Source organism: Ursus arctos, unplaced genomic scaffold (genome assembly GCF_023065955.2).
Source record: "Ursus arctos isolate Adak ecotype North America unplaced genomic scaffold, UrsArc2.0 scaffold_25, whole genome shotgun sequence".
Taxonomy (NCBI): Eukaryota; Metazoa; Chordata; class Mammalia; order Carnivora; family Ursidae; genus Ursus; species Ursus arctos.
The window spans coordinates 31013955-31152891 of NW_026622930.1; the positions used below are offsets into that span (position 1 = coordinate 31013955).

At 43.8% G+C, this 138937-nt stretch overlaps 1 protein-coding gene across 3 annotated transcripts; it reads left to right on the forward strand.

Moving 5' to 3' along the window:
* The first annotated feature begins 1174 nt into the window (after nt 1–1174).
* Nucleotides 1175–95429, forward strand: DCAF5 (DDB1 and CUL4 associated factor 5). Of its 3 annotated transcripts, none has more exons than XM_026519661.4 (9): nt 1175–1279; nt 25390–25533; nt 28018–28054; nt 28953–29092; nt 30825–30954; nt 50338–50551; nt 67486–67552; nt 85023–85150; nt 90785–95429. In XM_026519661.4, exons 2-9 carry the CDS (start codon nt 25422–25424, stop codon nt 92549–92551), a joined length of 2595 nt encoding a protein of 864 aa, XP_026375446.1. In that variant the 5' UTR covers nt 1175–1279; nt 25390–25421; the 3' UTR covers nt 92552–95429. The 3 variants fall into 3 exon arrangements, with proteins under 3 accessions (XP_026375446.1, XP_026375444.1, XP_026375445.1); XM_026519659.4 differs by having other exon boundaries at nt 1187–1458; XM_026519660.4 differs by having other exon boundaries at nt 1201–1458; nt 28956–29092.
* The last annotated feature ends 43508 nt before the right edge of the window (nt 95430–138937 follow it).

The following is a 138937-nucleotide window of genomic DNA, read 5'->3' on the forward strand; positions in this document are numbered from 1 at the left end:
TAGGAAAAATACAGTACACTGACGGGGGGGACTTTTACTGTATCTGGTAGAATTCCAAAGCACTTAACACCCAGTCTCCTCACTGGGGTCAACACGGAGGCTCCCCGCCCGCTTAAGTGCAGCTGCTTCTGGCCTGGAACGCAGCTGCTGGTTAACAGCTGTACAGCCTCAGAGCTCCCACTCAAGACCTTGAAGAGGAGCTCACTGCACCCAATTAAATAACGTAAATTGTTATTTTCGGATAAAGCTTCTTGGTCTTGCCAATGTACCTGGAACTAATGGACAGAAGTACTTTGTTTCTCAGAGCCTTCTCAACTCAGTTTGGGCAATTTTCGTCCTACTTACTAAGATCCCCCCGCCCCCTGCCCATATACCACTCTTATTATCTACCAGACGAAACAGTTTAGCCTTTTTACTGAATGGCTGTATTAAAGGAGTACTGAACCGGGGACGGGGGGGGGGGGGTAGTATTAAAATTTTACTTGGTGGGGGAGGGACGGTGTACTCACAAAACCCCCAAGCGGCCTTACCCCGTGTCCAGCCCTAACTCCTGGTTCCCTTCCTTTGGACAGGGCTCGGGCGGCCCCAGGAGGAGACGAACCGAGGGAGGGCGACCAAAGCCCGTCCTCCACCCCTCTTGCCACCCCGGGCTGCATTGTCCCCACCGAAAAAAAGAGCGAGGAGCCCACCTCGCCCTGCCGCCGAGCCCGCCGGCGGCTAAGGACCTCCGGCCGCCGGGGCAGGAAGGCGAGCCCGCAGCCCCGCTACCGCTCCGATTGTTACGCGCCCTCAACTTCACAGAGTGTGGCGCTCAGTGGGCGCAGCGCCGGGAGGAGCTAGGGCGGGAAAGCCGCGCCGCCGCCCGCGGTCTCCAGGCCAGCCGCCCGCGTTCTTCCGGCCAGGAGCCCGCGGCGGGGGAGGGGCAGCCGCCGCCCGCGTTCTCCCGGCACCGGCGGCCGGCGGAAGGGCCGCGCGTCGCGGAAGCGCGGCCGCAGCTGAGGATCAGCTGCTGGAGGAGGCGGAGAAGGAGAGGGAGGAGCCTTAGGGGGGAAAGGGAGGGAGGGGACCCTCAGGAAGCCGCGAACGCCACCGAGTGTCTGCACACCTCGCTCCGTCTGCCATGGCTGGTTAAAGAACCATCCGGATCGCAGCGCGGGGGGAGGGCTGGGTGGGGGGAGAGCGGCGGCCGCGCGTGAGGCCGAGGGAGGGGCGGCGGCGCGAGCGGCGGCGGCGGCGGTTCCAGCATGAAGAGGAGAGCTGGCCTGGGGGGCAGCATGAGGTCAGTGGTGGGCTTCTTGTCCCAGCGGGGCTTGCATGGGGACCCCCTGCTCACTCAGGACTTTCAGAGGAGACGCCTGCGGGGCTGCAGAAACCTCTACAAGAAGGACCTCCTCGGCCACTTCGGCTGTGTCAATGCCATTGAATTCTCCAACAATGGAGGCCAGTGGCTGGTCTCAGGTAAATCAACCCCCTTCCCCGCCCCGCGCCTCCCGGCCCCCTTCCAACCTCCCCTTTCGCTCTCCCTCGCCACCCTCCTTCTGCCCTCCGCCCCCACCCCCTCCCTCCTCAACCCCCCTTCTGCGGTGGGAAGGTTTGGTGTCAAATTCAAACCCTTGCAGGGGGAGGGAGGGGAAGGAGAGGATGTCTTCTGTAAAAAAAGACCTAAAATGGTTGACAGGTCCTTAATTCGCTTTACCCCCAAGTGCAAAGTGATCTCTCCTGATGACTGCCCTGGAAGTGTGGGTCGGGGAGGGGGGGCGAGATTACCGCCTGACAAAGTTTGATGGGAAACTCTTCCTCCGTGTACTTTAAAAGGTGCGGGGGGCATTTTGGGGATTCGGAGGGGGAGGAGGCCGAGGCGCGCCGGAGGCCAGGGGGAGCTCGAGTCCCTGGCGCCGGCGTCCGGGAGCAGGGGCCTTGGGGCTGGGGGCCGGGCGGTGACAGGGCCGGGCGCCGAGGGGTCGGGGGCCGCGACTCGGGGGGCTGGCTGGGTGAGCGAGGAGAGGAGCCGGGCGGGTCGCTGTTGGCCGCCCCCGTCGGCGCCCTCAGGGGCCCGGCTCCATCTCCCTTCGCTGTAGTGGCCTCTTCCGCGTCGTGTTTTTCTTACGGTGTGGGCAGTGCGGAAGGCTCTGGAGGCTAAGGGGCACCGGCCTGAACTTGAATGCGCAACTTGTGAGGCGGGGTGTGGTGGGTGAGCGACCCCCGGAGACTTGTTGGCTGCAGCCCCGCGCCCGCACCCCCTTTGCCGGCCGCTGCGGTTGCAGGTGGTCTCCGCTCCTCCTCCCTCCCGCCCAGCTGGGCTCGGCTGCCCCCGGGCTCCCCCTCTGGTGTGGGGAAAGTGGCGAAATCGAGGCCGGGGCTCCGGCCGGGCGGTGTAGGCCTCGCTCTCCCGGGGCTCCTAGCGACAGGCAGCTGAATCGATAGCCTATTGCTCCCGGGGAGGCCCGGGCCGGGCGGGCCGCGGCGACAGCTGCCCCGGGGGAGGTGCTCCTGCTGCCCGTGGGGGCGCTCTCCGCCGCCGCCCTCCTCCCGGGGGTCTCGGGCCCCAGGCGGGCGAGTGGGATGGGGTCCGCTGGGGGCGGCTCCCCGAAAGCGGGCGAAGGGGCGGAGGGCGAAGACGGCTGATCTGGCGTTCCCGCTCGCCGCCTACCCTGCTCCGTCCGTTTTCCTGCATTGAGAGGGAGGAAGCCGGAGGGAGCCCTGCGCTGGACGTGGCGCTTCGCTTCACCCAGGCCGGTCCCCGAATGGTTTTCTAATTTACGTCAGTGGGCAGCTGGCCAGAAACTTCTGGGATCACGGCAAAGCATCCGTTTTCTTCGCGAGTAACAGTCGGAAGTGGCACGGGCGTACAGTCCAATTTAGGGGTAGCAGAGATAAGACTTGTGTGATCATTTCACGATAAACCTTCTGGGGTTTCTCCAGAACTGACTTGACTTTTCCACCCGAGATCGTTTTCTCTTTGACTAGGTAGATTTTGGCCCTAGATCATACCCTGAAGAAACCCGATATTCTACTTCAAGGCATACCCCAAACAAAAGCTTCCTTCCCCAACACTGCCAAAAATTCCAAGGGCAGAAATGGGGAATATCTCTTTAGAGAGCTCACCGTTTTTTTCTTCTGTATTCATTATACTGTAGTCTCCTTTCCAGACTGATGTTTTCCAACAAGAGATGTCCCCAGACACAAGGAAATTCTCTCTACTGGGTGAGGGAATTTGAGGGGGGGCTACTCTTTTATAGGCTGAACTAATCATGGTAATTAAATCGTGAGTACAGTCATACATTTCCCAGCTTAACACTTTTTAAAAATAACAGATTTATTAAGATATAATTCACATGCCATACAATTCGCCCTTTTTAAGTTAACGCTTTTTAAAAAATACTACAATGTTGCCTCCATTCTCAATAAGTTACCCTTGTGCAGGACCTTCCTTTATGTCTCAAATGAACCCCATTTTCTCTAGTCTTGGCCAGTTAATTTATCTTAATTGTGGTCTGTAGAAGAGGAGAGGCCTTTCCACAGGGCAGGCTCTGGCAAACCTCCTGGATTTAGGCATTTATTTCCTTATTTTTCTAGGCCTGAGTTGCCCATCTCCATCGTTACTTTCTGGGTTTCAGTCTTCTTTGCTCCTTACTCCTCCTCCTTCCCATCACACTTCCTCTAGCTCAGTCCTTCCTGTTTCCTTTTTATGTACTCCTGTCCTTGTTCCCAGTCCATGCATAAGGACACCCACCCCCCAGTTTAGCTCAGATACACTTAGCTTTTCTTACTGATTTCCTGAACGTACACTTTTGGTTAAAAGCCTTTTTAGCTATTCACCTTCCATTATCAGTACAACTTATGTGAACAGAAAGTTCCTCCTGTTTGCTTCAGATAAGGAAGCCCGCTCTTAAGAGTCATAAATACACCTTAACTTCTTAAAGCTAATTAAATATTGTTCTGGGAAGTCCTTCAATAATCTTCCCCAATTTAAAACTATTTAAAGTATCAGGTTTACATCTTCTCTTATCTATCATTGTCCTTCTTTAGCAGTCAATACCTGAGGGGAGAGGCTCTTAGGGTTTGAAGTTAATGCTATCTGTCCCTAATGTTTCACAATAACGTGGTGGGAGGCCGGACTCTGGGATGGTAATGAGATTACCTTTATGCATTTTGTTGTTTTTCTTGTATCTTGTCTGGATTGGTTAAAGACTTTAGAAAGTGGTGATTATTATTATTTTTTTAAGATTTTGTTTATTTGAGAGAGAGAGAGAGCGCGACAGGCAGCGAGAGAGGGAACACAAGCAGGGGGAGTGGGAGAGGAAGAAGCAGGCTCCCAGCAGAGGAGCCCGATGTGGGGCTTGATCCCAGAGCGCCAGGATCACACCCTAAGCCGAAGGCAGATGCTTAACGACTGAGCCACCTAGGCGCCCCAGAAAGTGGTGATTAAAAAGATAGTGTATTCATAGTTTGTTCACTATTTTCATTCCCTAATGTCTGGGCAGGCTCACATTTCTTGTAACTGACACATGACTATTTGGTAGAATTAATTTAGACCTAGGGCAGAAATATTTGCATGATTCCTGTGGCCTTATAAAATAAGAATTGTTAAGGATACATCATTGCTGTTTTGTTCTAACAGTTGGCCCCTTTTCCAGGGCTCAGTGAGGCCAGCAGATGTTAAGATTAAGCCAGAGAAAATCAGAAAGGAGAAAAGGTGTTCTGCTGGGCAGTGAGACTGTCAGCAACAAGTGGGAGGATTTTTTTGTTTATTTTAAAACATTAAAATACTTTAACTTAAAAAGTATTTTTCTTTATTGTTCATCAAAGGACATTACTGTGCTATCCTGTAAGGCAGTGTGGTATTAACATACACATGGTTGAAATCACTGCTATGTCATTTAATGTGTGACCTTGTAGTCAAGTTGCTAAGCCTCTCTGGGTCTGTTTCGTGATGTACCAGCACTTACCCGAAGGGCTCTTGTGAGAACTACATTAGGTAAAGTTTAGGTTGTATGTTGAATAGAATGCCAGGTCTGTCAGAGAAAATGTTGAGCTTGTTTTCTCTCCCTTTGGTACTTTTAACTTGTGATATCCTTATTAGCTGACACTTGTTCTTACAGTATTGGTAACAGACCTGTGCAAATGGGGCAGACAGGATAGTTTTGTGACTTTTCGATGTGGAATAAGAAGGCACAATGTATGTTGGAGTACTACTCCTAAGACATCCTACCAACATCAAGGAGTGTATGCTAGAACACGTATTTCAGGGATATCCTGGGTTTACCCTTTAAGTCTTTGGTTACATCTAACAATATTATTTTTTGATATTTGATATAATATGATAAATGATATAATCAATTTGATATAAATTGATATTTAAGACTAATTGATATTAGAACCTGTAGAGCTAGCAGATTAATAGCCCATTAGTATGAAGTTTTGAGTTTCAGTGAGAGATTATGATCTCTTTCTTGATGCTTATGAGTAAATGTAGGAAAAGCACCTTCAGAAGCTTTTCAAATAGGGTCAGTAACTGTACTGTTTAAAAGTGTAGTTAATAGGAGTTGTGAATGGGGAGAAGCATTTAACTATATTTACTTGGTCATAATATTTATAACTGAGATAACTAGTCCTATTTCTATTTTACATGGGTCTCTGACTTTATTATCATAAGTTAGGTAGAGATTAATAGCATGAATTCGGGGGTCAGGCTGCCTGGGGGTGAATATCAACTACTTGCTAACTGGGTTACCTTTGTTAAGTCACTCACTCTCCACTTCATCAGCTATATAATAAGAGCAGTAATACCCCACAGGATTGTGGCGAGGACTGCATGAAATAACACTTGTAAAGTTCTTAACACCAGGGCCTATCCTTTGCTTTTGCTCTGGTTGCCACTGCTGCAACTCTTCGTATTGTTATTTAGTGTGAACCTCACCAAAAGCTTTCAGGAGATTGACACTTCCAATATCTAACATTTATTTGCACATAGCACAGTACAATGTGAAAAATTGAGAAGGCTCTCAATGAGATGAACTGTTAAAAATGCTTTGTAAATAAGCTTAACCCCAGCATTGTCATCAAAGCGTATTTTTAAGCATCAAATAATAGCTGTGATAATAACCATATGCTCAATTTGAACCTGTTAATTCATGATCATTTTCTGTTTCCCAATCACTAGTTCTATCAATTTTATGGAATCAGTTTTTTTTGTAAATAAATTCATCTAAGAGAATGTTATCTACAAAGTGTTTGTCTTTAGCCAGTGGAACAAAGTCTTAACCTCATTAGAACTTCTCATGTATTTAATTGGAAATGAATTTGTTGGTCCAGTGGTTAGTTTACCAGGAAAAATATGGCTAGTGGTAGGGCAGATTTGTGACTTGAAAAAGCTTTCATAGTACATACATTTTAATAAGGTGATTAGGGAATCAATTATTGGTATTTCTTCTGGGCTTTTCTATTTACTGATAATGCATTGCTCTGAAGGTATTAAATTTTATCCTTTGGTCTATTAATTAATTCAACAAATAGTTTTTGAGTGCATAGTTTATAAAGCAGAAGCAATTAGAACAGAAATGATGAATCGGGTATAAACCATGCTCTCAAGCTTGCATTTTAGGAACATTTACTTATCATCTGTAACAGTGCATGGCCCTTTAAAAAATATTTCCCCTCTGCTCTATGATACTTTGATAGATCCCTGATTTTTCTCTGGTTTGCAGTACTTAACAGCAAATAATCCTCTTGCTTATGAGGTTTAGTGGGAAAGAAAGAAGGCTCATAGAGATGGCCTTGGAGGACATTACTATGATAAATTATAGATATCGTGTCATAAGGATAAGGTAACATGGATATTTATAGATGCACATTTTATTTTTCCCTCTTGTTCTTCAGTCAGCTAATTGTTACCTGTCAAAGATTGGCAGATTTAGAATTATGCCCAGGTTTGTCACTTCTTCTTTAAAATAAGCTAGTGAGGTTGAACTGATGACCACCAGTCTTATTAGACATTATTAGCACAGCAAAAAGTTGTCTTTGTGTTCTGTATTGTTCAAAGGATCACCACTGACTTAACTTACGCCAATGTGTTTTTGATATACTAAGAGTTCCTAAGAGGAGCAGTAGCCCTCAGTTATGTATCCTGGTGACCACAAGTGTGTGCTCATTCACTGATTATTGTTAGATTTGGATGTGAAGTGCATTTGGAATCACTTAGATCAGGGAAACTTTATTGACCAGTAAAACTTGAAACACAGGTGCTGCCTCCTGAGTTAAGAAGTAGATGCATTTATCTTATGCATTGAGCCAGTTGAAGAGCACTTCCATTTGTTAATAAATAGCACTTGATTTTAATTTTTTTCTTTTTTATGGTTTCAAGAAGTAATTGCTTTTCTTACTGTTTTAGTCTGAATTTATATACTCAAGAGTAGAATTAAAGCCTTTTAAAATTAAAGGAACTAAAATCCTAATTCAAATGAAGATTACGTAGGTTAAGAAGGAATCGATTCTGTTTTCAATTTTTGGTGCCCCATATTATACGTATTGTCTCTTACAAGTAGAGAACTGAATATTAATCTGTTAGGATTAACCTTAGATTATTGTGAGGATATGAAATTACATTTCTTTTTTACTTGATTCTCTGTTTTCTTTAAAATTTTGATTTTAAGTTAGAAGGGTTAGGTTACTATTTGCCTGTGGATATGTAAGCTGATTTTAGGTGATCTTTGAATAAATCTTTAAATTTTAATAGTACATTTATTTTTATATATGGAAAAGTTAACCAGCATGTATAAAATATTTTTAATGAATTTATCGTTTAAGGTGAGGTTAAAATTTTTAAAAGTCAGTTTAAAGAAAAATAATGTTGAATTTGTTACATGGATATGGCAAAAATCAAAAGTTGATCGAGATTGGGGCGCCTGGGTGGCGCAGTCGTTAAGCGTCTGCCTTCAGCTCAGGGCGTGATCCCGGCGTTCTGGGATCGAGCCCCACATCGGGCTCCTCTGCTGGGAGCCTGCTTCTTCCTCTCCCACTCCCCCTGCTTGTGTTCCCTCTCTTGCTGGCTGTCTCTCTGTCGAACAAATAAATAAAATCTTTAAAAAAAAAAAAAGTTGATCGAGATTGACTGAAACCTGGGAAATACTGCAGTAGTTAGTCTTTTTTGTATCTTCTTTTTTCCTCATTGAGTGAGACAGAAGGAAGGATCTTCATTTTATGGAAAAGGAAGTGGAAAAGTAGAAAAATAACTTGCCCAGAGCTACCTTGCTAGTCTTTGGCAGTCAGCAAGCCAAGTAGGGCCCGTTGCTCCCAGGCACGTTCTAAGTTGCCTTTTTATATTTTTCTTTCTCTTTTCTTATAGGATAATTCACCTTTTCTGGATCTCTTTTAAAAATTGAAAGCTGAGAAATTAGCAATTTCTGAGCACATGTGCAATGTAGGTGCTCCTCTTAGATGATAAATTATATTTCTGTGTTTTGCTGTAAATAAAGTTAACTTATTCCACACAGGTATCTTATGTTTATTTATTCATTAAAAATATTTAATGGAAACATATTATGTGTGCCTCTTTAATCTTAATAATAACTACAAGAATTATTTTTTCTTAGTATTTATTTAGCTTATAATGTGTGCCAGGCTCTCTGCTAAGCACTTTTTATGTCTTATTTGCCACTTGGAAAATAGCCAGTGTTATCTATAGTCTAGAAAGACCTAGGCATTTGAAAGTTTTGTTTTAATTGTCATAACTAGGTACTAAAAAATCAAGAAAGGACATTGATCAGTGACTGCTGAGGGTTCTATAATGCAGAGAACAGATAGGGCCCTGGTGGAAGAATAGATATTGGAATTCATTGTTTCTGGTTAAAATGAAGTGAAATATAATTCTAGGGATGAAAAAAGATTACTGTGGTCTATTACCTTGGTCTTTGTAGAAAATTTGGTTCCAATAGCTGCTTCCCAAGTTTCTGTTCTTTTCACCTTTAATACTTATTATTCACTGCTGCCAACAGAAGCTTCCTAAAACTTAACTATCATGATCACACATCCTCTGTTGATCCCTCAAAAAATCTGTGCTCCCCAGGGTCCACCAAATTAAATAGGAATGCCTCACCTGAGGCATTGCTGTTCACAAAGATAAATGTTAAACAATAAAAATAGCTAAATTTTGAGCATGTTATTCATTTACCACGTATCATTTGGGGGTGTTTCTTATGTCAGGCACATTTTACATAAGTGACCACATTTAATACTTACAAGAACCTTTCCTAAGGTAGGGTTAGTGCTATTTATCCTTATTTTACATATGAAGAAACTGGCGTGGAGGAGTTAAGTGACTTCCAAGGCTCCTGTAGTTTGCAGTGGATCTGGGTACGCAGCCTGGGTCTGCTGGAGCAGCTGAGATGTGCTGCTGACTGCTCTGAAATTTTTAGACTATTTTGTAGGATCTGACTTTTCCCCTATATTCTCTTCTCTTGCTGCTATCACTGTGATACTTTGATAACTGCTTCCCCCCCCCCCCATTTTGTGTAAATGAAGGGAGGGGGTGTAGCTGTGGGGATGGATCAGTGGGCTTTGAGCCAATAAGCATAGTTCTGGTCATAGATACTACACTCACCCCTCCAGCAGATCTCTCTTGGTGCTGGAAATCACTTTACCGGAATGTTGGTCTCGGCAGTCATCTAAAGTCTCCTTCCTTACACTTTGCGAGTTCCACAATTGTTTACATAAACCATGTAACTTCACACTGGGTTAAACTCACCTGCTTTAGTGAGGTATAATTAGGAGTGGGTATATTCTGGTTACCAGTTTAGTTCCTCTTCTCCCTTAGCCCAACCAAAGTACAAACAACATACATGACTCATACTATTTTCTGAGCCTGTAATTTGAGTTTGATATCTGCTGAAAGCATGCTGATTGAGTACATTTGCCTGATTTCAGCCAAAAGAAATAGGTGTCTCCTCATAAGGACATAGATGAATAAGGATAAAGTGCTTTTTGGAAGAAGGTTTAAACGATGTAACACAGGATAATTTGCCCAAAGAGCATTGGTAAGTCATTTGGAAGTGCTTTGCCACAGACACAATATCATAAAGGAAGATATGACTCCTAGACCAGATGATAAGCCTGTTTAATCCTTAGTGAGTTTGAACTATAGTGTTCTTGCAAATAAAATTTACTTCTGTCACCAGCAACTTCACTCTGCTTCTGTGAAAAAGAAGGCATTCCCTTTCCAAGGTTATTCACAGATTAGGGTTAACAAGGAGGGTTAGATTCTACTTGCTCTTCACATCAGTTATCCTAAGTCAGGAATTCAGGGAAAGACTTGACAGCAGCAGTTTGTCACTTTTTTTATCTGCTTTTCCCATACCTTACGGACATACTTTCCTTGCTACCTTATTCACTCATTGCACTTTGCAGTGTTGATACCCAAGATTCTATCACGTACCTCTCAGGATGCAGAGTTGATATGCATTAGAGGTCAAGTCCGTGTGCTCTGAGTATTATTTTCTTATTAGGGCCAATTTTAAAATGGAAGTTATATTCTGGAGGGCTGGAGCATGTAGGAATCAATGAGAAAATGGCATCTGAGGAAATTGATAGGTTTATAACAGATCCTAGTAGCAGAGATGTTGGTGGAAAGACTGATTCCCATCTTCCCTTTTGCTTCTGTTGGGCTCCTACCTCTTGATAACAGTGAGGTAAGATTACCTCACATGGTTGATAAGCTAACTCTGTATGTCCCCTGCCTACCTGGCTGTTGGCTGGGGTCCTTTATACCTGGGATACTTGGGACTATCCTAATTTCCCCATTGTCCCAGTAAAATTATTAGTGCTCCTTTCATTCTTAAAGTCCTAGTTTCAGTGATCAGTTACATGGCCAACTCATAATCACCTGAGCTGCCTGGTATTCAAGTAAAACCAAAGCTCTACTCTTCTTAGCTCTTCCTAAGAATGAATGCCTCTGGTGAGAAAGCCTCCAAGCCTCCATTCTGTTGTCAGGTCTTTCAGCTGCCACTTTTAAGGTACTGGATTGAACCTGAGAGACAAAGTGGTTGGTTAGTCATTTGTCCCTTCGTTTCTTATTAGAAAGGAGTAGAGGCAGCTAAAACCATTAAAAAAAAGCTACATCCAGGGCCTAGTAAGTTACCCCTTCGTTTGTATATACCTCCTCTTATAGTTATTCTACTGTTCACTTGTACGTTTTTCCCCCTTTTTAAAAAGTCTTCCTGTGGGGGGCGCCTGGGTGGCACAGCGGGTAAGCGTCTGCCTTCCGCTCAGGGCGTGATCCCGGCTTTATGGGATCGAGCCCCACATCAGGCTCCTCTGCTAGGAGCCTGCTTCTTCCTCTCCCACTCCCCCTGCTTGTGTTCCCTCTCTCGCTGGCTGTCTCTATCTCTGTCGAAAAAAATAAAATCTTAAAAAAAAAAAAAAGTCTTCCTGTGGGTTGTTTTCTTGCAGTTGATTTTAAGGAAAGGTGTTTTGGGGAATGATTCCCCACTGAGTTGGGATTTTTTTTCCTGAGATTTTTTTTAATCCAAAATGTGGATGTGATATTGATATTAAAACCATGTTGTTAAAACTCCATGTTATGGAGTATCTGTGCAGCACCCAGAATACATTTGGATTAAATGTTGACCCCTCAAATGTATAGAATGGGCCTTGGAAGGATTTTCAGGAATTGTGGTTTTTCCGGTATATGGCCAGTTGGCTCTAGAATGTCTTTCATGTTGTGAAATGATATCAATAAAGAAGTTTACGAGATCTGGGTTAGACTCCTGATTTCACCATTGTCACTGTGATCTTTTACTACTAACATTCTCTCTCTGTAGAATCATAGAATTTTATTGCTGGAAAAGACTAATGGTCATCTAATTGAAGCTTTTAATTTTACATATAGGGACACAGAGGAGCAAAGAAGTAGAGTGATGAGTAGTTTACGACTAGAAGTCATACAGTCAGGATTAAAATCTGAATCTTCTGATTGGGTCTCAGTAGGTAAAGTCTCTGTGTTTCTGAAGGACTTTACTCAAGTAAAGTGTTAAACTCTTTCGTTGGCTTCCTCTGCCACTACATTCTTTCCTTATTTTTTTAGGTTTGTTTATTTTAGAGAGTGTGTATGCATGAGCAGGGGGAGGGGCAGAGGGAGAGGTGGGGAGAGAACCCTCAAGTAGACTCCCTGCTGAGTGCAGAGCCCAACACAGGACTTAATCCCAGGACCCTGAGATTATGACCTGAGCCCAAATCAAGAGTCGGACACTTAACTGACTGAGCCATCCAGGCGCCCCTCTGCTACTGCCTTCTGTCTGCAGTTTCATTGTCCCTGAACATGGTTGTTTTGATTAAGTTGGAGGTGGCAGTGCCTGTTATTTTAGAGATGAGTCAGTAGAGATTTTCCAGGTTGGAGGCAGACTGTCACTCTGGCTGAGTCTTCAGTTTTAATTCTTAGTCTGCCTATACTTCCCTTACTTTGGAAAGTCTGTTTCCTTCCAAGAACATTACTCAGGAGGAGGAATTTTCTGCAAACCTAGGTGCCTGTCAAATCTTGTTATACAATTTCTCTCATTCTGGATTTCCATTCAGGTCTTGTATCTAAATTTCAGTTGTATCTTTTATGTTACTACTTAAGGCCAAGTGACTAATTGGAACCTCTGAGTATTGTTGTTTCTTTTTTTTTTTTTTTATAGGTGTCTTAACCAAGTTTGATGGTTTAGTACAGATATCACTAGCTGCCATAGATGGCTGAAGCATGTGTTTTTGCCTTCTACATACTGGCAAGAAACAGCTGAAATTTGCATGTTTGACAACCAGCTTCAAACAGTCCTTGAGACTCAGGGTTGACATCTCTGTTTATACCTGCTTGTGGGTGGGTATTGTGTGCCTTCCTAAAAGGACTAAAAAGCATTGGGCCTGCATTGGTTCAACCCTTTTAGAATTGCTCAAGAAGAGAAAAGAAAGCTTTATTATGCTGTTAATGTTGCTTATGCAGGGTATTTTGCAAAAGTCAGGCAGGTAGTGTTCTTATTTTAAAAAATGAAAAAATGAGGGGCGCCTGGGTGGCACAGCGGTTAAGCGTCTGCCTTCGGCTCAGGGCGTGATCCCGGCGTTCTGGGATCGAGCCCCACATCGGGCTCCTCCGCTATGAGCCTGCTTCTTCCTCTCCCACTCCCCTGCTTGTGCTCCCTCTCTCGCTGGCTGTCTCTATCTCTGTCAAATAAATAAATAAAATCTTAAAAAAAAAAAAATGAAAAAATGAGAAACTACTCAGAATAAATGAAGAGAGTGTCTATGATATAATCAGGAGAGCATATTGTCCAGGTTAGTTCTGTATGGCAGAAGAAGTGAGACTGGACATTGTACATGATCTGTGGTCTGGAAGTACCTAACAGTGCATCATACTATCTTAATAACTTCCTTGTAAGTCCTTACTGTTGTTGAGATCCAAGAATCTGTCTTTAGTGTTCCCCTAGCTCTATTTGAGGAGCTTTTGTTCTTTGACATTTCACTAATTCCATACTTTATTATTGAGAATTTCCTGTTGAATCATGCAAGTCAATAGAATAGGGCATTTAGAAGACAAGCTTCCCACTTATTCGTAAGTTTTTAAAAAGATCATGTATTAATTATAGGAAATTCAGAAAATAAAGAGACATTTAAAGAAAGGAAGTATACCACTTAGGATGACCATTTTTGACACATGGGACATATTTTTAGCCTTTTTTGTATGCATGTGTACATATTTTAAAAATAAAATTGAGGGGTGCCTGGGTGGCTCCATTGGTTAAGTGCCCTACTCTTGATTTCAACTCAGATCGTGATCTCAGGGTTCTGGAATGGAGACCTGGGTCGGGCTCATCAGGGAGTCTGCTTGAGATTCTTTCTCTCCCTCTTCCTTGGCCCCTCCTCTTGCTCGTGTTCTCATGCTCTTTCCCTCTCTCTCTCAAATAAATAAATTTTTAAAAAAAATTTTTTTAAATTGGAATTAGGTCATCTCTGCTGTTTTGTAACTGTTTTCTCAATATTAACATTTTTTGTGGTATGTCATTGAATATTTCTCAGAGCCAGAGTTTCTCAGCCTCACCAGTATTAACATTCGGCGCTCGGTAATTCTGTGTTGTGGGGGCTGTCGTGTGCTTGTAGCGTGTTCAGCAGCATCACCGGCCTCTAACCAGTATATGCCAGTAGCACCTCCCTCATTGTGATGACCAGAAATGTCTCCAGACGTTGCCAGATGGTCCAGGCAGGAGAGCACTCTGGTTGAGAACCACTGTCTAAATAAAAAATTCTTAGACTCTTTGGTCTCAGTACCCCTTAAAAGTCATTGAAGACCTCAAAGAACTTCAGTTTATGTAGGTCATTTTTATCGGTTTTTATTGTATTAGAATTTAAAACTGATAAAGCTTAAAAATTCATTTAAGAAAGAAATAATAAACTTTATATTAACATAATATCTTAATGAAAAGTAACTATTTTCCAAAATAAAAAATAGAGGAGTAACTTATTACCTCTTTCCAACTCTTTAGTATCATAATAGACATTATGAAGGCATTTGCATTTAATCTGTTGTGAAATATTGATTTAGCTGACATATATGAAGAAAATTCAGCCTTACGCAGGTATGTAATTAGAAAAGGGGAAAGTATTTTAATGCCTTATCAGATAACCATGCATATTCTTTGAGATTTTATCAAAACTCAAGTGGAAGTTTCTTAAAGATTAGTTGCAAGGTAGAGCCTGAAACCATATCAGGGAAATTTTCAGTCTGTTACATTAAAATCCTTTAGTCTGTAGGAGTGCCTGGGCGGCTCAGTTGCTTGAGCAACTGGCGCTTGGTTTAGGCTCAGGTCATGATCTCAGGGTCATGAGTAGGGGAGTCTGCTTGAGATTCTCTCCCTCTCACCCCCTGCCCTTCCGTACCCCTGTGCGCACCCGTGTGCACACATGTGCACACACTCTCAAAGTAAGTAAATAAATAAAATCTTTTTTTAAAAGGCCTTCCCCTTAGGTTGCTGGCTTTTCTTGAAAAATTCAAAGATCAGGCAACCTTGAGGCTGCATTCCTCTATGGCAATAACTGGCTGGAGTTGTATAGCGGCTTGTTCTTTAAAAGGGTTATATATTCTCCAGTCCGCCCCTTACTCTGACAGGTGTCACTCATTTGTTTTGAGGCTAAATCATGGTAAGGAGCACCGTCTCTGGAGCCAGATTACCTGGCTGGGATTCAGATCCCAACTCCACTCTTGATTGCTGTGTACCTTCAGGTTATTTAGCTTTTCTGTAGTTTTATCTGGATAATAAGGATAACAACAATATCTACTTCGTAGGATTGTTAAAAGCATTAGAAGAGCCACTAAATGTAAAACCCTTAGGATAGCCTCTAGCCCAGAGCAGATTTAGCTAAGCTAGCTATTGTTCGAGTTCAAACAGCACATGATTGGCTAACATTTCTGTAGCTCATACTATGTATCAGGCAGTGGTCCAAGCCCTTCACACAAATCTATCTCATTAATCCTAACATAACACTATAAAACAGGTAGAGTTATTTTCTCAATTTTGCAGATGAGAGGATACAATTGAGAGAGGTTAAGGAACCTGCCTGAAGGCACTCAGCTAGTAAGTGGTAGCAACATTGAGAGTTGAACCTATGCACTTATATTCTAAGCCTGTGGTTTTGAATGCTGTGCTGCCTCATGCTACATCTGCATCTAAAATAGGTCTAATTACAGAAGTGGCAGGCTTGGGTAACTGGAGAGTAGTGCTCTTAATGTTTTTGTAAGTGATTTGAGGAGAATATGCATATAAATATCTCAAATTTATATATGACATCATTTCCTTCCGGTAGTGAAACACCAAACCAATAAGGATAAACTGCAGGCAACTCTTTTTGTCTGGGTGAAGTGAGTGAGCAGAAGAGTGAGTGATTTTCTTTCTTTCTGTCTTCCTTCCTTTCTCTCTTTCTTCCTTTCTTCTTTGAGAGTGAGAGCATGGGAGGGGAGGGGCAAAGGGAGAGGGAGAGAGAGAATCTCAAGCAGGCTCCACACCCAGCAGAGCCAAACCAGGGCTCAGTTTCATGACCCCTGAGATCATGACCTAAGCCGAAACCAAGAGTGGGATGCGTAATGGACTGAGCCACCCAGGTGACCCTGATTACTGACTTTCACAGTAGGTAAGTGTAAAATTAAAAAATGAAAAATAACAGACTGCATGATGTGCTTCAAGATATTCAGTAAGGACTTGAGAGTCATTTTGGTCTATTATTGGAAGGTCAGAAAGGCCAGCAAATATTTCAAACCCGTTAGGATAGCTATTACTTAAAAACGAAATGAGACAAAACAAAGCAGAAAATAACAGGTGTTGGTGAGGATGTGGAGAAATTGGAAGTCTTGTGCAGTGTTGGTAGGAATGTAAGACGGCACAGCCATTGTGGGAAACAATATGGCAGTTCCTCAGAAAAGTAAACAGAATTACATATGATCCAGGAATTTCATTTCTGGGTATAAACCCCAAAGAATTGAAAACAGGGAATTGAGCAGATAATTTGTACATTGTACACTCATGTTCATAATAGCATTACTCACTGTAGCCAAAGGGTGGGAGCATGAATGGACAAACAAAATGTGGTATATACATAAAATAGAATATTATTCAGCCTTTAAAAGGAAACTCTGACACATGGCACAATATGGATGAACCTTGAAGACTTTATGATGAAATAAGCGACTTATAAAAGGACAAATTTTTATGAGTCCATTTATGAGGTACTTAGAGTAGTTGAACTGATAGAGACAGAAAGAGGGTCTCTTTCTGTTAGAATCGTGGTTGCCAAGGGCAGGGGGAAGGCAGGAATGGAGATTTATTATTTAGTGGATACAGAATTTCAGTTTGGGAAGATGAAAAAGTTTTGGAGATGGGTCGTGGTGATAGTTGCATAACAATGTGAAAATGTGAATGTATTTAATGCCACAAAACTCTACACTTGAAAATGACTTAAGAAAAAAACCCAGCAAAATTCTAGGCATCTCTAGGAAAAAGAAATTGGGGACAAAATGGAAAATGCTTTTCTTTCCTGTGTAATGCAGTAGGGCAGACTCACTTAAAATTCTAAGTAGTGTTTTGGCCTCTCCACTTTGGTAAGACGGATACAACTTGGTTTTAGGCTCCTGCATAGCTCCTTGGATTATTACCAAGTCAATATCTCTCTCTGATGCCCCTCTGGAAAACGGGTTTATATAATTCTTACCTCACAAGCAAAGATGTATGTGAATGAATTTCTGTACTAATAATCTGATTATTTTCATCTTTGGGAAAATAGCAAAATAGACTTTATTTTCCATTCACTGAAGTGGCTGGCTGTGTGGCCCACAGGCTCTGCCTCTGTATCTTCATGCTGCGTCTTAGAATTCAGGAGACGTATGGGCCACACAAAAAGTTTGGCTTCACAGAGTGGCGATTATATACACAGCAAAGAAGGAGTAAATAGGCTAAAAAGATTTAAGTCAGGCTGAATAATCTGCCAAAGGCAGATGCTTAGCTGACTGACCCACCCAGGTGCCCCTACAATGTAAAAGGGTATTAACTAAAATTGCTATTCCCAACAGGTAACCTCTGTTAGACATTTTGATTCTGCCCTTCCATGTATGAATTTATGTATATTTTTTTATTAAAATGTATCAGGGTGTTGACTGACTCAGTAGAGCATGTGACTCTTGATCTCGGGGTTGTGAATTCAAGCCTCACATTGGGTGTAGAGATTACTTAAAAATAAAATCTTAAAAAAATGTATCATGCTATTCATACTCTTATGCCACCTAAAACAAGAGTTGGAAACATTCGGACAAATTCATGAATGACACGTATAAGAAACTAGAACATTTCGAGGGGTCTGTATATCTAATATATGACACACTGGGTAAGTGTTTTTACATTATCTCAATACACACAACAACCCTGCGAGATAGTTGGTATTTTATTCATTTTAGAATCATAAACTGAGGTTAGAGAAGTAGAATACCTCGCCCAGGGACACATGGGTAGTGCATCTGTGCACTTTTCTTCTAGAGCTTGTACTTAACTTCATGTGCCCTTCCATAGTACCACCTTTGCTAGGACCCCAAATCCTGGCTCTAATCCCATTTTAAAAAAGAAAATAGTGTTTTGAATTGTTAATACAGTCGCTAACACTTTTTTATCTTAGTGATTATTCCGTGTCAGTACAGACAGAAGTGCCTCATGCTTTTTTTTCCCCTAGGTGTCCCAATACATGGTACATACATGAACAATCAGCTTTTTTGCATTTTTATTGTGGTAAAATACACATAACACAAAAGTTACCATTTTTACTATTTTTAACTGTATAGTTCATTGCATAAAGTGCATTCACATTGTTATGGAACCATCATCACCGTTCATTTTCAGGACTTTTTCATCTTGCAAAACTGAAACTGTGTTCCCATTAAACAACCACTTCCCGTTGTCCCCCTCCCCCCAAACCCCTGGCAGCCACCATCTACATTATGTCACTATGAATTTGACTAGATGCCTTAGTTGGTCCGAGGGTTGTGGGTTATTGTTAATCTGTTTGACTAGATGCCTCATATAAGTGAAATTGAACAGTATTTGTCTTTTTGTGTTTGGTTTGTTTCATTGAACAGTAATTTTAACCCAACTTCTACTGATGGCCTTTTAAATGGTTTAGTCTCTTGCTCTTCAGATAATGTGCTGCAGACATATTTGATCCTGAGTTTCAGAATGCTCTCTCAGTCCCGTCCTCTGCTTGGCTGAATTTCTGAGGAGGCCCAAAACAAATTCTTTTCCTTCTGGGCCTCAGCTTTTCTGGACCATAAAAAAAGAATAAATTTAAATAATAACTTCTGTTACAGTATGCTATGAGGTCTTGTATAGTTTTTGCTTATTTTTTTTTTTTAAAGATTTTTTATTTATTTATTTGACATAGATAGAGACAGCCAGCGAGAGAGGGAACACAAGCAGGGGGAGTGGGAGAGGAAGAAGCAGGCTCATAGCAGAGGAGCCTGATGTGGGGCTCGATCCCATAACGCCGGGATCACGCCCTGAGCCAAAGGCAGACGCTTAACCGCTGTGCCACCCAGGCGCCCCTTAAAAGGTTTTTTTTAACTACGAAACTGCTGCCACAGTGTGATTATAGTACATTTTGGGATGAGTTGGTGAGTTTAGTGCAGAATTAAATCAATCCAAAATGACCAGTGTCAGAATAGCTATGTTCCTTTGGCATTCTCAGATGAATTAAAGCTAAGCATTTGTTCATGAGGAAATCAGGCTTAGAAGCCCTGTCCTCTGCTTGTCCCTTGCCTGGTCCTGGTGCCAAGCAGAAAGGCCTTTCCTTCCTACGAGGTCCCTGTGCTCCCCCAGAGAAGCCCTAGAGAGACTGGGGTCAACCCCATGGAAGCACCCCGGCCATCAGGCTCGCAGAGCTGGCTTAAAGGATCAAACTCTTCACCTGGATTATTTGCAGGTCCGACAGTCTCTCTGCATGGAAGCATCCAATACACCTCTACTCTTTTGAATTTGACTAGATGATTCACAGAGAGAGGAGAACTATCGAGTTTTTTTCAGGTTCTGAACTGATTTATCCTTATTTCACCAGCCCTCCTTTGCTTTGTGGGGTCAGAGATTTGGCCACAGCTGTCATGCTCCCTCTACTGGCTTAAAAGTAGCTCAGCAATTTCAGGTGATGACCTAGTTTGCGCCCACTGTGGTTTTTGACAATACATGGTTGAAAAGTGTTGTCTTTGCACAGAACTCTTAATACCTTGCCTAAGGAAATTAATGTGTGCGTGGGCGGGGGGTGCACCTTACTTCTTCTGACACTAACCTTGAGGGCAAAGTAGAAGAAGCAGGCCCTGCCACAGCCATAATTTCTGCCTCAGTGATTCCAATCTCCTGTGGACTTGGGCTGTCATCATCATGTTAGATACTAAGGACACATCATTTTAAATGATCCCAAGGCATTCTACAAATAACCATGTGTTTTAAATTACTAAACATTGTTTGGCAAAATTAAATCATCCTATCAATGTCTAGAATGAACACTAAAGATAATGCTGTCTGGATGATGCTGGAAGACCCTTAGCTGAGAATGGTTATGTCTCTAAAGTGCATAGGTGTAGATATTATTTTCTTTTTTATTAAACTGTTTTTTTTAAGCTGCTCCAGTTCAGGAGAGGTTGTGCTGCCTGGCATTGGTCTGAGTGAATAAATAGAAGTGCCATCAGTTCTGTATTTCTTTGCCATGAGTATCCCAGCCCATCCTGGGGAGTCTTGTTTTAATTTTTCTTTTTCTGTCATGAACATTTTTTAAAAAGTTTTCTTTATTTAAGTAATCTCTACATCCAGTGTGGGCTCAAACTCACAACCCTGAGATTAAGAGTCACATTCTCTTCTGACTGAGCCTACCAGGCGCCCCTCTATCATGAACATTTTATTTTTTATTTTTATTTTTTTAAAGATTTTATTTATTTATTTGACAGAGAGAGAGACAGCCAGCAAGAGAGGGAACACAAGCAGGGGGAGTGGGAGAGGAAGAAGCAGGCTCCCAGCAGAGGAGCCCGATATGGGGCTTGATCCCAGGACTCCGGGATCATGCCCTGAGCCGAAGGCAGACGCTTAACGACTGAGCCACCCAGGCGCCCCTATCATGAACATTTTAAAAATCCAAAATGTTTTGTTTTATGGAAATGTTCAAACATTCATGGAAGTATAGTATTCCCAGCTGTAGTAATTACCAACATTTTATTGATCACCTATTCCCCCTACCTTTTTTTTTTTCTGGAATATTTTAAAGGAAATTCCAGAGATACTATTTCGCCTATTTCAGTATGCATCCCTAATTGATAAGCACTTTTTCTTTTTTAACAGCACCACAGTGCCATTATTCTACTTAAGATACATAACAATACTGGGGCACCTGGCTGGCATAGTCAATAGAGCATGTGACTCTTGATCTTAGAGTTGTGAATTCAAGCCCCAAGTTGCGTGTGGAGCCTACTTAAAATAAGAGACATAACAATACTTCCTTAATATCATAAAACATAAAAGTAGAGAGATGAGCACTGAGTAATGCATAGAATTGTTGAATCACTATATTGTACACCTGAAACTAATAAAATTATGTTAAATACATGAAATTTAAAAAATCAATTAAAGCAAAAAAAGTAATTGGATTTGACAAAATGTTGACAGTTTGTTAAATTTGCTTGTAATCTTTTTTTAAAGAAACAAAACTTTACGGATACAGTCGAAGTCCATTTTTACCAGATGTGTTTACGAACAATATATGGTATAACTTTGTATATTTAAAAATATATACTTAATGTTATCTTTTACATATCCTTCTGAAACTTTATTACTTACCATTAGGTTTTCAAGATTTATTCATGTTGTTACACATATTTCTAGTTCATTTTAACTGCTCTATGGTGTTCTGTTTGGTTTAGATTTAATTTGTATTTGTATTCCAATAGAACTTATTAATTTATATATTTGTGAATATGTTGTTTGCTTTATGCTATTATAAACAGTGATGCAGTGAACATTCTTGTACATTTCCTTGTGGCACTTTGTAGGAATGTATTTAAATTGTAATATGCATTCCCCTGATTACTTTAGAGGTTGAGATCCTCTGTAATATTTTTTGGCTATTTGGATTTCCTCTTCTGTGAATTGTCACATTTGCCTCTTTTCCTAATAGTTTTAAAAATTGATTTGCAGGAATTCTTTGTATATTTTGGATACTAAGCCATTGTCAGTTTTGTGTATTGCTAGAATCCTTAAATTCAGGCAGTCTTTTCCTGGTCCCTCCCTGTTCCTGGTCTCTCAGTTTACTCCAGTTCAGCCAGCATCTATTTTTATTCCTATGCTCCCTTGTTTTATTCTAACCTATACATTTGTGAGTCATGTTACCAAGGTGGGGAATCCCTTCAGTTGTCCATTAGATGAATTTCTTTGTCATTTATGGTTTATTTTTGGTTCTGTAAGGCAGGCAACGTAGAATAGTGGTTAAGAATGAAGGCTATAGGGGCGCCTGGGTAGCGCAGTCGTTAAGCATCTGCCTTCGGCTCAGGGTGTGATCCCGGTTTTCCGGGATCGAGTCCCACATCGGGCTCCTCTGCTGGGAGCCTGCTTCTTCCTCTCCCACTCCCCTGCTGTGTTCCCTCTCTCGCTGGCTGTCTCTCTGTCACATAAATAAATAAAATCTAAAACAAAAAAAAAAAAGAATGGAGGCTATAGAGTCTTAACTGCTTGCTTTTGCATCTTAACTCAACCACATTACTTACTGTGTGTGACCATGGTAAGTTACTTCACCCTCTTGTACTTGGCTTTATAATCTATAAAGTCCATGCGGGTAGAGCTGTTGTGATCCCCATTTTATATTTGATGAAACTCAGGCTCAGAGAGATTAGATTAGAAACATGAGTAAGTAGAAAAAACATGTGGGCCTTTTTATCTTTTAATTTTACACTTTAGATAGAGAAATGGGTACAGAGAAACACTTCTGTAATATAGGATACGCAGTAGCAAAAGCCATGATAGGTCCCTGACCTGTGGCCTCAGTGTTGGGGAAAAACAGTAAGAGTAGAACTATGGGGAACTAAAGTGCCCACTGCCTGTATAAGTCTATTAATAGGGTGAAAAACTCCTCTGTGTCATTATTCATTAAAAGAAAACAACAAAAACCCCAGCCTTTATATTTATGACTTTAACTTAAAATAGATATAGAATTTTTCTTAAGATTTTATTTTTAAGTAATCTCTACACCCAACATGGAGCTTGAACTCACAATCCTGAAATCAAGAGTTGCATGCTCCACTGACTAAACCAGCCAGGCGCCCCAAGATACAGAATTTAGATAACCATCCCAGGCCAGAGAACTCATAGTTGAAATAGGCAAATCATAAACACAGAACACTGGGCCACACTTAAGGGTTCAGTTTGGTAGACAATGAAGGGGGAGGAGGAATAGAACTTAATTTTGACCAACAGTGAAAGAAAGAAGGAACTGAAGGAGCAAAGGCAACTTCTTTCTAGGGGAGAGAGAATAAGTTTGACTTGGCCACTGTCTCTTCTTTGATTTTTTTTTTTTTATTATAAAAGGAAATATGTTTATGGAAAAAAGTCAAGTACTACAGGAAGGTATAAAGTAAGTAAAAATTAAAATATGAAAGTTTCCCAGTGGTATAAACCCAAAAGAATTAAAAGCAGGGACTTGAACACCCATGTTGTTAACAACATTATTCACAATAGCCAAAAGGTGGAAACAGCCCAGATGTCCATCAGTGGATGAATGGGTAAAGAAATTATGGTGTGTGTGTATAAGAGTATTATTTACCTCAAAAAAGAATGGAATTCTGATACATGCTACAATATGGATGATCTTTGAAGATACTATGCAAAGTGAATAAAAATGACAACTATTGTATGGTTCCACTTACATGAGTTACCTAGAACAATTAAATTCATAGAGGCAAAAAGTAGAGTGGTGGTTACTGGGGATGGGAGAAGTTATTGTTTACTGGGGGCAGAATTTCAGTTTGGGATGATAGAAAGATTCGGGGGATGAATAGTGGTGATGGTTGCACAACAGTGCAAATATAGTGAATGCCACTGAACTGTATACTTAAAAATGGGTAGGATGGTAAATTCCATGTTATATGTATTTTACCACAGTAAAAAAGTTTTCCAACTCTAGCCTGGAGGTGGTGTCCACTATAAACAATTTCTTTTATAGCTATATAGATAGGCAAATATAAGCATAGATATGCAAATATGAGCATTTTAGTTCAAAGTCTACTCTTTGGGGGCACTCATTCAGGTGCTGGGGACTCCACAGTATATAAAATTGACAAGGTTCCTTTGGTCATGGAGCTTTTTAAAATGTTGTTTTACACAAAATGGATTTTGGTACACATATTGTTTTACACCTTACATTTCCCCTTAATGAAGACCTTTGGACATCTTTCCAAGTTAGTTCTTACAGATTTACTGATTTCATAGCTGCATGGTATGCCCTTATATGGATGTGCTGTAATTTGTAGCTGTTATATGGAATGGAGGAGGGGAAGAAGAGGTACAGAGATTGCTGTGGTTTGCTGCTTGTGTTTCCCTTTTGTAACTTAAATTTTTATTAGGAGAATAACATAGGCTTGTTATAAAAAGTCAGTGCCAAATATATCAAATAAAAGTAAAAGCCCTCCAATCTGTTCCCCTCTTTTAATCCTATTCCCTGGAAATGGTAACCACTGTTAATTATTGTTAACACTTGAAAGTATTCATCCTTCCAGACATTCTTAATGCATCTGGAAATATAAAAAATACATAGAATATACATATTCTCATTCTTTAGGAGCTGGCTCATGCAGTATAATACTGCTCATTTAATTCAGACTTGCAAGTTATGCAGAGGAAAGAGCTAGACTGGGCTTCATGCGAGCTAGGCTCTGTCTGGATCGTGCTGTGGCAGGCAGTTCCTTAGTTGTCATTTGCATGCTGTCCCATAGTGCGATCACATCAAGGAGAGAAAACTAGTATGCTTAGAAATATTACTGTAGAGGGGCGCCTGGGTGGCACAGCGGTTGGGCGTCTGCCTTCGGCTCAGGGCGTGATCCTGGCGTTGTGGGATCGAGCCCCACATCAGGCTCCTCTGCTATGAGCCTGCTTCTTCCTCTCCCACTCCCCCTGCTTGTGTTCCCTCTTTCGCTGGCTGTCTCTCTCTCTCTGTCAAATAAATAAATAAAATCTTTAAAAAAAAAAAATATTGCTGTAGAGTTCTTTGGTTGCAAGCGTTAGAAGCCAACTCAGCGTCTGTTAGACAAAAATGATGGGGGGGCATTATAGAAGGATTTTAGGTAGCAAGCAAAGAAATATTTATTTCTTTATTTAAAAAAGTTTTTTTTAAAGATTTTATTTATTTATTTGACAGAGAAGGAGCACAAGCAGGGGGAGCAGCAGAGGGAGAGGGAAAAGCAGGCTCTCCGCTGAGCAGGGAGCCTGATGCGGGGCTCGATCCTAGGACCCTGGGATCATGACCTGAGCTGAAGGGAGATGCTTAACTGACTGAGCCACCCAGGCACCCCAAGCGAAGAAATATTTAAACAACTGAGTCTCTGGAAAGTCAGGAATAGGGTGGCTTTGAGGGTTTCAATATCATTGTTTATCCCTTTCCATTTCTATAGGTCTGTTCAAGTTTTCCTGGGGAAAAGTGAGTGGCTTAGAGACCATGTGTCTACTGATGGTTAAGGGGGTAGAGCCTGGGTTTATGTGCACCATCAGAATCTTAACAGAGTTGGGGAGTTGCAGTTTTGGAAAGGATGGGATTCAAGGCTGGCAAAACTGAGTGTCAGCCATTTTAACCTTCGATTCTTACTCCCCTCTCAAGGAGGAGATGACCGCCGGGTTCTGCTATGGCACATGGAACAAGCTATCCATTCCAGAGTCAAGCCCATACAGCTGAAAGGAGAGCACCATTCCAACATTTTTTGCCTGGCTTTCAACAGTGGGAACACCAAAGTATTCTCTGGAGGTGAGAAGAAGGGAGATTTCTACCTTGGGCAATTCACTGCGGCTGAGATTTTAGATAAAGGAGTGCTAAAATAACTCCTTGTTTTTCTTCCTTTATTTCACTAAGCTGTAGAATTACTGGTTTCCCATAGCTTATCTTTTCTTCATTGTAGCAGTTTAGACAGGTATATGAGAGCAATTCCTCCCTCCCCCCTTCCTTTCCTTTCCTTTCCTTTCCTTTCCTTTCCTTTCCTTTCCTTTCCTTTCCTTTCTCCCCTCCTTCCTTCTATTCTTTTGATCCTTCACTCTCATTCTTTCTTTTTTGGTAGAAAACTTTTTACGTTGCAATCTGGCATGCAGAAACACACACACACATGTATTTAAAATAGTACTTAACCTTACTATGTGTGGTACATTCTGATTTTTAAAAAATTCTATTTTATTTTTAAAGATCTTAAAGGTTGTTACTCAAATTGATGTCCTGATGGCTCCTGTTTGAAAAACGTTGTGTTAGGGTACAATTGGAATGGCTTGTGCTCAGGCCAGCCTCTTGGTGATGTCTTCTATCAACCAGACTCCTTTCTGACCACCACATTTCTAGCCCTGACTTCTCTTTTGCACTGCAGATTTTCCCATGGAATATCTACCTATGTGTTCTAAAAGCAATTTAAGCGCAGCAGTTCTAAAACCAAAATTACCAGTCCTCCTCTCCTGCACAAATATTTTCTCTTGTTCCCTGAATTCCTTTTCTCAGTTATTGTCAGCATTCACCTAATGATTTAAGCTATTAGGTTTAACTTTAAGAAACTGCTGGTATTGAAGCACCTTTAACTATAAAAATGACAGTTCCACATGGTTTAGCCTAATAGAAATCTTGAAGTCATCCTCAGACTTCCCTTTCTTTCATTTACATATCTTGTTACTCAGCAACTAGACTTGAAAGCCTCTCCTATTCATCTCTTAGTTTCTGCGCTCTTTCTATACCCACTGCCCTGGTTTAGGTCCTTATCTTTGATCTGGACTGTTGCAGTGGCCTTTGTGATTTCTGCAACTAGTCTCTAACCCTCCGTCTTATTTATCACAAGTTTTCGTTTAAAAATAAAGTTTAACCATGTGAACCTCTGACCCTACAGTGTCCACAGGATTAAGTGTAAACTTCTATCTACTTCTCCAGCCTCATCTCCCTCCCCAGCAACTTGGACTCTAGCCACTAAACCACTTGCCATCTTAGGTGTCCTTGTATCATTTGCTCTTGCTGTGCCTTCATGGGTCATGATTAATTGTCCAGTCCCCACCAATTCCCCTAAGTCTTCCATTGGTAAGAGTGTTGAGTTATTGAAGTTTCTGTTCAAATGTCTTCTTCCCCATAAAAACATTCTCCTTTTCTGCCATGTACTTTCAATCTGCTCCTGAAGGAAACAGTTGCTCCTTTGTCTGTGTCCCCATTATAGAGCATATCACCACAACAAGATAACCCATTTTGTCATTATTAGTTGTTTGTGTAGATGGACTGGGAGTTCCTCAAGGGCTGGGCACAATCTTCCTCTTGTACCCTAGCACCTTAGCTGTGCCTGTTACCTAGAAGGCATTAGTATGAGTTTGATTTACTTGGTATGCACCCACAATAGAATTTATAGCCAGGAATTTAAGATGTCCGGGGCCACATCTCTACTGCTACTATTACTTTTATTTAAGTGACTGTTGGTTGTGCTTTCAGTGTAGAGTGGGAATTTTTTTTTCTTTTGTCTTTTCATATTCAGGTTTTTATGTTTGGTTATATAAACCCTTTGAAGGCAGGACTACACATATTGTGAATGTAGTATTTTTAGATTCCTTGATGGAATAAAGAAAAATGCAAGAGAAAAAAGTTGTGAATAAAAACTTTCCTATCACTTATAATCACACTATCATCAGATTTTAATGCTATGAGCTGATAAGGATATGAATAGTAGCAAACATTTATTGGGGGCTTACTAAGTGCTCAGCCCTATTCTGAGTGGTTTTACAAATGTACTCTTTGCAGTGACCCTATGAAGCAGGTACAATTATTATCCCTATTTTATAGATAAAAAAACTGAGGCATAGGTTATCTGTATTCTAAGTCTCACAGTTGAGTGTTTTGCTTTAAAAAAAAAAGCTAGCTTCGAGGAATTAATTAATTTTTCCATGATCATTTACTCTTTTTATTCTTTTTCTTAATGGCCACAGTTCTTTGTTGTTTCTATATTATATATATATATGTATATACATGTATACATATATATGTATATATAATCCATCGAATAATTCATTTTGGAAACTTATATCTAGTTGCTACTAGGCTTTCAAAAATTCTTTATATCCTTCTAAATTATTTTTACAAAACTTTTTTTCTAATTAATACTCCTAATTTATATTAACATTGACTTTGTTCATATGCTTTCTGAAAACTTTAAAATTTCATACTATGATATGGACAGGTAGCACTTTGCAGGAATTATCAAATGTCTGCTTTTCTCCCTTACAGGAAATGATGAGCAAGTTATCCTCCATGATGTCGAAAGGTAAATAGATTGTTGGTATGTGAAGGTGACTGACTCTGGTTTTCATATGAAGAGAGGCAGATACCTCTTTAGACCAAAGTAGTTGTTGGTTTTTTGAAGGAAATAACATGACGCCAGCTGTCCTTTTCTGAAACAGATTTCTGTAATAATTTTGAAATAAAATTTTGATTAAAAGAAGAAGAAAAGGATTTGTAAAGTTGGAGTGAACTTACACTTTTTAGTGAAAATTTAAAGGGAGAGGTTGGAAGAGAAGGAAACAACAACATAATAATAACTAATCTTTATGTGCCAGATACTATTCTGAGTGCTTTGCGTGCGTTCTTCAGTTTCACCCTCACAATGATTTTATGAAGCAGTACTATTCTGGTCTCATTGTGGACGAGGAAGCGGAGGTGTAGGGATGTTAGGTAACTGAAGGGCAAGTGGCGCTAGGATCTGAACTTAGGCCGCCTGGTCCCAGAGCCGTGCTCTTGCTCACGTACCAGATAGCCACATCCACCCTCTTCTTCCCCTGCTGATATCAGATCTGGCTGCTTTCAAGTGCTCCCTTGTTTTTGGAAATCAAGCACCACCCCCAAATGTACAGAAGCAGATACATTCTGCAGGAGGTGAAAACACTACACTCATCTATTGAGTCACTTTCAACTATGCTCATTTAGTGTAAAAAAACAAACTCACCATGAAATCTATAAAAAGTTTTTCTAATGGAATTTTTATTTTTTACCTGAAAGTTGAGTACCTACTTTTTAAGGAAATACAACATCCTTTGGGTTTCACTTGATTGACTTTGCACTGGAAACGAGGGAGAGTCCTACGTGAGGGACTCCGGGGCTGGGACTCTGCACTCTTGGTGTGCATGTGTGTGCCTGTGTGCCTCTCTCTGCTCTCTGTCTCTCAGCAGTGAGACCTTGGATGTGTTTGCTCACGAAGATGCGGTATATGGCTTGTCGGTGAGCCCAGTGAATGACAACATTTTTGCCAGCTCCTCAGATGATGGCCGAGTTCTCATCTGGGACATCCGGGAGTCTCCCCATGGAGGTAGGGTCAAAGGGCTGGTGGACAGTGTTGAAGAAGAGTTTGCTGTCAGGTTCATTGCAGAGGCAGTTTATGACCTGAGTAACCTGAGTGGGAGAGATGTAAAGGGCATGGTGGGGCATAAATGCGTGTCTCTAGAAGTCCCATCCTACGTCTGAGCCAGAAGTGAGGCACCTTTCTCAGGCCTTCTCTAACCGTTTGTGAGCCTCCACAGACCCGTAGACCTATCGGAAACACCACAGTACCTTGGTGTTCAGTGGCGCCAAGGAGTGGAAGATGCGGAACTTCACTGTAGAGGGCAGCCATTAGGGGCCAGCTGTGTGTGGGGCTGACACGCATGGCTCTTGGTTATTTACAGAGGACGGGGGTGTTCTGTGCTCGCGTCCGAATTTCAGCTATGTGTGTAGAAACTGAAAATGATGGCAGATGCACTCCGTTTAAGGGGGTTTGTCCATGTGAGTGCCTCCTCCAGATGTGCTCTTTGCACTTCTGAAGTGTAAAATGAAGGTTGTTTTGTTGAATTTCTCTGAAGGTTTTCAGGAAATGCATCTTTTCAGCTCGTTTCCTGCATAGAGCGTTCACTCTGTAACTCTGCCTGTGTTCAAAGACTCTTTCCTGCAGCGTTACCCTCAGTGCCTCCCCAGCCCCACCTTTAGCGCAGCTCTGTCGTGATCATACCTGTGTACACAGAATTACTTTCCTGCCTGTCTTGTCTGACAGGGTCTGGATCTTTTTATTATTCTGTGTTCAGAGCATTTAACGTGCGGGGCTGTGCCCATCATAGAGACTCAGGCTGTAAGAAAAGCTTGTTGTTGGGGTCAGGCAGATAAGGTAGCTGCAAGGAGCAGCTGTAGTTGAATCCCCATGTACTGGGGAGGTGAGAGCCTCCTCTGTCTGGATGTCCAGAGGCCTGTGCGGTGTCCCATGTGGAAATCCTGGACTGGGGAGTGTGCCGTCTATTGCTTCTAAACACTGTCCACAAGAGTATGTCCTTGGGTAGCAGTGATTCCTTCCTGGCCCGGAGCACGCTAATACAGGCAGAGGGCTACAGGGTTTCTAAGTGAAGTTGATGAGGAGCTGGCTAGATGTAAGAGTTCAAGTGTTAGGTGCCTTTTTTTTTCCTTTTCCTTTTTTTTTTTTTTTTTTTTGTAATATTCCAATACCGGGAATGAAATCATAAAATTCTAGACTGAGGCTATTTTCTCTTCAGTTTAGGGAGCAATTTAGAGAGAAGGGAAGACCATGCTATTGTTTTTCTCGCCTTCAGTTTTCTCATTGTTCTGCTTTGTCTTCATTAAATCTTTGTGTAGTTTTAAAACTTTTAATTTCTAAAACTAGTAAATTTGGATTAAGGTACAATAATCCTACCAGTAATTGGTTGTGAATTTTTTCAACGCACGTGGAAGTCAATCTTTCTTGCTGTAAAATAGCTTACCTTCCCAGTTCCTGTGACCATCCGTTTTGTCACAGGATCTGAAGAGGTAGACTACTCAGTGTTTCTGAGTATTATAGCTTCAGGTTTGTTCATATGTGTTAGAGTTGCTGTTTTCAGACTTTGTGTGTGCAAAGTGTGTGTGCTAGTCCTTGTGAGCAGGGGTGACTGCTGGGACGACATACTGCTTTGGGGCTCCAGTTACTAGGGCCGTTTCTACAGGGTCACATTCCTGCTTTGCCTGCCTCTGGCCCAGAGGTTCTGAATGACCTATGGGGCTGATTGTCATTTCTCTATTCACAGAGCCCTTCTGCCTGGCAAACTATCCATCAGCTTTTCACAGTGTCATGTTTAACCCTGTGGAGCCCAGGTTATTGGCCACAGCCAATTCAAAGGAAGGAGTGGGACTCTGGGATATTCGAAAACCTCAGAGGTGAGCCCCCTTTATTCATATGGTGTTAAAACTTGCCCCTGCCGCAACTCTCAGGTAATGTGATCAGCCAGCAAGGGTTGTGAGAACCTGTTTGGCCGTTGATCTCAATTGGCCATCTCCTAACATATACTGGTGACTTTGAACCCAGGGGAGCCCTGTCCCCAAGGGACAGGCAATGTGAGAAATCCGTACTCTTTTCCGAGAGAGTCATAAATTGTAATCTGACTCTAGACAGGTCAATTCTAGGCAAATAGATGAGAGCTTCCCTTCAGTACTGCCTTCTATTTTTAGGTCCAGGCTTCCCCAGATGCCTGGGAGCTCTTGCGGGGGGCGGGGGGCATGGAGGGGATGGAGGGGGATAATTTGTCAAACTCGTGACCACTGAACCAGAGTTTGTTACCCCCAGGCAGGAGGGGTTTTCTGCGTGGCTTCAGGAGAACTGTGAATCCCCCAGATTGTGTGGAAATTATATTATGTACCCATCTAAGGGCATCTTTCTCTGAAGGGAGTTTATTTGCTTTTTTCAGTTTCTCAAAGAGACCAGTGGCTAAGACAATAAAGGTTAAGAGCCACTGCACTATAGTGTTAGGGACCTAATGTGTTTTCCCTTCTGTTTGCATTATTAAAAGAGAACACTCAGGACAATCTTCAGCCAATGGTACAAGTCACTAATCGGAGAATTTCAGGCATCATTAAGGGAAATGTGTGGATGGGGGCGAGTAGGAGGCTTTTTCATGTCCTTTAAATCCCATGGTAGGGGGACAACTTTTTATGGCACCTGTACTTAAGCTAGCTTTGCTTTATGAAAGACTTACATGCATTGTCCTCTCTTGTGGAAATTCTGCATGGAGGTAACTTCCTACTTTGTAAAGCAGTATTGCAGAAGAATATCATGGAAAGTAAGCGAGGTTATGATTTATTTCATGGGCCTCAGATGAAAGGGGCAATTAAGTACAGAGGATTATCTTCCTTGGTGATTTTTAGTTCTAGCTAATTCTCTCCATGGGGCATTGAGGGATCTAGTACTACTTCAGCAGATCTGTAGAGGCCGGAGGGATGCTCCTGTTGTGGAGCAGGGCTCCCTGAGGCTCTGTAGGGCAGCAGAGATCCTGCCCTTTGGTGCATGCACATCCAGCCTTTGCTTTTCCCACCTACTGAGATGCATAGAGTGGCAGGACCCCTACTGTCCCTTTGCACTGTGTGTTTGGGGAGGCTCATTCCCTGCCTGTATTTCCCTGTGTTCAGCTGTAACATTCCGTGCCACTTGAGACTCTTTAAGAACAGCTGTTCTGCCTTATCCATATTACAAAGGACAGGAACTGGACTAACCGATGCCAGCCTTCTCCCAATCTACTACCTCCCATATTTACCATTGTTATGAATAGCTAGCCACTGGAGTGGGGCCCTGAGCTATTCATTTCCAGTGGAAAGCTTGAGTAGTGCATGCTGTCAGCAGTGTCTTGAGAGTAGAGGAGGGGTTGAGTGTTTTAATTCTCTTCCTAATTTCCCCGTAGCAGTTTCCTACCGTGTGTTGTATTTGGGCTTTCCTCCCTTTTCTACTTATCTCTTCACTAAACGTGGCTTCTCAAAAAAAACCCCACAAAAAACTAAGTGAGATTGTTGTTTTATTTTTCAAGTAACATTTATTAGATTTAAGGTTTTTTTTTTTTTTTTAAAGATTTTATTTATTTATTCAACAGAGATAGAGACAGTCAGCAAGAGAGGGAACACAAGCAGGGGGAGTGGAAGAGGAAGAAGCAGGCTCATAGCAGAGGAGCCTGATGTGGGGCTCGATCCCGTAACGCCAGGATCACGCCCTGAGCCGAAGGCAGACGCCTAACCGCTGTGCCACCCAGGCGCCCCAGATTTAAGGTTTATAGGAGCGCCTGGGCGGTGCAGTCGTTAAGCATCTGCCTTCGGCTCAGGGCATGATCCCGGCGTTACGGGATCGAGCCCCACATCAGGCTTCTCCGCTAGGAGCCTGCTTCTTCCTCTCCCACTGCCCCTGCTTGTGTTCCCTCTCTTGCTGGCTATCTCTGTCAAATAAATAAATAAATAAAATCTTAAAAAAAAAAAAAAAGATTTAAGGTTTATATCCAGAGAAGTATAATGAAACGAACCAAGAAAAAAAAAAAGAAAAAAATCTCATCTCCAGATTATCTCTGTTACTTAAATTTTCTACATGTTTGTATATCAGTATGGTTCTTCTTCTTGGTCTCTAGTCACTTTCCAAAGGTAACTATAATGAATAGTTTCTTATGTATCAGAACATAATTTAATACACATACTAACATGTATATCCATCCTTTAAAAATTTCAGGCTAAAGGAACCATGTATTAATACCCACTGTTTTCAACTACTTTTTTCAATTAATACGTATTGGAGCTTTATTCCTATCAGCACTTACAGATCTAGCATGTTTTTTTTTTTTTTAAGATTTCATTTTTGAGTAATCTCTCCACCTAACATGGGGCTCGAACTCACAACCCTGAGACCAAGAGTCATATGCCCCATTGACTGAGCCAGCCAGGCGCCCCCCTCTAGCACATTCTTTTAATGGCTACGTGATATTCCATGTATATGGTGTAGCCAGGACTTCTTGTTTCTAGTTCGGGCATTATAAACAGTGCTACATTGAGCCTGGTTGCACAGCTATCTTGGCCTACCTACCTTTGCAAAAATATCTGTAGGAAATTGCTGCATCAAAGGGTATATGCTTTTATATTTTTGATAAAAATTATCACATTGTCTTGCCACCACAAAAGTCTGCACTGATTTACAAACCTACCAACTGTACATGAGACTACACATTTGTCCAGACCCTTGCCAACACTTACACTGATGGGGGGAAACATTATCTTCCTATTTTGATTACGTATTTAATTATGGGTGAGGTTATATGGTTTCTTTGGTAACCTGTAGTTTTCAAAGCCCGTATGGGAGAAAAGTCATCTAATAGGGCTAATTGATACTCTTGACTGATTCCTTTCTTAGAATAAAAGGAAGAGCACAGTGGACTAGGATGTTTTTACCTGCTTCTTTCAACTCTTCTAAGGTTCTGTGTGTCTATGGGAGTGAGGCAGACAGGGGCATGAAATATTCTTGGGGTCCTGTTCTTCATCTGCTGCTATTTTGGGATTAAATTACAGATCTTTTCTGTTTGGTGTGGGAGAGGAAGAGGGGGCTCTTTGTCTTTTCCATGCAGGATTGATTATGCTGAGTTGTAATACGTGATTTGTCTCCTGAACACAGCTGCCTAGAAACCTCAACCTTGGGGCAATTCTGAATCCCCTGGGAGGACAGCCCTGGAACAAGGTAGATCTATTCCAAGGGATACTTAAAGGCTACAGAAATATTTTAGGAAATTTGCCTTAAAATTGCAGGTAAAATTGTGTATGCTTGTGTATTCGACTGAGCATACATGTCGATTTTCTTCTAGGGATTGGGGGAGAGTTTTTACTAGGTTCACATAGAGACCTTTGACCCCCAAGAGGAAAAAGTTGTTCAGTGTACTAACAATTTTAGATTTAGAACCTACTGTGGTACTTTAGCAGGCTTATAAGCAATTTTCAGCCTGTAATAACTTGGGCATGTGAGTGAATTCTGGGCCTGCTCGGGAGGCCTACTGGTCTCCTAGAAACAAATATAATCTTCATAGATCAATAAGGGGGCCTCACATGGAACACTTTTTTCTTCCTGGCTTAGCCTATGGATTGTTCCATGCTGAAATGGTTTCTTGAGCCCACCCCAAGCCTAAGCTGTACCTCTCTACTCTAGGTTGGTAGTTTGTAGGAGTGTGAGCAGGGTCATGTGTGCCCTGCTCCTACCCTGAAATAAGTTGATTAGAGGGCCGGCTAGTAGGATAAAATGTCAGCTCCAGAGGGGACTTTAATTATCATCTGTTCTGACTTCCTCATTGTGCAGATGAAGAAACTATCACAGCAAGGTGAGGGGAGGCAGAAGAGTTTGGTGGTTTAGAGTGTAGAAACTAAAGCCATCATACTGGTTACACATCCAGGTAGTATACCTTAATAGCCGTGTGATCATGAGTAAGTGACTTCACCTCTCAGTGCCTCGTAATAATAAATAATAGCTAACATTTATTAAGCATTACTTGCAAGGGATAATGACAATTATATGAACAGTTCCTTATTTAGTCCTTATGACAGCCCTATTAAATAGGTTCTGTTATTCCTATTTTAATGATAAGGATATCAAGGCACAGAGAGTTGAAATAGCTTGTGTGTGTATGAGTGTGTCATATCCACTCCCTCTTCTAAAGCAAATCAGGCACCTATACATTCTAGTTTTCTTTCATCTGTACTTCCTTGTAATAGAACTTTGTCAGAATTCCTCTCCGATTTTTCCATTACAGATGTGTCCAACTCTGAAGTCTGAGTCCTTTAGACATTCTGCCTCTGAAAGTTAAACCACTTTTCATTGCCTCCTGGTCCAGCCCCTGTCTACATGCTGGCTTTCCAAGTTTCGTGCTCTAATCCTGGAAACCTGCACATGCTATTTATTTTGCTACAAAGCTTCAGAACCGAGGTTGTAAACTAGCTGCCCATAGGTCAAATTCAACCCACAGAAATACTTTGTTTGGCCTACATCATTAATAGTGTTTGGGAAATAACACAGAAAAATCATAATTTCTAGCACCTCTTGAGAAGGTCAAAAGGTCTGGTATCATTGGATCTTTCTTCTCATGGCCACAGTCAGCTGAAGCTGTCGTGAGTTCCTCCTCAAATCTTCTAGATGTGTTTCCACCACTCCTCGATGTCTTAATCCAGGGGTGCTTTCTTCATTTACGTTACTTGCCTGGACCTATAGACATTGGAGTTTGAGAGGTCTGCTTTAGGGATTGGAGTGGTAATGAGTGGGCCATAGGGTGAACTGGGTAATAGAAAAAACTTCACATGCACAAATAGACATTGCATGTTTGGATAAAGTGCCATTCCTTTAACGCGGGTTATTTCTGCTGATGTCTTTTTACAACCATCCTGTTCTTTGTCACTGCCAACATCCGAGTTATGTCTTCCTTGGACTGGTGCAGTGGCCTCTGAACAGGTTTCAGATCTGCCATCCTCTAACATCGAGGGAGTTCAGAAAAGGTAAAGATTGCCCTGCTGTTACTCTGCTTGTCTCACCCTTTTCATTCCCTGTTTCAGCTGACTGCTCACTCACCACCTCTTTCCCTTCTCATATCTTTAATTTCTGTCACTTTCTGTCAGATACTGTTAGTTCTGTGACAGGTAATAGTGTCTTGCTTTGACAAGGATAATAAAGAGAGTGATTCTTTCCCACTCAATAATAAAACTAGGGCAAGCCAGGAATTCCTGTAAAGAGTTACCTTATAAGATGGTGCTTTCACGTGGTGTGTAAATGACACATCTGAAAATGGGCAATGAGTGCAAATTCCTACTATCAAAAAGAGATTGCTCTCAGGACCTCACCTGGCTTTGGGGGCCTATAGGTTAGATGTCTGTTTTGCAGGGACTCTGTCAATCCTGCTTCTGTAGAGGCCAAATTAAGTGTAACTCCTTGCCTTCTGAGCAAACCAGACCATCTTGGCCACATTGCATTTTGACTGTTGCTTATACTATTATGGAGCTCAGGGTACAGCTTCAGAAGCTGGAAAAGGTGCCCCATGCTCTTATGTTTGTTCATACTTTAAAGAATGAGGCTTTCTGGACCAGAATGCAAGGCCATGAGGGTAGACAAAGATTTCTTAAACATGACCCCAGAAGCACTCTACATGAAAGAAAAAAGATGATATATTGGATTTCATTCAAATTAAGAACTGGTTTGTCAAAGACACTGTTAAGTGAAAAGATGAGCCAAAAGACAAGGCATGTCTGGGAAAAAATTCTTCATCATACATGTATTGAACAACAATTCCTACCTGCAGAATCTATTCTCATAGAACTACAGATCAGTAAGTAAAAGAAAACTCAACTTTTAAAATGAGCAGAAATGTTGAATAGGTACTTCACAAAAGAAGATATACCAAATAGCCAGTAAACATTTGAAGGGTAATCAGCTTCATTACTCCTGAGGGCAGTGCAAATTAAAACCACAATGAGTTATCACCAGACATCCTGAATCGTTCAAATTAAAGAGACTGAATGTACCAAGTGTTGGCAAGGGTGTGGAGCAACTGAAATTCTCATACATTTTAGGTGAGGGTAAATTGGTACAACCACTCGGGACAACTCTTTGTCAGCATCTGCTAAAACTCAAGTAGTGACTCCATGACCCGGCAATCTCACCCTTAGGTATATCTAGGAGAAATGAGTGTGGACTTCCACCAAACATGTGTACGATAATATTCACAGATGCTTTATTCATAATAGCCAAAAGCTGGAAACAACCCAAATGTCCATCAAAGGAGAATCGATAAATAAACTGCAGAATAGCCCTACAGTGGAATATCACATAGGCTTAAAAAGAATGAACTGTAGGTACACACTTTGACGTGGCCGAATCTCACAGTCATAATGTTGAATGAAAGCAGCCAGATAGATACAGAAGTGTGTGGTGTTCAAGAACAGGCAGGTAGTAGACATCAGAACAGTGATGACATTTGGGAAGGGTATTGACTTAGGGAGGCATGAGGGGCGCTTCCAGAGTTTTATATCTGGGTGGTAGTTTTCATGGGTATATACTTTAGTAAAAAAATCATTGAGCTATACTTAGAATTAGTGCACTTTGCTATATTATTTAAAGTATATTTAATGTATTTATTTATTTAAAGTATATTTTATTTATTTGTTAGAGTGTGCACTCGAGTGAGCGTACAAACAGGGGGAGTGGCAGGCAGAGGGAGAAGCAGGCTCCCCACTAAGCAGGGAGCCCGCATGCAGGACTCAATCCCAGGAATCCAGGATCATGACCTGAGCCTAAGGCAGACACTTAACTGACTGAGCCATCCAGGTGTCTTTATTTAATGTATTTAAAGTATATTTTTTAAAAAGCCAAGGTCACTATTATCTTCACATGGGTATTTGCCTTCCCTATGATTCCAGTGGTTGTAGCAATATCACCAGCTCTTTAGGGAATGGTTTGAAGGGACAAAACAGAGAGGAGAGTCAGGAGAACCCAGCAGTTTGGATGGTATTGTAGAAAACTGCAAGAGAAAAGCTGGGGCTCATTGGAGTTCAGTTGTCCGAATGGTTAGCTCTAATTGGGGGACATGCCTTTAGTTAGCCACTCCTTTTTTTCTTTCTTCCCCCACTCACCCATCTTTACATACATACACAATGCTCAGACAAGTGTTCCAGCCACCAAAACCTGTAATAAATGCTTGTTTTCCTCCTAGAACTGTATTCCTTTCTTGTTGGTTTTAATCAATGTCACCATCACTCCCACAATCATCTGGCCCAAATCCCAGAGTTGCATTTTCCTCTTCTGTCTCTCTGTCCCTCTGCCGTACCCAGCCTTGCTATGGGTTAGTGTCTGGCCACTGTTTTTAGTTCTGAAAGCCCCGGCTCCATCTTAGGGCCACAGCACTATTTCCGGAAGGGACTGGCTACACTGGCTTCTTGATTTGCCTCATGCTTCTGCCATGTAGCACATATCCTTAACCATCACTCTTGCCGTTCCCTACCCAGGAGCTTTAGTGGATTCTTGTTATCTTTGTTCATGGCCATATCCCCAGAACCGGTATGTGGGATGCTCTAAGAAAATGTTTTTTGGAATGAATGTATGACTTACTTTACTGGATAAAATAAAAACTCCTTCAGCAAGCAATCTGCTCCTTGTCTGGTGCCAGTGTCCCTTCTTGCTCTCCTTGTACTCTCTCCTCTTGTACTCTCTTCCATATATAAACACATGTAGAGGAGGATTTCTCTCCTTCTTTCTTGCTTTTGTCTAGTCAAATTTTAGTTACCTTTCAAGGTCCACAATCAAATGGCAACTCATCAGGAAAAGCATCCTTGCTCCCTGTTACATACTTTTTGTTTTTTAAGATTTTATTTATTTGAGAGAGAGCGAGAGAGAGAGAGAGAGAGCAGGGGGCAGAGGGAGTGGGAGAAGCAGATTCCCCACTGAGCAGGGAGCCCGACTCGGGACTCAATCCAAGTCCCTGGGATCATGACCTGAGCCGAAGGCAGACACTTAACCGACTGAGCCACCCAGGTGCCCCCGTTACATATTCTTTTTCTTTTTTTAATGTTTTCTTTTTTTTATTATTTTTTTTAAAGATTTTATTTATTCATTTGACAGAGATAGAGACAGCCAGCGAGAGAGGGAACACAAGCAGGGTGAGTGGGGGAGGAAGAAGCAGGCTTCCAGTGGAGGAGCCCGATGTGGGTCTCGATCCCAGAACGCTGGGATCACTCCCTGAGCCGAAGGCAGACGCTAAACGACTGAGCCACCCAGGCGCCCCCCCGTTACATATTCTTAAGCACTGGGTGTTATACGCAACCAATGACTCCGTGAACACTGCATCAAAAACTAATGATGTACAATATGCTGGCTAATTGAACATAATAAATAAATAAACAAATAAATGATACTCTGAAAAGAAAAATAAACCAACTTCCTTTACTCACTGTGTCCCTAGCACCTAGCACAGTTTGGGCACAGAATATGCGCCAATGAATGAAGCTTTCTCTTCTATAGGAAGGGATCTCTATTCAGAGCCTCTGTAAAGTACTTATGGTCTGTGGCATGCATGTTGCTTGGCTCAGTTGCTGCTTTTGGTATCATTGGTGATCTTTTAATATGAGTGTTTATCTCTAGCTAGACCAATATTATAGTTCTTATTTCCTTCCCAGTACCCAGGAATTGCTTCTCAAAAATGAAGTGCTTGTCCTGATTTGTACTGTTACCTATCATGTTTTCCTATGGATTTTTAAGGACAGGGCCATGTTTTATTTATCTCACAGCACTTAGACTATTGTGTACCTTCAGTAAATATTGAATGAATGCAGTTTTATACTTATCCCCAAATAGTCTGTATTTTCAAAGCAAGCTTTCTGTAATGTTTTCTGGACCTGTTAATTACTTGAGTGTAATGGCATGCATCAAAATGTTGTCTCTAAGGAATAAATCCCTAGAGAAGGTTGTAGGGTTCTTTTTTTTTTTTTTTTTTTTTTTTTTTTAAAGATTTTATTTATTTATTTGACACAGAGACAGCCAGTGAGAGAGACAGCCAGTGAGAGAGAGACAAGCAGGGGGAGTGGGAGAGGAAGAAGCAGGCTCCCAGCAGAGGAGCCTGATGTGGGGCTCGATCCCAGGACTCTGGGATCACGCCCTGAGCCGAAGGCAGACGCTTAACGACTGAGCCACCCAGGTGCCCCTGGTTGTAGGGTTCTTGCTGGGTTTTGACTGCCTGTCAGATTTCTGTGGGGAAGCCAGGGATTCTGGTAAAGTTGCTGTCTGGTTTTTAGGCCACGAGGTGGAGCTCTACAATCAGCTTTGTCCACTGGAAGACACCAGGGCCCTGGTATCCTAACCCAGTGGTTTTCAAACTTCAGAGGGCATCAGAATCACCTGGGAATCTTGTTAAAATGCTCCTTCCTGGAGCGCAGGTCCAGAGATGGAATTGTTAAGACCTGAGGCAGGACCTGTGAATCTGCCATTTGAACCAGATATTCCAGATAATTTAGCAAGTTTGCATATCCTGCAAGATGGCAGCTGTGGTTATTAAAAGGTCTGTGTCGAATTCATTTCTGTGTTCATTCTGATCCAGGGTCTTTGGACTTTAGGCCAGAGCTTCCCCATGTGCATTCCTTTGCACAAAGCATAAATGTGCCTACGTGCCTGTTACAAGAGACTTCAGAACATCTGGGGAATGTCTAGTGAATGGATGGGAATTCTGGAAGCATGTACCAGTCCATATCCTTCCTTTAATATTCCTCAAGTATTGTTATGAAGGAGGTGATGTCAGATCCCTAAATCAAGTGGACTTTTTTATGGTAAAAAAAATTTTAGATATAAATAATAGTAAAATGAATTCTAATATACCTATCACTTAGCTTCAGTAATTAACTCATGGACAATCTTGTTTCATTTATTCCTCATCTGTGACCTCCCTTCCCAGTTAATTTTGAATAGATTTCCATATAACATTATATCATTTCTCTGTAAATACTTTAGTATGTATCTCTGAAAGATAATTCCTTTTTAAATTGAGATAAAATTCACATAACATAAAATTAGTCGTTTTAAAGTGAAAAAGTCAGCAACATGTAGCACATTCACAATGTTTTACAACCACCACCTCTATCTAGTTCCAAAACATTTTCATCATCTAAAGTAAAGCTCATACCCTTTATGCCATGACTCCCCAGAGTACTTTTCTCTTGGTAGCTTCTGGCTCATTGATCTGCTTTCTGTCTCTATGGATTTACTTGTTCCAGATATTTCATACGTATGTGACCTTTGGTCTGGCTTCTTGTCTTTATCATCATGTTTTTGAGATTCATCCACATTGTAGCATGTATCAGGACTGCATTCCTTTTTGTGGCTGGATAGTATTCTATTGTATGGATATACCAAATTTTGTTAGTCACCCATTGACACGCATCTGAGTTGCTTACAGTCTTTGGTATTATGACTAGTGCTACTATTAACATTCATGAATAAGTATTTGAGTGCCTGTTTTCAGTTCTTTCAGCTGTGTTCCTAGGAGTGGAATTGCTGGGTCATACAGTAATCCCATACTAAACTTTTTGAGGAACTGCCAAATTACTTTCCATAAAAAGATAATTCTTTTAAAAAACATAATCCCAATATTATCACACCTAAAAAATAACAATAACTTCTTAATATCATTGCATCTATTTCAGTTAGTGTTTAAATTTCCTTAATGTTGGGGTGCCTGGCTGGTTGATTTCGTAGAGCACATAACTCAAGCCCCACGTTGGGTGTGGAGATTACTTAAAAATAAAGTCTTAAAAAAGAAAATTTCCTTAATTGTCTCATGAATGCTGCAAATGAATCAGGATTTAGATAGGGTTCATACAAAACAATTACTTAATATGGCTACTGAGCCTCTTTTAATCTGTAGGTATTCCTGCCTTGCACTTTTTTCCCTTTCAAATCTATTTGTTAAAGAAACTGTATTATTTATCTTATGGAATTTCTCACATTTTAGATTATAGTGATTGCATTTTTATACTGTCATTTAGCATGTTCCTTCTGACCCATTTTTTCCTATAAATTGGTTTTAGATTTAGGGGCTTGAACTGATTCAGGGTTTTGTGGGTAGTTTTGTTTTTTGTTTTTTGAGGGTTTTTTTTGTTATTGTTGTTACAAAAATATTTCATAGATGGTGTTGGGTATATCCATAAGGAAGCTAAAAATGTCTAGTTTTATCTCTCCTTTTGTTTTAAAATACATTGACCGACTTCTTAGTTTGGCTTTTTAAAATACAAGTAGTACTGGTGAAGATGTGGAGAAACTGGATCACTCCTACATTGCTGGTGGGAATGTATAATAGTACAGCCACTCTGGAACGTAGTTTGGTGGTTCCTTTATAAATTAAAAATGAACTTACCAGTCTCAAAGGATACATACTGCATGATTCTATGTACATAACATTCACGAACTAATATATTTGAAGGGATGGAGAACAGATTAGTGGTTGCCAGGTGTTAGCAGTGGGGGTAGAGTGGGGATGAATATGGCTATACAAGGGTAGCCTGAGGAATCTTGTGATGATGGTACACATGAGTATCTTAATTGTAGTAGAGAGCGCTTTCGCCAAATAAATAAATAAAATCTTAAAAAAATAAAAATAAAAAAGATCTGTGTATGAGATGGTATTTTAAAATAACACTTTCTTTTGATTATGGAAAAATTCATGTTCATTGTAGAAAAACTTGGAAAAATAAAATGAAAGGCATAAAAAATAAAAATTACCTAAATCCTGTAGTCTAATTTATATATCTTCTTGTTGGTCTTCACACATCTATCAGTCTGAATGTTTATCATTATTTGTGAATATAATAGCATACGGCACAGATTCAAAACCTGTAGAATTCACCGCTTTCTGAAACCTGACAGATGAGTTTCCTTTTTTTCACTTGACTTCCCCAAATGTAATTATTAATTTTCTTTCTGTTCTGCAAATGTTAGACCCTCACTTTAAAGTACAAGATATAATTAAGATACCTTCCTATCTGCTAAACTCTTCCTTCTTGCTGGCCACTTATTGGCAGGTAGATGAGTTTAACTTCCTTGAAGGATGTGTGGTGGTGTCACAGAAACAGGGTAACCTGGGTGGTCATTGGTTGGGCCGGTTCTTTGCCTGTCCAGGAGGACTTCGACTCAGATGATCTCCAAGCCTCTTGCTATTTTAATTAATTAATTATTTAAAGATTTTATTTATTTGAGATAGAGAGGACATGAGCACGGGGGAGGGGCAGAGGGAGAGGGACAAGCAGACTCTCCACTGAGCAGGGAGCCCAATGCAGGGCTTGATCCTGGACTCTAGGATCACGATCTGAGCTGAAGGCAGACGCTTAATTGAAATAGCCTCTTGCTATTTCTCCAATTTTATGCTGCTTTGTGGCTTGCCTCTCAGATTGGGTTTCATGTGTAGATAAATGTCAAGACCCATGTGAACTTTGGTGGAGCACATTTTTCTTTTTAACGTTCGAAGTCAGAGTTTTTCAAACTGCTGCTCATGACCCATTAGATCATTCATTCAGCAGCTATTTATTGAATGACTGTTACATGTCTGGTACTGTTTAAGCACTTGGGGTATATGGGGAAGAGATATAAAAGCTAACAGTCTAGTGGGAAAACACAAATAAGAAACAAAATAAATACATAAAAATATATGGTATGTAAGATGGTGATTCATGTACTAGAGAAAAATAAAGGAGGCAAGGGAGACAGGGAGTATTGGGGTACTTGAATTTTTGTACTGGGCGTCAGGGCCTGATTGAGGAGGATATTGAATAAAGAGGTAAGCGAATGAATCATGGACATATCTGGAGGGGAACATTCTGGACTGCAGAATCTGTAAATGCAGACCCTGAAGCAGAAGCATGCTTGACTCGTTCTAGGATCAGTAAGGAGGCATCATGTGGTTGAAGTAAGTAAGGTAAGAAGAGTGCTAGGAGGTGGGCCAGAGATACCGGGATCAGGAGGTGGTTGTCTAGGGCTTTATTGGTGTTGTAAGGAATTTGGTTTTTACTCTGGTATAAGTGGGGAGCCACTGGAGGATCTTTAGCAAAGAAATGATGTGTTCTGACTCATGGTTCAGCATCGTTCTGGCTGTGTTATTCAAGATAAATGAAGCACGGGCCAAGAGTGGAAGCAAGGAGGCTAAGGTAGGAAGCTCTTTCAACAATTCTGTGGGCCATGAAATCAATTTAGATGGTCACAAGTATTTATTAAGTAAAAAAATATAGAATAGAAAATCAGTGCGCATAGCATTATAGTAGGTGGTAAGCATTGTTTAATGAATTTATGCTAAAAAATGTGGGTGTACTGGGATGCAGTATAAAATGTACTTTACAAAGGGTTGCTATAACACAAGTTTCAAAGCCATTATTCTAAGACACTTCTGTTACTGCCAGCTAGAGGGGACTTTGGTGTTTGGATACATTCTCAGTGAGTGGCTCCTGTGAGAAACAGGCTGGCTTCCTGTTTTGTGTCTCATCAGTCAGCAGTTTAGCCTTTTCTCCCTTTCCTTTGCATTCCTCTAGTCTCTTGTTTTCAACTGTTTGCATAGGAGTTCTTCCAAGAAGGTAACAAATTGTGATTTTTGTTTGCAGACCCTCTTTTGCTTAGGATTTTTTCTAGACTTTGCCTCTTTCCTCTTTAACATTCCTCCAGCTTTGTGGTCTTGCACCCTAACAGTCAGTGCACCCACCCCAGTTTCCTGCCGTCAGGAACTGCCTGTTTACCTGCATATATTCCCGCCCCCTCCTGCAGCACTGTTACCGTTGCTGTAGCAACTGCCATCTTGACCTCCGTCTTCCCCTTGCTTTTTCCTGCCTCTTGCCAACCACTGTTCATTAAACGTTCCCTCCCTAGTTTTATTCACCGTGAGGTCAGGGCTGATGCTAATGTAAAATCTGTCAGAAGGTAGGACCAGGAGTAGTTGTAAGGTGAAGATTAAATGGCTGCTTACGAAACCCCTCTCTATTTTCTGCAGCTTAGGATGAGGGGGGATTCTGAATAAGCCAGGCCATCTGATGAATTGAGATGACTAAATATTGAGTCCGTAGTTCTATGGGAAATTCATGAGTGTCCTAGAACAAAGCTTACGGTTATGTCAGTGCCTCTTAATTTATTTTGAGATCTTGTTTGGTTCTGTGTGGCTTTTAGGATCTCTGGGCCAAGTGCAAAAATTTGGTTGTAGATCACTTCAACTTTGGGTACGTCCCTGTTCTGGAAGAGGATGATTAGAAACACTGCAATGCCTGCCATCCACATTTGCTTCAGGGAGGGACTAGATATGCCATTGACCATTTAAAGATTTCTCTCTCTTTTTTTAAAAGATTTTAAGTAATCTCTGTACCCACCGTGGGGCTCAAACCCACAACCACGAGATCAAGAGTTGCATGCTCTGCTGCCTGAGCCAGCTAGGCACCCCTATCCAAAGATCTCTTTATCAGAAATTTATCAAGCCCTTCTGCCACCTTCAGGCAGACTTAAATTTCTGGATGTTCAAGAAGGGAAGGAAATCTTACCAGGGACACTGAACCTACATCTATATTTCAAGCCAGAGAGGTTTGGCAGCGAATCATGTTCTGAGGATAGTGGGTTCGTTTAGACACTTCACAATGTATCTTTCTCATACTAGTTGTCTGATAGTTCTGACTTCCTCTAGAGACGTTACAGTCTTGGAACTGAGGATTATGTTAGAAAGAGCAAAAGAGAAAGCCCAGGTTCTCCTGCCAACTCACATTAAAAAAATGGTTAAGGGATTATTGGGACCCTGAACACACTTAAATAGGATTGGTATGGGCTGTGATTCCCTGAACTTGTTCGCTTTCTACCTAATTCTAGTGTTCTCTGGGACTTGTCATATTCTATGGGTTGTGCAAGTACAGAATGTCCTTTATTCCTTACAGGTCATCCCATCCTAAAGCAGAAACTGGAGGGGAGGAAGAGATTCCCCCGCCATCTATATAGAACCTTGATTTTGTCACTGTGGTTGTATAATACCAGATCTGATGTCTGTGATTTGGAATAACAGTGCATTTCACAGGTGTTATTGAAGCTTTCACTTAGAAACTGTAAGGAAATTCATGCTGTTGGCATTGGTAAATCATGTTGGTACCATTGGATGAATTACTTAGTTATGGATTTATGGAAATCTAGATTCATGGAATCTAATCTTGGAAATGTTATCAATGCCCTGTCTTGTGTTGAACATGATATTCCTAGTTACTTTCCTTGGAAACAGCCTTAGCCTGTTTCTCTTCTATTCCAAGGCCTTAGCCTTGGCCAAGTACTTTAAAAAATGTTCTTTTTACTCTGCCAGAGCAATAAAGAAGTCCATTTGAATAGTGGGGGTGGGAGGGAGCAAAAAAGGAAAAATCCAGGAGACCACACTAGTGAGAAATATTTTCCTGTTGTTCTGTCGTTCTTTTGCTTTTCGTCCTGGATCTTTTACATGCTGACCCTTGGATTACCTCCTACCCCATTCTTTTTTTTTTTTTAAGATTTTATTTATTTATTTGACAGAGCGAGACAGCCAGCGAGAGAGGGAACACAAGCAGGGGGGAGTGGGAGAGGAAGAAGCAGGCTCCCAGCAGAGCAGGGAGCCTGATGCGGGGCTCGATCCCAGGACCCTGGGATCATGCCCTGAGCCGAAGGCAGACGCTTAACGACTGAGCCAACAAGGCGCCCCATCCTACCCCATTCTTGTTGCATTTTATGACAAATCATTGGTTGAAGATAGGTTGGAATAGATTTATTGCTTTTCTTTTTCTAAAGAGGGATATTTTGAGTTGAACTCATTTTAACTTGTTGCTTCTTCTTTCAAAATACTGCTTGTCTTGTCTGGGTGTGTAGTGGTGGCCATTTCTCTGAAGAGTGGGGATAGTGACATCTCCATTATCAAGATCAGAGTTCAGAAAGCAAGTCAAAATTGAGGCAGTCTTCTGCAGTTCTCCAAGAGGGGATGTATTGATGACAGGAAAAAGGCATTTCAGGCATTGTTGGTAGAGAGGAACTCTGAGTCCTTTCTGCTAATGGACGTGGGGCTATAAAAAGTGCCATATTACTGTATGGTGACTAACATAATATAATAAAAAAACATTAAAAAAATAAAATTAGTATATCCACAAAAAAAATAAATAAATTGATTAAATTATTATTTAAAAAAAAGTGCCATATTGTGTGGTTGGCTTTTTGTTGAACCTCTGGTAATCTGCCTTCTCTCCACCTCGTTTTCCCCCTGACCCCACTCTCCCTTCTTTTCCTGCTTCCTCTCCCCCCAAATTCCAAAATGGAACCATGTTTCTCAAAGTGGTTTGAAAGTCACTTGCATCAGAATTAATTGGGGTTGTTAAATTCAGATTCCTGGGCCCACTTCCCAGATTGAATTAGAATATCTGGGGGTGGATCCAGAGAATCCACATTTTTAAAGAGTCCAGATGATTTCTCAGGCACATTACACTTGGAACCTTGAACTACAGCATCTTTGACATAATCTTTATATCTTGACTGTGAGGGCAAACTGCTTCTAAGTTTTTTCTTCCTAATGAACTAGATCATCCTTACCATTCTCATCTGGAAGAGCCAGCTGTAGAACCCCTGCTGAGAAATCAGGGTTAGCATAGTTCACTCTCTGGATTTCAGGTATCATTCTGCCCTCTGGAAGGAATTGAATTTTGTGCCCAAACATGAAGTATTCCGTTTTAGCAGCTGCTGCTCTTTAGATAGCACCCCTGAACATTGTAGGAGCGAGTTCTCCATACCTACCCTCTGCGTGAGAGAAAAGAGTTCCCTGCCCAGCAGCCCAGGCAAGAGAAGTTCGTGACTCTCCTAGAGCCCACAGACAGACCTCTGTGGAGTGGCTAGAATGCTGACAAAGGTCAGGGGCCTCCGGTGGGGGTGGGATGGGCCTAATGCCTGTCCTGGGCAGACTTCTACAGGTCTGACTAGAATCAGCACAGGAAATTCCTGTTAACCCATGGAAAGGGCGTTTGCCAGAGGCGCCAGCTTTCCTGTCAGGGATGCCTGAGCTGATGCAAACCCCTGCTGCTGTTGCTGGTGGGGCTGGCCAAGTTTCTTTTTGTTGAGTCTTGTTTCCACCCCCAACTCCTCTTCAGTCCTACAGATGGTGGTTTATTTGTACACTCCATGCAGATGTTGGATTGAAAGCCGCTCATTGTTTTTGAACTCAGTGTTTAGATAACACCACATGCCTGTGGCAGCTAGGGCACCCTGTAAAGGAAATGCCTGTACTCTAACAGCCCCGTCTTTCATGCTCCGTATGTGAGTGAGCGTGGCCTCTGTTTAGGACCATTATACAAACATTTCTCTGCAGAGATATTATGACTTGGGTTCTGCAGGGCTACTAGCCTTCTCCTTGATGTTTGGAGTACTAGGGTCTGTTTCCTAGTCTTTTCTCTTTTCGTTCATTTCAATCCTAAAAGGATGAAAGCCTCTTTTGCCCCAAGGCTGTGTCCTCTCGGAGCTGCAGTATTAGAGCATTCCTCCCTCTAGTGAGAAGACTGCTCTGGAAAACACAGCACTGACACGGGCTTGTGTGGGTATGGAGGGTTTTGATGACTAGGCTAGGTTGGCAGCTGCCTTTGCACATGGTTCCAGGGGCTCCTTTTCCCATGGGATTTCTCCTTTCTGGTCCCCTTAATCTTACCCATCACTGTCATGCCAAAAAAAGAAAATGTGTTGTTTTCATTCAATATTAAATCTCTTCTGGAGTATATAGCTCTTTAAGTTTTCACTTGGTAAAATGCTATTAAAACTTCTTCCTTAAAAATGTTCAGATAAATCTGCCAGGCTCTAATTTAGGTCTCTCAAGGCCCATTCCAGCTCTCTGATTCCCTAGAATTTATAAACGTTTTTTTCCTAAAACTACTAGGACTATTTTCTTTCCAGGACAACAATGTGTGAGGCAAAATGAGTTTGTAGTTTTGAAGTGAAATGAATTTCTGTACCATCCCCAATGTATATATACTTAACCTCACTTTCCTACCAGTAATTCAGTGCCCCAAGAATTGAACCCAGAATACAAAAGAAGTTGGTTATGATATGGTCAGTGAGTAGTTCATTCCTTCATAATAAAATAGAGTCTAGCTAATCAAGGATACCAGTTACTGAAAGATATACACGCAGATACACACCCTTTTTTACTTAGTACTATATAATTGGTAATGTTCATGGCCATCCTGGTGCACTGTAAAATTGAAAGTATCTTCTGAGTCATCAAAAGAAATTATTTGGAACCATACTGTGAGTTTCTTTTTAATGTTAGGAATATTATGGGACTGCAGAAGAATAGTAGATGCACCAGAGCATATCACTTTCCCTAGTGAAGCTACATAAATATATTAACTGAAGTACGTATCAGCTTGTTGGGAATTGTACAGGAAAACAAGTCATCTTGCTTTTCTAATTGTTACACTACTTGCCGTGCATTTAAATTGGATTTTTTTGTTTAATATTTACTTTCTAGTTATGCCATATAGACTATAAAGTTTCTGTGAACAGATTAAAAATTCTGTAATAAAATGATTTTTTAAAAGATTTTATTTATTCATTTGAGAGAGAGAGTGTACGAGAGCACGTGGCGGGAGGGGCAGAGGAACAAGCAGACTCCCCTCTGAGCAGGGAGCCTGACAAGGGGCTTGATCCCAGGACCCCAGGATCATGACCTGAGCTGAAGTCAGATGCTTAACAGGCTGAGCCCTCTGGGCGCCCCAGTAATAAAATGATTATTGTTAAAAAAAAAAAAATCCATAATAAAACAGTAAAGTATCTGTTTTTCTTGCTGATGTGCTTTGTATCTCTAATACAAGGATAAATATGTCCCTTAAATCTCATCCATGATTAGCCAGTTAGAGTGAACACGACTTACCTCGCAGGGACTTGGTGAGTATCCACTTGATTATGTAGTTAGCTTAGGCAAATGAAATAACTCATCATTTTCATATGTCTCTTCTTTCGTGATGCTTTTGTTCTTTATTTCCCGTAAATTTACTGGTAATTCACCTTTTGGAGATTGAAAAGAGAACTGATAGGTTAAATAACTTGCTCTAATGAAATCAAGGAGCCACTCTTACCCCATTGTTACCTTCTAGCCTACTGAATAGAAATACCTTTCAGATGTACAAGCCTGACAGGAGATTCTGGACACATTTTGGGAAGAAGTAAATGTGGTCATTTTGCAGACTCTTGTCCAGCCTGCCTCATGCCCAATCCCTCTGCTTCCTGCCTTCCAGTTCTCTCCTGCGCTATGGTGGCAACCTATCCCTCCAGAGTGCCATGAGCGTGCGATTCAACAGCAACGGCACCCAGCTCCTGGCTCTGAGGCGTCGCCTGCCCCCTGTACTCTATGACATCCACTCCCGCCTGCCTGTGTTCCAGTTTGACAATCAGGGTTACTTCAACTCTTGCACCATGAAAAGTTGCTGCTTTGCAGGGGATCGTGACCAGGTAGGTGCCCTCTGTCTCCTGCATCCCACATTCATGCTTTCCTCTCTGGTTGCTCCTTCTGTGCTGGTCTCTATTTTCTTTAGCATCATGTCAGGTAGAAACAATTGAGGCACAGGTGTCTGTGGACATTCTAACATAATAGTGAGTTTCTTCATCAGAGCTGCCATTAAGTAATATGAGGCACACACCATGAACCAAGGCTGGCCACAGTATAGTTCTGAGCAACCTAGCTTTGCCAGGTTTGTGAACAGACTTTAAGGTTCTAAGAATGTGTCATTTCAAAAGAAAGGAGGGAGTCCATGGAAAATCAGCCTGCCAAAAAAAGAGAGATTTTGTGTGTGTGTGTGTATCAGTAAAACACAATGATGAATGAAACACCCTAAGTACCATCCAAGAGACACATATCCTGAATGGCCCCTTGGGATGGCATCTTTTTTTTGGATGAGATGGGCTGAGCAGCTTTGTTTGAGAGGAAGCCAGATGCTGACTCTTTTACTTTTTATTGCCAGCATCACATCTGGGAAGGAGAACCCAAGCTGTGTTTCCAGCCTTTTCACAGTCTCACTGGGAATTGAGATACTGATGTGGACTTAGAGCTGCAGTTTAAAAACATGCTTGGCATTCTTGCACCTGTCTTGGCCATAGACGTTCTGAAGTGGGTGTCAGTGAGTGGACCAGTTAGACTGATCTCAGTAATCAAGCTGAGTAAAGACAAATATAAAGAAGCATTGGTCAAATAAACAAATAGATTTTTTTTTTCCTTCTCAAACAGAACAAATCTTGTGCTATTTCACATCTAGATTGGAAGGAGAGAGACCTTAGTCTCTTGCTAGTGCTTCATGTTCTCTTTGGGCTCATCATCATCTTTAACATATAACTCTCACATGCTGTACTCACCTCTTTAGAGTTATTTGTGGGCAAGGAACATAAAAGAAACAGTTCTTGGGGAACGTGTGAAGACCCTGCTCTTTGAAGGCAGAACCTAGGGGTTTTCTTCCTAGACTGCAATTGCTACATGCTCCCCAACGTCAGAGCTTAAAGACTAGTATATGAAGTAGGAGCCCGATAAATGCTTGTTGAATTGAGTTAAATGTTAAAGAAACTGAAAATATCTTTTAAGTTATCTAGACTAGGGATGTTCCTTTTGTAAACAGAGAATATACATCTGAATTGAGAATTTATGTTGAAGGCAGAGTCCTAGGGCCTACTTCGCTGTGATCCACACGGGAAACACTAGGTGGCCTCAGTTTTATAATCAATGTCTCCTTGAAGAGGCCATAATGCCTGAATGACTTCGTGTTTACAGGCTGTTTGTTTCTTGGGTGGGAAGAAGCAGTTTCTAGACGTGATCAGGCTCACAACAGAACAGATCGTTGTACTCTTCAGATTGGTTGACTTAGCTTCACTTAGATGTGGGAATGACAACCAAACCTCTCCCTCCCTTTCTCCCTTCCTTCCTTTCTTCTTGCCTTTCTTCCTTGCCTTCCTTGCTTCCTTGATTTTCCATCATCTGTCACTTTCTTGTGCATGTGATTCTTATTTCAATGACCAATAAAAAGCAAGCACTAAATGTAATGGTTTATTAGGCTTTATTACTGGAAACACAGGGGCTGAGAGAAAGGTGAAAGATGTAAAGGAAAATAGATGTTACTTTTCTTTCAGTTCCTGTCTGCATGGAGCCCTTAAAAGACCCTGAATATAGGCCGCTAGCCAATATGTAGAACACCCAGCCCATGGTTTCTCTACCTGTTTGGCTGAATAATTCTTTGTTTTGCAGGGTTCTCTTATGCATTACAGGATAGTTAGTAGCATCCCTGGCTGGTCCCTGCTGGATGCCAGTGATGTCTCCCTAGTCTTCCCCCAGACAACCAAAAATGTCTCTAGACAGGGGGAAATTGCCCCTGATTGAGAACCTCTGACCTGGATTATAATACCCATTTTGCCCAGATACACTGGGGCAGGTATTGCCACAGACAGACCCAGAGTAGGTATTTTGTGATTGTCCTGGTTATGTACATTGAAAAGATGGAGTTGTTTTTGTCTTTAAGGTTATATGTAATGATGAAAACATTGAATGGCTTTTGATTTTTTTTCTATTTGGATTTGACAAATTTATTATTTGTGTGTGTTTTTTTAAATATTTAAGTAATCTCTATACCCAACATGGGTCTTGAACTCATGACCCTGAGATCAAGAGTCATATGCTCTTGAAACTGAATCAGCCAGGTGCCCCTTATGTGTGATTTTTTTATCCTATGGGAAAAGTCTATGGGTACTGTATCCTCTCTGACAAACTAGATTGCTTTTTGGTTGGGATATGTGGTTTTCTATGAAGGAGGATGCAGAGTCATTGAATCTAACTTTGGATCCATTTCAGAGGTAAAGTCTTTCAAGTTTGTTCGTAGTCCTTGTAGAGATTATCAGAAGTGTATAACCTAGGGAATAGGAAGTACAGAGATTTTATGTTAGGCTATTTTGTTCACTCCTTCGGGACTAAGAAATGAAATGTGGCTAATTATCATTGCCTTGTCTCCACACAGTAAGAGCACAATATTTGTTGAAGTGAATCTTGAATACTTTGGTCAATGTGTGGTTTTTAGCTTTTGAGGCCTAAAGCTTCTCTATAAATCAGAATTGAGAAGTACCATTTTTTCCCGCTCAACTTCCAGGGGCTTTATGAGGATGAATTAAGTAATAGATTTTCAGTGAGACTAATCTACTGAGCTTATACTTTCTAAGTGCTGTCCAGGAGGCCAAACTTACTGTCTCATTGCTAGAACATGTATCTCAGAGGTGATTTATAGGCTCTGACTTTCCACACTCAGAGCTAAAGCAGCAGCTGCCGCGGTTACAGTATGATCTGCAGCACTGACATGTATATTCTTTGACTAGTCCAGACAGGATCTTTTTTGCTGCTTTCAAATTCCAAAGCCTACTCTTTCCTTATATTGGTCTTTATATTTGCTCTTGTTCTTGTATGCTTCGAGAACGCCCATAGCTGGAGGCCCTGTGCTCTGGAACTCTTCATTTAGTCATAGGCTGGGTAACCATCCCAGAGAGGCATCTGAGAGTTTCCATAATAGGAATGAACATGGTCAAGAAAGACACTAAGTGATCTATCTGAGACAGTCTTCTGGCTTTTAATTATAGTGAGATTAGTCTTTCCACACAAATGGACCCCAGTACTGTGCCAGAGAGCCTGTACTTCCTTTTAGACTATCCTAGGTTCACTAGGTACTTCTTCAGTCTCAAAATGAAATTAACATTTCAAGAAATTGGACTGAGGGAATAGAGTGTGAAATAGGCTGAGCCTACTTTGTGTTTCCCCTATGCTCAGCCCCACCGTTGTAGATGAATTCTAATTATAGAGCTATTACAGATGATTTTATATAACCTTCCTTTTCTAGATGAGAAAACTGAGGCTCAGAGCTGTTGGGGACGTAAGTCAAGACGTATACTTGTTTGCAGGGGCGCCTGTGTGGCTCAGTCGTTAAGCATCAGCCTTAGGCTCAGGGCATGATCCCAAGGTCCTGGGCTCGAGCCACGCATCGGGGGTGGAGCCTGGGAGGAGCCTGCTTCTTCCTCTCCCACTGCCCCTGCTTGTGTTCCCTCTCCTGCTGGCTGTCTCTCTCTCTGTCAAATAAATGAATGAAATCTTTAAAAAAAAAAACAAAAAAAAACACATATACATGTTTGCAGCTGAGCCAGGACTAGAACACAAGTTTTTGAGATCTCAGTAGAGCCCTTTTCTTTTTCTTTTTAAGATTTTATTTTTAAGTAATCTCTGTACCCAATGGGGCCGGGTGGGAGGCTCAAACTCACAACCACGAGATCCAGAGTCATGTTACGGCCCTTTTCACTCTACAACTTGATGCCAGCAGAAGCAAGGCTAGCAGCAAAAATGAGTGAATTGAGTTAGAAGTCATCAGTGGGGGTGGTGGCGACTGGGGCCCATGATAGAGATCCCACGCCATCTAAACATGAATGAATCCCATCTAAATTAAGCTTTGACTCAGCTTCAGCTCATCATTGCCATGAGGGTCTCTGGGTTTTTTCAAGGGAAGCCAAAAATCAAGATTTTAGTGTAAAATCTCCTGATTTTTTTAAATACCACAGCAGATTAATACCTTATTGTATGGGTAAAATAAATCTGTACATCATACCTATTCTGCATTAGAAGCCACCAGTTTGAAACCTCCGTGCTTCAGCAGGATATTTTTCTCTTGTGTTTAGTTTCTTGGTCTGTCGCTAATTCATAGGTGAGTGGAGACAGGCTTCTTTTTCCTGTCTCCTGCTGGACCCTTACTTCATGCCTCCCTTTCCACCCATCTTTACAGTAAAAAGCAGATATTTACTGAGCATCTGCTGTGTGCCAGATGCTGTGGTAGACACATGACCACCACTCCCCGCTCAGTGGGGACTCAGCTTCTCCCTCTCCCTCTGCCCCTCCCCCCTGCTCATGCTCACGCTCTCTCTCTCTCAAATAAATAAAACCTTTAAAAAAGAAAAAAGATACATGACTGCCAGATAATAACCTCTTTGAAATTTTCTCTTTTTTTCCTTGTATTTTTTTTTTAGTTTAAAGTAATCTCTACACCCAATGCGGGGTTCGAACTCCTGACCCTGAGATCAGGAGTTGCACATTCTTCTGACTGAGCCAGCCAGGGGCCCCAAGATTTTCATTGAAAGCCCTCTATACAATCTCTCTTCCCTACTTTTGGCCAAAAATATGTAGTTTGTTTATTTCTAGTACAATCTTTTAATTATTCAAGTTTAGTAACTTCTGCCATCAGATAAGGTGGCATAAGTGACATCAGATTGGCTGAACATCAACAGAAACAATTAGCCCAAATACGGCCTTGAACTTTTTTTTTTTTTTTAAACCAGCCCACCTTCTAGTCTTAAAGTATGGTGAGGAATCTTGCAGCCGGGGCGCCTGGGTGGCTCAGTCATTTAAGCATCTGACTTCGGCTCAGGTCATGATCTTGGGGTCCTGGGTTTGAGCCCCATGTCAGGCTCCCTGCTCAGCAGGGAGTCTACTTCTCCCTCTCCCTCTGCCTGTCTCCCCCTCTTGTGCTCTCTCTCTCTCTGAAATAAATAAAATCTTAAAAAAAAAAAAAAGTCTTACAGTAAAATAGCACTCCTTCCTCTGGAGGCTGCCTGAATCCAAGGGCACTCCTTGCTATCACCATCGCACTTGGATTTTTTGTTTTTCCTTTTCTCCCTGAAGCCTGACTGGGTACATTCTGTCTCCCAAGCTTCACACTCCCCTCCACATACTCAGTGAGCCAGTCTCTTAACAGGGTTAAAAAAGAAGGCCAATTTTCCACCTGCTAGCTCTTCTGGCACACACTTGTAAGGCAGCACTCGGCTTTTGTTCTCTTTCTTTCGCAATTCCTTAAATGGTTCTTGCCCTACATTGTGAAAGTCCAGCAGAGCTCAGGCTTCTGGGAAGTAAGTCTTTCAGGCTAACAGGTATAGGTAGCCTGGAAATGGACAATGTGGTAATTTTTTTTCTTTTTTTAGATTTTATTTATTTATTTGTCAGAGAGAGAGTGAGAGAGTGAGCGCACAAGCAGGGGGAGCGGTGGGCAGAGGGAGAAGCAGGCTCCCCACTGAGCAGGGAGCCCGACACAAGGCTCGATCCCTGGACCCTGGGATCCTGACCTGAGCCGAAGGCAGATGCTTAACCCACTGAGCCACCCAGGCCGCCTTGGTGTGGTAATTTTTAAATCTTTTTTTGCTTTGGTCTTACCTAAAGCCTGGCCTTATAGTTCCTACCCCTTGCTGAAAATGGGATGGGAAAGGAAAGGGAAAGTATGATAAATATTTTCTCGAAAGGGCTGAGCATTGGAGTGTCTGAACACTTGGATCACTTACACAGGCCTTTTTTTTTAAACTTGATAGATGTCAGGGTCCCCAAAATGGTGAGAATGAAATCATCCTAACTCATCCCCTGGAGAGAAGAGCTGACTTATTCCCTGTGAGTCCAACAAAATGGCCTTGAATACGTGGCCTGGCCTCAGACATTACATCATCACTCAGCCTTTCTGTGTTGACATTATATGAGTATAGCGGAGGTGCAGGCATCGACCAGTAAGTGTGCTCCGGGCCAGTGAAGCATGTAAAGTTATAACTTTGCTGTTTTTATAACTCCATGTACCTCTGATGAAGCTCATGGCGGGTGTGGCATTCCATATGTTCTCCTTTATCTGAAATAAAGGCATACTCTTGGGGTCCATCCTTTGACCTGCTTTGTGCAACTTGAGGCTAATATTTTCTTCTCCTCATCTTTCTTTTCTGTCTTGTATATTTTTAGCCCTTTAGCTTCTGAAGCACTTTCATTTCATGTTGAATCCTCCCAGTGACAGATTTCACCCCAATGCAAAGCTGAGGACTATAGTGTTTGAAACAGCAGATGTCATCGGTCATAGAAGGAGGACTAGACTCAGTCTCTTGCTTGTGATTGTGCTCTCCTCTCTTCCTCATAGACATGCTGCCACCTGGGTTCTACAGAGCAAGTGTTGGTAGCATCTTCCATGGGCTAATGAGGAAGAGGAATTCCTTCTTGTATATATTATTTAGGTGAATTATTTAGAGGTTTTTATTTTATAGAGAGGAGGTAGCATGAAAATAGCTTATTAAATCAGCCATGTATAACTCTTTTGGAATCTTGAACCTTTTTGAAGATCTAAAAGCTATGAACACTTATTTCAGGAAAATGGACATACACACATCATTTTGCATGTAAAATTAAAGAGTTTATGGAATTGCTGAAACCTAGAGGTTTGAGGTGTTAGAAATCCCGAAATAAGTTTTTACCCATGGATTAGCTCTTTTAGTTCATTTACTGATGCATTTTTAGAGCTTTAAAGCTTGAAAGGTTCTGGACTATAGCAGGCCTGCTAGATATGGTCTGGTTTATAAGTATTTAGCTGAGAAGGAATGCAGGTGAGCTGATTTCTTCGTAGGAACAAAAGGAATTGATATGATCTAGTGACACATCATGACAGTTCTCCTTTAATGTACAGTTCCTGGCTTGGAGGCTGGACTCTACTAGGAGATTGCTGGTAGATATTCATGAAGGGAACAGAGTATAACCTTTCCTGCTCTACTTGCCCTATCTTCCTTAGAAATTTTACTTTCAGTACCTTTGCCTCTCTTTCAGGTGTCTTCAGACTTTGGAGAAAAAGGAAAGTAAAATTTCTTACTCTGAGTGGTAGGAGACCCCTGCTTGAATGAAGAGTGTAAATACTCACATGCAGACTGAAATGAATGATGCCATCTCTCCACTGCCCAGGCCCCCATGCAGCAACCGAGGCCCACAGAGTAGAGATCAGTGCTGAAGGCCATTGGGTTGATTGCCCGTCATCTTGCCCAGTTTTCCAAAAGAGTTTTGCCAAATAAAAATTCATCTTTAAGTAATGCAGGCTACTTTGTTACAAGCAGCTGTTGGAGATTTAGAGCATTTTTACATTTCTTCCCTACTGATTATTTGACTATTATTGGCTGTCTTTATGGAACACTTCTTTATTAATAGAATTTTTCCTACTTGGCTATTTTAATAAACCAAGGAATTCCAGAGGCCTAATGGAGCCGAAATGGCAAGTGGTCCAAAGAAGCAAGAGTCATGTAACTTTACATGAGCAAAAAATAGTGATAGTCTTATGGGTATGCATATTTGTATTCTTTGGTTGGGAGGCAAGGGAATTCCATTTCTCCTACCACAAATTAGATAAAATAAACCTATGGCTTTGGCCATTTCCAAAGCAAAATTGCTCTGATTGATTTGGATGGCATTTGTGGCAGGTACTGGGTGTAAATGATAACAAATATTATATACCAATTGCAAACCTTTTTCTGGAAATCATCTTCGAAAGAGTACATCATGAAATTGTTCAATCACATTTTTTTCCCTTTCTGACAAAAGGTCAGGGAGAAGTAAGATTTAAATAGCAGTCTCTCTGCTGTTACTGATCTAGGCTAGAAGAGCCATCTGGTTTTTCTGTCCTAGTCAATACAGTTAATTAGACGGGCATGCCATTTACTAGAGACTAATTAATCAATTACTCTCGAAGGAGCCTTGAAGAAAACTGTGTAAGGTGATCAGTACTCAGTGAATAGTAACTGATTGATATGTTCCCTTCGTTATCAGCAGATGTATAGAAATATCACATGCTGTGCAAACACACAGGCACACACACATACATACACATACACTTAGAAATGGAGCAGAAAGAGATTTTTCTATTAGCAAAAGGCCTGTTAAGACATTAATGGGTTATTCTTGGAGCATATCGGGTGATGGCCTATCCCTCCTGCTGTGTAGAACATTTTCCTCTTTTTAATGTGGATTTTGGGTGGGAAGAAGGGGGCAGTGTTTGTTTATATCTATGTTTCTAAGCCCTGTGAGGCCTTAGAATATTGTTGGTAGGGTTATCTGTAACATGTTTAAATAAAGGTGTTAGGGAAAGAGAAATAATTGCTTTGCTAGAAGATGGCTAATAAATTTGGGTTTGGTTTTTTTTGTTTTGTGTTTTGTTTTTTGTTTTTCTATTTTCTTCTAAGAAGCTTCTGTTTAGTAGTCAGTTTTGCCGTGGCAGGCCAGACCATGCTTAGGTCCCTCTTTGAACCTTCAAGTTACTAAAAATTTCTTGTGACTTGGGTGACTCTATAAAGGTGGTGTCTGTATTTAGAGGTATGGACTTCTCTGGGTATTCAGCTAACAAAATGCCTTTGCAGATAGAAAAAGGTCTTGCTCAGAGCTTGTGTAATTGGAGAATGTAAGAGGTGAAAGGGGCAGGAGTTCCTGGAGGGGACGCTGGGCATTGCAGCAGCCTACCAGAGAGTAGGAAGTGTTAGGTGAATGGCTATTTTCTATAAAGGTTAATGGATTGACAAGAATACGTGGGCAAATGAGACAGTGACAGAGTGCTAATGCAGTCATCTTTTTTTCGTTTGATGATGGTGGTTCCTTAAAAATCTATTGAGAAGAACAGCTGTTGTGTCCCTCTGCTTGACCAAGTTAATACTCCATACTGACAGTGGATTAGATAAAAGGATTAGGTAAAATGCACTGGCCTCAGGTTACCTCTACTCAGAATGACTAGGCTGCATCGAGATGAGTAGTAAACAGGCTGTCGTCTTGGGACTATAGGATGAATGAACAGCGAGATGGGTCAGAGTGTAGCAAGACTTTAACTTTCATTGCCAGCTGGGAAGGATTGTGGGTGATACGGATCCACACAGCTTAATGCTCATTTTTGCATTGGTGTCACCCATCTTATAAAGCCAAATTAAAATTAAGTACATCTCCCACTCTCTGATTTGAACTAGCCTGTGGGTCTCCCACCTCCCCGCGGGCCCCCCTCCCCGTAATCTAGAGCATTTTGGGAAATGGGACTTTAATTGCCTAGATAATAGATTATCTAAAATGTTTTTCTCCTTCTTTGGAGCCCTGACCTATTCATCTCAGTTAGGATATAAGATAAAAGATTCGTATGAGCGAGTTTTTAATTTTTCATTTACCCCCCACATTGTTTAGAATAAAGTCAAAGAAAAGACCTAAGAGAAGGTAATTCTTTATATTCGTGTCACACTTGGTGATAAACTTAATATCACCTTGTTTAGTTTTTGCTTTTCTAAAACTGAACAACAATCTACGTTTTTTCATGGTCGTGTTTTAAATGTGAATTTTTTTTTAAAGATTTTATTTATTTATTTGACAGAGATAGAGACAGCCAGTGAGAGAGGGAACACAAGCAGGGGGAGTGGGAGAGGGAGAAGCAGGCTCATAGCAGAGGAGCCTGACGTGGGGCTCCATCCCACAGCGCCGGGATCACGCCCTGAGCCGAAGGCAGGCGCTTAACCGCTGTGCCACCCAGGCGCCCCTTAAATGTGAATTTTGCTTGTAAAGTCCTCCATCATGAGAGGAAGTAAAAATGTTAAATGTCAGAATTTGGGGCAACCATTTTTTCTGTTGTTTCTGTTGCTTACCTGTTTTTAAAGGGTTATCTGCTGCTGAACCATTCTGTTATGTAGGCCAGAAGCCTTTACTCCAGGTCAGCTTCAGATTCAACACCAGATTCCCTGGGTAAAAATATGCAGAGACTATTTGAAATTAGATATCAAAGTAAAAAGGAAAAGAAAGAGAAACCTGTACTTTCAGTTCCACCACTTGAGGTGAAGTTCAGTTTTCTGGTTAATTCAAATAATTACTGTGTTTCTAAATTTGGATATAATTATGCAGTTTGGGTTTCTATTGGTAGTGATGGTGTTGGCACTATTTGGTCTTTGTTCTCTTGCTCTTTTTTCCTTGCATCCCACAGGAAATATTTAAATATCTGTGAGGCGGCCAGTCAAGACTAGCAGTGCCCCAGTTGTCCTCTTGAGCACCCTCTTTTAGCAGGGCCTCAGTCGGAGGCTCCAACCTGACTTTAGGAGGACATGGGCCCTTCCAATACACCCTTAGAAGAGGGGAACATTTCCAGCTGCTCTGATAATGTTAAACATATCTCTGCAGTCAGCCTGCTTGAAATAATCTTTGTTTTTGCAAAGCTTAAAAAAAAAAAAGAAAAGAAAGAAAGAAAGAGAAAGACAAAAGAGCTCTTTTGGCTATCTTACATTTTAAATTAGCCCAGAACTCTGCCCCCTCTCCTGGAGGACTCTTCTCCCAGATATTCAAACAACTTGTTCCCTCATTTGAGCTCTGCTCAAAATGCCGTGTTATCAGAGAGGCCTTATGTGATCAGTCTATGTAAGACAGAAATAGCCAACCCCCAGCACCCTATATATGTCCTAATCTCCTATTTAATTTTTCTTTATAACACTTGGCACCATCAGACACACATATATATTCTTTTTTTCCTTTATCCAGTGTCCTCTCACATTACATGTGCATGTAATTTTTTCTCACCCCACCCAGTAAAATATAAGAAGCTTCATGAGGGCAGGGACAGCATCTTTCTTTGATCAATTCCGTATTTCTTTCCTTGGAACAGTGCCCAATACATAGTAGACATTGGATAAATATTTGTTTAATGAATAAAGGATGAACTCATTTTTATTTCAGTCTCCCACAGTCAGCAGTATCCCAGGCAGCCAACTTTTAATGCTGGAAGGGGCCCAGCAGACAACCATGAAATGCCATAAATGAATTCCAGGGCAGTTTTGTGATTCCAGTGTGTGTGAACACTTAAACGGTCTGACTAGACGGCAGTGGGTCAAGACCCCCGCCTTGGAAATCATCCCCAGCCGTTCCCTTGTGATGGTTCCAAGAGGAAGAGAGGGTCAGGAACTGCCGTCATCCCTGAGGGGAAGCCTGTACATGGTGTGCATTTTCTACATATTTTAGGAGCTGTCATATTAAATCCCAGAGGCCTTTACTCTGTGGGAGTTTTCTTCCTTCTAAGGCAGTCTTCTGAGTCAGCATTCTGTCTGGGAGTCCCCTTTTACCTTTTCATGACTTTCCCTGCTGAATAGCTAAGCAATAGGAAAGCACTGATCCTTCGCTATGAAATAGTAAACCTCTGATAAGCCCAGCCTGTCTCACTTTTTTCCCCCCACTTTCTTTTAATATTTATTTTTTGTTTGTTTAGTTTGAGAAAGGTATGGGAGGGGACAGGGTAACAGGAATTCTGTATGAAGTTTTATAACCTCTTTTAAACATAGAACATGAAATGAGATGTTGAGTAATAAGTAAAGTATAATATATATATATATTTGTATATATATATTTATATATATATAAATAATTAGCGGATAGTTCTCTTATGTTCTCTCTCCCCATGTGTCTTATTTTGGGTTCAAGTTTCAGGTGCACATGGTTAATTTGGAAATGTAAGAAATACTAGGGGGTGCCTGGGTGGCACAGCGGTTAAGCGTCTGCCTTCGGCTCAGGGCGTGATCCCGGGGTTGTGGGATCGAGCCCCACATCAGGCTCCTCCGCTATGAGCCTGCTTCTTCCTCTCCCACTCCCCCTGCTTGTGTTCCCTCTCTCGCTGGCTGTCTCTGTCTCTGTCGAATAAATAAATAAAAAATCTTTAAAAAAAGAAGGAAAAAAAAAGAAATACTAGAGGAGTGGGGGAGTAGACTAGGGAAAGGAAGGGTGATTTAGTGAGCCAGCAACAGCTGTGGGCAGTTGGAGCTTGATCCTGAGAGGAGAGAGTATTGAGCACACACTTCAGAGTTATTCCACCTGGGAACAAGAAAGCTGGACTATGATACACCAACTTCCATCAGGCATTAGTTGAGTGCTGCTTCCAAGAAGTGTTCATTTACCAGAGCAGCCTGCAATCTCCTAGGCTTTGGTTTCCATACCGGCAGTCGGCAGCGAGGTAGAGTATATGAAGCAGTAAGGCCTGAGGGATATGAGCAGGGTATCCAGAACTGAGCTATGCCATCCTTCCTGTTTCTGCTGAAACAGCACCCATTACTTTCCCTTTTCCCCTTCCTTTCACCTTTTTTACGTCTTTACCCAAGGTCAGCTCAGTGCTCCAATCTGTCTTGCTTTTCCTCTTTATGAATTACCAGGCATCTTACTTGTCATTGTGGCACCGAGCGATTTCTGCTTCCTGGCATGGTAGTCGTGTACCTACATGTGTATTTTCTACCTGAAGCTCCTTGGGAACCCAGCTATACCTTACATGTCTTCATAAGTCCCAGAGTACCTGGCACATACGTGCTTGGTTAGTATGTAAACAAGGAATCTTTTCCCCTAACTAGTAGGTGGTTCTGTGAACAGGTTTGAGAGGAAAGCCCTTGGGTTGCTGAATTCCAGCTTCCTAACTTCCTATGAAGAAGGTATCATAAACTGCAGGGAGTTGGTGGATAAATCCTGAAGTCAGGGCAATGAGGATTAACTTTTTCTTTTCTTCTTCTTGTATTAAGGAAACTTTTTAAAAAAGTGTATACTTTAGTAGTATTAAGTATATTCACATCATAATGTAACCGTCTCCACCATGCATCTCCAGAAGTTTTTCATCTTCCCAAACTGAAACTCCATACCCATTAAACAGCAGCTCTCCATTCCTCCCTTCCCCCAGTCCTTGGCAACTATCATTCTACTTTCTGTCTCTATGAATGTGACTACTCTAGGTACCTCATGAGTGGAATCATACAGTATTTGTCTTTTTGTGATTGGCTTATTTCACTTAGCATGTTCAAGATTCATCCATGTCGTAGCACAAGTCAGAATTTCCTTCCTTTTTAAGGCTGAATAATATTCCATTGTATGTATATGCTACATTTTTTTAATACATTCATCTGTTGATGGACACTGGGTTGCTTCCACCTCTTGGCTAGGGTGATAGTGCTGCTATGAACATAGGTGTACAAATATGTCTTACTGATCCTCTTTCAATTCTTTTGTATATTTACCTTGAAGTGTAATTGCTGGATCATGTGGTAATTTTATTTTTAATTTTTTGAGGAACTGCTTGCTGGGTTTTTTTTTATATGAGCCATCCTAATGAATCTGAGATAGTAACTTACTGTGGTTTTGATATGCATTTCCCTAATGATTAGTGATGTTGAGCATCTTTTCATCTGTTTATTGGCCATTTGTGTATGACCATTACATATTTTTTCCTTTGGAGAAATGTCTATTCAGGTCCTTTGCCCATTTTTAAAATCAAGTTGTCTTTTGATGTTGTTAAGGAAACTTTTTAATTGAAGTCTTGTGGGATTAGTCTTTGGGTTTCCTTGTCTTGAGCGTATTTATGTAGTGACTTGTCCAGTAACTATGACCCAGCAGCCTAGAGACTTTTAGCTCGGATCTGATTTCCACCATTCCTTCACAGAGGAAGCATAGAATCTTAGAATTAAATGAGCTTCAGAGAGTGTCTTAGTCTATTATGGCTACTATAACAAAATAGCACAGACTGGGTGTCTTATAAGTTACAGTAATTTCTTTCTCACAGTTCTGGAAGCTGGAAGTCCAAGATGAGGGTACCAGCATGGTTGGGTTCTGGTGAAGGCCATCTTCCGGGTTGCAGACTGCCAGCTTCTCTCTGTGTCCTCACATAGCGGAAGGCACTTGGGGACCTCTGTTGGGTCTCTTATCAAGAGTGCTAATTCTGTTCGTGAAGGCTCTACCCTATGACCTAATCACCTCCCAAAGGCCCCACCTCCTGATACCATCACATTGGGCATTACGATTTCAACATGTATATTTGGTGGGGAGCACAAACGTTCAGACAATAACAGAGAGCAACCAGATGAGGAAATTGGACTCATTTCTTTTTCCACTGTGCCCTGGGCTAAATCACCTAACCCCTGTGGATAGCATTTTCTTTATCTTTAAATATGCCTTTCTTTGCCTCCATTCTCTCTCATGTTCCTACAAGTATTTTGAAGACTGGTGAATTGATTTTTAATTATTGTAAAGTATTTGCATTAGACATGAGGTTGTGTGTAAGTTGAACTTAGTTTTTGGAATTGTTCAGTGTCATTTTTAAGTAAGAAGTTTTCTCTAGAAAACTGTAGGCCCTAGTGGCCTGGATGGCTCAGTCAGTTAAGTGTCCAACTCTTGATTTCGGCTCAAGTTATGATCTCAGGGTTGTGAGATCGAGCCCCACGTTAGGCTCCACGCTGGGCGTGCAGCCTGCTTAAGATTCTCTCTCTCTACCCCTTTGCCCCACCACTCTCCACCTCTCTTAAAAAAAGAAGACAAGAAAACTGTAGGCCTTTCTTTTTCTAGGGAAATAAGGAGATGACACCAAAAAGGCAGGAAGTAGTGCTGACTTCAACTTAAAGTAATATACTTTCGTTAATCTTTGCAAATAAGTGAGCTGTCAGGATTGCTGACTTGTTCCTGTTAGACAATGCTTTTATAAGTCTTAATTAGAATCAGTCTGGCTCAGTGTTGTGTCTGAGCTCAAGTAGTTTGAAGCTGCCACATAAAAGGGGATTGCTTATGCCCCTAGCACTAACTCGTGGCTGGGTTGGCGATGACTTCCCATTCAAAGATGTCAGTTGACAGCAGGGACGTTCAGGATGCTTACACTTGCAGAAAACATATCTGGGCAGCTCCTAAGTTTTGTTCTGTGTTAGAAGTTTTTTTTTGAAAAATTGTGGTAAAATATGCATAACATAGCAATCACTGTGGAGACTGTATGGAGGCTCCTGGAAAAATTAAAAATAGAACTACCATATGATCCAGTAATTCCACTACTGGGTATTTGCCCAAAGAAAAGGAAAATACTAATCTGGAAAGATACATTACCCCTTTGTTTTTTGCAGCATTATTTTACAATAGCCAAGCTATGGAAGCAACCTAAGTGTGCATCAGTAGATGAATGGATTAAGAAGATGTGGTTTGCATATAGATATAGATACAGATATAGATATAGATAGATATGGATATAGTCAGACATAAAAAAGAATGAGATCTTGCCATTTGCAACAATGTGGATGGACTTAGAGGGTATTTTGTTAACTGAAATAAGTCAGATAGAGAAAGACAAATATCATATGGTTTCATTTATATGTGTAATCTAAAAACCCAAACAAACAAAACCCAGATACGGATTCATAAATACAGAGAACAAACTGGTGGTTACCAGAGGGAAGGGGGTGGGGGAGATGGGTGAAATAGGTGAAGGGGATTAAAAAGCACAAACTTCAGTTATAAATAAGTCACAGAAATACAAAATACAGCACAGGGAATATAGTCAATAATACTGTGATGGTGTATGGTGACAGATGGTAACTACACTTATCGTGGTGAGCGTTGAATAATGTGTAGAAATGTAAAATCATTATGTTGAACACCTGAAACTAATACAGCATTGTATGTCAACTGTGCTTCAATAATAAAAATCTTAAGTATATATACACATACATACACACACATAACAGAACTTCCCATTATAATCATTTTTAAGTGTGCTGTTCTGTGGCATTAACTGAATTCAGATTGTTGTATAGCCATCACCACCATCCATTTCCAGAACTTTTTCATCCTCCTAAACTGAAACTCCATACCCATTAAACAGCAGCTCCCCAGTCCTTCCTCCCCCTGGTCCTTAGCAACTGCCATTCTACTTTCTGTCTCTATGAATTTGACTATACCTTAAGCACCTCATGTAAGTTGAACCGTACAATATTTGTCTTTTCGTATCTGGCTTATTTCACTTAGCATAATGCATTCAGGATTCATCCATGTTGTAGCACGGGTCAGAATTTCCTTTTTAAGGCTGAATGATAGTCTGTTGTGTGTATATACCACATTTATCCATTCATCCATTGATGGACACTTGGGTTGTTTCCACGTTTGGCTGTTGTCAGCATTCTTTTATGAACACTGGTGTACAGGTAGCTCAAGTTCCTGCTTTCAGTTCTTTGACATATACCCAGGAGTGGAATTGCTGGGTCATATGGTAGTTCTATGTTTAACTTTTTGAGAAAACTCCATACTGTGTTCCATAGTGGTTGCACCATTATATATTCCCACCAGCAATGCACAGGGATTCAATTTCACCACATCCTTGGCAACACTTGTCTTCTGGTATTTTGCTTTGTTATGTTTTTGTTTTTTTGGTGTTAGCCATCCCAATGACTGTGAACTGGTATCTCATCGTGATTTTGATTTTCATTTCCCTAATGATTAGTGATGCTGAACATCTTTACATGTGCTTACTAGGCATTTATATATTTTCTTTGGAGAAATGTCTGTTTAAGTCCTTTACCCATTTTTGAATTAGGTTGTTTGGTTTTTGTTGCTGAATTTTAGCCAATGAACATTTTGATTGGCAAATACTTTAAAGAGGGTGTTTGCTGCATGGTGCCTTATGAATATATGCCCATTTGTCTCATTTATTTTCTAAAAAATCTTTTTATAGCTAGGTAGATAGATGTAGATATTTTGCCAATCAATCAATCAATCAATCAAGATATAAATAATAAGTTGTTGTTTTTTGTTTTTATCCCAACAGTATATCCTTTCAGGCTCTGATGACTTTAACCTGTACATGTGGAGAATTCCTGCAGATCCAGAAGCAGGTGAGTATATCCCTCCCTAGTATAAACTACTGCTAATGTTGGCTCTGTTGACCTTTGGCATGTTGTGCCCTGAAAGGACTGATCTGTAGAAATACAGGCTGATATTTCTCTTTTAATATAGTAAGTTTATCAGAAAAGTGACCAAGGGAAATTTAAACATAAAAATTAGAAGCCAGATTTCACTATAACCTTCATACAGACTCTTCTTGACATAGTGATGCTCAGACTTCTTTCTCCTAAGACCTTTAAGAAGACTTCATAGATCTCCATTATGTCCATTTTCTTCTCTCCTATTTCACACCTGTAATATTTTTACCTTGCTTTTCCTTTTTATCCATCTGCAGATTCTTGTTTATTTCTCTACAAAGAGTTGTTAGGGTCTTTTCCTTAACTTTGGACTCCCTGATAAAGGGAAGCTTTCTGTGTTGATGGACAGGTTCACTCCCTGGGGTTTGGCTGATCCCAGATATCAAAGAAATTAGGAAGAAATAGTTCTGCATTTTCTCTAGATGTATTCTAAAAAACACCTGCAGCTTTCCATAAATTTGGATCTAGGCCATCTGAGCTTTCAAACAGCCTGGATCATTCTTCATTCTTGATAATAGTGTCTTCGCGTGCTCAGTTGAGTCTTAACACTGGTTGCTTCCTACTGGTAGAAAAATGTCTATTGTTTATTCTCAGGACAGCTCAGTATAGCCATCTGCTCTAGGTGATAACATGGCATCAAACTGGAAAATGGCAGTTGGGAAAGTAATAGAGGACTATGCCAAGTATATTACATAAAATTTGCCTACTGCTCAGTGTCTAGGGAAGTTGTTGGCTTGCCTGTTGCTGAATTAACAATATTGTTACCAAACATCTGCCTTTCAAAACTTGTTGAAGCCCACTTTTGATGTAACTATCCTATTACTGTGATCTGGTTACTAAACCACTTGCAAAAGCCCTTTTTTCCCTTCTGGAATTTGGAAGGCATGAGTGAAGCAGCTTACCTGTGAAGCACAACCAGATGGGACAGCAGCGGTCTAGCTGAACAAAGGTGGTATTCTAACACTAACCATTACGTCTCCCACCCCCTTAATCATATAGATTGATTATCTGAGAATTAATTATATCTCCTACCTGATCTTTTATTTTTTAAATTTTTTAAAAATATGTTATTTATTTATTTGACAGAGACAGCAAGAGAGGGAACACAAGCAAAGGGAGTGTGAGAGGGAGAAGCAGGCTTCCTGCCGAGCAGGGATCCCCATGTGGGTCTCTATTCCAGGACCCTGGGATCATGACCTGAGCCGAAGGCAGACGCTTAATGGCTGAGCCACCCAGGTGCCCCTTAAAAAGCTTTTAATTATTAAGTCAATGTGATTTTTAAAATAGAAATGGAATACATGTTTGTATAAAGAGAGAATAGGGAAGAATTAGCAATAGTATTACAGATTTTTTTCCTCTCCCAGCTTATTTTTGTACTGATTTAAGGTATGGGCCACAGTGGGCTCATTTTTTAAGTATAGATGACTATGCAGTCTTTGGGTCGGCAGGGACCTGATAGGTAATTTAGGATTCCAATATTAAAACTGGGAAATGGATACGCAGACTTTCCAAGGGTTGTCTAGGTACAGCTGCTTTAAAGGAATCCAGTTCTAGATTCTCAAACTCTATGTGTATTCTTTCATAAAATCAGTATTCCTAAGAGAGTACACATTCTCCTTTCCCACTTCCCCTTTACCCTTCTTCCACTTTAGAAAACAAAAACAAAAAAAACCCAGAAAACCAAAAACACTCCATAAATTTCTGACCATTTGAACCCTAGCACATGGTGCATTGCTGTGAGGTGTAAACACCTCCAAGGTGCTAAAATATATTAGGCTGAAATTGAGGGGGAAGGGATAGATAATGTGGAAATACTATTTCAAGGAGGAAAGAAGAAGGATGTAAAATTTCTATTAAAGAAGAACTTGTAGGACTTCAGATTTCACAGAGGATGCAGTGGGTGGCTCGCACCTCAGTAACTACAACAGTCACATCACAAAAGCCATAAAGGTGTCGGAGAGCTGTGGGAACAAAGTGTGCTAGAAGAACTGAAGTTCGGAAGAAGGAAGAGCCCTTCTAGCCCACCCGAAGGTGCCAACCGTCGTCGCTCCTAGGGGCGTCTGCACGGAGGCTGCAGATCGGGTGCCACAGGCAGGCTGCTGGGGTCAGAGGAAATCAGAATTTGCAGTGGCCACATGGATTCATATGACAGAGTAGAATCTAGAGGTACCCCAACCACATGGCCAATCTTTCCTGTAGGACATTCGCTGAGTGCTGCGTTTGCCCTGGGAGCTATGGGACTGGGTTGGAGAGCAGAGTGCAGGTCCCACCCTAACACAAACACAGTATTTTGGAGATAAAGTCCCCTCCCTTGTGGGAGGGGCCTGTTCCCATGGAGCTTCTGCCAGATTTTGAACCTGCCCGGGAAAGGAGGATAAAGAACTCAGCTTAAAATCTCCAAGGGACAAAACATTCAGAGCAGAGGACAGCAGAGACTTGCCAGACTCTCCATTAAAAGCCCAAAAGTTAGGATGCCTGGCTGGCTCAGTCTATAGAGCACGCAACTCTTGATCTTGGGGTTGTAAGTTTGAGCCTCCCATTGGGCATACAGATTAATTAAAAAAAAAAAAAAACCAAGAGGCTTACACTTAAGGATGGGGCTGGACCAGGAAGGCTGAGTGAACTACCCTGTCATCTCCTGGTGCTTAGGACACGGATCCCAGTTAGAGAAAGGCACGTGCAACAAGCACCCTTCAGGTCTTGACTTTGAGACATCTGAAACCAGAAGTAGACGTATTCCTACTAAAGAAGCAACCCAGCACTGACCTAGTTCCTCCTGATTAGATTGAGGATGATCAGCCCCTTACTTTATTTTCTTAAGAGTAGACTAGGTAAATGCCGTATAGAGGAAATCAGCTTTAGTCTCTGTGTTAGTCTGTTAGGGCTGTGATAACAAAATCCCACAAAATGGGTGACTTAAACAACAAAAATGTATCTTCTCACAGTTCCGGAGCTTAGAAGTATAAGAGCAAGGTGCTGCCAAGTTTGATTTCTCTGGGGGCCTCTCTCCTTGGCTTGCAAATGACCACCTTCTCACTGTGTGCTCACATGGCCTTTTCTCTGTGCACACACATCACTGGTGTCCCTTCTTATGAGGACACCAGTCTCATTGGATTATAACTTCATTTAACCTTAATTACTTCCTTAAAGGCCCTATCTTCAAATATTGTCACATTGGGAATTAGGGCTTCAGCATATGTATTTGGGGGAGACAGTTCAGTCCATAGCAGTCTCCATGGTTCTTTTATACTCCGTGTCTAGCATATGATAACAAATAATGAGGCCTGAAAATGTGGCTAGTAAGCAAGAGTGAAAAAATAATCAATAGAAGCCAACTCACAGTATTATATATTGAAGTTAACAGCTAAGGACTTTAAATATTTAAAAAAAAATAGAAAAAAGATGGAGAATTTCAGTGGAGAATTGGAATCTATTTAGAAAACAATGACGCAGACATTCTAAAACTGAAAACTATATCTAAAACTAAGAATTTATTGGGTGGGTTTAAGCTACAGTGAGTGGACAGGCTTGGTGAATAGAAGACAGGTCAATAAAAGCTATCAAAGGACAATGCGAACAGAGAAGGGAAAGAGCAGAACAGTGTAAGAGACAAGTGGAACACAGACAATCTAGCATGTATGAAATTGAAGTCCCAGGAGGATAAGAGAGAGAAAATGAAGCAGAAGCAATATATGAAAAGACAATGGCTAAAAGAATTTCTGAAAACAAATGAAATAGACTAATTCTCAGATTCAAGAAACTCAGTAACCACAAACAGGGTAAATATAATACACTTAGGCACATCATATGTCAAACTCTTAGAGACAAAAGGTAATGAGAAAAAGCCCAAAAGCAGCCTGAGAAAATACACAAATTACCTATAAATGAGCAACAATAAGAGTGATGGCCAAATTTTGGAAGCCAGAATACAATAGAATGATATCTCTAAGGTGCTTAGAGAATTAAAACCTGCCAACCTAGAATTCTATATCCAGGGAGAATATCTGCCAAAAATACAGGTTTAAAAAAGAAATTATAGAATTTTAATGCAATCACTTAGCAGCCCTCAATGAATTAACACATCTAAATACTGAGCAGTGACAGGTGCCAACATCTTAAAAAAAAAGGCAATTAGACATTTATTTGCCTCCTGATGAAAAGAACACAATACTACTGATAGGCTTGCCAGATAAAACAACTCTGAATAAAACCTCAGAAGCCAGCCTTCAGTTTGCAGGAAGCACAGAGGAGCATATTGTACTACAATGTGAGCATACAGCCCACAAAATCCAGACTGTCAGAAACGATAGGTCAGATGGCCCATTTTCTCTAGTAAATGGACAGGAGGAAGCCCATTGTTTAAGAAATGTAAAAGACATACTAAATAAAACAAAAATCAGTCAAAACTATTTAGGAATGCACACTTGGATGAATAAAATTATTAAAAATGCAGAGAGGTGATTAATATAGAGATCAGGATAATAGTTGGTTTCAGGGGAGGGAAAGGGTTATAATTGGAATGAGGCACATGGGGCATGACAATGGCAAAAACTCCATTTTTTGACTTGGATGTCGGTTATAAGGGTGTTCACTTTTTTTAATAACTTTCACCTTAAAAAACTTTATTAAGCTCCACTTTTTGTGCTGTTTTCTTTAATTTCTCAATGAAGAAAGAAAATTAGTAAAATTAGTAAATAATTATGGTCAAAGAATAAATCACAACAAAAAAACCAATTTTCTCAACTAAATAAAGAGGAAAACATGACATCCTGCATTCATCCCATGGATACTACATGGGTATTTGGCTATAGAATTTTCTGTTCATGTACCCACCCCCACAATAATTTTTTTCTTGAGTTATAACACATATATTAAAGTACACTTTTATTGAGGAATAACTTAAACCTGTCCCAGGATGTCCACCATGATAAAGTGCTTGTTGCTCCAGGTTAACTCCAGTGATTAGAAAATTCTTCTATAAGTCTTATTCTGTTTTCCGGTAGTTGAGTGCTAGCCTACTGAGAATGGCCCCTCTTTCTCTTCATAGCCTTTTGCTCATTTGAAGGTAGCCCTCATGTCCCCTTCTAGGTCCTCTCCAGAGATAGCACCCTCCTCCCTGACGGTTCAGTTTAGCAATTCCTCAAAGAAATGTTGTTAGTTCTTTGCTGTACTGATTTCTTTCCTCCAGATTTGTTCTCCCTTTGTTTAAGGATTAACTAAATAAGCTCAACAGATGTAGCCTGGCTAGACCAGAGAAAATCTTGGCTCCTTGATATTAAGTGTGCTACAAGGTGTTTCAGGAAGTACACTCAGGATCACATAAGCTGTTTTGGAGGCCACAGAACCCATGATCTGCTCATACTTAGAGTTGGCTAGGGGCCCCCATGGTTTCCACATGGGCTGTGGTTGGTCCTGGATCCCCATCCTTTACTTGGTGCTTGGGTTTCTTTGTACAGGAGACAAGAACAGGACCTTATGATTATCTTGTTCGATTCACTAACTAGTAATTGAGGGGTTTGTTTTCGTCATATTACCCTTCGACATTATATCATCAATCACAGTAAGTCTGTCCCTTTGATCATCATTTGTTCTGCATGTAACTAAGCACCTTTTTGGATTATTTTTCATAAACCTTAGCTCGTTCGGGGAATTCAGCCTTCCTGCCACTCTTCTGACAACCCACCCACATTCTTTTCTTTTCCCTTGTTCATATATCTTTCCTTTTTCTTTCTGTTCTTTTATTCTTTTTTAAATAACTTTCACTATTTTTATAATTACTTCTTGTTATCAAAATAATACAGGTACATAATTTTTAAATCAAATGAATGTATTACAAAACTTAATTTTTAAAAAATGAAACAGTTCCTTTCTCTTCCTGTGATTAATGCTACCTTTGAATTTTCAGTTTTGTACATTCTCTGTTGACTTTCTACTCTTGAAATCAGCTACCTTTCCAGAATGGAAATCTTTGATCTAGTATCTGGAGGGTATTTGCCTGGCAGTTGAGCCATGGTACTAAGAGCCAATAGGGGAATAGAGCTGTGAATCTCACAGATCTGCAGAGACATTTTTGTTTAATCCCACCCTTCGCTGCACCTGGTGTCTCCAGTCCAAAACCTCTGTAGGTCAGCTTCAGCTGGCAGCCGCTCGGTCTCTGCCTGTGTGGGGAATGGGCAGCTTCCTGCTCAAATGTGCTCAGAGGAGGAGTATAATGGCGTAACTGCTCTTTATACAGGCTTTTAACTTCTCCTGGCTTTGGCCCTACCCTTAAACCTGGCTTCAGGGAAACTTAGCACCTCTCATTTTTATATGTAACCTCTCTATATTTAAATGTTGGCAATTAATTCATAATTTAAAAAATACTCAGCGATGTTCAGCAAGCCAAACATATAAGGACTAGATGCGGCCCTTGGGTTCTAGCTTTGAATACTTAGATGACGAAAAGTCTGTGGGGGGAATTCCTACTCTAATCTACCGCCTCTTTGATTTAAATAAAATGTGGGACGAGGCCGAGCTCGCGCTCTCAATGCGTGCCTGTGTGCCAGCTGAGCGGAAGATACTAAGGCAGGCTCATACGGGGAAGCGGCTTTGCACTGACATGCCTTAATGGTACGACGGGCCATCAGCATTTAGTGCATACCTGCTGTGTGCTTCACAGTGCGCACCAAATGCTGAGAGGACTAGATGGAGAGCAGTCCTGAATGTGAGCCAAAAGCAAGGACATCCTTTTCTCCTCCACTCTCCTGTTCCGAAAGACCGAAAATCACTGGGGAACTCCAGTTCCAAACTCCAAAGAGATGAAATATATTTATTATATAAACAGTATGGACTTAACAAATCGGTTAAGTAATTTGTGTGGGGCTTCACAGTACGCTGAGGAAATCATTTTGAGACGTGAGACCTAATAACCACCATAAAACTTGCTACCTGACAAGATTAGGCTCAGTTTTTTAGTTGATGTCAAATAATAACTCATTTTTTAAAAACCTCTCTAAAAATTAAATTTTGCTGGGAATTCTGCTGTGGCAAAGAAAAAGCACATCAGAATGTTTTACACCCCTGAAGTATGTAGGAAGAGAATCTTCTTTAATGTGGTGGTTCTGAAGATAAACAGACCAGCAATTACGTATAGAGCGCGTGTGGCAGACTGGGAAGAGCATTAGGCTTAAAATGATACCTGGATTTTAGTCCAGTGCTGCCACTGACTAGCTGATGGAGTGATTCTAGGCAGGTTATGTAACAGCAATTGTCTGAGCTTTAGGTTCTTCTGTAAAAATCCTTCCGCTCCCGACGCCTTATATCATGAAATGATTTAACAGTCTCTGGAGCTTTCTGAAAATGTCTGTTTTCAAATTGTTACTGCTATGTATAGTAAGATCAGTGTCCGCAGATCCATAATTTGCAGAGCATTTGCTCCCTAGTGACTTAGGGATGGAAGTAAGGAATTTGGTAACATGTGGTGGAGGTGGGTGTCTCTGGAAAATCTTCATATTATCTTCTCCTTCCCTTTCCCCTAATTCTTGTTGGAAAGGGCTTTAGGGTTTTTACAGATAAGACTTGCTTCCCTTGAGATATGCTTCTATGCTGAGACCTTACTATTTATGGAAAGAAACATAATGTAATAGAGTTGGTAGGCCTGCTCCATTCGTCTTCTAGCTTTGGCTTTGGAAAAATTGTTTAATCTTGCCAAACTTACTTCTTCATCTGTAAAACAAGAACATTAGCAATATAAACAATACAACCATAGTAATATCTGCCTTCTTAGGGATATCCTTGAGGGTGTCCAGTAGCTACTCTGCAGTGATTGCTATTCCTCGTGAAGAAAGCTTTCTCCCATTTAACTTTCCTCTGAAAAACTCCTTCGAGTTCAAAACATTGTCTTCCTCTGGTGCCCTCAGGAATGGCTGGTTGAGTTGTTACTGCATCAAGGCTGCTCTTGATTCATCAGTAGTTAAAGACGGGGAAAGTTCTGTGACAGATTTTTCCCTGAATAGAGGGAAAACATGCAGTTTCGCTGCCCAGTGACTGCAGCCACCCCCACTGCCAGCAGGCCACTGGAGTAGGCTGGAAACAGCTGTAAATGCATTTTCACAGGCCTGCATATATGTGTGTGCTCTGTCTCTCCTCCTTTTTCTAGACATGCCTTCACTTTCAGTGGGTTAGGCCTGGGCATCTGCTTTTTTTCCTCCCTGTGACTGGAAGAACAACTGTTTTTAATTGGTCACAAGTAGTTGGTTGCAAACACATGTGAGGTACAGATGATGAAAGAAGAACTAGTGTAATTGACTTGTGTGTGCAATTAAGCGTTGCTGTCTGTGGAGCTCTTTGAGCTTTACTGACAGCATTGGCTGTCCCCGTCTGGCGCTTTTTTTTTTTTTTTTTTTTTTTTTAAACTCTTAGGTGGTTATGTGATCTCCAGGAGGCAGCCACTGCTCTCTGTATGGTCACTACCCTGATTTAATTCTTCTTCTTCTTTTTTTTTTTAAGATTTTTATTTATTTATTTATTTATTTAACAGAGAGAGAGAGAGAAGGCAAGTGGCAGAGTGGCAGAGGGAGAGGGAGAAGCAGGCTCCCCGCTGAGCAGAGAGCCTGATGTGAGGCTCCATCCCAGGACCCTGGGATCGTGACCTGAGCCTAAGGCAGATGCTTAACCAACTGAGCCACCCAGGCGCCCCTCACTACCCTGATTTAATTCTTATGGTTTAAAACTTAGAGACCCAGGGAATGTTCACTCAGGCCTTTTGGAATTACTAAGGTTATTTGGACAGCTCTTCTAGATATAGCAAGGAAAAAAGGTAGTCCCTTGCCCCTCGGAGCAGTAACCTCTTTATTCTACCAGTGGTATCAGGAATGAAGTAGATTAAGTGCCTCAGCAGGTACCTGCCAAACCTCATTTTGGTAGATAATAGCTTTAGCCTTCTCTTCCAAGCTTTGTTCCAGAGAAAATGATGAAGGGGTTTACGTCAGTTTGTTCACTTACTGAGTATTCTAACATAAGACATTATGCAAAACCCTATGGGTGACTGAAAGAACAAATACTTCCCTGCCCTCAAAGAACTTCCAATCTAAGCAAGATGAGAAAAGGGGATGTGTGTGTGTACATGCTAAATTTATTTATTTCTTTTTTTTAAAGATTTTATTTATTTACTTGACAGAGAGAGAGATAGCAAGTGAGAAAGGGAACACAAACGGGGAGTGGGAGAGGAAGAAGCAGGCTCCCAGCAGAGGAGCCTGATGCAGGGCTCGATCCCAGAACGCCAGGATCACGCCCTGAGCTGAAGGCAGATGCTTAACGACTGCGCCACCCAGGTGCCCTGTACATGCTAAATTTAAAAGTGGGTTCCAGAGCCCATAGATATTATAATTAAGGGAGGTTTGAAGAGATTTTAGAGATCAGTAAAGTTTTCATGGAATTAGCATTTCAGAGGACCATGAAGGATAGGTAGGATTTTAGCCCCTTTATTTCTCTGCGCTTACTATAGTAAAAATGCTATAAAAGAACCATCCAAATTTAACAGAAGGAAGATGGAGAAACATTTGGATAATCCACACATTGGATGATGGGGCACGCTAATGGAGATTGAGTTTTGTCCAGTATACTTATATTCTACAGTCAAATACACTCACATCTTTTCATTCATTTATCAAACATTTATTGAAAACCTACTCCATCCTAGGCACTGTTCTAGAGGCCTGTATGTATAGCAAAGGAGCAAAAGACCCCTGCCATCATTGAGCTTACATTCTACCAAGAGAAGCACAAAAAAACAATAAACACAATAAATTATAAACTTAAAAGGTTAGAAGTGCTATGGAAAAGGAAAAAATAGAGTGGAATAAGGGGGATAGGAATTGGTATTGGGGGGTCAGGGAAATGCAATTTTTTAAGATAGGATGTTCAGCATAGACCTCTTTGAGAAGATCACATTTGAGCAAAATCTCAAAGTGGTGAGGGACTTAGCTATGCAGAAATCTGGTAGAAGAACATTTTAGGTAGAACCAGTGCAAAGTTCTAAAATGAGAATGTGCCTCATGTGTTTGAGAAATTACAAGGAAATCAATGTATTGAAGTAGAATAAGGAAGGGGGGAATAGTAGGGGTAAGTGGGGCACAAGGGGTGTCCCTGTAGGCTGTTAGTATGAGTGAAACAGGGGAGCCATTAGCGAATTCTGAGCAGAGGCATGACATGATCTAACTTATTTTAACAGCATCACTCTGGCTGGGGAGTTGAGGATAGATGGTGGGAATGGGGCTGCCAAAGATAGGAATGAGGAGAACTAGTAGGAGTCTCCCATAATACAGGTGAGTGGTGATGGTGGCTTTAACCAAGGTAATAGAGGTTTCAGGGTAGATGTATTTTGAAAGTAAATCCTGATCAGGATTTCCTGATAGATTTAACTGGGGGAAAGGGAAAGCAGGTAAGAGTTTTAGATGTCTCTTAAACATCCAGGTAGAGATAGATGTTGAGCAGTTTGGATAATAGAGGCATGAAATCTGGAGTTAAGAGAAGTTCTGGACTAGAGATAAAAATTTGAGTTTTGATTGCATATAGGTAGTATTTAAAGCCACAAGACTGGATGAGATCACCAAGCAAGTGAGTATAGCTAGTCAAGAGAAGGGAAGCAAAGACTGAGCTCTGAGGCATTCCAGTGTTAAGAAGTTAGGGAGAGGGGCGCCTGGGTGGCTCAGTCGTCAAGCATCTGCCTTCGGCTGGGATCGTGATCTTAGGGTCCTGGGATCAAGCCCCACATGGGGGCTCCCTGCTCAGTGGGAAGCCTGCTTCTTCCTCTCCCACACCCCCTGCTTGTGTTCCCTCTCTCACTGTCCGTCTCTCTGTCAAATAAATAAGTAAAATCTTAAAAAAAAAAAAAAAAAAGAAGTGAGGGAGAGCAGCCAAAAAGGAAAGCAAGAAGGAGTGACCAATAAGGTAACAGAAAAATCCTAGGAAGGCAGTGAAGAAAGGGGAGGCAACTATGTTGGATTTTGCTGATAGGTCAAGTAAGTAGGATGAGGACTGAATTAAACCATTGGATTCTTTGGTGAGTATCACCAAGCCCAAGTCTTACTGCTTAGGGAAGGGCTGTGTAATTACAGAGATTTGATCTCCACTATATCATTTCAGTAACCACTGCCACCTTTTCAACTTCTCTGCACCTCCACCCTACAAAGTGGTACCACTCCTTTATGCATTTGCTCGTCATCCTGCCCTATTAATACATTCTGCATGATTTTGTTTGATATTCCAACCTAGAGCCTACCAGATAAGGTTCTCCCGTGAAATGCTAAAAGCATTTCCTTTACCATAATCTGTCATTTTTACCTGAGTGTTGAAGTTTTTGGGTTTTTTTTTTTTAAAGATTTTATTTATTTATTTGTGAGAGAGAGAAAGCGAGAGAGCACGAGCAGGGAGGAGAGGGAGAAGCAGGCTCCCCACTGAGCAGGGAGCCTGACGACGCGCAGCTCCATCCCAGGACCTGAGATCATGGTCTGAGCCAAAGGCAGACACTGGCTCTCACCCAGGTGCCCAGGTGTTGTTTTTTTGTTTTGTTTTGTTATTTTATTTATTTATTTTTAAGATTTTATTTATTTATTCGACAGAGATAGAGACAGCCAGCGAGAGAGGGAACACAAGCAGTGGGAGTGGGAGAGGAAGAAGCAGGCTCACAGCGGAGCAGGGAGCCCGATGCGGGGCTCGATCTCAGGACCCTGGGATCAGGCCCTGAGCCAAAGGCAGACGCTTAACCGCTGTGCCACCCAGGTGCCCCTGTTTTGTTTTTTTAAATACCACTCTTAACAATAATCTCTTGGGGCACCTGGCTGGCTCAGTCAGAAGAACATGCAACTCTTGATCCCAGGTTCATGAGTTCGAGCCCCACAATAGGTGTAGAGATTACTAAAAAAAGAAGTTAAAACTTTAGAAAACAAACAATGTTCTCCACTAATTTCAATTTAACAGTCGTTTGTTAAGTCCTTCTTTTTTTTTTTTTTAAGATTTTATTTATTTATTCGACAGAGATAGAGACAGCCAGCGAGAGAGGGAACACAAGCAGGGGGAGTGGGAGAGGAAGAAGCAGGCTCATAGCAGAGGAGCCTGATGTGGGGCTCGATCCCACAACGCCGGGATCACGCCCTGAGCCGAAGGCAGACGCTTAACCAGTGTGCCACCCAGGCGCCCCTGTTAAGTCCTTCTTATATGCCCAACTTTGTTATTACTATCGTGGATACATCAGCATAAATCTTGGAAGATGAAGGATATTTACCCTCTTCATAAGGGCCAGTACTCTGTTGTTTGGAAATGCAAATTTATCTCCTGCCATCTTAATTTCTTATCTTCCATCAGCCCCTTCCAGTCATCTGGTCCCTCACTACCACTTTCACACTTCACCCTCCCTGATCTCAGTGTTACCCACCATTTCCCCATCCCATTCTCACAAATGTGTTTGTCCTACCCGTTAATTAATGGAAGGAGGAAAAAAAATCCAAAAACTCTGATAGAAAACTTAATACTGGTGTTTTATCCAGTATTACAAAATACTTAAGTGCCCTGTATTGTAGGACCTCTTCCCAACATGATTGATAAGTTGCTCTTAGACTAAAGCATCAAGAAATCTTGACCAGGCTGCTTTTATTTTTTGAGCTGAAAGCATAATCATTCTTGGAGGATTTTGTTGAAGCAAATAAAATTGACAAGGAACAGAAGTAACTGCAGTTGTCAAGAAATGGAAGTGGTGTCCTGCCCTTAAAAGTCCTGAGGGACAAATCTCTGGCTGAATGTTGTAGAATGGGGAGCATAGGTAAGAAAGGGAAGGGAAATGAGGACTATACATTTAGCACCTTGTCTTCTCTGGAGAGACACTTGGCCTTGGCATTTTAGAATGGTATTCATTGGGGTTCTGGGTAAGGTGTTTTCTCTGAGTCCCTTGTGTTTCCTGGGATCCCCCTATGGTAGCGAATCAGTCACTGATACTGAAATCTTTTGACATGGCGCACTCCTTTTCTAAGGTCTTGCAGAAAATAGGTAAGGGGATTTATAGCCACCTTCACCTCCCTAGCATCCATCTGAACCAAAGGAAAGATGGAGATGCAGGAATGTTGGCCTTGACTTATAAAGAAAACCAAACCAAAACAACAACAACAAAAACCCCAGCAAAGTGATGCCAGCATGTGGTGGGCCAGCCGGAGCAGAAGGCTCAGAGAAATGAGCATTGGTTTGTGCAGAAGTGGATAAATAAGTGGCAGCTCAAGAACGGAGAAGGTGGTTTTTCCCGGGCATGTGCTATTTTAGTCATTGGTATCCATTATTAGTGATTAGGTCTTGACTCAGCTCGGTAACCATGGGCTGAGGTTGGTCCTCGTCAAGCCCCTCACCACAGTCTTAGAAATGATCCTGAAGGGAGATTTTGTAGCTTACGTAGTTCCTAGGAGAAAATATTCCCTGACTGACTCCTCCCAACTTGATCCTGCTGTTGATGGGCACAGTCTGGCTAAGTAACGGAGAGGGGGATCCTGAGTTCTTACTGATACTAGCACCTTGACTTTAGCCATTTCAGATTGAAGAAATCTGGTTTATACAAATCTCCAGGACTGATAAAAATGTATTCTCTAATAATCATGTATCTAAACTGTACAGTAGCCACTGTATTCAATCATTTGAAACCCGGAAACCAGGAGAGGGACTATCAAACCTCCCTGAAGCCCATTCATTGTTCGGATTCTCTGAACACAGCCTTGGATGCCTTAAACAGATGGCAGCCATTATTTTTCCTGTACCTGTTTTCACCATCAGTCTTGTGGCTCTGTGGATTTCCTAGGTATCTTTTTCAGATTTCCTAGGTATCAGTTTGGGTGGGAAGGAGGAGGAAAGACCTGTATTAGAGTTGCTGCCATGGGCAGAATTGGAACTTCTCGCTTCGGTGTGGTTGTGTTTCTCCAGTATTAACCTCAACGAGCAGGGAGACTGGGTCCATACGCTGAAGAAGCGTGACCCTGTGGAACAGCAGACCTGCTCAGCTCATCCCGCTCGGTTCTCCCCAGATGACAAATACCCTCGACACCGAATCACTGTCAAGAAACACTTCGAGGTGCTCATGACCCAGCAGCCACACCCTGTCCTCTGATGGTCCCTCAAATTTCATGTCTCTTTTGCTACCCCTCAGAGACTTTCTGAAACCAAGCTTTTCAAACTGAGCCTTGAAGCCTTCTTACCACCCTTGCTCTCGGGAATCTGGTTTCATCGTTGCCTTTGATCATGCTTGTGTGAAGCAATCATGGTGGCATCCCTCTTAAGGGAACAAGTTTGAATCTTCTTTCCATAGTTTGAATCATTGCTAGTTTATTAAAATGGTGGGAAAGAAAAGATTTTAAATAAATAAAGTTGCTGCCATGAAGAGAAACCAGATGAGGTCACATTGCGTGGAAGAATAGAAAGTTTTCCTGTGGTCTGAATTTATAGATGTTGGGACCCTTCAAGTATTCTTCAGATCCAAGAGTTATTGTAATTATATTCCAAATAACCTTTGACAGAAAGGTCAGTTTGGTTGATAAACTTCAGTTCTATGATAGTTGATTCTTTAAGACATGAGACCCTCCATCTGTCTGCCTTTGGTAGTACTTACTCTAGAATTGCCCTCTCCTGAAACACTGTCCATTCAACAAGTGCTTACTGAGCACCTACTTTAGTTCAGGTATTGCACCCCCAGTTCTAGGTGCGCAAGAGAGCCAGTTCTGCTCTTATGAACTATGCAGTGTTGGCAATGTGATGAAATGTCCTGTGGTGATACTATGGAACTTGTGCTCAGGGTACCGTTGGATAGAATCTCCCCCTTACCATTTTTAAGTTGAGGGCTTAAGAAGAAAGCCAACTCATATGATAACTGTGAGAAAGATTTCAAAATATTTTATGAGCTTCAGACTCCACCCTATTCAAATCCTTTCATTTCTTAAAGGCCACTGTTACAGTGGAAAGGATATTGGGCATTATAGCCAAACAGACTGGTTCAAATCTTGATTCTTCCATTTACTTGACTAGGAAGAAGTCACTCAAATTCTGAGTCACTTAAATTACTTTCTTGGAGGCAGCAGGATTAAATAAGAGATTGGTACTAGGTTTAACCCAAAGTTTCTTTGCTAGTGACTACCCCAGTGCAGCTATGGGTAGGAGTTGGAGTTCAGAAGGGACCCATGAGTGGGAATGCTACTTTTTGAATCAACCTTATATAGAAAAAAAATATACCCAAGGGAACTCCTTGGAGGGTAGTAAGATCCCTGTGTGGAGACAACTGTTTTAGATCCCCATGGATCTCTTTTCCTTAATTTTCTCATTTATTTTTATTTTGACTAGGGTCAAGTTACCTTCCCCTCCTCCCTCTAGGAACCCAGTGCACTCAGGCTACCTAGGGTTTCCCATCACGGCAGCCTACTCTGGTGCTTAACCTTTCCTTTTATTTTTATTTATTTATTTTTTAATTTTTTTTCATTTTTAGTGAGAGAGAGCACAGGTGGGTTAGGAGGAGGGGCAGAGGCAGAGGGAGAGGGAGACTCTTAAGCACGCTCCATGACCAGCACATAGACCAACACAGGGCTCGATCTCACGACTCTGAGACCATGACCTGAGCCGAAATCAAGAGTCGGAAGCTTAGCCTACTAACCACCCAGGGGCCCCTAGCCTTTCCTAATCCATGAAAACATACCAATTCTATGCCCTAGTCATTCTCCTTTATGGTTTATTAGCAAACTTGATGATGTTGTGTTGAGAATTGGATACCTTTAAGTGTGGTATCCATCCTGGATAATTCATATATTAATGTCAGGGGCCCCTGGGTGGCTTAGTCGGTTAAGCTTCCCACTCTTGATTTCGGCTCAGGTCATGATCTGAGGGTTGTGAGATCAAGCCCCCCATCAGGTTCTGTGCTCAGTGTAGAGTCTGCTTGTCCATCTCCCTTTGTTTCTCCCCCCCTCCACCAAATAAATAAATACGTAAATATCTTTTTAAAAAATAACATCAAGTATGGTGGGAAAATTAGGCAAAGAACATTTTCATCATTGACCAAGTATAGTAAGCACCTAGTGCTAGTTAGTTTGGCAGATCTGAAAGCTGTTGCTGTCATAAAGAGATGTGTATGTTCGTGGCAATCAGGAGGGATATCTTCCACGAGTCAAAAGGGGAGTCATGTCAGGAGGCCAAAAGCAGAAGACAACTCCAAAACCAGATTATTTCTAGAGAAGGGATGTCGTGCTGGTCATTGTCCCTCTAGACACTGAGATGAGGAATGTCTGGAATGAAGGTTTAAACAAGGTGGAGTTGGGAGTAGGGTGGAGGCATGTGGAGCGGAAACTGCCTACTGATACTTTGTGCCCTAGTGGCACCATGCTCCCGGTGGGGGCTAAGGTGGTGTTCACTGCTTAGATGAATGAACACTTATTTGTTAGTGTCTGAATGCATCATATTTTGCCAGTTGGCTGGGGACACGGGTTGGCCTGTGTGTACGGAGCTATTGATGGTTGCTCAGAAGCGACCTTGTTCAGAACATGGGCGCTTGTGTTTTGTGTGTGACGCCCTTACCAGTGAAGTTGAACCTTCGAGATTATTCCAAGTTTATAAATAATGACATCTTCATTTGTGTTATAAGTTTCAGGCAACTGGTGCTTTTCTCAGTCACTGAAGAAGAAAGCCTACAGAATGGTCCTTAAAATATAACTTTTTATTAGTGATCTCTTAATTTTAATCCATACATGGTGTCTTTAAGCCCCTTATTCTAATTCAGATTCTCAGTACTTGGGCTCTCCCTATCAGGAAAGTGGCCCAAATCTTTCTTTATCCCTAGCTGTCTCTGCTATCAGTGTAACAAAAGGATTTTCTCCATTATTTTCCCTGCAGCTTTTGTACGTTTGTTTGTTTGCAACTTTCATCATAGAAATTGAGGGCAAATGGATCAGAGGATTTTTTTTGTGCATTTAAATAATTGTATACTTCTGGTTCTGCATGTCCCTCGCTCAGATGCCTAACTGTTCCCAAGTAGTTCAGTCCAAAATTGCTCATGACTGGCCTTTTCTAAGGTAACACTTGGGTTCTATCTTGGGGATCAAAAACTTGAGAAACGTTTTAAGTGGCTGTGGCTTCATTGACAATGGAATTGCAGTGGGTGGGCGTGGGCAATGCTTAAAGGCTAAATAAAGGCTTTTGGTAAGAGCACATATGCTGAGAGAATATTTCATCTTCCCTCTTTCCATAGCAACTTTATCTGTAAGATTAAGCATTCTGCTGGTGGCATAGTTAATAAAAAATCTTGGCTCCACTTCAGAGCTGTTTGTCTGCCATTAGTGGAACTTATTTACTTTTATCCATTTCATCATTTGATTTTTGTTTCCTTCTGTCTTCCCAGGTGGCATTGGTAGGGTGGTCAACGGAGCCTTCATGGTGCTGAAAGGGCATCGGTCTATTGTTAACCAGGTCCGATTTAACCCTCACACGTACATGATCTGCTCTTCTGGTGTAGAAAAGATTATCAAGGTGAGGCACCTTCCCCTTCTGTTCTTTAGACAAATTATTACAATTCATGATTGGAAGAAACTAGAACTATATATATATAGGACCTCATACCTAAACATACTAAAGGTCTATCAAAATTTTCAGTTATTTTGGGGTGCCTGGCTGGTTTAGTCAGTAGAGCATGTGACTCTTGATCTTAGGGTCGTGAGTTTAAGCCCATGTTGGGCATAGAGATTACTTAAAAATTTTTTTTCAATTATTTTAAACATATTATAAAATATTGGAAAAACTGGTATTAAAAAGAGTGGTTTAATACCCTCCTTTTAGGACCACTTTTAAAAATAGCCACTAAGCTTTGAAACTAGACACCACTTGTATGCCACTACATTTCCAATGGCCTTTGATCTCGAGTCTGATGCTTTCTGCTTTCCAAACCTCATCTGGAAGCCACCATCCCCTCAGTTACTCAGTGTGTACTTTGCATTAATTGCTGTACTAATATGGCACAGACATCACTAAGTGACTGCCAGAACCATAGCTAAATTGTCTCAGAACATATCAAAAACCACTGCGTGTGGTTGTGATCGAGGCTACACGCTTGCATTAATTGCACATCGACTGAATGAACTTAACCCGGCCAAGGAATGTATCTAGAGCCTGCAACCGAGAGACCTGGCCTGTCACTCACATTCCAGTTGCTAGTGACCCTGTTCCACATCTGTGAAAATGAAGGTTTGGGGCAAATGATGAGTCCTTTAGGACTCTCTGATAACTTGATTTTTAAGTAAGGATAGATGATAATCCCCCCTAAAAGTTAAAACTCCTCTAATTTTTTTTCCCAAAATGATATTGAAAACCTGGGGGAAGGTATCTATAAAAAGTAAAAATTGGTTTGTGGTGATTTGGTGGTTTTCATCTCCTCCCTCCCACCCTCCATCTAGAATTAAACCAAGTTGTATCTAGGCAAGGGAAACTATCAGAAATGTAATGTTGGAGGATGGGTCAATATTTTTATTTGTCCTTATTCCAAATTCCTTTATGTAAGTTTTGTTGGTCCCGTGGATCAGGGCTGACTTTCATGATTGCACACATTTTCCCACAGAGCTGAAGCAGGACTTCTAGATCATTTTTACTGACTTTTTCTTTTTATAGATGATGAGATTTCAATTATAAACTACCCATCTGGGGTTAATTACACAGCTAATTAGTGGTAAAGTCAGGATAGAGCCCTGTTCTTTGTTCTTCCCAGTGGCCTGTCGCCCTCCCCATGCTCGTGGGAAGGCAGCAGGCAGCCAGAGGCGTCTGCTGGAAGTGGTCATCTCAGTCGTCCTTCACTGGACAGTCATGGAATTGGCCCTGTCCCTTAAATTGCCTTCTCTTCTCATTTGGCCTATGACTAATGGGTTGGCATAGTAGCACGTCCTCTCTAGGCCTGTTGACGTCATTCTCTTTCTCAGAGAGCTCTGCTTGGGCATCTCCTTTAGTAGAGAGATTCCTGCTTGGCCGTGCACTCTGGGATGCTTCTGTACTTAGTCTCCCCAATTATTGTTTAGTCAACTGGAATCCTTACCCTAAAGGTCATAGTTTGGAAACTAGCCAAGTTCTCAGAGGAGTAAGAGAAAAAAATGTTTTCTCTAGGAGGTTATCCAGACTGAACTATGGAGCTCACTGCTTCCAGGTTCCAATGGGGTCTGAACCCTGCCCTACCAGGAGGCACATTCAGCCATTTGAAACCTTAAGTCAGTACAGCTGGTACCCTTGGACAGTTCTTTGAGTCTGTTCCCCGTCTGTCAAGTAAGGATGCTCGTGGTGACTTGCTGTCTAGGAGTGCCTTGTGAATTACCTGTGCCTGACAGTGTCTGACTGTTCTAGTAAGTGCCACTTTCCTGCTTGCTCCTTCTGAGAGGATCAGTGGCTCAAAGGGCGTAATGTTCTAGCCCACCCTGAAACCTTTTTTCTCTCCACTTCACTCCACCTTCTCCCTTGTCCTTTACTGCTGTTGTCCTAGCCCAGTTGTCGGGGCCAGCTTCTTCTCACCCATAACAGGTCTCTAGACCCCTGAATGACCATGCTGAGCAAAAGGGGGGGTTTGTTTTACAGTTAAGCCTGGAGGGGCAAGATAGGACAAATGCTGACATTTTTTCCTCAAAAGACCAATATTCATTTATTTACCTATGATATTTGTGATGTTTATGATGTACCTATGTGTGCCATTTGTGCTAGGCCCTATGGGGACATAAAGGCAAAAAAAGGTAATGCAGGTCACCCAGTAAGAGAGACAAGAAATAAATATAAAGAAAAGTGCAGTAGCCACTCAAGGGATAGAAACAGAATGCTCTGGGGGAGGAAGAGATTTTTTTCCCTTCTGGGATAATCTCGGGCAGGTAACATTTGAGCTAGAATTTGAAGAATGAAGACTGCAAAAGGAAGGAGTAAGGTATGAGAAACATTCTAAGTAGAGGCAATGGATAGTTAATTATTTCATTGAATCAATAAATATTTATTGATCACCTACTGTGTCCCAGGCATTATACTTATGAGTAATTGTTCAGAAGCAGTGAAGCGTAGGGCCTGTTCAGAAAATGATGTTTGTCCAAAGGGAAGAGCACAAGAAGGGAGGACTAAGATACAAGGCAGGAAGTTGGGCAGGAGGTGGGCCCAGAAAGTCTTGGAAGCCAGATCAGAGAGGGTGGAGAACCCTTAAGTAGCAATCTAGGTCCCTATCAGTGTAGATTTTCTTGGTAGATGGTCAGATTTCCTTATTTAGTACAATAGCACAAAGAAGAGAGGGCTTAGAGCTGCTATGTCAAGCATGTCATGGGCACCTGTGTAGACAGAACCCTTGCTACTTATTTGCTTTCCATTTTGACAGTGTTTGAATAAGAATTGAACAGCATCTTTTTCCCTCAGCAGCCTCTTGAGCTAAACTTTTCACTGGGCTTAGAGAGAAATCTGCTCCTCCCTCCTCTTTTTCTCATGAACCTTGCCCCAAGAGGAGGCTTATCTAGCCACATCTAACATGTTAGCCACAGGGGGTTGTGTTTTGGGTGCTTTCCTTCTGATTGTTGATTTTCAGGGTAAAGAAATAAACACTTCCACAAATATTTTTAGGATGAGAGGACTAAGATAATAGGGACTGTCAGTACTTCTGATGTTCAGAAGTCTGTCTGAGGATGGGGCTGAGACTTCGTGGTTGAGGTACTCAGCTGCCAAGTGAAAGAGAAAGCACTGCATTTTTTCGTGCTTTGGTATAGGTTATGTCATTTCATCATTCTCATTTCTGCAGATGAGAAAGGATTTGCTTGAGAGCGAAGTCATTTGCCCAGGGCCCTGTGAAGTGGTGGGGCGGGGGTTTCTACCTGTTCTGCCTGCCCCTGCAGCTCTGTGCCACGGGTCCCTGGGGGACTGAAAACTAGCTATTTGGGATGATGGTTTTGTTTTGCTCTGAATCTTAGGATTGGATGAGACCCATCTAGTTCACTGTTTAGATCAGGGAGCTGAGCTTTATGCAAGGTCAACCCAAACTGAGTAGGAACCCACACTCAAGTCTCCTGCCTCCTGATCCAGCGTTTTGTTCCATTACTCCAGGCTTCAGGAATGAAAGTCTGCCTCAGCTTAATACATTCCAGAGCCCAAATAAAAGCTGACTTTCAGTGTTAATGATTTTCATTCCTGAAGTAAAGACATAGGGGCTGGGTGGTAGATTAGAACCTAGAAACTGGCTTGTTGCATAGTTGGACCAGCATCCCACCATTAATATTTTGTACTTCTGTTAAATTCTGTGTTTCTGTGAAGCACATACAGATTTATCTTTATATTAGACAACATGGTTAGTAAAATTTTACCATTTTTAAACTGGGAGAGTATTAAGAGATCTTGCCTGGAATATAGGGTAAAACCCCCAAAAGTCCTAAGGGACCCCCTCAGTTTCCTTTCTTAGCCACCAAACTTTTACTCCCTCGGACATTTGTTTGCAGAGACAGTCATTTGTAGCTTGAGCCTATTGTTGAAGGCCGTGTCTAAATGTCTCAAAACATAGGGTCTCACAAAGAATTTGAGAATCTCTTCAGACAAATCCTTTATTTTCTGCTACTTATTTTCTAACTGTATTCTAGTGTTTCTTAAAAAGTTGGTCTCTCCCTTGTTAAAAATACAGAGCCCTGGTACCTGCTGGTGACTTAGTGAATCAGAATCTCTAGGGGTGGGCTCAGGAGTCCACACCGTCAGGACTCTTCAGCGGACTCCTGTGCACTCCTGAGCATGAGAACCCCTGCCTTAAACCTCCCCTGGGTCAGGTAGTGAAGATGAAGAGGGGGGAACACCTGAGGAGTTGTGGGCAGCGAACGAAGTCAAAGGAGAAATGAATCTGAGTTAGGAAATGATGAAGAGAGCTAACCTAGGTTTTTCTGGCCCCCTTTGAACTGGAGATCTCCAAAAAGCTGCTACCTCTCAGAAGTTGCTGGTAGCGCATGGGAAGAATGGGGCCTCAGGAAAGTGCTCACAAGGAGGTGAATTTGCCCTTGGATAGCTTTGGGGAACCAAAGCCATTGTCTTGATAGAGGATAGAGAATGAGGAGCCCTGTTTTCTGGGTTGGGTGCCATCTAAAGATAGACACCAGCCTGTCAGGCAAGAAAATCGCCTGGAATTTCATCTGAGTTGCCATGGCTACCGGCTGATGTAACTGAGCTTCTGTGTGCTGCTCTGTGGAACAGTCTGGTAGTCAGGTGAAGCTAATTGTTCTCATCTACAGTGACAGATTAATTACCTTGAACTTGATTTTGCATAACTGATTCCACTTGTAAAGTTGGGCCTTTGCAGTCAGGTAGACCTGAGTTTGAGTCCTAGCTCTGCCTAGTTCCTTTGGCTGTCAGCCCATGTCTCTGATGATAGAGTGGAGGAGTGTTAAGGGATGGGGCCATGGTCTTTGGGGGGGGGGGGTGTCCTGCCTATTCCTGCAGCTAACAGGAGAGTTGGGGAGCAGGTCAGCAGCAACCTGGTTAAGAGAACCCAGTTTCCTGGGTAACTAATGCCTGCATGTCCAAGAGGGAACTGCAGTGTAGGCAGTTGGCTATTCTTACCAAGTGCCAGTAAGCAATTCCCATTAGTTAAAAATAGAAATGTTGCAGTTGGGAAGAAGTGGAGTTATAGGCTGAAATATTAACTACCACAGAGGACTGACTGCTGGGTCTGTTTTCACTTTGGAGAAGTGGTACCTCTCTGTGCACAGCTTCAGTCTTCTGAGAGTTTTGAACACATTGGCCAATCTTCAAGTCATCCCCTACCCTTCACAATTATGAAGGGGGTTATTGTAATTTCTAGGCTACTAACAGACGAAGCTAAAGGGGAGGGGGCCTGGAGGGGAGGTGGTGTGTGACTATTCTGGGTCAAGAGACAGGACTTAGGCTTTCTGATACTAGGCCAGTGCTATGTCCTAGACAGTGCTTTTTCCAATACCTGACTCTAGAAGCCTGTGTTTTCATGTGTGGCCCACATAATCCAGTCTGGGAAGAGTGTATTTTTAAAGCTGGTTAGCAAGTCCTGGCCAAATGATGGGAGGGGCCTGGAGATGCTCTGCCTTAGTGTTCTTTATGACCACCAGCTTTGGAGTACTTTCCAGTCAGGCCTCCTTGGTTTTGTTTTTGCCTTCTGTGCAGATCTGGAGCCCATACAAGCAGCCAGGATGTACAGGAGACCTAGACGGTCGGATCGAGGATGATTCCCGCTGCCTCTATACCCACGAGGAGTACATCAGCCTGGTGCTGAACAGTGGGAGTGGCCTGTCCCATGACTACGCCAACCAGTCTGTGCAGGAAGACCCCCGGATGATGGCCTTCTTTGACTCCCTGGTGCGCCGCGAGATCGAGGGCTGGAGCTCTGACTCGGACAGCGACCTCAGCGAGAGCACGATCCTCCAGCTGCACGCGGGGGTCAGCGAGCGCTCGGGCTACACCGACTCCGAGTCCTCAGCCTCGCTGCCCCGCTCCCCTCCACCCACAGTGGACGAGAATGCCGACAGCGCCTTCCATCTGGGGCCCCTACGGGTCACCACCGCCAACTCAGTGGCGTCACCTCCACCACCGCCCACGTGTGAGGACGCGGCCTCCCGCCAGCAGCGCCTCTCGGCTCTGCGGCGCTACCAGGACAAACGCCTCCTGGCCCTTTCCAACGAGTCCGATTCCGAAGAGAACGCCTGTGAGGTTGAGCTGGACACAGACCTCTTCCCCCGACCGCGCTCTCCCAGCCCCGAAGACGAGTCCAGCAGCTCCAGCAGCTCCAGCAGCTCTGAGGAGGAGGAGGAGCTGAACGAGCGCCGAACGGCCACGCGGCAGCGCAATACCCTGCGGCGCCGGCAGAGGGCGCCCCGAGAAGAGAGGCCCACTCCCCCCAGCAAGCCCGCCAGCACCTACATCGGCGAAGACAACTATGAATACCCCCAGATCAAAGTGGACGACCTCTCTTCCTCTCCCCCCTCCTCCCCTGAGCGGAGCACTTCCACGCTGGAGATGCAGCCCAGCCGGGCCTCGCCAACTTCGGACATCGAGTCGGTCGAACGAAAGATTTATAAAGCTTACAAGTGGCTGCGCTACTCGTATATCTCCTACTCAAATAACAAAGATGGAGAGAGCTCCCTCGTGTCTGGGGAGGCAGAGGAAGGGAGAGCAGGAACCAGCCACAAGGACAACCCAGCCCCTTCTTCCAGTAAGGAAGCATGTCTCAGCATGACCGGAGGCCAGAGGAACCAGGACCTGCCCCCTGAAGGTCGCAGCAAGGATGCTTTTAAAGAAGGGACTTCTAGAAACCCCAGCAATGGCCCAGGCCAGGAGCACAGCAGCCACCCTTGGGCAGAGGCACCAGAGGACCCCTCACAGGACACCAACAATGGCGGCTCTGTAGAACACTCTTTTGAAACCAAGAAGCTCAATGGGAAGGCCCTGAGCAAGGCCCTAAGCAGCCGGGCCGAGGAGCCGCCCTCTCCTCCTGTCCCCAAGGCATCTGGCTCCACTCTCAGCAGTGGGTCTGGCAGCTGTCCCAGGACCCAGTCTGATGACAGTGAGGAGAGGAGCCTCGAAACCATCTGTGCCAACCACAACAATGGACGCTTACACCCCCGCCCCCCTCATCCCCACAACAATGGGCAGAACTTTGGAGAGCTGGAGGCAGTGGCGTGCTCTTCCCCAGGACATTCGGACACTGACCACGATAACTTGTCCCTGACAGGGACACTTCTACACAAAGATTGTTGTGGGTCTGAAATGGCCTGTGACACCCCCAGTGCTGGAACGAGAGAGGACCCCACTGACCCCCCAGACACAGGCAGCAGCAGGGCTGTTCACGGCCATAGTGGCCTCAAAAGGCACCGAGCCGAATTGGAAGATACAGATTCAGAGAATTCCTCCTCAGAGAAGAAATTAAAAACATGATAAATACAAAGGGAAAACAAAAAGCTATGAAGAGTAGCTTTACAAAAAATTTTTTAATCCTGTTTAGTGAACACAGAGGAAAGGAAAAAAAGTATTAAAGGCACATAAAACCAGGGCCTGAAATTTTGTGTCTGATGCTGCTCCCTTCTCTTCAGTAATGGGTCTGAATGTTTAGCTGGCCGTTGGCTTGTGCTGTGTAAGGAAAGGGAAAAAAAATCCAAGTGACTCCTTTCTAGTAAGATTCGAGCATTGCGTACCTGTGCGTTTTGTTAAAGTAAATCCTTGTTGAGACGTTTGGCTTGTTCTTGTGTGTGTTCACCGGCTCGTGTGAGCTCATTGTCTCCAAGGCTTTTCTTTCCGTTCTCCATGAGAAAGGATCTATGGATCTCTATCTTTTGCCATCTCACCTTGTTTACATGCCGTAGATGTTCTGGTCTTAATGGTGAGTGCCTGCTGGATCGGGCTGTGCTGCCAGTGAGTCGTGGGCTTATGCTGAAAGAATGAAGGGGAGAATGGATACGGGCCCTCAGCCGGCTGGCTGTGCTGAAATGGAAAGCATGGGTCCTTTCTTAGAGAAATCTTCCATGTTTTCTCTCAGTAGCACTTCTTCACTGAGCATTTAATGTGGATGTACTAAAAGTGAAGCGTTTTTAATACTAACGAGAGGTTCGCACTTAAGAGCGGACTGCAGAGAACAGATCCCTGATAAATTCCACCCATGGCAAGCTGAGCAGTGCAGCACCGTGCTCTGTATGGAGGCCGTAAAATATGACTAGTTGTGGGTCACACTTTAACCAGTTAGGTGCTAGTTCCTAAGAGGCGCTCTCAAGGCCAGCGGGCACTTCTGTGGCCCCATGGGATGAGAGGAGGGGAAAAGACAGCTCTGGAGAGCTTTGTGCTCAGACTATTAAGCGGATGTTCTAGGTATGTTAATGAGGAAGTGTCGTGAAGAGCAGATGGTGGTACTATATTCATTTAATTCAACCCAAAATGACTGGTCAGAACTGAAGGAACTGGCATCTTCCTGCAGGCTTGCGAGGAGCAGAGGCTGTGGTGTCCTGACCGGATCTTGCAGAGCAGTGGGCATCTCGAAGAAACAGATTCCTGTTGAGTTGGTGTGTTAGGAGGCAGAGAGTAGTCTCTGGTTTAAGACTCCTGCTTCCTAGAAGAGACTCCATTTCACTGAGAGGGGGAAAGACCAAGAGATTTTCAGCATCACAGTGGTCGTTACAGTCACTTGGTAGTGAATGAAGGGTTGCACAAGACAGGAAGACCTAGGAAAGACCAGGTATCTCATTGTCACAGATGTCATGAAAAGGCAGAATAGTGGCAAGAAACGAGGAAGAGAGAAAGAAGCACACTCTAACTTTCTCAGGTGCAAAGGTGCTAGACCACTTGGGGTGCAGCCAGCATTGGCATAGAGAGGACCGAATGTGTGACTGGTGTGGCCTCTCTGATCCAGCGTTCCTTTTAGAGGAGGACTTGTCCTACTGGGACTGGGACCATGTGGAGGATGAAGACTTGGATGAATTTAGGCACTGGGGGAAGAGGGATTATTTATAAAAGGAAGGTTGTTGATCTAAGCCAAAAGGAGACATCGTCTGGCTAAGCTTTGTGAAAGGAAAGACGTGCCTGGTATGTGTGATGTGACTTGGGTGTGAAAACGCTGTCTTAGGAGGAGACGAGGGAGTGTGAGTAGCAGTGGGGATGCTTACGATTTAACAACTGTAATCTCACGGGGTGGGGGGGTAGCGGGCGAGTGATTCTGTAACCATTAGAATTCCTTTGGATTTGTAATCAAAATGGTTCTATGATTTGTCTTTGACTATTCACAGATAATTGTAAATTCTGGTTTTATAAGCCCAAGTCATTTTACATTTGCTTTTCCAAAATTTATTAAATTGGAATTTTTTAATCCTTTATATACAAAAAAAAAGATACAATCACTCAGTGTGTGTTTCTCTTCCCCTTCCTAGTCAGCCTACCTAATCTCTTTGTTTTATTTTATTTAATCTAATCAGTAGCTAGCCTCTTCCGATTTCTCTAAGGACAATCCACTTTTCCTAGAGAAAAAGAAGTTCCCTTGGGAACTAGCCACTCGGTGGTTGGAGTTTCCAAATGCGTGGTCTTTTCATGTTAAAAGCCTTAATCCCATTTGGGTACTCCAAAGAGAAGTCAAAGTTCATTCTCGTTCAATTTTAGTGCTCAAGAAAGGTCATTTTTAGCAACGAGAGACTCTTCCCAGCACCCCAGGTTCGACTTGCCAGGAGATAAGCCCACAAGATACTCACTGGAGGAGGCTGACAATTGCTTGTCTCCGTAGCCACTCCACTCTCCTTTCCAGAAATCTCCTGTCTTGTGATCGTGGGCCTGGAAACCTGGCAGGAACCACTTCTAGAGTCCCTTTGCCAAAATCCTTGTGAATCGAGGCCCCAGCTTTGGAGGCACATTTGATCCCCAAATTCTTCCATGATAGTATTTTTACCAGCAGGACGGATGGCACTGATTAGATTAAGAACTATTCGAAAGTGCCTCTTAGGTTTTTTGTTTGTTGTTTTTTTTTTCTGCATCCTGTACATAAATTTTTAAGTGGCTGGGCCAGACAGGTAAAAACCATTTCTCTCCACTTTATTTTCCCTCTAGTTTTGTAAGTGATTCCTGTGTCTTTAGGACAACAATAAATGAGTTAAATGAGTAGTTGGCTTGGGGCGAAAGAAGGTTGCAACTGTGCTTGATTTACTAAGCCAGGAGTCCCTTGTTTGTCAAGGTGCCTTCCTCTGCTGAAGCCTTATCTCCTCACAAGCCCTTCCTCTTGTGACTCCCAGCAACGCTAGCTCTTCTCTCCTGTATATGCAAATAAACCTATTATTCACTTCTCGCTGCTTCCTCTTCTCTTCCAGGGAAGACTTGGTTGCTTAGACACCCCTGATCCTTAATTTCTTTCCTGTTTTAATTCTTGCCTAGCTGAAACTTGATTCCAAGCCACTCTGAAGACTAGAAGAGAAAATGGTATTCCACATCCATGCTAGTGGTCATTGCCTCTTCTAGGTATGGAACAAAGGTCACATCTAGACGACAAAATGTAGGGTTGGAGGAAGTATCTGCTTGGTCTCCTTTAGCAGGCTTACATGGACTCAGGACAGTGGGATCCTGGAATTGACCCTTTTATTAGCTGGAACTGAGGGAGTGAGTGATGTAGTGAAGTGACATTCCAAACAGCCCCAAAAGAAAGTTTTTGATGTTTCCAAATATCAAGTTGCCTTTTCTGCCCTGTTCCAAGCATGCTTTGCAGACATTTTCCTTTAAAAAAAAAAAAAAAGGGAAAACGACCTTTTATATCCTGCCTGTAAAGCTGTGTCTTTCAATTAACTGAAAAATTCTTGCCAACCAAGATTCTCATGAGGAAAATAGACGCTTCACAAGGAAGGCCGTCCCCCCCTTATGACCTAAGCAAGGCAGTGGGCCAGGGTTGAAGCACTAAGGTGAAGTAAGGCTCAGGGAGTCCAGACTTGCCTACAACAGAGGATGATGGCTTTGGACAATCTGTGTGGTTCTCTCAGATGGGTTATTTCAGTCTAAGTGCTCACTTGTGCTTGAGTGCTCATACTGAGCTGAAAGAACATGAATTCAAGTGGCTGGGAAGTAACTTTGAATTTTTTCACATGCAAGAAGAAAACTGTGAAAAGAAATCTGAGTCATGTACACACCAATTGCATTTCACAGTTAGTGTAAAGGTGATAAGATGGTTCTCAGAATGGAGGCTCAGAGACAAAGAGAAACTTCCCTGGGGCCAGCACTAACATGACCAGGGACTAGCAGGAGGAGTTGCTCCATTCTACCCAATGGGGTTTATTTGAGCTGTGCAGAAGTGTTCTGCAGTGCTTGTTGACAAGACAGTCATAGTGTAGGGAAATGGGGTAGCTAGTATTTCAAATTACTGAAGTTGGGAAAGGAGTTCCTTTCTGGAACCCAAAGCCGTGAGCTAACGGAATATTCCAAAGTACAGAATGCTAGCTTGCAAGTCTCCCTCTATCTGGCTGTGTCAGTACCCCAACCAAGGTTGGAGAAAGGCAATAAACCACTGAGATAACTGGATGCCAACCCAGGGTCCTTATGCGTAAGAGATGTTTTGTGGTCTTAGGGAAGCTGGGAAGGAAGGCATTTGGAGGGAAGACTGCAGTGGAAGAAATGAAATGCTAGGTGAGTTCAACAGCTTTCCAGATCCACAGAATTAGCACTGAACATGCCATGGACTGGCCTCTAAGACACTTGGTCATCGAGATGCTCCAAAATCACCAAGTAAAGTCCTTAATTTGTAATGGAAGTCAAGAGGCACCTGGCTCAGTCAGTGGAATGCAGCTCTTGATCTCAGGGTCGTCAGTTTGAGCCCCATGTGGAGTGTAGAGATTACTTAAAAATCTCTAAAAATATAATGGAAGTCAGTGAATGTGTAGGATTGATTTGAGAGAACTTCTCTCTGTAAGAATGCATAAATTCCATGAAACAATGATCATGTAATGATCTGAAGACCAGCGCACTCTCACATGTACCAAAAACAGATGAGTGTGTGGCTGTTGGAGATCGCATAGGTTTTCAAAGGGTAACAAACATCTCGACTAGTCCTAGACTGGTTAGCGATGATATTTGGGGCCGACCCCTACCACCATCTCTTACTTTCTTTTCATGTCAGTGTTTTCTAACATTTCTAGCCTCTCCAAGACCCTACCTTTAATCATTAAGGCCAACTTCTTTTCTTTTCTTCCTAAGAGCAACCTGTGCCTGGGCTGGAAATGGCATTGAACCAGCAAAAGCAGTGGAGTCTATACTAATTCTTCAATGGAGTAGCTGCATGAGCCTTGGGCAAGTCACTCAAACTCTTGAGGTCCCTCTCAACTCTAAAATGGAATTCCTTCAATTCCATGGGCTCTCTAGGTCCCATCTGGTGGAGTTCTCATCCCTGAGACACCCTGTCGTGTCTACCAGAACGGTCGGTGAGCCGAGTTCTTGGGCAGGTGTACAGCTGCTCTGAGCTGAAGCTCCTCACCACTAAAGTGGGGAGAGTGCCTGTCTCAGCACATCGTTAGAGGATTAAATGAGCAAATATAAATATAGCTTAGAACAGTGCCAGATACATAAAAAGCACTGAAATGTTTGCTATCATTAACACATCCTCTCTTTTTTTGCTCTCCTGGCTTATTGCTAACAACCTGTACACCATGTAGAAGGCTTTTCTAAATGGGGTCTGCCAAGGAATACAGAAAGCAAGTTTCTGTCTCAGAGAAAGAATTTACCGTATATTGACAAACCTTAATCTGAAACCATAGGAAAAGAATATATTATCCCCATTAAAATGGACCTGCCGAAAGCAGAATCTAGGGCCTTGGATATCACTTCCAGTTTGGGAAGCCAGCGATCTAAAGGCTATGCCTGTGAGCTGGGAGCTTCAAAAAAAGGGCAGGCCTGGCTGACTGTGGCCTCACATCTCCTTGCTTACGACAGTAAGTCTGCAGGGGGTAGAGGAGGGGTGGCAGATTTCATGAAACTGTCGTCTTCGTATGGTGGTGCTGGAGATGACCCGGACCTCAGGAGCTGGGGCAGCAAACTTGTCTCTGGCCTTCAGAGCTGAAATTCCCCAATCTGGCATTGGACCAGCCCTAGAGAATCAGGAAAATGGCAAGCCATGGAAATGCTCTGTGTGTGTGCCAAGGAAAAGTTTTGACCAGAGTTTTCCATGCAGGATTGTTTCGTGTGTGTGTGTGTGTGTGTGTGTGTGTGTGTGAAATATTCTGTAACATCTGATTTGAGAAGAAGCTAAGCCATAACAAAGCCAACAGTGGTCTGGTTAGGCCAAGGGGTATAAGGGTCAGAGTTGGGTCCCCTCCCACTAAACCCTCAGGACAGATCTGGAATAGGGATTTAAGAGCACACTCGTGGCACTTGGAGAGGACAGTCAGAGAAACATGAGACAGGAGGGTTTTGAATTGCTGGTGGAAAGAGACAGTGGAATTATACTTGGGGGAAAAAAGCTTTTCAAATAGAACACATTCGCCAGAAGAGAAGCCAGAGCAAGGGTGGGGAGACTGGGAGGGCATGGAAATGTTCAGGCCTAAACTAGCACTTTTGACCTGGTCCTGAAGGAGGTGGGGGTGGTTAGCTGCATCATCCGTTTCAGCCCCCTCGTGTTAGAGAGCAAATGGCTTGGCCTGGCCTCTGAGGCTAGCATTCTCCTGACATCTTGCTGTTCCTAAAGTGGTTTTTTGGTTGGGCGGAGGAGCTTACCTTGATCTCACCCTCACCCAGCGTGACTCCAGGCTCTGATTACAATATGCAGCAGCAGCAGGGATCGAAAATGGCTGGCAAGGAGGCACAGTGAGGAGAGAAGGGCTTGGTGCAAAGGAAAAGCCAGGTCAGCCTAGCCTGGACGACCCTCACCCCCAGAAAATCGACACACGGTCCCTTATACTCAGACTAATGCGACCTGTCCCTGCACCATTCAGCAACTCTGACCCCTCCCGGATTGCTGAATGCTGCCCTGACATTTCAGCCCCTGGAGATGTCAATAAATCCCTTGGAAGACTTTCAGAGAGGAGCCATAAACATGCTGGGTGACTGGAGGAAAAGATAAAAGGAATCAGAGGGTGGGAGCTGAGGTTGTGAGGTTTGAGGTATGCAGGGACTTAAGAATAGAAGCAGACCCTTTCAAGTTGTAAGCACTCCAGGACCAGAAGAGGATGGAACAAATTTCAAATGGTATCCGCCCAGTTGCAGGCCCAGGAAGACTGGTTCAAATCACTGTGCTCTTCTTAGCTGTCAGATCCTGGTGAGATCTTTTTCCGAAATGAGCTGGGAGAAGCGGCTTACGGCTCAGATCCCTTTATCTTTATTCCTGTTTTAAACTTTCCTGCCCAAAGGAAACTCCTGCATTTTGTTCCCCAAGCAGTGGATTGGAACTCCCTGGGCAGGAGCTGCCAAGCTTCGCCTTCCTGGGAAAGGCTGGTGGAGACTCTGCCTCATTCCAAGTCTGTCTGACTGTGGACCCCCTGCCTGCTGAACACCTACACTGCTTTCACCTCTTCATTCCTCATGTTAACGTGTGAAATGAAGAACTCGGGAAAAAGCAAGTCCTTGGATTCCCCTTGGAAGGGCGGGAAGACGAGGGTCGGCCGGGCTGATCCTGATGTTGGTGCACTAGACAACAGGGCCAAGGGGGAGCCAGGAGGAGGGGTGGGAGCCTGGAAAGGCAGAGGACCGAGGTGAGTGTGCCTCTGGGGGCGCCTTCAGAAAGAAGTAAAACTTATGAGACAGACTAGAGTGGTTGGGGTAGCAGGCCCGAGAGGCCAAGCTCTGTCTTCATTTAAGACGATCAGCTTCTTTGTGCCCAGTGAGATCATTGAGATTTTGTTTTTAATTGGGATTGGCTCTTGCGATTGCTGATGTAGTGACAGATCACAGATTCTGCCACATCAGCCTTGGGTGCCCGTGGGGCCAGGGACAAGGCCTTGGCAGTCAGGAAGGGGATCTTTGGGGGCACCGGGCTGGCTCAGTCGATAGAGCATGCAACCCTTGATCTCGGGGTTGTGGGTTTGAGCCCCATGTTGGGTATAGACATTACTTAAAAATAAATTCTTAATTAAAAAAAAAAAAAGGGAAGGGGATCTCTGTCCAGGCCCTTGCTGGGGACACCTGACCCCATGATAAGTGATGGCCTGTTAATTCCTGGATGGTGCTCGAGCTCCAGGGTGCCCACCTTCAAGATCTGGAATGGTGGGAAGCCTCCTAAGATGATCCCGAGGCACCCGAAGGCAAGCCTCTGCCTGTGTTTCTGCCTATCCCTGTGGCGTGCCTATCCCTGCAGGCTGCCATTCTCTGTGGTCTATATGAATAGCCCCTCCTGGAGTTGGAGGTACAACCTGCCCCACTGTACACCACAGTCCTGCAACAGGGGCTCCGGGTCCAGAAAGGGAGGCATTGGAGCCCCACAGCTCTGCTCCTTTATTCTTTCCCTGCCCCCATGCCGAGCGCCCTGTGGGCTCTTCCCCAGAGCTCTGAACATTCCCCTACCCGGTCTTCTTTCCCTTCCGCTCTCCTGACAGGGCCGCCAGCCCCATGGCCAGCCAGGCTGAGAGCCCAGGTCACTGCATAGCAGGTAGGGAGGAGGCGGGAATGCGGAGGGCAAACTGGAGCCCAGCGCAAATCCGTGCCACCTGCTGAGCCCCACAGTCACATCGACTTTCTTCCCCCTGGGTCCCCAGTGTGACTTCAAGGCCTAGGAGAGGCTCAGCTGCCCAGTTTCCCAGGCTGCTTCTGCTGTTCAGTCCACCGTCCTCAAGGGCACACTGGGGCTCGCTTTGGGAGGGGCATTGGGGTCAGAGTGCCAGACTGAGAAGCAGCTTCTGCATCGGACCTGCTTTCTCGTGACCAGACCCTCCTTTGCCCCTTCCTTCTCATGTCTGGGCATTTCCCTCCAGCTGCTGCTTCCCCTCAGTCCCAGCAGAGAGGGAACTAACAAGCTTTATTCCATCTGTAAACTGTCTCCTGAGCCCTGTGTCCCTCCCTGGTGCCAAGAAACTCCTTCCCTCATGCTCTGAGTCAGCTCAGTCGCCTTAGAATAGCAGAAGTAGTGAGTCAGGGAGAGATGGGGGCCCAGGAGGGGTGGAAAGTGGGGGTCCAAGGTAGCCCTGGGGAAGTAGAAAGTTAAAACAGGGAGACCTCGGTAAACTCTGCTTTGTGACATGGGCCAGGTCACTTAATGCTTCTGACCCTGAATTTATTCATACACAAAGTTGAGATGAGGCTTACCTTGCAATGCTATCGTGCAGATTCGTGAAAGCACACGCACAGACCCTAACTCAATGTCCAGCGTGCAGCAGGCTTTGGATAAGGAGAGCTGCTACTGTTGTCATCATAATCATGTCTTCTCTCGGGCCCAGTGACCTGCTGACCTTTGGCCCCATGTTCATGATGCTGGTGTTAAGCGCGGTGTTGAGGACAAGCAGTAGGGCGTCCCGGTGACTTCTCCAAAGATGTCACCTCCTCCTATCTATTCCCTCTCGGCATTTACGAGAACTCGACACTGGAAATAAGGCTCAGTGTTGGGGAATGCTGGGTTCTCTTTTTGTCCTAAATACTTCCAAGCGAAGCCAGCCACAGAAGCAGAGTTGGAAAACCAGCAGCTAGTGAGGGGGAAGAAGTAGCAGCAGGCCGAGGAAGCAGGAGGCACTCACAGCCACGGTGTCCCTTCCCAGGGGCTTACTGGGACCGTCCAGAGAGCTTTGATCTGTCCAGCAGGAGTATGGCCTTCACCTTCAGAAAAGCCAATCAAGAGAAATCCAAACTTAGGAAACCAAAATGAGGACAAAGGGATTCACATTACATACAAATGGATTCGTTGCAAAAGGCTTTTGATGACGCTCATCTGCTGTGTAAAAAGAGGCGCCCTTGGATGAAGCGTGTAAGGTAAGCGCTGAGCGAGTGCTTTACCAACAAACCACTCCTCTTCAGTAGACTCTCAGTGATCGGTTAATCCCAAACGGCCGATCGGCCCAAAATGTAGGAACTTCCCCCATGGAAGAAATTTCTTGGGTTTGCTATCCATAAGGATTTTAAACTCTCTCTCTCTAGGAAGTCACATCAGAGCTAAAAACCCCAGTGGATCATTTGAATCCCCCTTTTTTTCCCATTCCTTGGCGCTCCTGAGTGCTGGCCAGGGTTTTAGCAGCCGGTTCCCTGCCAGCACCTTATCCCCAGTTACAAAATGAGAAAATGGTCATTATAGGGTCGAAGATCTTTGTACCCCAAGAACAAAGTGTTTGTTTAGAACAGTAGTTTTCCAGGGTGCCTGGGTGGCTCAGTGGTTAAGCGTCTGCCTTCAGCCCAGGTCAGGATCCCAGAGCCCTGGGATTGAGCCTCACGTTGGGCTCCCTGCTCAGTGGGGAATCTGCTTCTCCCTGTGCCCCTGCTTGTTGTGCTTTCTCACTCTCGCTCTGCTCTCTCTCAAATAAATAAATTAAATCTTAAAAAAAAAAAAAAAAGAACAGTAGTTTTCCTTCAGAATTGTGATCCACAAGGGATAAAGAACAACTCTATGAGACCAGAAGATTTAAGTGGATTAAGTTAGAAACTTAGGAAAAGGGTTGCGACGTGAAAGAAAAAGATATGAGCAATGAAGGTCTATCCTTATTCCTCAGTAGGCACGGTCGGTGCATCTCAGTACTGGTGTCCTGGGGCTTTGCAAAGGCTGGATGGCAAATGCGTGTCTTGGCTATTATGTCTCTGTGGGAAACATGGATGAAAGCAATTCCGTCTCCTCCCTGTGTCCCCGATCTTGTTCCCACCGGCACTACTCAAAGTAAGTATGCACATATTCTCTGTCCAGCAGTCCATTCCTGGACGTATATTCTAGACATTCTCACCAAGGTCCTGAAGGTGGCCTGTACCAGGATGTCCACTGTGGGTTTGTGTGTGGTGCCAGGGAAGTGTTTGTCCCTATGGGAGTAGGTCTGCTAAATGTGGTAGCAGCCCAGCCCCAAGGGCCACAGAGCCGTTGGCAGTAACAGAGCAGGTGGACTACTCGTGGCAACATAGATGGATCCTAAAACCACAAGGCGGAGTGAAGAAGGTAAAACAGAGTAAGAACCGTAACACCATACCATGTACGCAAATTAGAAATGCATGCACCCAAGAGGAATGTGCATTTATCATAAACACATCGAACGAAAGATACACATTACGTACGCTGGAACTGTCACTTGCGGGGGAAGGAAAATGAGATGAATGCTTGAATAAATCAAGAGAAGAGAGGGCCACAGAAAAACCTGTAGATAAATGTTCATAGCAGAATTGTGCATAACACCCAGAAAGTGGAAACAACCCAAATGTCCATCAGCTGGTGACTGGATGAAAAAAATGTGGTGTATCCATACAATGCACTATTACTTGGCCAAAAAGAGGAGTGAAGTACGGGTGTACGCTACAACGTGGATGACCTTGGAAAACATCATGCTAAGTGAAAGAAGCCGGTCACCAAGACCCCACATATTGTGTGATTCCATTTATATGAAATATCTAGATAGACAAATCAGAAGAAACAAAGTAAGTTAAGGTTACCTAGGGCTAGGGGAAATGAAAATGTTCTAAACTTAGATTGTAGTGATGGTACAGCTCAGTAAATATACTAAAAATCACTGTACACTTTAAATGGGTGAGTTTCATGGTATGTGCATTTTATCTCAGTAGAGATATTTTTAAATTTTTTTAAAGATTTTATTTTTGCCCTCCCCTGGCTTGTACGCTCTCGCTCACTCTCTCTTTCTCATATAAATAAATAAAATCTTTAAAAAGATTTTATTTTTAAGTAATCTCTACACCCAACATGGGGCCCGAACTTACAACCCCGAGATCAAGAGTTGCATGCTCCACTGACTGAGCCAGCCAGGCGCCCCTCAATAAAGATATATAAAAAGAAAACCAGGGCGCCTGGGTGGCTCAGCGGGTGAAACTTCCAACTCCTGATTTTGGCTCAGGCCATGATCTCAGGGTTGTGAGGTCAAGCCCCGTGTTGGGCTCCACACTCAGTTCAGAGTCTGCTCGGCAGCCGAGACTCCCTTTACCCTTTCCCCAGCTTGAGCTCGCGCTCTTTCCTTCTAAAATAAATAAATAAAATCTTTAAAAAACAAAAAAAGAAAGTAAAGAAAAAGAAAAACAGAAGAGGGAGAGTATGCTCACATGGTTGCCCTGGGGTCCTTCCTCTTTGTGCTTCTGGTTTCATACTGGAATTGCTCGAGCTTCACCTACCTTAACCCTGCCCGTGGGCCACTGCCCTAAAATGGTGCACGCTTGCCTCTAGCCTTCCGGCTTGAAAACCCAGCACCGGCCAAGTGCTCCCTGGAACTGACTCGAAGCTGATTCCAGGGCAGGTCTGACTGGCTCCACATAGATCCCTTCCTCCACTGCCGAAAGTGGCTCACAGCCAGACTGCAACGGAGGGTTTTCTCACAATGGAAGTTAGAAGGGACATATTCACGGCCTTCTGCGTTCTGTTAACCAAGCATGAGTTTATCATTAGTCAACAGTGTGACTCTAAGAAGACATGTTTTTCCTTTCTGGCTTTGCCAACAATAGTTGTGAGACTTTTTTTTATTTTCTGAAAGTTGTTTTTTTTTTTTTTTTAAGTAATCTCTACACCCAATGTGGGGCTTGAACCTACGACCCTGAAATCAAGAGTTGTACACTTCACCGACTGAGCCAGCCAGACACCCCAGTTGTGTGACTTTAAAATGCTACTTCTGTAAGTCTCAGTTTCTCTCTTTGGACCACCACAGCCAGGGCAATGCCCATGACAACTCCTAAGGCTATGATGGCAGAGGCATGGTGCTGGGCTGATGAGCTTTGATAAGTCAGAGTTCACCTGGAAAATCACAACTTGCCGCACAATGGGAGAGGGTGGAAGGACACTGAGAACATGGACACAATGCCTACCGCAGGACCACATATTTCATTCACAGATGGGAAAATTGGGGCCAAAGTTTGTGCGTCCAGTTTGTGGCAAATCTAAGACCAGATATGAATGGTCTTGCCTAGAGTTGGCTGCTTTTGAGTCAGTAATGGAATAGAAGACCTTGAGGGGTAACAAAACCCCATTACTAGGGAGATTCACGCTGAGGCTGGATGGCATCGTCGCTGTAAAAGGAATGACCACACTGATCTCCAAGGGAGGACAGAAACCTCTGTTACTGACATTGCATGGGGACATCGTGGAGATGCGACAGCTAACCCCGGGATGGAATGGTGGAGACGGGGCCCTGCAGCAGGAACAAGTTCATCCTGTCTACTTGCTTGGATTTGCAGCTTCCTGACAGAGGCTCTGCGTCCCCCCTGCCTCCCCCTCCTCCCTGCCCAGTTCCCAGGCTGAGGGGGACAAGCCAGGGCTGGTAATTGTGTTAGTTCAGTTTCCTCCCTGGCCCTGCCCTCCTCATAATCGGATTTCCAAGGGACGAGGGATAGCAGGGCCCAGGCTCAGGAAGAAGTCTGCTCCCCCGTGTGCAGTGGGCCTGCTAATTTGATAGAACTACTTGCTGAGCTTCCACAGAACCCCCATTAGGAACAAATTTCATCTGGTGTCCACAGCCCTCGCCCTGGAGAGCTCTCTGGGTCTCAGCTCAGAAGGAAATTCAGCTTCCAGTTCAATTTTTGCATAAGGAAATGGAGTCTGTATTATAACGACAGCAACCAGAGATGGAGAGCCTACTGTGAGTGAGCTGCAGCGCCAGGGGCTTTATATTTGAGGACTCACTAGGTGTGCCCCCCGCCCCCCGTGAGCTCACGGGTGCTCCAAGCTAGGTCCTTGGCCAACGATTCCCTTTGTCACAGGATCCTCCCTCCATGTGAATGGATCTGCCCTCGTGTGACCCTCAGAGTAGTGGTGTTTCCAGGGCAAGATGGCGGCCCTCACGTGAGGCAGGCTCTAACCCCGTCCCCTCTCCTATGCGGGGTTCCTGGTGTCTAACAGGAACCAACAGCCCCTCGGAACACCTACTGGAGCCCACCTTCATCAGCCCGCCCACTGCCGTGACACGTACCAACAGCTGCAAGCCCGTTCTAGGCTCGGCCGGCGCGGCGCCATGACGGGTGTGCGTGAGCGTCGGAAGACTGACCCTGGGCGCGGGCGAGAAGCGGCTTTGCAACCTGCTAGCTGTGGGACCTTGGAGAAGGTACCCAAACCCGAGCTGGGTCTTCCTCACCTGGGAAACGGCAATAGCATACTCTACCCTATGGGGCAGTCGTGAGAATGACGTGAAAAAGAATATGCAGCGTCGTCCCCAGTTTCACTGTGCGGGGCGAGAACTATGCCTCACGCCCGCTCCAGTATTTCCCCAGCGCCTGAACCACGTGTGTGCTCTGGCACCTGGCCCCCCACTTTGACTTCCTCCCCAGGAATCCCAGGGGACTCGCAGGGTTAGGGGGAGGGAAGGGGGCTTGCCAGATTGCTCATAACATGGAAACTAGGGTCACTTGCTTGCTTGTCCCTGTCCCCACAGAGATCATGACACAGGCAGATGACAAATAAGTGAATGAATATATAAAATACTATGTTGTGACACAACCTGTGTTCCAGTAGATATCAGGGAGGCTCCTGGGTCCCCAGCTGGGGTGCCGGTGTCCTTGCCATCCCAGGGAAGTGACAAGTGACTTTCCATGCACCATTCTACCCAGACAATAGATACTTACTCCCCCAGGCAGGCACCCTCTTTTTGTTTTTTTGAAGATTTATTTATCTGAGAGAGAGAGAGAGAGAGAGAGCAAGTGGGGGGAGGGGCAGAGCAAGAGACTCTTCCAGTGGACACCCCGCTGAGGGTGGAGCCCTATGCAGGGTTTAACACGGGGCTCGACCCCATGACCCATAGTAAGGGTGCCTGGGTAGGTCAGTCGGTTAAGTGTCTGCCTTCGGCTCAGGTTGTGTCAAATAAATAAATAAAATCTTCACCAAAAAAAAAAAAAAAAGAAAAGAAAAAAAGAAAATCTTCAACTAACATAATACTTAATGGTGAAAGACTGAATGCTCTTCTCCAAAGACTGGGTAAAGGGCAAAAATGTCTGCTTCACCACTTCTTTTCTACATTGTACTGGAGGTACTGGGGCTCGATCTCACAGCCATGAGGTCATGACCATGAGATCATGACCTGAGCCGAAACCGAAAGTCAGATGCTTAACTGATTGAGCCATCCAGGCACCCCTAGCTAAAGGGTTTTTTTGGGTTTTTTTAATATTTTATTTATTTGTCAGAGAGAAAAAGAGAGCACAAGCAGGGGGAAGCGGCAGGCAGAGGGAGAAACAGGCTCCTATCTGAGCAAGGAGCCCAATGTGGGACTCAATTCCAGGACCCTGGGATGACTACCTGGGCTGAAGACAGACACTTAACCGACTAAGCCACCCAGGCATCCCAGGGTTTTTAAAAGATGTCCTTATCAGGGCACCTGGGTGGCTCAGGTGGTTAAGCATCTGACCCTTATTCTCAGCTCATGTCTTAATCTCAGGGCTGTGAATTGAAGCCCTGTGTTGGACTCAGGCTCACCGAAAAAAAAAAAATGGCCTTATCAAGTTAAGAAAATTCCCTTCTTTTTCTTGTTTACTGAATGGCTTTTGAATTTTGTCAAATTTTTTTGACTCTGATGAGATGATGATGTATTTTTTTTTAATTGTGCTAGAATGGGGAATTACATTGATTAATTTTCTAATAGTAAACAAACATTTTATTCCTGGGATAAACCTGATTTGGGCATGCCTCATTTCCCTTCCTATCTATTGTTAGATTTGATTTGCTAAAATTTTGTTAAGGGTCTATGTTCTTTAGGGATTCATTTCTTTTCTTATAATCTTCTAATTAAATCTTTCATTTGATTTGGATATCAGGGTAGCACTGGCCTTAAGATATGAACTGGGAAGTGGCCATTTTTTCTTCCATTGTCTCAAGGAGCTTGTGTAGAACTGATCTTATTTCTTCCTCAAATGTTAGGTAGAATTTGCTATTGAAGCCATCTGGACCAGGAGTTTTCTCTGTGGGAAGATTTTGTTTAAAATCAGTTTACTTTCAAACAATTTTTATAATGAGATGAATTCCATGTCATATAAAATTCACCATTTTTACCAGTTTAAAGTACATAATTCAGTGGTTTTTACTACATTCACAACATTGTGCAACCATCACCATTATCTAATTCTAGAACTTTCTTTATTTTCCTAGAAAGAAACCTCATACCTCCCAATTCCCTCTTTCCCCCGTCCTCTGTTTAACCACTTCTACTTTCTGTTTGTATGTATTAGCCTATTCTGGGTATTTTATAGAAATGAAATAATACAATACGTGGCTTTTTGTGTCTGGTTTCTTTCACTTAGCATAATATTTTCAAGGTGCATCCATATGTATCATGTATTAGTACTTCATTCATTTTTACCGCTGGATACTATGCCATTGTATGGATATGCCACATTTTGTTGATCCATTCATCAGGATGGACGCTTGGGCTGTTTCCATTTTTTGGCTATTACAAACAGTGCCACTACGAACATTCATGTACAAGTTTCATGTGAATGTGTATTTTCAATTCTCTTGGGTAGGAGTGGAATTGGTAGTTCATATGGTAACTCTGTTTAACTTCTTGAGAAATGGCCAGACTGTTTTTCAAAATGGCTGCGCCATATTATACTCCCAACAGCAATATATGAGGTGTCTGAATTCTCCGTGTCCTTGCCAACACTTGTTATTTTCCATTTTTTTATAGTCCTACTGGTGCATGTGAAGTGGTTGTGATTTGGAGTTGCATTTCCTTAATGATTAATGACATTAGCCATATTTATATCTTCTTTAGAGAAATGTCTATTCAAATCCTTTGCCCATTTTTAAATTGGGTTGTTTGTCTTTTTTATTGTTGAGTTGTAAGTATTTTTTATGTATTCTGGATACTAGAACTTTATCAGATACATGATTTGTAAATATCCCATTCTGTGGGTTGCGATTCCACATTTTTGATAGTGTCCTTTGATGCATAATAATCTAATTTTTTCTCTTTGGTTGCTTGTGCTTTTAGTATCATAATTAAGAAACTACTACATTGGGGCACCTGAGTGGCTCTTGATTTCAGCTCAGGTCATGATCTCAGGGGCATGGAATCAAGTCGGGTTAAGTTCCCTGCTCAGCAGGGAGTCTGCTTGGAATTCTCTCTCTCCCTCTCCCTCTGCCCCTCCTCCCACTTGCTGTCTCTTTCTCTCAAAATAAATAAATAAATCTTAAAAAAAAACTTACAAAAAAAGAAACTACTACATAATCTAAGATCACAAGCATTTATATCTAAGAGTTTTATAGTTTTACCTATTACATTTAAATCTTTGCTCTAGTTTGAGCTAACTTTTTAATATAGTGTGACATAGGAATTCAACTTCATTATTTTGAATGTGAATATCCAGTTATCTCAGCACCACTTGTTATAAAGACTGTTTCTCCCCCATTGAATGGTTTTGATAACCTTATAGAAAATCAACTGATCATAGAGCTATAAGTTTAATTGTGGACTGTCAGTTCTATTCCATTGATAGACATGTCTATCCTTTGTCAATACCACGTTGCTTTAATTATGATAGTTTCATAGTGAGTTCTGGAATCCCAAAGTGTTTGTCTTCCAACTTTGTTCTTTTCCTTTCTTTCTTTCTTTCTTTCTTTCTTTCTTTCTTTCTTTCTTTCTTTCTTTCTTTCTTTCAGATTTATTTATTTGAGAGAGAGAGAAAGAGAGGGGTGAGTGGGGGGAGGGGCAGAGGGGAAGCAGACTCCCCATTGAGCCACCTAGGCACACCCTGTTCTTCCTTTTCAAAATCATTTTGGTTATTCTGGATTCCTTGCATTTCCATAGGAATTTTAGGATCAGCTTGTTCATTTCTGCAAAAGAGACCAGTAGAATTTTGACAGGGGGTGTACTGAATCTGTAGATCAATTTGAGGAGTATTGCTAGCGTAATAACTCTTTCAATCAATGAACATGGAATATCTTTCAATTTTATTTAGGTCTTGTTCAATTTTTTTCAACATTGTTTTGTGGTTTTCAATATATAAGTCTTGCACTTCAACAGGAAGGATTTATTTATAATTTTTTTAAAAAGATTGTATTTATTTATTTGACAGAGAGAGAGTACAAGCAGGGGGAGCAGCAGAGGGAGAGGGAGAAGCAGGCTCCCTGCTGGGCAAGGAGCACAATGTGGATCTCAATCCCAGCACTCTGGGTTCATGGCCTGAGCGGAAGGCAGATGCTTAACCAACTGAACCACCCAGGTGCCCCTCCTATAGAAATAATTTATGTGTCCTTTCTTTTTTCTTGATCAAGCTATCTAGATTTTTATGAATTTTATTAATCTTTTCAAAGATCCAGCTTTTGATTTCATCAGTTTTCTCTATTGTTTGCTTCATTAATCTGTTGTTTCGTTTTCTGTTTCATTAATCTCCACATTATTATTGTTTCCTTCTTTTTACTTGGGCTAATTTAATTTGCTCTTCTAGTTTCTTAAGGTAGAAACTTAGTTTATTGATTTGAGATCCTTTAATTTTTTTAATGTAAGCATTTGATGCTATGAGTTTTGTGATTTTTTTTATTGAGATATAATTGTCATATCCAAATCTTTTCTTTTTTTAAACATAAGCTCTATACCCAATATAGGGCTCGAACTCATGACTCTGAGATCAAGAGTCACATGTTCTACCAACTGAGTCAGCCAGGCTCCCCACTGAGTTTTATTTTAAGCATTGCATTAACTGTATCCCACAAATTCTGATATGTTATATTTTCGTTCAGTTCACAATATTTCCTAATGTCCCTTGGATTTTTTGTGGTTTGGGGTTTTTTTGACCCTAGGTTTATTTAGAAGTGTTCTTTAAATTTCCAAATATTTGAAAAATTTCCCAAAATCTTTCTCATTGGTCTTTAGTTGAAGTCTTTTGTGCTCAGAGAATATACTCTGATTGACTTCAATCACTTCACATTTCTTTGACTGTTTTATGACCCGGAATCTGGTCTGTTTTGTTAACTGTTTCATGTGCACTATAAAGGAACTTGTATAATGCTGCTTTTAAGTGGTGTATTATGAATATCAATTAGATCAAGTTATTCTATATTCTTATTTTTGTTTATTCTATTACTGAGAAAAATATTGACATCTCGAACTATAAATGGATTTTCCAATGTCTCCCTTTTATCTTTTCGTATGTTTTCAAGCTCTGTTATTAGGTATATATATACATTTAGGATTGTTATGTCTTCTTGATGAATTGATCCATTTTCATTTTGAAAGGTCTCTCTTTATCCCCAGCAATATTTGTTATTCTGAAGTGTACTCTGTCTGATATTAAAATAATTGTTTCAGGGCACCTGGTTGGCTCGCTCAGTCAGTAGAGCATGCAACTCTTCATCTTGGAGGGTCATGAGTTCAAGCCCCATGCTGGGTGTAGAGATTATTTTTTTGAAAATGCTTCAGTGTTCATTCTTTTTTAAGTTTTATTTATTTATTTATTTATTTATTTATTTATTTAATCGGGAGAGGGAGGTGGGGAGAGACAGAGGGAGAGAGAGAGAGAGAATCTTAAGCTCCATCTCACCACCCCGAGATCATGACCTCAGCCAAAATCAGAGTCAGATGCTTAATTGACTGAGCCACTGAGGTGCCCCAAGTTTTATTTTAATTTAATGCTTTGTTGCGATCTAATTGACATATAATATATTGCACATACTTAGAACGTACAATTTGGTTATCAGTTTTGATATATGTATACACCCATGAAACATCTTCACAATCCAGCTTTCTTTTGATTAGTGTTTGTATGGTATGTCTTTTCCCATTGTTTCACTTTTAATGTATCTATATCTTTATATTTAAAGTAGACGTCTAGGGGTGCCTGGATGGCTCAGTTAGAAGAGCACACAACTTTTGATCTCAGGGTTGTGAGTTTGAGCCCCACACTGTGTGTAGAGATTCCTAAAAAAATGAATAAGTAAACTTAAAGAAACAATATAATGGATTTCTTCCTCTTTTTCAATAAAATGACAATCTCTGCCTTTTAAGTGGAATGTTTAGACTACTTAATGTAAATATCAATACACTTGGGGTTAAATGTATCATCTTACTCCATGTCTTCTACTTTTCTTTTTCTTTTTTCTTTTTTTAAGTAGAGTCCATGCCCAGCTTGGAGCCCAATGCAAGGCTTGAGCTCAAGACCCTGAGACCAAGACCTGAGCTGAGATCAAGAGTTGGACACTTAACCTACTGACCACCCAGGGTGCCCCTTCTTTTTATTATTTTTTAAAGATTTTATTTTTAAGTAATCTCTACTCTAGTGTGGGACTCGAACTCACAACACTGAGATCAAGATTTTCACGCTCTACTGACTGAGCCAGCCAGGCACCCCTGTTTTCTACTTTTCTTTGTTCATTTTCCTGCTTCCTTTCTGATTGGGTGTTTTTATGAATCAATAGTATCTCCACCATTGCTTCAGTAGCTCTATGTTTTTGCTTCATTTTGGGAATTCCCACAACTCTTAGCTTATCCATATGGTAGAAGTAAAAAAAAAAAAAATCCGATAAGTTGAATTACGGTTTATAAGTGAATCTTTGCCAAGGTGTTGATGACTGATGATATGTTGAGGATGACCTGTCCGGGTGACATATTTGCATTTGAGACATAGCTTCACCCCTTTCTGAAGTGATCAATAGGGAAAGTTTTCTGATCCAATAAGCCAAGTTCTTTGGGCTTATCCGACACGTACATAGCCACTTAGCCATGGGTTATGAGAGGTGACAGGACCTTCCTGTCCTGGTTGTCGTGAAGATTAAATGAGATAATGCATTAATTCAACATAACCGGTTGAGCACACGCTATATAGCAGTCACTCCCCTAGGGAACTAAGGTACATCAAAGAACAAAACAGACAAAACTCTCCAGCTTCATAGAGCCTATGTGATAGTAAAGGAGTACTTAGAGTAAACATACAGTCTATGGTATGTTCCATGATACTCTGTGCTACATTAAAAACACAGCAAGTGAGGAGATTTTGAATGTTGGGAGGTTCAATTTTCAACCGAGGTAGAAGGTCTCACTGAGAAGATGATGCTTTAGTAAAGATTAAGGAGGTGAGGGAGGGAGTCACACAGTTCTCTGGAATAAGAGGGTTCCAGCCAGAGGGAACAGCAAGTGCAAAGACCCGGAGGCAGGAGTACCGCAGGTGCTTGAGGAGTAAGGAGGCCCTTGGGGCTATTGTTGGGTGCGGGAGGCGTGGTGAGAGATGAAGTCAGATTGCTCAGGGTCTCGCAGTCTGTAGGAAGGGTTTTGGCCTTTGCTCTGAGAGAGACGGAGCCACTAGAGCGTTTTGTGCCAAGGAATGACGTGATCTGGTTGACATTTTAGCAGAATCCCCTGTGTGTGCTGCTGCGGGGAGAATAAACCGAGGGGCAAGGTCTGAAATAGGAAGCCCAGCTGGTAGGCTGTTGCCATAATCCCAGCCGGAGGAGCATATCAAGCAGGAGAGCAAAGTGAATGGCCCGGCAGGTGCCTAAGGCCGGGCCTCGTCAGTTCTGGGCGAATTTCCAGGAGCAGAAACCCATTCACTCTGTCACAGTTAAAATAATCGGGTCCAGGGGGCGCCTGGGTGGCGCAGTCGTTAAGCGTCTGCCTTTGGCTCAGGGCGTGACCCCGGCGTTCTGGGATGGAGCCCCACATCGGGCTCCTCTGCTGGGAGCCTGCTTCTTCCTCTCCCACTCCCCCTGCTTGTGTTCCCTCTCTCACTGGCTGTCTCTCTGTCACATAAATAAATAAAATCTTTAAAAAAAAAAATTGGGTCCAGGGGCATCTGGTTGGCTCATTCAGTGGAGTCTGCAACTCTTGATCTTAGGGTTATGAGTTTAAGCCCCACGTTGGGTGCAGAGATTACTTAAAAATAAAAAAGTAAAAAATAAGTAAAATAAAAGTCAGATCCAGGGACATCTGGCTGGCTCAGTCGGTGCAGCCTGAGACTCTTGATCTCAGGGTTATAAGTTTGAGCCCTACGCTGGGTGTAGAGATTACTTAAATAAATAAATCTTTAAAAAAAAATAGGGGTGCCTGGGTGGCTCAGTCAGTTAAGCATCGAACTCTCTCTCTCTTTTTTTTTTTAAAGATTTTATTTATTTGAAAGAGACAGCCAGCGAGAGAGGGAACACAAGCAGGGGGAGTGGGAGAGGAAGAAACAGGCTCCCAGCAGAGGAGCCTGATGTGGGGCTCTATCCCACAACGCTGGAATCACGCCCTGAGCCGAAGGCAGACGCTTAACCGCTGTGCCACCCAGGCGCCCCAAGCATCGAACTCTTGATTTCGGCTCAGGTCATGATCTCAAGGTTGTGCCGTTGAGCCCTGGATCAGGATCTGCGCTCAGTGTGGAGCCTGCTTAAGATTCTCTCCCTTGGGGTGCCTGGGGGGTTCAGTCAGGTGAGGGTCCAATTCTTCGTTTCAGCTCAGGTCGTGATCTCGGGGTTGTGGGATCAAGCTCCCCACTCAGCAGAGTCTGCTTCCCCTTTCCCTCGCCTTCTGCCCCTCCCCCTGCTGAAGTGTGCTTTCTCTCTGTCAAATAAATACATAAATCTTAAAAAAAAAATTCTCTCCCTCTACACCACCCCCACCCCCCACCGCTCATGAGCAAGTATGCTCCCTCTCTCTCTCTCTAAAAAAAAAAAAAAGTCAGGTCCAGAGGGTGGTTAATAGGACAGCAGGGAATCTGGATTTGGGAACCAGCCAGTGAGTTGGTGGACTGCAGCCCCCTGCCGTAGGTCTCGGGGGTCAGTTGTGTCTCACCTGCTCTCGTTCTTCCTGTGCTTAATCAGGACAGGGCTGAAGAGGAGCTGTCCTTCTCTGGTGTCCAAGGATGGTGTCCCCTCCCCGTTTAACTGACCTGACTTCCCATTATTGGTTAGACAAAAGCAGCTCCTGACAGGCCCGAGTCTCAGCCTCTCACAAAGTCCTCTAACCAGGGCTATTACTACTAATGATAAAAATGTTTTCCATTTATGTCCATGTTTCATAGTTTTTAAAGCTGGAAAATAGCATATTCTAGGCAGAAAGCATTATGGTGAAGATGTGGGTCTGGAACCCAACATTTGGAGCTGGAATCCTGGTTCCACCACTTATTAGCTCTGTGACCTTGGGAAAGTTATGTGACCTCATTTATAAAAGCCATTTCATGTGTTGGCTTGAATCGTTAGTCCATGCACAGCATAAAACTCAAAAGGCACAAAAGCCTATATGGTAACCATAATTTTCCTCCGCCCGTCTCCTAAGCCATCAGTCTCCACATTGGAGTTAACTAACTACAATGATCACTTCCTTACTCCACCTTCTGGAGCCTCCGTTTCCTTTTCTGTAAAATGGGAACAGTGACACTTGCCAGCCTCCCACCCAAAGCTTTTATGGAGATCAAATGAAATGAAATGGGCAGAATTCCTTCATCAGGGAGTGGCAGAGACTATACAAATGGAAGGAACCAGTGACCCTTGAACTCAGACTGGCTGGAGCAGGTCACACCTTTCAATAGCCGGCGTCCATCAGATTGTCCTCGTTGATCCCAAGTCTGGACTTTGTTGAGATAAAACAAACTGACCCATGGAACCTCTCAGAATTCTTGAATTGTCCAAATCCTACCTGTCTTTCAAATCCCAGCTCAGGTGTCACCGTCCTGAGAGGCTTTCCCTAGATCCTTATGCAGCCCCCTCACCCCAATTCAGATGTGCTTGCTGTCTCTTTGGGACTCGTAGAATCTCCTTCCAGATCTTTCTCTGCTGTGAGAGGCATTTCCCTTGTTCGCTGACATTGTAAGGCAGCCGTGTGTGGTGGGTCAGCAAAGCTTGGATTCTGGTGTCACTTCCCGTGGGCTGTGTGACCTCTCACCCTCAGTCCCCTCATCCGTAGATTTTTGGTTAGTAACTACCTCTAAGGCAGCAGTTCTCAGATGTCGTGGTCTCAGGACCCACAAAGAACTTTGATTTATGCAGGTGATAGCGGAATATTTATTTATCTGGAAATTTACTCTATATTTTTATGTATCCATCTGTATCATATTAACAATGAAAACTGAGAAATTAAAACATATTTATTTATTCCTTTAAAAATAACAATAGCCAACCCATTGCATGTTAACGTTATTTTTAATTTTAAAAGTTATTTGTGCTTCCCAAAACAAAAATATTTATGAGAAGAATGATGTTCTTTTACATTTTTGCAAATCTTTTTAATGGAAGAGAGCTGGATTCTCATTGTTTTCAATAGTCAGTCTGCCGAGATCCGTACTTCGGTTGAGGACTATGAAGACAAGCCAACCTCGCGCAGATACGCGCTGGGAAAGGCAGGAGTGGTACAGTGGCCTTTCCCAATGACTGTGGGTATTCTTCTTTGACATTATAGCAACACTCAGCAAGTGGGGATTTCTTAAAGTTCAACTACAGTGTGAAACCTGAAACGATTCAAAAATCGTTTCAGGGGCGCCTGGGTGGCTCAGTCGTTAGGCGTCTGCCTTCGGCTCAGGGCGTGATCCTGGCATTCTGGGATCGAGCCGCACGTCCAGCTCTTCCGCTGGGAGCCTGCTTCTTCCTCTCCCACTCCCCTTGCTTGTGTTCCCTCTCTTGCTGGCTGTCTCCCTCTGTCAAATAAATAAATAAAATCTTAAAAAAAAATCATTTCAGGGGCGCCTGGGTGGCACAGCGGTTAAGTGTCTGCCTTCAGCTCAGGGCGTGATCCCGGCATTATGGGATCGAGCCCCACATCAGGCTCCTCCACTGTGAGCCTGCTTCTTCCTCTCCCACTCCCCCTGCTTGTGTTCCCTCTCTCGCTGGCTGTCTCTCTCTCTGTCAAATAAATAAATAAAATCTTTAAAAAAAAAAAAATCATTTCATATTCTGTCCCATTGAAAGCCATGGGTCTATCTCGTACTTTAAGGAGATCTTTTACCCATGCACAATCTTGCAGTTCCGTGCATTTGTCATTTGGAAAGTAGTATTTTATTAAATATGCAAATCTTCTAAAAGTTGATATATTTGTTATCAACATTTAAAAAATCACATGGCTAATACCACCAATTGCCTCAGGAAAGTCTTTCAGCATCGGGAAGTTGTCAAGTTCACAGTGGCAGATCCAAGTTTTCCGAAAGTCTATCTTACTGTTGTTCTCTTTGAAGTGGCAGGCTCGTTTTGTTTATTTTTGAGACAATGTCTGCCACATAGCCAAATACAATACCATGGTGGTCTGCCAGGCTCTCTTTCAAGTCAAAATGATGCTCCATGGGAAAGGTGGCTAATTTAGGTCACAACTCAATAATACAAGTCCTTTTCCTTGAGACAACCTCTCTACTTTGGAAGGCAATCGCAGAGCTTTCTGTGTATTTCCCATTTTGTCACACAGAATAGTCAAAAGACAGACACTCAGGGAGACTGAATAAGATAATAATTCTTACTGCCTTGTCAGGGACATTCCTCCGTGAAACTGGAATCCGCAAATGGGTGGTGGCGAAGAAAGCCATGGCCCTTGGTCGAGTTTGGTGCCACTGCCTTGATTCCTGCTAACACGTCAGCGTCTTGGCCCACCGCTGCTTCTGTACCATCGCTGCAAATGTCCACACAGTGAAGCAGGCAAATAACATCTCAGTGGCATTATGCAAATAGTTCTAACCTTGAGGGACCCCCTGCAAGGGTCTTGGGGATCCCCAGAGGCCAGCAGACTACGCTTCGAGAAGCACTGCTCTAGGGTTGTTGCAAGGATTAGACAAAGTAATGTGTGTAAAGCCGTTGGCATGGTGCCTGGCACATTCCAAGTGCTTAATAAATGCAAGTGATTCCATTTCGTATTCAGAATGATTTCACATATTTTAGCTCACAATGACCTCCCTGTCCCCACCGTATCTAGCCCAGCCTGCCTGCGTAGTATGAGTTCACGGGATTGTACTTAGCTATGAGCTCCTCAAGGGCGTGCATCTGTAACCCAGAGGTTGGCCTAGTGTCCAGTTTATTTAAATGAATAAATTAGTGAGTCAAGGTCTGTATGCCAATTTCCCATGCGGAGTGTCTGCGACGGAGTGACTTTTCAGCTTGTCACTGTGCTGATAAGCGCAATGCTGAGGAGTAGGGGAGAGGGTTAGGCAGCAAGGAGGGGGAGAGGGGTCCACTGGGAGTAAAGGGTGGAGGAAAGGTGAGGAAAACTTTTGCCTCATGTGAAGATTATAAACAGTCTGCCCAAAGGCCAAGGTTGCCCACCGACGCCTGCACGGTGCTTTACATTTTAAATAGTTCCCAAGAAGCGGGATAAAGGAGTATAAACCGGGAATTTGCAAAAGAGGAAATCCAAGGGCTAGCAACCATCTGAAGAGATGTACAAACCCATGAGTAACCAGAGAAATGCAAATGAGAAGAACAATGAGCTCTCCTTTTATACCTCATCAACTTGCAATATGGGAGAGCGAGGGGATGCCCAGCTTTGGTACGGAGGTGGGTAAACAGGAACTCCCATGAACTTCCGGTGAGCAGGTCAGCTGCTGTTCCGAAGCATTACCAGGCAGAGCCTAGTCGAATGAGGCCAAGGCTCCCTCGGACATGCTCCCGGCAAGTATCCTAACTGGATTCTCGAACTGGTGCCTAAGTTGGTAGAAGGCTGCAGGAAACCGTTCAGTGTAGCAGTGTTTACGGGTGGAGAACCAGAGGCATCTGAGGTCCATCTCAAAGGGGTGAAGAGGTGAAGTGTGGTCGATGCCCACCATGGATCATTGTATCAGTTGGGTCCCCGCAGGAACCAGATGCAGGCTCGAAAGGGGTCAATGAGGATAGTTTAAGAAAAAGACTGGTTACAAGATGTGGGCATGGCTCAAGGAAACCAATAAGGAATGGCAGAGCCCCGAGATCTCACAAGAGGGACGAGCAGAGAGAACAACCTAAATCAACCAGAGCTGTAGCTTTAAGGGTGGGCCCCCTGCCGGAAGCTGGGGCCTTAGAGGAACCAGCTAAGGACGGACTGGACTAGCAAGGAGGGAGGCAAATACCCCACATCTCTCTTCTCTCTTCCTGCCCTCTGATCTCCTGACTGTGCCCCTACTGGCCAAGCCAGTGGGAATTCGGAGGGCAAGGGAACGCAGGGCACGGAGCAGGAAGGAGACAGGTGGAGAGCAAAGCTGGAGGGGCAAATGCAGAACGTCAATCAGAAGCGTAATGCTCTGGCTGTGAATAGTGAACTAGATGTGCACAGAGCAGCATGGACGGATCCGAAAATACAGGACTGAGAGTAAAAAGTAAGGAACAGAATGAGATCCACAACACGATGCCATTTACGTCATTTTAAAAATGCATACAAGCTGCGGGTCTGGCTGGCTCAGTCGGTAGAGCGTGCAACTCTTTTTTTTTTTTTTTTTAATATTTGGGGCTTTATTTAAAAAAATGTTTTTAAAGATTTTACCTATTTATTTGAGAGAGAGAGAGAGGCAGGAGAGAAGAGCAGAGGGAAACAGAAGCAGACTCCCTGCTGAGCAGGGAGCCCAATGCAGGGCTCGATCCCAGGTCCCAGAGATCATGACCTGAGCCAAAAGCAGACGATCAACCAGCTGAGCCACCCAGGCACCCGGAGCATGTGACTTTTGATTTCAGGGTCCCAAGTTCGAGCCTTACGTTGGGCACAGAGATTACTTTAAAAAAATGCCTACAATCTAATATATATGCATATAATTATATATATCATATATGAATAGAATTATATACAATAACAGAAAATACCTGGGAATAATTTAAATGGAAGATGTGTATGCCCCGTACACTGGAAATGAGAGCACATTCCTGAGAGAAACTAAAGAACAAAACAAGGAGAGTGATATGTCCTGTTCATGGATTGAAAGAATCAGTATTGTGAAGACATCAGCGTTCCTCAAATTCAATGCAATGGATTCAATGCAATCCTAAGCGAGTCCCATCAGGACAGCTGATTCTAAAATTTATACAGAAATGCAAAGGACTGGGGCACCTGGGGGGCTCAGTCAGTCAAGCGGCTGCCTTCAGCTCAGGTCATAATCTCTGGGTCCCGGGATCGAGCCGGCTCAAGGGGAGTCTGCTTCTCCCTCTGCCTCTGCCTCTGCCTCTCCCCCTGCTCATGCTCACGCTCGTTCTCACTCTCTCTCTCAAATAAATAAATAAAATCTTAAAAAAAAAAAGAGATGCAAAGGACGAATAATAGCCAAAATAATCTTGAACAGTAAGAAGAAAAGTTGTAGAACTCCACACCACCTGGTTTGAAGACATGGTAAGACTGTGACGATGGAGACAGTGCGGTATGGGCAAAAACCACACAAACACATCAGTGGGACAGGGGAGTCCGGAAGCAGATCCACGTGAAATACAGTTTATTGGTTTTGCAAAGGACAGCAAGGCAATTCAGCGGGTAAAAGAAAGTTATATCAACAAAGCATGCTGCAACAATAAGCTACTCATATAGGAAAAAGTGAACCTTGACCCCTATCTCCTACCATACAGCAAAGTTCGTTCAAAATGTATCACAAACCCAAACATAAGAGCCCAAACTCTAAAGCTTCGGGAAGAAGACATAGGAGACCATCTCCACAAGCTTGGAGGAGGCAAGTTATTTTTTAGATGGGGCACAGAAAGCAATAACCCTGAAAGAAAAAAAAATTGACAAATGTCCCTTTCTTTCTAGAAGAGTCCTTGAGTCTCCTTCCATGGCTGGCCTGCCTCCTCTGCATCTTGAGGTGTTAACACTCCCCACACGCCCCGTGCAGAGCCCCCAGCCCTCCACTCCCACTGCTACCGCGTTTCCCCAAACCGAGGGCCTTCGAGATCATTCTTCCACCTTTGCCACGATTTACTCAACATTTTCCTTTAAAGCAGCTCACTCCCTTTCACTTCAATCTTGCCCTCCCTTCTTCCGCTGTGTCATAAACCATCCTTGCTGTGAAGTCCCTAGTTGATAGGTTTGTCATTTTTCTCTATTACATATTAAAATAAATCATTAACTATTAAAGATTTTTGAAAATGTGTGAATAACCTAAAATTATTTCAGGTACTGTATTTTTTACATGTTCTTGGGAATATGGGTTTAAGGGTGTGTGAGCATGTGTGTGTGCATCTGAGGGTGTGTGTGAGTGTGTATGTGTGTGTAAGTGTGAGGGTGTGGTAGGGGAGTGTAGGTGTGTGGGGGTGTACTGTGAGTGTGCAGAAATATGCAAGTGTGTATTTGACCATGAGGCTGTGTTCCTGAGAGGCCTGGAGGTGCAGCAACTGTGAGTGTGAGGCGGGATGGGCTGGAGGAAGACTAGACAATCCACATAATGACGAGTCCTGGTCCCGGGGGGTTACCGCCTCCCCCTGCCCCCCAGCAATGAGCCCCACTCACCAGGAACCACGCAGGGCAGAGAAAAGGCATGTGGCCAGCAGCCCCTCCAGTCACTTCCCTGCTTGTTATCCCCAGGCCCTCCGAGGAGGAGGGAAGCCTGTCCTCGGCCAAGAGAGCACCTGGTTACAGCCAGCATCCTGGTAACCATCACCAGGGACTGAGAGTACTTCTGGGAACAGCAGGAGCCAGCAGGCGGGGGCAGATCCTCTGTTGCTATATTTATAGGTCTGGATTTAGCACAGGACCTTGAGACAAGGGACTGAGCTCCCAAGGTTTCAATATGTTCGTCCCCCTGGCAACCTTGTGCAAGGCATATTTTTCAGGAGTTCAGAGAGGTTAGGTAAATTGCCTAAGGGCACACAGCCAGGAGATTCAGAACCAGAGCAGGACCCAAGTCTTCACACTCTAGGGTCAAGGATTTTTCCACTACGGCGCAGGCAGCACGGCGCCCCCAAAAGCCCTGTGCAGCCACTCCCTGGACATGAGAACCCAGGCAAGAATGCCAAGTGTCACCTGATTTCACTGTGGCTGTTATCACGTGGGTCAGCCCCTGTGGTCTTGGGTAATGATTCTTCTGCACGTTCCCAGCCAGGTACGGAAAGCCCATGCGCTTTCTGTCTGGGGTGACATTCCACGCAGCTGCTGGCACGTCAGGGCCGGGACCCAACAGAGCTAACTTCAGCCTGAGGGGCTGGGGTCCTGGTTGAGGGTGAGGGTCTCCAGGGAAGGGCAGGGGCAGCCAGAGCACTGGAGACACTTAAGGTGGAGGGAAAGCTCGGGTCTGGGACTAATTACCAAGCAGAATGGAAGCACGTCGGTACTTAAGTAATTCTGGCATGTTCTGGCTGCACATCAGCCTGTGCCAAAGGATTTCTGTACTTTCACTCTTCTCAGAGGTGGAAGATGAGGCAGTTCCTCTGTCTTCCCCTTTCTCCGTCCTCCACTCCCTTGCATTATGGACTGAGCCCTTTAGTGCTAGGGAGCACAATGCTAGAAACTAAAGCTAGTAAAATCTGGATCTCTGCCTGCACCCCAGGAGCTCCTCTGAGAGAGATTCTCTCAGAAAGCCAGCCCCAGTCCTAGGCTGTAGAGGTGCCAGGTTGGTACCCCGAGGGCCTGGGGCCTGTGTCATGTGTCACCAGCTCCGGGACAGATAGGTTCTGTACACAGGCCACTCAGACTGGCTCTAGAACTCAGTCCCCCACTGTCTCCTTCAGACCCCCGAGCAACAAACATATCCATGAGCTCTGCGGGCTTCACACTGAGGAGAGTGGAGTAAATCCCGCAGCAAACAGGATCATGGCCGGCTCAGGGTGGATGATTATTTGGAAGGCCCCAGACTTCTGCATAGGCCCCTGCCATACTCTTGCTTAGTGGTTCTCAAACTTTAGTGAACACAGAATGGCTCTAGGGGGTTAATAGCTAGGGATTTATGTTCATATGAAATGGAGAGAAATGACAAACATATCAAACCAGAGATTTTTACTGTGGAAATTCAGGTAAGAATTCACGCTGCAGTCCTGAGTCCAGATTCCACGGGGACAGCAGGCTGGGTTTCTGTGTTGCCGTCTTGAGGCAGAGTCCCTTCTTCTGAGACCTCAACGTTGCTCTTAAGGCCTTCAACTGATTGGATGAGACCCACCCACCCCGTGGGGGGCTGTCTGCTCTACTTAAAATCCACTGATTGTAAATGCTAATCACATCTAAAAAATACCTTCCTAGCAAATCTAGGCTAGCATTTGACCAAAGAGCCGGGTACCACAGCCTCGTCAAGTTGGCGTGTAAAATTACTCATCGTATTTTCCTTGACCTCTGGGGAAGGTCAGCACACCCTTCCCTCTGCGCTCCGCACTTACGTGCTGTTCTCGAACGGGTGCCTCTCCTTCACAGAACTGCCACACCATCTGATAACTATCTGCTTGGCTTTGCTGTTCTCCAGATTTTCCACCCTGTGCCCAAGGTGTGCATTTGGGTTGTTTATTTTCTCAGGTCTCTAGGTAGTTATTTTTTGAAGATTGAGGTTTTTCTTCACGTTTGATCAATTCCCAGCCATTTTGTCTTCAAATATTGCCCCTTTCCCATTCGCTCTTCATTCTCCTGGATGTGCTGGCCTCACTATGCTAGATCTTGTCATCTCTCTCTATCTCTTAGCCATGGTTGTTCCTATGTTTTTCTTCTCTGCATTTTCTCACTGTGTACCAGCAGAGTGAGTTTTTCCAGAGATATAACCCAACTTACTGAATGTCTTATTCTGCTGTTCAACCTATTAATTTTAATCAATAATTTATTAAAACTATTTCTTTTCATTTCTAGAACTTCTGTTTGGCTTGGTTTTTGTCAATTTTTTTCATGTCATCCTGTTCTCTATTATTATTTCTTTTCTTTCTAATTTTTTAAGATGTTATTTTTAAGTAATGTCTGTGTCCAAGGCGAGACTTGAACCCACAAACCCGAGATCAGGCCTTGCAAGCTCCAGCCACTGAGCCAGCCAAGCGTCCCTTCTCTTTAAAAAAATCTTTATAATCATTTAAAATGTTTATTTTGTTTTTAGATTTTTCTATTCTATTTCTGAGAGGGTGAATTCCTCATTTTTTGTCTTGTTTGGTTTTTGTATTTACTGATTGTCTCTTATTGATACTTTCTTTCCCGGTGTGGTCTGTAATTTGGTTGGGAACTCGTCTTCATTGGGACTTGTTTTTGCTCTGGGATGTTTGTGAGCCCCACACTGTGAAATGTTCTTACAGAGTACTTTGGGGTTCGCTTCGGTCAGGGCGTTAAGTTCTGAACTAATTTTTATGTTAGCTTTTTGGTACAAGAGTCCTGAGACCAGCGGCACGCCAAGGTCGGGATGCAGTGGGAGCAGTCCACCTCTCTCTTCCGTGTGGGTCAGGCCCAGACCTTCCGTCTTGCACAAGAACTTTCCTCCCACCCCAGCCCAGGATGGTGAGACGGCGTTGCTGACCCTTCGGCAGGCCAGGTTGGTAGAATTTTCCCAGCCTCCTTTTTCCCTGACCAGGGCTCTTTTTAAGGCTCCAAGCCTTAAAAGGATAAGTTCAGAGGGATGAGTCCCAGCTCTTCTGCCTCAGACAGCCTGGGGCTGCCTCCCGTCCTTGAAAGGGCCTTAGAATTCCAGGCTCCAGGCCTTAGAGCCTTTGTCTAGTCAAAACCCAATGAATCATAGCCTGAGCTCCCATTCCTTACTGTGGATTAGAGTTTGTGCACTGTCTCTGGAATCTGGGGATTTTCTTTTCTTTCTGTTGAGCTCGGCTGTGTATTTTCAAGCGTTGGCTCATGCTCTGTGCAGCATATGGTAGCAAGGGAAAGGCAACCTGAAATTGCTCAATCCGACATGTTGCCAAAAGGATTCTGATACATTGATCTGCGTGTTGTCCAAGTAATATTAGTCTCCCCCCCTAGACTGTAAACTCCATGAGGCAGGGACTCTGTTGGCTTTTGCTCCCAAAAAGGGCTCAGCATACGGTGAGAGCTCAATAAATATTTTTGAATGAGTGAATGGAGAAGCTCTCTCTGGGGACATTAGTATCTAATTCATAGGGCTGTTGGTAGAACTTAGCAAGAGAAGGTAGGTCAGATGCTTGGTATATGGTGGGAGCACAGAGATGGCATCTATTATAATCACCATGTCTATTAAGGCAGAGGCTCTACCTGTGATGGTTTCCCTATAATTCAGCTCCCACCCCTCAGCTCAGACATTAGTTCTGGCCTAGCGGGGCAGACAGGTTCTGTGGGTCTGGCCCCCTGATCCTTCCTCAGAGGACAAAAATCAGGCCTTCCCGCCAGAACAGCTCTCAGTTTTAACCTGAGCCCCAACGCCCGGATGTGAATTGGTGAAACTTGTCCCACCACCACATTCTGATTTATCCTGTCCTGTCTAGGGGTCCTTGGCCATGCCATTACCAGTGATTCCCTCCTATGGCCAGGATTTTTCTCGAGAAATCTTCATTTTTGAGAGGTTTGTGGAGGAAAAATGCACGTAATAAGTAATCATTGATCTATTTTTGCATCTTAATTAATCACAGGCATTTAACTGCCAGGGCTTCCAATCAGTGTGAGTGAGGTAAGATAATTTTAGCCCAAAGCAAGGAAACAGCATTTCAGTCAGGCTGGGCAGCATCTCCTGGGTGAATGCATGGGGGACCCTCTCCCCATTCCTAACCCAGGGATTTGAAGACTCCAAATGAGAAAGTCCGGTCCCAGGGGGACCCCCTAGTAATAGCAATGCCTTACAGATCAGACCTAAGGAGGACACAAAGAACCTTCTAAGATGGGACCCAGGAGTAACCTTATGAGCATTACAATAATCCCAAGAAAATAGTTGGCAATGGTGTGAGGCAAGAGTGGGACTGACAAGGTGTACGATTGGCTTCATGCCGCCTCAGGAGGAAGAATTTAAAATGTACGTGGGGGGGGGGGCGATATCTTCTTGGGCGTGTTGGAAGGTGCACTCAACCAATGAGGGCAACTTTGAGCTACGGACTATAAATAATAATGCCTATTAAAATCCTATTATGCATCAGGCACCCTATTTAAAATACTTGAAGCTATTCCTCAAAACCCACCTGTGAGGTTGATACCGCCCCCCCCCCATTTTATAAATGAGGAAGTTGAGTCAGAGAAGTCTTAAGGAACTTGCCCAAGGTCATGTGGCTAGTAGGTCAAGAGCCACCTGTCTGACCCCAAACCAGCCTCCAGCCCCTGGAGACTGCCCGTCCTGTGCATGAGGAATAACAGCGAGCGAGCACTGGGTCTCAGTATTGACTGCTGGTCGGAATCTCCTGGGGAGCTTTAAAAAAATATTGATGCCTGGGTCCTACCACTACAAACTTTTATTTAATGGACCATCAGATTTTTAAAAGTTCCCCGTGGGGTTCTTTTTTTTTTTTTTTTTTTTAAGATTTTATTTATTTATTTGACAGAGATAGAGACAGCCAGTGAGAGAGGGAACACAAGCAGAGGGAGTGGGAGAGGAAGAAGCAGGCTCATAGCGGAGGAGCCCGATGTGGGGCTCGATGTGGGGCTCGATCCCATAACGCCGGGATCACTCCCTGAGCCGAAGGCAGACGCTTCACCGCTGTGCCACCCAGGCGCCCCTCCCCGTGGGGTTCTAACATGCAGCCACTGGCTTTGTGGATACCAAGCCCACCGAGGTCATTGGCTGTAAACGTTATGTGGCCTGCCCAACCCCAGGATTAAGAAAAAGGCCAGAGAAGCCCAGGACACCAGCCCAGGCTCAAAGTCCAATGTCTGTAACTGGGGCTGGCCCAGAGCCAAACTGGGAACTAGGCACCACTAATGGTAACAGGATGTCAGTAACAGTGACAGGACAGTACTGTGATCGTAATATATTGAGCTTACAGGTGCCGGGCACGCTCTCTCCCCCAGCACCATTGCTCACAGCAATGCTGGGAGGTAGGTACCACAGTGAATTTCTCCAGTGTGTAACTGAGGACACTGGGGCATAGACCCATTAAGTCCAAGGTCACTCAGCGAGGCTGGGTTGGGCTGTTGATCCCTGGCTTCTCTACGCTGCCTCTCCAATCCAAGGCCACCTCCAACTTTGCAGCCCCTGGGCCCCCCCAGAAGTCTCATGCCACCGACAGCCCCCAGTGTCCAACTGGCTGGGTGTCTGCTCTGCACTGGAGAGGTGAGGTCGGCAATGAAGGTGGGGAAGGGGGAACCCTGTCCCCTACCCCTAATGGGTCTCACAGTGTGGTGGTGGTGGTGGGGGGGGTAAGGCCAGAGTACCCAGGCTTGTAGAGCAGGCAGAGTGAGCCAGGACATTGCGTGCTCAGGGACACGTGGACACAGAGGAGTTGAGGGGGTTGGGGCTCCTTCTGACCTCCCGGCAGATGGAGGGATCCTAACCGCAGCAAGCAACCAAGACCCCTCCAACCCTCAGGGTCACATGTCGGAGGCTGGCTCCCTGGGCTCTCCACATAGCATCTGGACAGGGACAGAACAGCAGTCAAGACACACCTGGTTCAGGGCCAGACCTTCCACTCTGTGGACCCTGCTTGCCTTCCCATTACAGGCCCTCCCGGCAGGTTTGGGGGCGGGGGGAGCAGACGGAGCCAGCCTGGCACTGCTCAGTGCCCCTCGCCCACAGCCGTTTCCGCCCCTTACCCTGTACTCCATCACCAGAGCCCAGCGTGGCTGTCGAGCCACTTCCCGAGCTCTGACTGTCATGATGAATGGAAACTCTGAGAGGGACCATGTCTCTTTGCATTTCCCCAGCAACCAACAAGGGCCTGGCACCAGGCTTCCTCGGAAACGCTCGCCAGGCTGAATTGTTCACGGCTGGCAGCGCAGCTCGGTGACTCAGCCCGTCCAGAGAGATGCCCATGTACCCAGGGCCTTCGTTCCAGTCAACGCCTATTAGCCAGCCCGGAAAGTCAGTGGTTCTCGGGCCCAGCCGCGCAGGAGAGTCCGTGGGGGGCGCAGTAGGTGGGAGGCAGAGGGCGTTCAAGTCCTGAGGCCCAGGGCGCCCCAGACGAGACAAAGCAAGGTCTCAGGGCAGAGGCCCAGGCAGCCTCTCACACAGTCCCTGCCGGGTCCCCTGAGGGTCTTTGTGTTAGAAGACAGGACTGTTAGCTTACAATACGGCTTCCAGGCACAGGCCCCAAACCAGACAAATCTGCGCCCTTGACCCATCCCAGGGGATTTTTTTTTTCTTCTTTTCTTACGATTTTATTTGCATAGTAAGGTGTAGGAACTTCTGGAGGGCACCAGGGTAAGGAAGAAGCAGGCCCGGCCCCCAGGTGTACCTGGCGTGGTGAAGAGGTGGAGGAGGTGAGGCACCGAGGGACAAGGAGGCACCTCTGTGGAGGGAGGGCCTGGCAGGGCTGGGAGGGTAGGGGCTGGAGGACTTCTTGCAGAAGGTGGAGCTCCATTCCTCTCATTCCTGAAGAATAAATTTCTGGAATTCCTGACTGGCTCAGTTGGTTGAGTGTCCAGCTCCTGATCTCAGCTCAGATCTTGATTTCAGGGTTGTGAGTTCAAGCCCCCTGTTGGGTCCCATGCTGGGCGTGGCGCCTACTTAAAAAAAAAAAAGAATGAATTTCTTTATTTTTTAAGATTTTATTTATTTGTGAGAGAGTGCACACTAGAGAGAGCTAGAGAGAGCACGAACAGGAAGGAGAGGGAGAAGCAGACTCTGCTGAGCAGGGAGCCCCCCCATGCAGGGCTTGATCCCAGGACCCTGGGACCACGAGCTGAGCAGACGCTTAGCTGATTGAGCCACCCAGGTGCCCCAAAAGAACGAATTTCTAAGGGTAGAATTTCAAGGGTGGTAAACAGGGAGGCAAGAGGAGCTTTCACTTACTTATTTACTCATCCATCCAGCCAGCCAGCCATTTACTTCCTCTCGCACTCCTGGGGCTAATCAGCTCACCCCAGGGCAGCCTCCAAGGTCGGCTTCTCTAACCTCCCAGCCTGGCTAAAAGGACCCATGCAGGACTCACACCAAACCCCAGGGAAAGCTGGACGTAGGACAGAGAAGGTGTGGGGGTGGCTTTTAGTCCCAGGAGAGCTCCAGAGCTCCTACTCCTAGTCCACAGATCTGACCCAACTGTTCCTGGGCCTGTGGAGCCCCAGAACCGGGAATGAAAGACCAGGATCTGAATGGCCCCCAGGGCTGGCTGAGGGATCCTTGGGAGGCTGACCCCGGGGGCAACAGCTGTGGCTCAGGTGACCACAGGCTCAGGAACAGGCCCTGGCTTCTGCTCCAGAAGCAGCTCTGGGGCAGACATGTGGTCTCTTAAGTGCGTTAGTCTAAGCCGGGGCACCTTCCTCACAGCCCGTGTCAAGTGTCCAAGGCGACACACACTCACTCGTTCATTCGACACTCGCTGTGGGCCAGGCACGGTGCTGGGCTCTGCAAGTTCGCTGTGAATGACACAGAAAGGCCCCGCTCTGTGGAGTTTACAGACAACAAAACCATAAACACCTCCGTGCAGAGCCTGATCGAGTCTGTGGAGTAGGGAGAAAGACGAAGTGAGGTAAGGGAAGAGAGAGTGGTCGCGGTGGAAAGGTGAGCTGTTCCTGCTCCTGCGCGGGGGAAGCCTCTGAAGAGAAGACACTGAGCAGCGGCCTGAGGGAAAGGAGTGGGACCGACAGATGGGAGGGAAGGAACCGCAGGCACCAGGTACCGAGGTTCGCGGCCAGAAGGAACTTGAGGCGTGACAAGGAGGTCAGCATGGCTCCCGTGTTGGGAAGGAGAGTGTGGCGGCAAATGGGGGTGCAGAGGTAGACGGGGCCGTGTCTCTGGGGCCCACAGAGCCCCGCTCTTTCTATGTGTCTGACAGGAGGCCACAGGTTGGCTTGGGAGGTGCGAGGAGTGAGGGGTTTGAAAGCTGCCAACACTTAGGAAAGTTGAGACGGGAGGATTCGATGCTGGGACGGAGGCAGGTGTGAGGAAGGAGGAGGCACAGCTGGTTCCTAGGTTTGCCTCTTGAGCTTCCAGGTCAACCGTGCTGGTGAGGGAAGTTGAGAATTCTGCTCGGGACACGTGACACCTGAGGTGCCCATTGAGCACCCCGTGGAGGTACTGGCGTGGGGCTGGCTCTGGGGTGGGGTCAGGCATGGCTTGCAGGTGCAGCTGACAGCTGTGGGGGAGATGGGATCCCTGGGGAAACTTAGAGGGGCGGAGCAGGGAAGTGAGCCCTGAGCCCCCAGCCTCTACCCCGGAGGTCCGCAAGAGGAGGCTGAACCAGCCTGGAAGACCGAGCCAGAGGAGCCAGAGAGGAACGATGAAGCCAAGCGGGCGAGGTGTGCTGGTGAAGGCACCCGGCAAGAAAAGGGCAGGCTGACCTGTGCCCAGAGCTGCTCCCAGGTGAGAACGTTTAGACCGGCACGTTGGAGGCTGTGGGTGACCCGGACAAGAGAGCCTCAGCGGGGTCGTGGGGCCTGAGGCCTCAGAAGAGTGAGCACCGGCATGCATGGGACGGCAGGAGACCCAGAAGCAGGGCGGACCAATCTCCTTGAGGGCGTTTGCTACACAAGCGAACAAGGAAACCGAGCCGTAGACCAGCCAGTCGGACCTGCAGGGAGGAGAAGGTGGGGGGCAGCGACGACCTTGCTTAGCGCTGTCCGCGTGCGGAAGTCCAAGGGGACTGCTCTGTTAGCCAGGAGGCTGGCAGGTCGTCCTGGAGATTGGAGGGAAACAGGTAAGGAAGGGTAAATACGCAGACGACTGTGAAGGGGATGGAGGGCCTCTGCCAAAGCTCGTTCTCTCTGGCCTGAAATTTCACCTTGACTGTGTTTGGAAGCCTGACCTTCAGCAACCGAAGAGAAAGAAGCTACCTGAAGTGGCACCCCCTTATTACAGCCAAGAGCAGAGCCGAGATGGAGGCTGGTGGAGGAAGGCCCCCAAGTAAAGGGGGAGCTCTAGCTAGAGCCCTTTTGCCCAAGGCTGCATAGGCCTGGGTGGGTCATAAGAGCGGGCCTGGCCGGGGCAGCGCGCCCAGGAGAGCACATCCGCAAACAGTCTCCAGCCTCACAGCCCAGCGTTGCTTACTACCAGATGAGGCATTCACTTAAGAACCCATCAGCTCTGGCTGGGGGCCTGGTGACACAGAGGGGTAATAGACCTCTGGCAGGGAGAGGCCCTTCCTGCTGTCTCGCCATTCCCAGAGGGCTTCCTCCACCCACACCAGCCAAGTAATGAGGATGGACTTTTGCGTCTAGAAAAAGGATGTACTGGTTAGGATGCCTTCGGCCAACGTAACAGTGATGATCGATGCTCAAAGTGGGTTCCTGAACCAGCAGCAGCCACATCACCTGGGAGCTTGCTAAAAATACAGAAGCTCAGACCTGCCGAATCAGCCTTACTTTAATGAGTTCCCGGGTGGTTCATAAGCACATAAACACTGGCTTCTGCTGCTGGTTCTCAAATTTGCTACACCTTGGAATCACCAGATTTTTTGAAGTACTGATGCCTGAGTACCACCCTACCTTCTGCAGGCCTCCCAGAAATGCTGATTTCACTGGTAGGGGCTGTGGCTTGGGCATCAGGAAACTTAAAAGCTTCCCAGGTGATTCTAACATGCTAACTTAGTCACAAACTTTGAGAACCACTAACTGAAACTGTAAAGAAATTTATTTTGGGAGTTAGATTCCAGGGTACCTCCAGGGTAGGTCCAGCAACCCCCCCTCCGCGATGTAACTGAGAACAAACCATTATTAGAGGGTTTTTGATCCTTAGGCTGGTCACCTACCTCATGGTTGCAAGATGGCTGCCATAGCTCCTGGAATCATTCACCCACATGACAGGGGTCAAAAGCTGGGAATGAGGTGCAGGGCCAATGTGATGAGTCTGTTTTTTGACTTCTCTCCTTTTGTCAAGCAGGGAAAAAACGTTCTTAGATCCTTGCAGCAGATGTCCCCTTGGTTCTCATTGGGCAAAGACAGGTCACCCTTAGCTGCTGGGAGACTGGGAAAGTGAATTTTGGGGTTTTACACTGTCCATAGCGGGGAAGCAGAAAATGGAGAAGAGGGCTGGAAAGGCTCCCGGGCAGGCAGTCATCCGTGACTGTCAGAAAATGCGCATCTGAAATACACCGGCAGCAAGCTTAACACGTGAAATAACCAAGTCATTAGTTAACTCCCCCCACCCCTAAGCAAGAAGCCACTCCCCGACGATTCCCCCAACTGGGAATGTTCTCGGAAGCTTCTGGAGACCCCGCCCACTTGGCGCAGTTTATGTTTTGGTGGAAACTCTTAATATTTCCATTGTCTGACTTGAGAGTGTTGAAATTATTCATCTTAATTAAGTGTTGCCTAGGTGTTATTTTGACAGAGACTCTCACCCATTGAATTTTCTTTACCTCTTCTTTGTTTTAGAAGCCAAGAAGGAAAACGCGTTAGCGGGAGGGCAACTCTCCCACCTGCAGTATCTGGAAGAAATGACAGTCAGCTTGGCCTCAGGCTGGCCTGACTTCCCACTCAGCCGGTTTTTTAGAGACTCGAAAGCCAGCAAGAACCCTTTCTTTGCAGAAGTAGCTGCCAGGGTTCCAAGGTAAGTCGAACAACGTCCCTTTCCTAACTGGACCAGGTGCTGGTTTCACAAGTGGACGTGTATCCTCTGGACTAAACCATGCATTCCTAATGTGCGCCAGGAGGGTTTGTGAGGACAGGGAGCAAGTCTAGGTTGGTGACCATGGGCAGCCTCTCAGAGGTGGTGGCATTTGAGCTGAGACTTGAATGGACATTCAACCGTAAGCAAATCTGGGGAAACAGAGTTCCAGAGGAAACAACAAGGGAAAAGACTCACGTGGGAATGAATTTGGCCATTTCTAGGAAAGATGGAAGCCTGGGAGGTCTTTTCCTGGGATAAATTCCCACAAAGGGGTGACAGGACCAAAGGTTATAGATAAATTTTTTTCAAGATTTTATTTATTTATTTGAGAGAAAGAGAGACAAAGGGCAGGGAGAGGGGCAGAAGGAGAGGGAGAGGGAGAATCTTAAGCAGGTTCCACACCCAGCACAGAGCCCCATGCAGGGCTTGATCTCACGACCCTGAGACCACGACCCAAGAGTTGGGTGCTCAACTGACTGAGCCACCCAGGCTTCTCAGTTATAGATGTTTTTTATGACTTTTGATACACACACATACACATATATGGCTGGCTTGTTTTCCAAACGTATATAGGATCATGTGTCCAATTGCTAACAGTTGTTGTTCCTGGGGCGTGGGATTCAGAGGTTGACATGAGGAGAAAAGGGGCTTTGAAGTTTCCATCTTCTCCATGATTAGAATTTTGGCTATATATTTTGGTATATATCATTTGTAAAACTTAAAGTGACCTAATGTTTTAGAATATTGGTAATAAGCAGGGTGGTAGATATAGTGTTCTATTATTCTAAATATCATATATGTATTATGTGAATTCCATTATTAGTAAGAAATATTTCATAGCAAAAATTTGATTTTTAAAAAGTGTATTAATTTAGTGTATTAATTTATACATGACCAAGTAGCTCTAAATGTGACAGTTTCACTACATACACACAAAGATTGATGATTATTCCTTTTTAACATTTTTGCTTCTTTATTCGGGGTTAGGCTCTGATTTGCTCTGATAAGCCACTTTATACTCTGCAGGTTTCAGTTTTTTGTCAAATGAGAAGAAAGATCTGACTAACCTCTCAATTCCCTAACAGAATTGTTCAGGAAGTTAAATAAAATAGTAAATGGAAGGTACTCTGAAAATTTTTATTTTATTTATTTTATTTTTTTAAAGATTTATTTATTTATTTGAGGGGGAGGGGCAGAGAGAGAGGGAAACAGAGAGAATCTTTTTTCTTTTTAAGATTTTATTTATTTGAGAGAGAATGAGCATGAGTGGGGGGAGGGACAGAAGAAAAAGCAGACTCCCCCTTGAGCAGGGAACCCAATGTGGGGCTTGATCCCAGTACCCTAAGATCATGACCTAAACCAAAATCAGGCCAAAATTAACAAGACAGGAAACAACAAGTGTTGGTGAGGATGTGGAGAAAGGGGAACCCTCTTACACTGTTGGTGGGAATGCAAGCTGGTACAGCCACTCCGGAAAACAGTATGGATATTCCTCAAGAAGTTAAAAATAGAGCTACCTTATGACCCAGCAATTGCACTACTAGATATTTACCCCAAAGATACAGATGTAGTGAAAAGAAGGGGTACATGCACCCTAATGTTCATAGCAGCAGTGTCCACAATAGCCAAACTGTGGAAGGAGCCAAGATGCCCTTCAACAGATGAATGGATAAAGAAGATGTGACTCATATATACAGTGGAATGTTACTCAGCCATCAGAAAGGATGAATACTCACCATCCGCATCGGCATGGATGGAACTGGAGGGAATTACGCTAAGTGAAATAAGTCAAACAGAGAAGGAATTATCATATGATTTCACTCATATGTGGAATATAAGGAATAGAGGACCACAGGGGAAGGGAGGGAAAACTGGGAAGAAATCAGAGAGGAAGACAAACTATGAGAGACTCTGGACTCTGGGGAAACAAACTGAGGGTTACAGAAGGGAGGAGGTGGGGGATGGGGTAACCGGGTACTACCGAGGGCACGTGTTGTGATGAGCACTGGGTGTTACGCACAACTAATACATCGTTGAACACTACATCCATGTGCTGGCTAACCGAACATACAAAAAAAAAAAGTCAGACATCCAACCGGCCGAGCCACCCAGGCTCCCCTCTGTAGATTTTTAAATGCAATAGAATAGAAGGGAGGAGGAAAGAGAATTAGGAAGGAATTTCCATCATCAGGATGAATTCCCCCTTTAATCACATCTCACCAAAGCCAGCACCTTCGCCCTGCAGCCCTCCTAGACTCTCCCATTCACCCTGATCTCTCCGTTCTCTTAATTCTGTCTCGAATGTTCTTAAACCTAAGGCTACACAATGTGACCCTTGGATGGTTTTATGGGCGTTGATGATGACCTCCCCTAGAGAAGGGCCCCGTGAAGGCACCATGTCCTGATGGTGGGATCTGAGGCATTCGTGAGTAGGTAGAGAGGAGATAATTTGAGGGGAAAGGGTGGTCTTTTACACAGAGCTGTACGTGTGGGGAAGAGCTTCACATTAGGCTGCGGAAGGACCAAGTGCTAGTCTGAGTATTTCAGTGATGAGCTCTGAGCATGTCAAGTCTTTTCACCTCTCTGGTTTCAGTTTTCCTGAGCTGTGGGGCAGTTTACACCTTCGTTCTGCCATTTACTCCCTGTGAGTCATTAAAGGTCCCTGTGGTCCACCTGCTCCATGTTCACCACTCTCCGGGCCTTCTCCCCTTCGCAGAGTGTGGGAGCCTCAGCCCTCTCGCGGCTGGGTGGGGCCACGGGACGAGCTCGGGCAAACGAAATGACAGAGGCAGCTCGCTTCCAGGCTGAGCGAACACCGCACGCCTGTTCTCCAGGCTCTCTCCTGCCCTGCCACGGCGATTGTGGAGGAGGCTGGTGTGGACGTGGTGGGCCGAAAGGTCAAAGCAGCCCGATCGCTGAGTCACTGCCTGGAAGGCTGCTGTGTGCGTGGGAAATGCACTCCAACTGTGTAAAACCGCTGAGATTCTCGGGACTGTTCGTTACTACAGCCCAGCCCAGCCTAGCCTAACGAACATACAGACTGAGCCTCAGTTTCCCCTCCTCTGGGGGAATGACACCTAGCTTACATGGTTGCGGTGAAGATTGAACAGGAGAATGGGTGTCAGATTCCGAGCTCCACGTCGGTTCACGGGAAGAGCTCACTCGGTGTGCACTTCTTGCCCTGCCCTAGCCAGATGCTCGTTGCCGGCAAAGGCAGGCCAGGCCACCTGACCAGGCCTTCCTGTGGACCTTGGGGCATGACAAGGTCAGTAGGTCCTCAGGGAAGGAGGCCCAGCGTCCTTGTTAAGCAGCACTTCTGAGTTCTGTCTCTCCACACCACCCGGTTCCTTCCGTGTAAACCCCGGGCAGTGATTTGGGTTGTTGAGCGACGTGGGACTGACGGCTTCTGACGTCCACCTTCCGCTAGCAACGAGCCGTGGCAGCGGCACGTTCTCCCCACCACCGCCACCGGCTGCCTCCGTCTTGCTGGGAGGGGACTGCGGGGTGGGGGTGGGGAGGGAGCCTTCCTCATTGACCGGGAACTGTCCCCTGGGTGCCATGAAACAGGGAAGAAAGATTTGGAAGTATGGGCTTCTGGTAGGGCCTCCGCGCCTCACTTCATCTGTGCCTTGAGCCTAATAACGACAACAGAATAAAAATAAAGTGAAAACAAGCCTCTGAGGTGCAAGTGCCCTTTCTTTTTTTTAAGAGGAAAGTGTAGCGAAATGGTGGTGCAAGGAGCCGAGCATGAGCCGAGAGTTCTGTGGGGAGAAACCGTCCCCCCTGTGAGCGACGGCCGGCTCTGCACGGTGGCTCTGGCTACCAGGCGGATACTTGCAGGTGCCTCAGGACGGCAATTTCTTGAATCCCACAGCGAGGGACAAGAGAGGTCAAAGTGTTCTTAGGAATTTAAATCAGGGCGATGGCAGAATGTTCCAGAGCCAGTGACTCAGGATCGCTCACCTGGACACCTTCCCCACCGAAATCCGCCCACCCCCGCACACACGTCTGGTTATGGAGCAGAGGGCGGGAGCAACTTGGAAATGCTTTTAGCTCAAACTTTAAAGACTCAGAAGAAAGTAAGTCCGTTTGCAAAGTCTGGGCCTGGCTGTGGTAGGGCCTGGTCCTACTTCAGCCACTCTCCTGACCCACAGGAGCTGTAGTCAGGCAAGTAATGAGCTATTCTAGAGAGTTCAGAAAGATGGATTCCACTGCCTGTGCTTCATCTTATGAGAAACAGATGACTCCCTGCTCTGAAATGGCGAGTGCCTCCAGGAATCTATCCTTGTCCCTTCTTTGTTCCAAAGCAAACACTTGCCTTGGCTTCTGTTCTCACGCCCAGACGCGCTCTATGGGAGTGGAGCTCCTGAGCCAAGGACCTGAGACTTGAATTTGAATGGAACTCAACAAGCCTACCCATGAGCTGTGACCACAGAGTAGTGGGACTGCCTTCATAACGAACCTTCCAGACTTACACATCCACGTAAGTGTCATCGCCTGCAACACGGTCACCTCGGTGTGCTGCAGATTTGTAGCCAAGGTGATAATAATAGCAAGGTATCAACATTTATGGAGCATTTACTAAAATTTAGGCTCTGTGCTAAAAACCGTAAGGGTGTTTCTCATTTGACCCTCACAGTCCCATTACCAGATGAAAAAAACCGAGATTGAGAGATATCAAGTCATGTGACCAGTGGGTGAGGAGGCTGGGAGTCAAACCCTGGCCCAAAGCTGTCCCCTGCAGGGTTAGAATGACGCTGAGGACTTGGAATGACTGCTGTCCGTTCACATCTTCACTGATGGTGTGAGGATTCACCTTCGCTCAGGTTTAGCCCCGGGAATCAGGAACTTTCACATTCCTTCGCTATGTCGTTGAAATCTCCCCACGGGGAGGCAGGTGGACAATCATCCCAGCCCCCAGCCGTCCTCGGGACGAAGCCAGGGTCACTCAGGAAGGGTAAGGAACTTGCAGGAGGACGCAGTGCAATAACTCTCGCGAATGGACTCAATTTTTTTTTGAAACAGCCAAAAGCTATTTGGAGCCAAGTCCACTAATGTAGGTAATTCATCCAAGTTGGCAGAATTCGGCATGTTGGGTATAAATTTACACAAGCCTGCTCGTCTTGTGGGGCTCGTAGTCTGGTCATGAAGGCAATCCCAGAAGAGAGGTTTCAGGAATGGTTAGAAATTTCCTTCTAGGGGCACCTGGGTGGGGCAGTTGTTAAGCGTCTGCTTTTGGCTCAGGGCGTCATCCCGGCGTTCTGGGATCGAGCCCCACATCAGGCTCTTCTGCTATGAGCCTGCTTCTTCCTCTCCCACTCTCCCTGCTTGTGTTCCCTCTCTCGCTAGCTGTCTCTCTCTCTCAAATAAATAAATAAAATCTTAAAAAAAAAAAAAAGAAATTTCTTTCTAGTCCGAACCAAAATCTGCCTCCTTGTAATTTGCTCCTGTGGTTCCAGTTTGAATCCTGGAGCTGCAGACTTGGCCTCATCACCGGCCCTTGCCACACCCCACTCCATCCTGACGAGCTCCGCGATCTGGTTTCGAAGCAGCGAATTCGAAAAGATGAGCGTGCACCTTAGAATCACCTGGGATGTCTCTAAGCCGCAATGTCCAGAGAGTCCCGCTTTATCCGACAGCCTGATGGATAAAAGCATAGTTGTGTTTTGAAGTTTATCAAGTGACTTTCTTTTTTTTTTTTTTAAGATTTTATTTATTCGACAGAGATAGAGACAGCGAGAGAGGGAACACAAGCAGGGGGAGTGGGAGAGGAAGAAGCAGGCTCATAGCGGAGGAGCCTGATGTGGGGCTCGATCCCATAACGCCGGGATCACGCCCTGAGCCGAAGGCAGACACTTAACCGCTGTGCCACCCAGGCGCCCCTAAAGAGTGACTGTCACACGGGGTTGAGAACCACTGTTAAGAGAGGAGAATTTAGACCCGGAGCGGCTCAGTTACTACTGGCCCAAGCGTCACAGGAGCCATGCCCCAGAGCTGGGCTTCAAGCCACCGCCCAGCTGCCCCTTGCTTCCTCTGGACTTGCCCACCCTCCTCGGTCCACAAGGGTTCCCTGAGCTTGGGGTCCCAGCAGGGACAACGAGGGAGGACAGTCTCTGCCGCGTGCCCCGTTCTGAAGGCGGTGCTTATCACCCCAACAAAGCTGGATCCCTCGTTCGGAAGGCATCTGTGTGGGAGGTGCTGTCTGGAAAGCCGGGAAGCTGGGTGCAGACGATGCTCGGGTGCTCCTGGGGTCTGACTCTGCTCAGCCCCCACACGAGGATGTAGCCCTAGAGACACGGGTTGGGTCCAGAACCAGGAGAGGCCCGTGTTTATGGACGTTCTCTTGATTACACTGGATTGTTAGAA

Bases quoted from the DNA above. Each gene is read 5' to 3' on its own strand.
- DCAF5 (XM_026519659.4), top strand. From the start codon at position 1,245: ATGAAGAGGAGAGCTGGCCTGGGGGGCAGCATGAGGTCAGTGGTGGGC. The intron at 25,534-28,017 runs GTGAGAAGAAGG...TCTCCCTTACAG, and splicing joins CACCAAAGTATTCTCTGGAG to GAAATGATGAGCAAGTTATC. The intron at 29,093-30,824 runs GTAGGGTCAAAG...CTCTATTCACAG, and splicing joins CCGGGAGTCTCCCCATGGAG to AGCCCTTCTGCCTGGCAAAC.